The 144179-nt window shown below is 41.3% G+C and overlaps 4 protein-coding genes across 5 annotated transcripts in view; 2 read left to right on the top strand and 2 right to left on the bottom strand.

Annotated features, from left to right (window-relative positions):
• Positions 1-17104, top strand: part of rspo1 (R-spondin 1) — a 17519-nt gene extending 415 nt beyond the window's left edge. The window contains exons 1-6 of one of the 2 annotated variants that reach the window (XM_028579777.1): positions 1-68; positions 4756-5188; positions 7210-7404; positions 10228-10371; positions 11176-11400; positions 15415-17104. The exon at positions 1-68 is cut by the window's left edge and continues 415 nt beyond it. In XM_028579777.1, the coding sequence (XP_028435578.1) occupies positions 5092-5188; positions 7210-7404; positions 10228-10371; positions 11176-11400; positions 15415-15623 (870 nt within the window). In that variant the 5' untranslated portion in view covers positions 1-68; positions 4756-5091 and the 3' untranslated portion in view covers positions 15624-17104. Of the gene's footprint in view, positions 69-4727; positions 5189-7209; positions 7405-10227; positions 10372-11175; positions 11401-15414 lie in introns of those variants that run through there. The other variant, XM_028579776.1, reaches the window with a different exon arrangement.
• A 12967-nt stretch (positions 17105-30071) lies between these two features.
• On the bottom strand, positions 30072-65956 carry fhl3a (four and a half LIM domains 3a). The gene is made up of 6 exons (XM_028581243.1): positions 65727-65956; positions 38364-38536; positions 37181-37355; positions 34882-35051; positions 34517-34703; positions 30072-31468 (listed from the first exon to the last, which is right to left on the bottom strand). Exons 2-6 carry the CDS (start codon positions 38517-38519, stop codon positions 31317-31319), a joined length of 840 nt encoding a protein of 279 aa, XP_028437044.1. The 5' UTR covers positions 38520-38536; positions 65727-65956; the 3' UTR covers positions 30072-31316.
• An 8823-nt stretch (positions 65957-74779) lies between these two features.
• utp11 (UTP11 small subunit processome component) lies at positions 74780-76875 on the top strand. Its single transcript, XM_028581128.1, has 8 exons — positions 74780-74997; positions 75188-75249; positions 75353-75455; positions 75573-75692; positions 75923-76016; positions 76138-76268; positions 76413-76523; positions 76615-76875. Exons 1-8 carry the CDS (start codon positions 74938-74940, stop codon positions 76696-76698), a joined length of 765 nt encoding a protein of 254 aa, XP_028436929.1. The 5' UTR covers positions 74780-74937; the 3' UTR covers positions 76699-76875.
• Positions 76876-102127: 25252 nt separating this feature from the next.
• pou3f1 (POU class 3 homeobox 1) lies at positions 102128-104987 on the bottom strand. Its single transcript, XM_028580714.1, has one exon. It carries the CDS (start codon positions 104984-104986, stop codon positions 103859-103861), a length of 1128 nt encoding a protein of 375 aa, XP_028436515.1. The 5' UTR covers position 104987; the 3' UTR covers positions 102128-103858.
• Between the last annotated feature and the right edge of the window lie 39192 nt (positions 104988-144179).

Below are 144179 nucleotides of genomic sequence, written 5' to 3'. Positions count from 1 at the left end.
CTTATAAAAAAGGAAATTGAGTGCCGACCGCTCAATGAACAGCATTATTCGGAGACCCCTCTTTACAGGTGGGTTGATTCTTATTTCATATTTTACCATTTCAAATAACTGATTCGACGCGATTTCTTATGAATACATATCCTAATTTGGGTTTAAACTTTGTTGTAACGGATTTAGAATTTTGTTTGTGTAAAAGTTACTTTATGGTTCCCTAAACAAATAGAAAACGTTCTCGTTTAAATATGTTAATTGAGCATTATTATCGTTATTATTATAAATAGGCCTATTCTTATTTTTTATTACACTTATTATATGTATGCCTGTGACGACCCTAATTCGTTTTATTTTGCAATCAATACTATTTTCCCTGTTGGAAGATTTAAACTTGAGGCTCCAAGTGCACCATTTTTTATCCGTCACGAGTGCTGTATCTTTTTCCTCAAAAAACATTTTCAGTATTTACCCAAATAAGAGTGATAATACTGATCATTGTCATATTTTATATTCTACTGGCTAAACTGAACATTAGAGTGGGATAGAGTTAACCTGCTGTCGGTTTACTCTTTAGGATTATTACATTCTACAGCTTATATCCACAGCTCCTTGTCATCCTCTGGAGCTATACATGCCTCCCCAGCTTCAAAGGGACAGGCAGGGAGAGATTTAGAAAAACAACAGGACAGTGACGTGACAGCAGAGATGCTGGACTGCGGACAGGTGGGGATCTGCACTGCACTTGATTTTCCATCCCCCTGTGGAGCTGTGCAATGCAAACAGCTGTACTGCAGCATGGTGTGCGAGCCTCAGAGGCAAAGCTGAACTGTACTCAACTGAGCTGTACAAGATCAGCCCTCTGACTGCTGGAGCTGTGCAGGGCTTTAGTCCTATAACTCCAAAAAGAGAGAGTCTGGTGGTGGTTAGATTGGAGGAAGAGGCCAGCGATGCGTGAGTGCATGAGTGTTGAGTGTTTTGCAACTGCTGCACATTTGACCTCTCACTGCCTGAACTCTTTAAGCTGCAGAGGAAGTGATTACCAAAATGTTTGGGGCTTCTGTGGGTGGTGGTGGTGCAGCCAAGTGTTTCTCCACACTGATGAGGTGGACAGGCTACTAATCATCTACAGCAGGGGTCTTCAACGTATGTTTTTTTTAAACCAAGGACCCCTTAACTGAAAGACAGAGCAGGGATCTCCTACTACATATATTGTATGAAAATAAGTTGCATATTAAACTGGGCTTACAATACATGTAGGGCGGCCTAAAGCTTTTATAAAATACCGTTTTTGCATAGAATACTAAGCTATTAAAATAATAATTGTTGGCATGATTTTATAAATCATCTTTTAATCTTAAACATACATGTGGCACAGTGAATCCTTAGGATTAACTGTATCTGCGGATGGCTATTTTAGTGACTACCTTATAGGCCAGTAAGCCTATCATCGGTGGGGATTTATATTTGCTAATAATATGTTGGATTCATGTTAAGACATTTTCATTTTTGAAAAAAATTTCTAAAATTAACAATAATTCAGAGGCCCTCCTGCAGTGACTCTGAGGACCCCCTAGGGGTCTCGGACCCCCTTGTTGAAGATATCTGATCCTCAGATTTAGATTGAAAGGAGTTGAGAGCGTGTGCATGTGCATAAGGATGATGCCTCAGTCAACACCTCATTTTCCCATCGTTCTGTTGCATCATCTCTTTCATTTCGTCTTCCCTTTCTGTTTTTCATTGTGGGCTGGATTGGCTAGCACCGCTAGATCTTATGGCTTGGATGTACAAATAAGGGATTTTAAAAATATCAAAATAAATTGAACATGAATGGTCACTATGCCTGGGTGAAATCAACCACAAATTCCTGTAGCTTTGTTTGCTGCACACATGGGCAGCCAACATTGGAAAAAGAAGAAGTGCCTATTTAAAAGCCAGAATTTACCGCTTAGTCCATGTAGCAGGTGCCCAAAAAATGTCATTTTGAAAACGAGTGATTTGAGGTTAGTATGGGGCCACATGTTGCAGGGAACAGGGAAATGTTGGTTCAATGTTTGGTCATTCCTGTGTGACGATAAAGGTGTTTTATGAACTGACAATGAAATCTATTAAATGTGCCTTTTTATCCCTTTTTCCCCCTTCTGTGTCTCTTGTTGCACATTGCAAGCGCAGGTATTACATTCTCAATTTGTGTGTGATTGAGGCATTTTGGCACAATACGTTTTGATAATCTTTTTTTAGCTCTTAAAAATGGTTCAAAAAGCCAGTAGGTTCAGTTACAGGCAGAAAGTTCATCGACAGGTTGCATTTGTAACTCTGAGCTTGAGAGTTGTGGCACCTTCTCCAGTTCAATAAATTCCCTGTGTGGGAGCTCCTTTTCAGTGCTTGAATAATTGATAGACCAAACTTTGGACTTACAAAAGGAGGCAATTTAATCTCCTGACTATTTGATGAGCGGGGCTTAGTTTCATTGGGCTCAGCTGAATGTGGCTGATGGTGAGGAAAGGCACACAGTTTAATGGATGAGGGAGCAGAGACAGAGAACTTCCAAAACACACAGGTGCCACAGTAGCACCACAGTTGCCTGCTTAGATGGCTGTTTGTTAAAAACGGGCCTTGTATAGTGGACGAGTACAACAATCCGTTTTCTCTGTAAGTTAACAGCCCAATCCTATCTCTTCTCTCCATGGTGTGTGAGAGCAGAGACGGATGGGCTGAGGTGTGCTTCTGGCAAGTTGCAAAGAATCGTGGGAGTACTGGGTTATGAAAGAGTCTCTGGCACATTTCTTGAGTTACTCAGTGCTGGAAAGGTTATGTTCTGACTGAGTGATCCAGAGACTTAGCATGTCCCATTCTACAATCATCACTCTCTCAAGTAACAGGTGCTGCAGAAGAAACTCTTTTGGCTCATTCCTGTAAATATGACTTTAGCCGAGAGGCGTCAGTGACATTGTGAATCGTTAAGTGTTAGGAAATAAATACTAGTGGGGAAGAGAGTCTGACTTGTTTCCCAATTAGGAGAGGATACAAGTACAGTACCCCTGTCCTCTGTTGGGTGTAAAGCAACGCTATGGAATTGTAACGATTAGAAAAGGAACTTCCTTTTTTTCTGAATTCTTCAGGATTAAGAAATTCTGTATTCTGTGGCTCGTTCAGCACCAACAGACTTCGACCGATGCCCCCGTTTACAAGCAGCTCTAAACTCAATTCAGCTCAGGAAATGTAGTAATGTCACATTCATGTTTAACATAAGACATTTTTGTCTTTTTCTCCTGAGTACAGCTTCTCACAAGACAAGGTGTCTTATCATTATCACATGGACTAGAAATCAGTCTCGATTTTTTTTGTATTTATTTGTACTGTATTAGTTAGAAATAAAATTGTATTTCTGGAGTCAAGCATAACTCCTATTGTGGATGCTCAAAATATTTGGGGTCAGTCCAGTTAAAAGGGAAATGATTTCATCCGTTTTGATTTATGCTTAAACAAATAATGTAATGTTGCCTGCTGGAATGTTTAGACACACCAAATGGCATTGTCCTTAGTTTGATTCAGAGCCACAACCAACTCGACAGCCAAATATGGTCTTATTTTTCTTTATTGAGCTGCGAGGGAGGACCTCCCATTGCTCAGATCCTAACATGTTCTGTGTGTCCTCTTCACACAAGAGCCGTAAATACAGGCAGCGTATGACACTATCTAAAAAAAAAAAGATCTCAGTACCAAATATGACAAAGGCCTTCAGTCTGAGTGTGTGTTGCATTTCTCGAAGATTTGACTTCATGCTCGATTCATCATCCAAGTCCAAATACAGCTCAAAATGCCTTCCGCGACATCGTGATCATGATCATTTGAATTAGCCAGTCATGATTGTCAGATTCTTCAGATTAAAGAGATTTCTGATATCCTAGAATTAATGCACTTTAATTGCCAAACAATACATTCTTGTTTCCTTGGGTTAGAATTGAATGTCGCTGGTTTGAGTATGTAAATGTGTTGATAGAATACTGATATTATTCTATGACTATTGGAAAAACAAATTGAAGCAATAATTTAACATTTTGGAAAAAAAAAAGAGGCTAATTGGCTTTGGAGTTACATGAGAACATTTATTCCTCTCTCATATATTACCGTGGGTTAATCTGTGAGCTTTAGAGGTGCCGGTAGGCTGATTTTGTCACCTTTTGGACGGAGCCTTGGTAGCTGTTTCCCCACTGTTTCCAGTCTTTATGCAAAACTAAGCCAACGGGCTGCTGGCTGTAGCTCTATATTTATCATACAGGCATGACCGATGTATCGAGCATCTCATCTAACTCTCAGCAAGAAAACAAATAAGTGTATTACCCAAAAGGCCAAAGTATTCCTTTAATGTTACCTGTAACAACCCTTCCCCCAAACCTGTTCCCCATCTGTCTCTCTTCTCTGCCTCCTTTTATTTTTTTTACCTCGCAGCAGGCCCTGGTACAAGCAGATGTGTGTGTCACACGTAGTCGAGAACCTGCATCCATCTTCTTTCAATCTGCAAGCTCGTATCTTTGTTGTTAATAGGAAGCATGCTTGTGAGCTCAGGCACTCACTGACAACAAACCCTCCTCACACAGCGGGTTCCCTGCTTCCCTGCCAGCCCACCCCAAGCTTCATGGGTTGAACCACCAGAAGTTCGACAATATCCTCTCCAATCTCTCCTCCTCTTCATCCTCCGCACAACCTCCACTCTCTCCTCCCTCCCCCCCCCCCCCCCCCTCCCCCACCTCCATCCTACAGCCCAACGCTGTCTACTCCCTTTGCCAGTACCACCACCAGCGTGATGGCTTGTTGTGCCTCGGGCTTGTTTGGACTTGCTACCGCGGCATCCCCTTCCACTACACAGACTCGCGGACGCAGCAGCCACTAGAGAGACCAATACTGAGAGACAGAGGGGAGGAAAAGGGAGAGACAGACCGAGATAGAGAGCAGTACAACAGGAGAGAGGAGGGATCATCTGTCCCAGCAGCAGAGGGATCCACCTGTCCCACAGAGGAAGGGGGGGGAGGGCCCCCCTACCTGATCCATCTGGTCGCAAGGGGGGGACCCTGCGTGGCCGCGAAGGCAACAGGGACTATGCAGCTGAGACTGGTGGCGCTGGCAATGGTCTTCCTCAGCTCCATGGGTCACAGTGATGCTCTCAAGCTCTCCAAAGCGAGAAGGCAGAGGCGGGGTGAGTTCTCACTTTGTTTTTTTCCTTCCTCTTCAGCACTGCTGCCTTTTTTCTTTTAAGTGGTCTGAGTCACAGTGGTGGATGCTTTGTAAACATTTAACAAGCAAAGTAAAGACAACATATTGTTTATTTTCTCATCATTCTTATTTGTTTTTCCTAAACGGGTTATGTAAGGTTCAGTGTTTCCCCTGAATGGCTCGTCTTTCTTCCTGTTTTTAAGATTATGCCTCTCTCAGTTTATGTAAAACTTTGATGGGAATTAGGATTGTTTATAGAGGGGGTTTTGATGGATTCACCCTCAAAGCCATCACTCTTTTTTGTGTCTGGCTATGTGGGCACATTGTGGGACGAGTACCTGACAGTTCTAAGCCCTCAATCGGACCGTGCTGCCAGTGTTGTTGCAAGCATTTTTCTGACTTCACGCAACCTCAAAGATGGTACTCAGGCCGACTTGCAGTATATCTCTGGCCTTAGAGCATCAGTGCTGGTGTTACTGTCAGCTTTGAAATAATTCTTCCTTTACACACAAGTAGCTTTCAGCCAATGCCAAGCTCGCCCCAACCTCTGGGAACCAGAATTTATATAATACCATGACTGGCCACTGTAACAGATGTGGTTTTATTAAAATCGCACAAAGGAAGAACGGCCGTTTGTGTTAGAAATGGTATATCTTTCACAGTATATGCACTCATATGACCTTAAATGCTGTCGCAGTTTGTCATGTGCTATTGTATTGAGGACAGAAGGATTTGGGTCACTCATTATATACATGAGCGCCCTCTACAGCGTCACAGTCAGTTGAGGCTTCTCCCCTCCAGATATGAACGGGATCTGCGATTTTACACCTCTGATTTGAAGCTTTTGCATCCTAATGCAATCCGATTTCTTTTTCTGAAGTACTGCAGTGTAATGCAGAGATCAAACTGAAACCATCAGAGAGGAGAGCAGCTTCAGTCCACCACGTGTCACAATTCACAACACCACACTCTCTGATTCATACACTCTCCAGGGTTATTATTAGTTTTTTCCATTTGTGATAGTGAACAACAAGACCTGGCTGTAATTGCTGCATTTGAGGTTACTGTGACTCGCATTGGTGTAATCTGTTCATGGGAGAACTCTTTTAACACTTTTACCATCCGACTTATCTCTGGGAGTCAGGACGGCAGATGGATTGTTGTGTGAGACTATGTATATTCAGAGGTGATACAGTACAGGAATGGAAATCACTCGGATAACTGTGTTTTTGTCTCTGAATGGCTCCTAGAAAAAAGGGAGGTGCACTTTGACACACTTTTCCTATAAATTATTTAGTGTATGGCAACCGAGGATAGACCGGTTGTGCCTTTTTGGAAGATAAGGGAATTTGATTAATGTCTGAGTCTGGGATTATAAGGGTGTGAAGTGTAAATGCATCTGTAGTGCATTTTCAGACTTAGGACAGTGGGAATACATACTGTTTGGTACCACTATAAAAAACAAAACACTGGCAGTATTTGATTGTTGGCCATGTCTGTCACTATTGCACTTTTCTGATGCCCAGTTCATTTCACACTGAACCCAGTAGATTGAGAGAGCCTTGTGTGATGTTAGTTGCCTGATTTTGACTGGCTCTCGGTCGGCTGTCCGCCCCAATTACCCTAGTTTCTCCAAATGAAAATCTGTTAAGGATCTCCGGCAAGCGATTTGAAGTAAACAGTCAGTAACTGTTCAAACAAAGATGTTTGGCCTGGCCCCCGGTTAGATTAAGCTGCGAGCATTAACCCCTGCTTGTTGGAGTGATAAAGCGCTGGTAGGTTTATGGCTGGATCTCTGGAGATGCCAGCAAAATATTAAAGTTCCCCCGATGTTGTTCTCATAGGCAGAATGTTAACAAATGCCCTTTTTATTTCCTTGTTAAAATTCATATCTGGCTGGAAACAATTAATCTATTTATGTGATAGTACACCATGCTGTTCTGTTGCATACCTCAAACCTGACTGTTCCTTTCTCTCTGTTAATTGTGCTTGTTGTTTCCACAGTTAGTACTGAGGGGCCACCATCTTGCCCCAAAGGCTGTGACCGATGCTCGGAGTATAACGGCTGCATTAAATGTAAGCCCAAGCTCTTCATCTTCTTGGAGCGCAGTGACATCCGTCAGATAGGCGTGTGCCTCGCCTCCTGCCCTGTGGGATACTTTGGCATGAGGAACCCAGAGGGCAACAACAGATGCACCCGTGAGTTTTGCTTTGTTTTTTAGACTTTTGATCCAGATACACATCTGGAAACTTCCAAATACATGCAGGCTAGAGCTAACACACTGGCAACAGCCCACGCCATAAAAATCCACACAGCTGATGTCAAATCAAGCCTGCAGAAGTGTAAACGATCTGTTTGTCTTTGGCTCATCATCTCCTGTTTGTGTACAATATGGGGGTATTTAGAGGAGTAGAGGGATACCCTGCTAGTTCATCCATCACGTGTATCTTATTTGTATATTTCCACTTTGTGTTTAACAAAGACCTAAAATATGAATGCAGAAAATAGATATCCTACCATTTGCGACACCCTTTATTCTCCTAAATCATTTCATGCTGCCTCATCTTTTCAACCAATCTGTGTTACTATTTTTCAATGCTTGTGGGTGAACAAGAATGGCCACTTAATGAAATCCTTCTGTTATGGCTACTTATCCCTGTGGAAAAGGGCACTCAAATAGCCACCAAAGTATGTGCTGAACTGGAGAAAAGTCAGTGGAATTTTTTAATTGAACTTGTCTTCATTATAGTTATAGACAGGTTTGGCTCATTTAGGTGGGTGGGTGAAAGGGTGGCCACACTCACGGTACTTAACCAACTTACTTAGTTGGTTCTGGTGGCACTGGTCCCGTACTATCAGCCGAGGAGTGCCAGCACCTCAGTCTGTTTCCCCTTACGTGTGGACAGAAAACAGGATTGGAACAAAATCCCAACAAAAACATCTCCAAAACATTGTTGTTTGTCTGTTTTTGAGAGGATTTAATTTTTTATTTGGCCCTCATATGTGAAGTTCATGCCAGGCCTCAATCCATATTTGTTATGCTTTCACTTTTACACACATTTCATTCTGATACACCCTGATACTTACTGAATGTAAGCGGGTCTAAAAGGATTATTCTTTGTACAGTAAAACATTTATAACTTCATAATTAACTCAAATGATCAAAGTTTCAAAGCTTCAAGGTAGTTGTAGGTGTTTAGTTGGTATCTACAATGCCCACCAGCCTGTTATTTTCTGCCACAAGATGTTTTTCCTTGACATTTCTGCATCACATAATACCTTTCAGATGTTCTAAATTATTTAGTTAGTTTACATAACCCCAAACAGATACAACACTTAACTCTGGTTATGGGGATGCAATCATTTATATTTATATATACAGTACAGGCCAAAAGTTTGGACACACCTTCTCATTCAATGTGTTTCTTTATTTTCATGACTATTTACATTGTAGATTCTCATTGAAGTCATCAAAACTATGAATGAACACATATGGAATTATGTACTTAACAAAAAAGTGTGAAATAACTGAAAACATGTCTTATATTTTAGATTCTTCAAAGTAGCCACCCTTTGCTTTTTTTGATAACTCTGCAAACCCTTGGTGTTCTCTCAATGAGCTTCATGAGGTAGTCACCTGAAATGGTTTTCACTTCACAGGTGTGCCTTGTCAGGGTTAATTAGTGGAATTATTTCCCTTATTAATAAAAAAAAAAAAAATATATATATATATATATATATATATATATATTTCAGATTTAGAGCTGTAATTGTGTGCTCAAGCTGTCACACTATGACGATGGTACTATACTTTCTGAAAAAGGCCTTTTTCCGAATATAGCATTTTCCGATTAAGACGTGGGATATTCCCGTATTATTTGTTTTTTAGAGGCATTCTTTGGACATGGGTTTTTACCGCAGTTTACGCCCTCTTGCCTGTTTCGGCTTATGGTCATCTCTGTGCGTTGCTATGGTTGCTGTAAACTATCCAACCAGCCAACAGTTTGCAGGGCTGCAGACCCGATAAGAAGGAGAAACACAGCTACTTTTAAACATTATCAAAGACTTGGAACAGGTTTTCGGATATGCGCCGACCTTTTCAAGAAGCTGGTTGAAGGAATGAAAGAGGGACGCTGTGTTAGCACGGTCCAACAAGTCCACCATCACTGGAAAACTTTGAAAAAATTATATTTTGCATGGCTACATGTAAACAGGAAGTGGAATATTCACTTTCGTTAGCCATGTCAACAGCTTAGTCAGAATATCATCTTTTTCGAAATAAGGGCAAAAACCGGAATATTATGTGCATGTAAACGTAGTCAGTGTTAGATCATTTCTGACCTTGGCATCAGACCAGCTGCAGAGTAGACATCCTTACTGTAAGTTTAGTACACATGAATACAGCAAGTCTAGCTCTGAATACATTTCCTATATAGAAATATTGACAGCAAGATTTCCATCTCTCTCTACCGTTTTTCATGAGAACAAGGATTTGCCTTTCAAGATGAGACCAAAGTATTTTACGATGTCTGGCTTTTATCCTCCTGTGCTTGTAATTATCAAAATTTCCAAAAGTTGTTTGTTTAACTGGAGAGTTCGAGATTTTATTGAAACTGAGGTGTGCAAAAACTCTTGAGAAAAACCACTGAAGCGATACACTCCTGGCTGTACTCATTCACACCCGCTTTCCAAAAAAACAAGCCCTGTGGTGCATGTGTTTGTAAGAGAAGAGTGTTACTCCCCCTATATAGACCCTGTGTTGTTTAATCTCTAATAAATCTCTCAGAGGAAATACAGTTCAGTTCCTCTTGTCCTGTCTCTGGAGAACCATTTGCTTTTTTTTTAGCAAAAAATGCAATGAATATTCCATGAAAACAGTAGAGATTTCTATGTTTCCACCAGAAATTCTTTAAAAGGAAAAAAAAAAATCTGAAGATGATACAATGAACTCTCACCATCACCAGACACAATGTGACTTGTGATTTGATCCTTTAATTTGATCCTCTCTTTTTGTCTTTCAGAATGTAAAATAGACAATTGTGAAGCGTGTTTCAATCGCAATTTTTGCACAAAATGTAAGGAGGGCTTGTATTCACACAGTGGGCGATGTTATGTCAGCTGCCCTCCAGGCCAGCGCACCGCCAATGAGACCATGGAGTGTGTCGGTGAGTGACCTTTGACCTTAACTGTTTACTAATTTCAAAACTTTAGCCATAGCATCTCTGCTCCTGTAATGAAACAGAAAGTATTGTTTCAGTGTCTTTCACTTACAGAAGACGCTCATAGGTGTGAGCCACATGTTGACTCCATCTTTTTTTTTTTTAATCACTTCATCTAAGCAGCCAACTAGGTTCAACAGTCAGGCCTGGAAAAGGGAAAGTGAACTCTTGAGAATAATCCCAAGATCTTTTTTCTTTTTCCTTTCAGCTCTTTTTTGTTTCTCTTTGTGGTTGTTAAAATTATTCTGTCATGACTTAGTTAACAACAGCATCAACAGCATGTTCAGGCCGCCATTGTAAATACGGAACTGTTCTTAATGACTTGCCTGTAAAAATAAAGAAAAAAATAACACTTGTTCTGAAATGGCCCTGTCACCGAGACTATAAACATTACCCTAAAAAATGGCTTCTGTTGTGAGTACAGTATACTTTTTATGATTATGATTATGATTATTATTATTATTAGTAGTAGTAGTAGTAGTAGTAGTAGTAGTAGTAGTAGTAGTAGTAGTAGTACTTAATAGCCTTCAGGTTCACAGCAACCCTCTAAATCTGTCCCCCTCAAGTACAAAAAGACTCCAAAAGATAAAATTGCTTTCAGATTGGGAAATTACTTAAGGTCATTATTGTGAGCTAAAACTGCTGAGCTGTAAAAAAAAAAAAAGCAGACGTGAAAGCTGGGAAACAAATGTGAGATGTTGGAGCTGTGGAACATTCACTCACTACCTTAGTCCCATTTTTTTTTTTTAGGTCAGCGGTCTGCAGAGTGTGAACTGGGCGAGTGGAGCCAATGGGGTTCATGTATGAAGAAGAACAAAACATGTGGATTTAAAAAAGGTTCACAGTCTCGGCTCCGCGAGCCCCTTCTGCCGGTCCACAGCCCAGACACCTCCCCGGCCTTTGTACCCTCACAGACCTGCGCTCCACAGACCGAGAGGAGGAAGTGCAATGTGGCCAAGATGCCCTGTGGGAAAGGTAAAGCCAAATACACATATAGTGCAGAAAACAGATACACTAAGGTGGAAATTACATGTAGTAAGGACAAATTAAAAGGTACACTAAGTAATAGTTCAAGTCAGGGGACAGTACTGTGACAGTACAGCTTGCAGACAAACGAGCAATAAAGTCCATGTGCTTCATGAAATGCCTCCACCAGTTAACATGATGACTGATGGAACCATTACTCAACATTCAAAGGCCTGTATTCCCGCCAGCGTGTCTGTGACCCGCAGCATGTTGATTGGGTTTGGTTTGGCTGAGCTCACAGAAGGATACAGAATCTCTTGACTTCTCAGCATGTAAACAATAAACACCATCTTCGAGCCAAGCAGATGAAGGGCGGGCATTACGCACTGCAAAGCTGGACAAGGATCAGAGCTAGAAAGAGCTATTTGTTCTGAGGACCATTGAAGCGTGAGGTTTACACGGCCATGCCATGTTCGCTTGGGCTCTTATCATCCACACAGCAGCTTGCTCTCCAGCAGGTTAACAGTCATTCTCACCACTCTATGGCCATTATCAACTTTCGTAACAGCTTGTTACATTAGTCGCTGTTGGCCTCAAGAGCAGCTAATAAATGACAAATCTGGCCAATTGGTCTGGAGGTTGTTGAAAAGTGCAACAAAAAGGTTTGCTTTTAAACGTTTTGTCCTTAGTAGTGAGGCAATATTTAGCCGCAGTGGTGTTGGGATGATAAACCTTCCGAAACACAGAAATAACAGGGAGCACACTGTTAATTCAAGCTATAGGGTATGTTCTCCTGTACTGCAAAATCATTATTTCTAATAAAGTCTTAGACATTTTTTCTGTCTCTAAATGTCACCAATCTGTGTTGCATAGTGTGCCAATTTTAACCAAAGTTGGAAACTTAAACTCATTTACAAGGACAGAGAGAATTGTTAACAAGCTGTATTTAAGGCCTTTATTGGACGGTGGCACGCTTAGGAGATTTCAGGCACAGCAGCCACACTGTGTAACGATATTTGCACAGTGTTGGCAACTGTACAGATGTTGCAACATGTAACAGATGATATGCCTTGATCTATGTGAGTAAACACGTAGGAGGCTTGCATATTCAAGCACCATCTTCTACTCTGGAACAGTTCCTATAGGGCTCTGGTCTAAAGAACAGAACATGATCGGACATCGTCCCATATAGATCTGTGGTCAAGTCTATAGGGAAAGGAGGCTGGCAAGGCTTATAAATGCCCAGTGAGGAGCAGGATCTTCATTGGACAGGCTGTGACAGCACAAGTTGAGAAATGCGAAGCAAATGTACTCTGTCTGATGCCCGCATCCTGGAATGAATGTCAACCGTGGGTTCAGATGAATAATTACCAGTAAAGTATTATGAACTTCCCTTTAAAACTGCTATGTAAATTGTCAAATTTCTAAACTTGGAGCAATGGTAGATCTTTTCAGAAAGGCAAAAATGACATGTGACGAGTCATATTCGACTGATGATGTTAAGGAGATTTTTAGTCCTGTATTTTCTCTATACTGCAGCTTAATACTTTAGTATGAAAATAAGACACATACTACTGCCAAAATGCACAGGAATGATTTTTTCCTCCGTGAGGTAATTCATGGGTGATGGTACCATGACTCCGGTGAACCAGTTCATGTGGGTAAACTCACTCTGTGCAAAAAGAGTGCAGCTGTGGATTCATCTGTGGGAGTTGACTGGCAGGCTGGCTATATAAAACACAGGGGGCAGACCTTGTATAACATTAGTGATTTAGTGGTCTGCGGAACTCACGCTTTGTGTTGATTTGGCTGCACATTTTTCCCCTTTTTCCTGAAGCTCCACAAAAGGGTCTCACGCGAAAACAGAATTTTCTGGATGTGTTATTGCATTTGTCAGGCAAAATTGTTTAGCTTGGATGGAGAGGAGGTACAATCAGGGCTGTCATAAACTGATGGAGTCCCCCTCTCTTGGCTCCATTAGTGATTTGTTAGAGGAGTAATTAAGTCCTTACACAGTAAGCACATCATCTCAGATACTGCAGTGTGTGTGTGTGTGTGTGTGTGTGTGTGTGTGTGTGTGTGTGTGTGTGTGTGTGTGTGTGTGTGTGTGTGTGTGTGTGTGTGTGAGTGAGAGGACTCTTTACTTCACTCATGCTTCACTCTCATTCATTGTGCCTCATTGATATAATTTGAAACTATTACGGTTCAATATTAAGTGTTTGTTTGAAATGTGGTAATTAAAGCTCAGAAATATGTTTGATTCAAGACAACATTTAACTGATTAACATGCCAGACATAAAATCTTCTTATACGTTTTGAGCCAACTCAACAAATGATGATTTTGGCACTAATGACTCTTAAAAAGGATGAGTTATTCCTGTTTGTGCACTACTGTATGGGACTGAGCCTTCTAGTTTCCACTGGAGAGTATATAAGTTATTGTGACTCATGGGCCTGCAGTGAGTAAATGTTTTTTTGTGTTAGGTCTGTCCACATTCAACTAAATAGAATCTACTCTATCACCATATAATGATTTTTTTTTTTAAACTGGCTATGAAACATGTTTTTGGTGAAATTTGAGAAACATTGTACCTTTGGACTTTTTGTTTTTCTACTTTGCGCTTAAAACAAAGAATCATAACTGTTTGTACGACAAGTTTAAAAATGCTGCTCGGTAAATAAACACAGACCTACAGTTATTACTGCACAGCAGTAGACAAACATGGTGGCGCCATAAGCCCTGCTGTTGTCAACTGCGTAGTGAACACTGTCCAGCCCTTGGCAAGTGTTCACTCAGTTTCCAGGATGTGCAGAGACTCTCAACGCACATATTCATAACAAACATCCTCCAGCGCAACTACACTCCCTCAGATATACAAAACCGAATACTTTTGAGTGCTGCCTAAATAATAGCCATCTGACACTAGACACAATGTCCATTTCCACTTTGTGACAGCTCTTCATGTCCTTATGGGCCATTATTGGGCCCTTGACAATGTTTAACTCATTATGCCTGAAGTGATTTTAAAGTGATTTATGTGACAGAAAATTGTGTCACTTGACTGTCCTGAGTGCTCCTACAGTATGTCATGTGCTGCAGCAGCAGAACTAAGCTTTTTCCTCTCCTGAATGGTTTACCTGTGGACGTTAACCACTCTGTGATGGATGTTTGTGTTTAGAGAGCAATTATACTCTCAAATGTGTGACAGGTGTGGATCCTAATGCACTTGTACCAGCAGAGAGTAGATGAGGGTGGGGGGGGAGGTTTGGATAGAAATCAAGACTAATGGCGTGTTTGCACTGCATGGAAAGGCTCGACTCGACCTTATTTGTTTTTTCCCATTAGCAAAATGGTGGATAGTACCTGGTAGTTCTTTTGTACCACCTGGGTCAAAGTTCCAGGCGAGCTCAGCTGATACTAAATAGTGGAGTAAAAAAAACACTGCAGACCACTGATTGGTGCTAACATGGTGATGTTTAGCAGATAGAAGGTTAAACATGTTGATCACCAACGTGATTAGGATTCAGCCTCCAGTGACCATGAATGTCGGTGCAAAGGTTCATGGCAGTTGATCCAACAGTTAAGATATTTCAGTTCAGACTGAAGTGGTAGACCGACCGACTGACTAACATGGCTAAAAACATTTGGCTACTACATTTTTAGAGGTATTACTTTGTCCTATTTGATTATTATTTGTTGACCACTAGTGGCACACTGGTCGCTGCTGTACAAATCCTGTCAGCGTAGCTAAACATAGCATTATGTTAGCATTTGTGAATATTACTGGACTAATTGTGTATGGTTTACACTGGTTTTGCCTGGATTAAAAACAACACAATCACAAGTCACACATATCCCTTCATCCACTCTTATCCCTCAGGAATCCATGTTTTTATTACTTTTGTTTAGCCAAGCGGAGGCACTTCTACATACAACATCAGATGATGACAGATATCCTACAGTAGTTTATTTGAGAAGTAGTATAAACTATTAATCATATCTTCAATGCATTCTCATTTCAGAGCAGAAGAGTAAGGGAGACCGACAAGATGACACAAACAGGAGAGAGAGGGAGAATCCACACGGGCGAGCACGAGAAGGCAAAGATGGCAGTAGAGGAGGAGGAGGAAAAGGAGGGGGAGGAGGAGGGGGAGGTGGAGGGGGGAAGAGGCGAAAAGGCCAGAGCAGGACCACCACTGCTCCTAGCATCACAACCAGCTCTGTCAGCTAAACTCTATCGCCCGCTGGATGGGGCTGAGAGAAACACAGACAATGCCTCACCCAGCAGCACCAGCCATAGACAAAAGTCAAAGTGATGAAGGAATGGAAGGAATTAATGCTGCTATGCATTGGAGAAGATGCAATGAGAACTGGAGGACTGCTGCAACACAAAAGGCTTCTCTGAGCTTTTTGAATAGATGCACATATCTGGAAGATACTGGTGTCTTAGCGGTGTTCAGAAAGACTTGTTGATTTTCATTCCACCGTGAGGGATCACTGTTGGACTGCAAAGCCACGTTGAAGATTGTGGTTTGTCACGGTTCGAGTCATGAACCCGACCTATGTCACTTCTTGAACTAACAACAAATTCCTGTGTTTGAAATGCAGCATTCAAGCTGGAAGTCTAATAATGAATGAAGGGTCTCTTCCGTCTCCTCTGTTCTATGATGTATTTTGTTCCAGTCTGATTTTAATCACAATCTGTTCTTCATTTGTTTTCATGTTTGCGAGAGGTGGCAGATGGATTTTCTCAACAGCCGCTGTACGTGATGTAAAGACAATGAATAGTATTAAGTCTGGGTACCTTTTATTTCCTATTGCGAGATGAAAAAAAAAGAAAAAAGAAAGGCACTGGAAATCATTTGTGGTTGTTGAGGACAGAAGGTCTTCTACACAGTAGATTATTCCGACGAGGGAATCTATAACAAAATAACAAGCCTAAGAGAAGATGGAGTATTACTGGCTCAAATCCATCTCCGGTGTCTTGACACAAAATTTTGCCATTTGATAGCCTAGTTGTTTGTTCTGAATTAAATGTTGGCGTTTGTATCAGAAAATAACTGCGCCGAAAACGAGGAATAAAAACACAAGTATTTGCATGTGTACAAGATTGCATGTGCGTGCCTTTGTGCATGCAAATGTGTGTGTGTGTGTGTGGATCAAGTTGTTTGTCAATGGAACTTTGTCGTTTGTACATGTGTGTATACGTCTGCACATGTGTGTTAATATTGGTCTCATAGATTGAAGGAATAGGTTCTGGAAAACAAGAGGAAGGAAATGTAAATGCACAGTGATATATCAAATATGCAGTAACTACAAGCCACTGATTATCATATAAGCCATCAAATCATCAGCTGCTCAGTAATCAAGTCTGTTTGCAACAGGGTCTGAAGATTTTGCACAACTATAATGTTTCCTACTGCTCAACTTTCAGAACAATCATAGCATTCTACACATTTATACTCCAAAAGCTTCATGACATAACAGACGTAAGTAAAAGTTTCAGTTTTTTTTTTTCATAGAATGTTTTCCATGGGTCTGTTTGCTTTACACACGATATTAGTTTCAGGAGAAGTTACACGCTACATTATTCATTCATACTATGGATTGTGAATATGTCAAACTGTGCTTATCATTAAACATATAAAGTATTAGAATCATCATGTAAAGCTTATTCTGTGAAAGCCTAAATAAAGTTCAGATGAAGTCATACACTGATTTTGCTATTAGTTTGTTTGATTTCAGTTTATCATGACTTTCATGATTTTGTCTGGAATTGAGCCACCATTTATTCTTCCAAAGTTCTCTAATGAAATTCATAATCTATACCATTGTCTTCATGTAAGACACGTTTACACTAGATCGTTTAGTTTTACAATTAGGGTTATATTTGCATATTTTTGCCCATTATTTCTATTGATTATTGTATCTAACTGGAAAGTTGGTGTGTCTGATGGTGCAAGACACACAAAGACACAAACACTTTTTGGATGAAAAAAAAACAACACAAAAGGCAAATAGTAGACGTTAGTGAGATAGTTGGTTGTTTCTAAAAGAAAATTGTCTTTGGCTTCACCACGTAGCGTTGATAACAATACAGGACAAGGACGAGGACAAACGGGACACAACAAACAATTTATGATTTAAAAAACTGTAAAAATTAAAATAAAGTGCAATAAAATAAAACTGCTGCAACTAGTCTGCGCATACACAGCATTCTTGTGCAATAAGGGGTTGTTACCAACATTTCAGGTGCACCCGCATGCGGTTTCACCTACAAATAAAGTGGTTTAGATCATCTCGATAAACTTGTTTACAGCCTGTCAGATGACCACTCGTGCTTTTGCCCAGTCAGATTTCATTTGTAGCTGATGTTCTCAGATGTCAGCATTTATTTAACCACTAGTACAATTACATAACCAATAGAATAATGGCCCAAACTATTAAATTAAGCCCCAAGTGGCACTTAACAGGAATTTTCCTTTATGGGGATAATTTCATTATCAATCTGTTGATCTGTAATCATTCATATATATATATATATATATATATATATATATATGCAAACACATGACGATGGAGATCAGTCTTGATCAGTTAGGGTTATTTTGACAATTTTGTGACTGATTTTTTACAGTTTGCATACTACTTTGAACTACTAAGTAACCATCTCAATCAAACCCTCAAAGAATGAGAAAAAAAGTCTGCTGGGAGTATGATGCTATCTATCTCCAGTCGAGAGCCCTCAGTAGTTATGGTATGGTCTTCCTCAGGCTACAGGAGACCATCTTGAGAGGTGAAGGAGCTTAGATGGTGTGATGGTCCCGATCACCAGCCAAATGCTGGCGCCTGGGCAGTGGTCGTAAAAGCAGAGACAGAAATAAAAACTAATGGTGTGTCATAGCCAGAAGGGAGGGGGTATACCATGCCTTGGCCCTACAACAAAACAGCCGTTTCTCATTACCAAAAGGGAGGGCAGGGGGAATGGTAGAGTATGCACCGTAAATTACACATTCATCGCTCTTCCTGACCATAAATTCTTACGCTGGCTCCATTGGACGGAGCTCTCCCTCACCTCCCACTCTCCCTTTTTTCACTCTGTTGCTCCCCACCCCCATGTTTTCCAGGAGAAATGAATGGTAAATCTTTGGAGTATATGGGTGCCCTCAATTTGCCAAGATCCTTAACACTGAATGATTTCATTACTTTAGTTTGGCCTTTAAGCCAGACCCCAGGGAGTGCATCACGTCACTAGGGAACACCTAGTCCATGTCTGCTTGACTTAAATGCACAATTCCTGATCCAAATGTAAACAAAAGGGTACCACCACTATACTACAACTCATAATCAGAGCCTGATATCTCAAATGGACTGAAATGTCTTTACATTCATAGATTAGCACAAAATGCTAGCTTTTTCAGAGTTCTCATCTGCATCTCACATCTTCATCTTCATCAGTGAATGGAGCTGGATCAGGTGTTATCGTTATCAGCTGAAAGCTCCAAAAAATAGTGAGTGGACCTTTGATTGTCTCTTTTGTTGTCTACCAAATGAGAACATTGCAGAACTGAAGGTATTGCTGTCACAAAAACTTTTGCAAACACACGAGAAAAGGGCACCCTTGTTGCATGTTGCCAAGGCTGAACTTATATGCTTGTGAATATACTTTGTTTGTACAAGTAAGGCTTTCATAGTAGAAGTGTAAGAAAAATTTTCCTGTGATAGCAAGGTATAAACTTCAGCTGCAACATCATTTTCCAGAAATGATGTATTGCTTCCTGAGGATAATCCTCTGACAGACCTCACTATAAAGTTTTCATAAGGAAGTATTATGTTTTACAATCAGCACGTACTGGACACTGTCCACAAAAAGGTCTGTGAATGATCTAAAATAACTGTGAGGACCATAAATATCTACAAAACCACCACTATAAATATAATAAATCTATTATAAATATGATAAATAATTCCATTCACCTCCAATGATGAAGGTTATTGTTTGGGTGATGTGACCCTTTATCTTTTACTCTGATGTATAATCGTTGTTTTAGCATTATTTAAAATTTCTGTGAAAACCCTGTAAGATTCCAATAACATTCCCTTTGTCATGGGTTTCAGTTCCATTTCAATGCACAGCTTCAATGACTTATGTTTGTGCAGAAATTGCCCTATGCATCAGCCGGGTGAATAAAGGCCATTGGAGTCTCCAACTGAGTCCCAGTGACTGCCAGTAGCATCTACTGGACCCTTCCCTCCCAGCACAGTGGCTTCCAGATCTTTAAAGATGAGCCTCTTTGGAGATGTCCTGTCAGCAATCCTACTGATCCATGATAATTTCCATCTCTGAAGCTTCACAACCGTCCTCTCTCTGTGGCTCAAGATCTGAGGGGATGCAGCTGGAAATCTACAAAGAGAAAATGTCCTTTTCGATTCGAAAATATTCCAAAGAATTGTACATCAACACTGACAGCCTGGCATGATGGATCCGCAACAGATATCTATAAAAGTAGAGCTACTAAATCAAAAATAAAACTATTTCATGTTTTGGCGGAGCCAACCCTCCTTGTGAGAGAGACAAATCTACATCTGATGATAGATAAAAGACATGTCACTTCAAATGGGAATCACAACTGAGGCATCAGGGTGGTGTAGTGAGTACCAATTTGGCAAACTAGGGTCCAATGTTCAGTGTCAGTGCCAGATGTTTAAGTGTCGCTGAGATATTCACTGAATTTATGCAGTATCATATGTAGGGTCTGAAGCTGACTCTATACTTGTCGCTTACTACAGAAGAAAGAAAAGGAAAAGTAGGATTTCCCAGGGAGAAACAATGATGTATCAAACAATTATTTTTTAAATAAGTAAATGGAAACGCCGGGGTATGCATGAGTCAAGCAGCATACCTAATGAGGTTTAGTTGCTATTTACAAAGCTTAATTTAACCCAAATGTGTCTGAAACTCAGGAAAAGGTCAGAAACTCCTCTTGCAGGAAAGGAAAAGTGTAGAAGATGCTTGTAGATAGGACACTTGATATGTACTGCCTCCTTCTGGAAGTAATCAGTACTACATGGGAAGAAACCTGTCTATAGAAGAAACCTAAAATGTCTTCAGTACTGCAAAGAGTCTTTTCATACAGTGTATGAAAATGGAAAGAGCATAATTATGTATTGGTCCCTGTGGAAAGTTTGTGATCTGTGAAAATAGGTCTAACGTTGCTGCACACCAGGAAGAAACCAGAATGTGACGTCAAACTAGCCTCAATTTTTCAACATTTCTTTAATTTATTAGATTGTTTTTTTAAATGACAACCTGCATTCTGTTTAGAACCACTGATCTTAATATCAAATGGCACCTGAATGTGAATTTCTATTTTGTGACCAAGAATTAATAATGGACATGAACATTATGTATTTAATAATTGAATCACAGCATTATTACTTCACACTATTTGGCTCTAAGCCCAACAAACATGACTTCATTAAAAATGTATTAGTTTGGGTGTGAGGATGGAGAAAGGGAGATAAGCAACAAAGATGGTCACTGGTTGGGCACCAAGGCTAGGCAAAACTTTATATCATGACATTAATTTTACTTTCACAAAAACATATTGTAGATTGAGGTCTCATGCACTTAGGGTGGTACACAACTGCATTGAAAGAAATAACCACAAGAGGGGGCCATGAATACACACACAAAAATGTCTTAGCCGACAAATTAGCCATTAGTAACTTATATATGGCATTATTATTTGAAATTGATGCTAGGTTTACTGTTATTCATGAGATCATAGTAAATGTTATGTACAATTTGGCAATCCAAAAAAAAGAGTTTTGAAAGGCTTTGGACTGGGAAAGAAAGCAGCAAAGCCAAAAGAAAAGAGAAGAGAAAAACAAAAAAAGAATTCAATATAACAATCTTCCATCACTGTATTGAAGAAGTAACCCGTATATTAATATGCATATTATTTTTCATCTCTATTTTCCCAAAAGAATTATGTTCTTTTCCAGAATATCAAAACAAAAGGATTTACACCTACATGTTTTTCTTCTTCTGGTGTCCATTTGATGATAAATATGTGACTTTTATTATTTATCCGCTTGACATGTCATACATCATCTTGATAGTTCAAGAGATTTGGTCAAATGATAGATATCCAAGGTCTTCGTACTTGCTTTTCTCTTATACAAGTTCTCTTTTTAAACATCACTTCTTTACAAAGAGCTGGAGAGCTTATCTGCTTTTTTTCAATGCTAAATCTTCTTGACGTTTTGAATTACAGTCAATCATGGTCAATCCACTCCTCAAACCTTTTTGCATTCCAAACATCTCATCTGCAAACAACTGTTCCAAATAGAGATGCCCAGCTGCCAACAGCAGAGGACTGTAGTTATATTGGGCTGCTCCAAGATGGAAAGCAATGCAACTGTAGGAATATTAATGTGAGATTGTTTGCATGCATGCTCAGCAAACTGCCCTTCACCCTGTGATTCACCTCTGTTTGACCAACCCATGCAGATTCAAACAGAGCCTGCAGTTGAAATGTTTTCATAGACAACCTTTGGTCCCGTTGAAGCAGAAAAGTAAATCAGGTTTGTCATTTTCCCTCAACAGCTTTGGCTCATTTTATGCATCTTTCATCGCAGACTGATCTCATGAAGTGGCGTATGTATGACACGCCAATTTGTATGCCATTTTTGGCATGTTGTCAAGATGCATACTCGCTTTTTCGCGTGTGTATCAACACCATTTGGCTTCCATTGACTTACATTACCTTGCGATTGCATGTGAATTTACGCCGTAGCGAGTAGTATGAAAGGGTGAAAATCCGCATAGGGAGGTTGGTCGGGATGGTGGATGGGTCAGACACGGGACTTTCTCCCAGGAGACCGGGGATCGTGTCCCACGTGTCACGTTTCCTAAACTCAACTTCGCTTTTTTCTTTTATTAAACCCAACCGGTTCTTCTTTTCCTAAACCCAATCCTTCTGCTGTATACGGCGCTCAAAATGCGTACAGATAACACGCCACTTGGCTTTAGAAAGTGGCATGTATGTTTAAGCGATAACACGGCAAGTGTATACAGCGGTTTACGTCCGCTGTATACAGCGTAGACATACACGCGGATAGCTCAAAATGCGTACAGATAACATGCCACTTGGGCGTGTATGTTTACGCAAAAGTCATGATGTCATGTTGAAACATCAAAAGCAGAAAGGGGGTTTTGTTGAGGACATATATCTTTATTTGTTTAACTGCTTGAATATTGCCTGCATAAACTGCATTACAAGTAAACAAATACAGTACATATTCTAGCTCTCAAACTAAACTGAGATGATAATCTGCTGATACTAATTGCTTTCGTCTCCAGGAACAAAGAAGCTTTTACTGCATACTGCACATTTCAGACATTATATTTTTTATGGTTTTCACCAGAGAAATTACCAAGAAGGGCAGAGCTCAAAACCACAGTCAGACAATAAAACTAATATTCTTGTGTCCCGAGGATGTTTGTAGACTGCTTTAGTTCCAAAACCACATCAAACCCTTAAAAGTGAGAAAAAAAAATGTATAGGGAGGGAGAAAACGGCAACATAACAAACAAACAGTGTCCTCGCACATTTTTCACTGTAGAATGTGTGAAATGCAGTGTGGGTGTGAAATCCAAATACAATGCATTTACTGTATAATTGCCTATACACAGAACATTTACTGCACAATTATCAGCACGAGGTAATCAGGATTTTTTAACAAACTCTTCTAGTAGTTGTGGTGTTTTTTTTATTTACATTCAAGAATATGTGGTCAGTTACTGTAGCTGAAGTGTCAGGTATGCTTATATGAGAATATTAAACAGCACACCGACTAGGATGCCGTCCAAAGTTGTCATCCTCAGGAAAGGAAGGATTTTAACAGAGGTTGGATCAAAGCGGTGGACGCATCCGACCCTGAACTCTGGAAAAGCAAGGCCTTGTTTTCCTGCTGAGCGTGCTCATTACAAGACGGTATAAGAGCTTCCCACAAGCAAGTACAACTCCTTGACCTCAGATGGGAGTGAATGGAGGGGACGAGAGTTCGGGCCAAGCCACAGACGCAGACTCCAAACCTCGCCAACAGGCACCAGCCCCTTGAGAGTCAGCTTGGGACACAGATGTACGTATGTTGTTTTTATGCACATAGGCTTTCAGTACACAGTGAGACGCTACAGCTGCTCTGCTGTGGAGTCCTAAGGTCTGTTGTGGTACGGTACTTCAACCAAAGGAACAGAACAAATTTAGACAAAGAAAATATAACTAGTAGATGAAGAGTTTCTCTTGGTGGTTACATTACTGCTCTGGCAATTAGAAAAGATAAATAATAATAAGTGTCTTCCATCCATATAATGTTTACCATGTTCATCATCTTAGTTTAGCGTGTTCGTATTCTAACATTTGCACGTCAGCAATAAACATAAAGTACAGTTGAAGCTGATAGGAGGGTTGTTAGTTTTGCAGGTATTTGGTCATAAACCAAAGTATTGGACACACTGAAGTTTTAACCTGGTGCTAGAGGAAGAGTCAGGGGATCAGAGATATTAAAATACTAAATGTATACCGGTAACTAAATACCAAATAACCAATAACATTTTTAGAAACATATGCCATGCTCCAACACACTAAAAAACACCACCATATAAGGAAAACATTAAAGATGAATGCATGGGGACAAGGCAATGGCTACACAACACACCTGGTGCTAATCCAGCAGCTAACGACAAGGAAACACTTAGTTTTGTAATAAAAAGCCTTTAGGTCAAAGTTAAGGGTACTGTTATACTTTACATCTACACAATAATTGTGTAGCAATAGCTTAGCAGTCTTATCATGCCAATAACCCAAAAATAAAGAAAATGTAAAATACCTTATATTAAAATACTATAGATAAAGTTATCAGATCAAAACCATTCTAAAAGTACAAAAATATCTCAAGATGATTCAGACTTTGAAACCTCATGGAGATACATTTTTAATGACGATGTATACAACCTCTGAAAATGTGACTTACTTTGCAGCAGCAAACAGAACAGATCTATCAGTGAACAGATAGATCAATATACATCAGTGAACAGATAGATCAATATACAGTATGTCTTTAAACTGGTGTTTGCAACTCAATTTTTCCACCGCTTTGCTCAACAAATGGAAACTTTCCGGTATTTGAGTTAAAACGTTAAATTGGCATGCTTTGTAACTTAATTTCATTCTTAATCATCACCCCATCCTCCAGCTTCTCCAGTAGCAAACAGGCTGTTAAGTAGTCACTGAGGTATGCTAAATTACCAATGAGAGTATAATCTCTCAGACATTTGGGGTTAACCCACATCTGCTGAGGTTACATACTAGAGACATGACTGCGGTGGACCAGTGCACTTTGTCAAGTGGACACCTAGCGCAAAACTGAGTAAATACACAGACCAGGGGAGAGCAGGAGGAAACCAGAGGGCACAGGGTTTAACTTTCTGTCCATTGACAGCTGTGGTACCTAGCCTCCTTTTCCACTATGGAAAATATTTAGAAAGTAATATGTCTGTCAAAACTCATGACTCTTTTGTCTCTCAAACTAGTAAACACTATATTGTATGTTTCTGATGTATTTACATGATCTGATATTTAAACACTCTTTGTACTTTTTTGGCTAGCTACTGTTTGTGGTTGCAACCTTTGCTTGTTGAATAAACTCATAGCTCTTGCACTTTATAGCAAAATGTATTTGAATGTTTTAATAAGTCAAATCCTATGAGAATATTGGATCATTGGAATAAAGGTAATTCCTTTAACAGCACTAAATGACTAAAAAACATTTGATTCCCGCATTAATCAGACTATTTTTTTAAATTTATTTTATTGGACTCACTTGTAGAGTGACTCACTTACAAAACAGAACCCCAGTGATGACTCTGGTGTGAAAGGAGAGATGTTGCCCTCCCCTCAGTGACTATGTTTTTTAGCTTTTGTTGAGTCACTGTTGATCACTGGGCTGTAGACTCCCACACTTACAGTTACACTCTTTGGGGTAGGAATATTAAAGAGATTATATGAAACTTTATCTGATGGAGCTCCCAATGGACTCCTAATTCATGAGAGTTATAATGACAAGTAAAGTTATTTTTGGAGTCATCTTCATTGATTAAACATCGCTTGAAAAACGCTTAGGCCTGCTAGCTTAAAGGTCCCATGACATGGTGCTCTTTAGATGCTTTTATATAGGCCTTAGTGGTCCCCTAATACTGTATCTGAAGTCTCTTTCCCGAAATTCACGCTTGGTGCAGAATTACAGCCACTAGAGCCAGTCCCAAAATGAGCTTTCCTTAGGATGTGCCATTTCTGTGTCTGTAGCTATTGAGGAGGAGAGGGGGGGTGGAAGGGTTGCAAAGTGGGCAGTGGGGGTGTGGCCTTGACCAACTGCCACTTTGCTCGTTTGAAAGCAATGATGTCGCTCTCTCATGGGTGGGCCAAATTCTCTGGGCGGGCAAGGCAGAGAAAGGGGAGGTAACCTTGCTCCTTATGACCTCATAAGGAGAAGATTCCAGATCGGCCCATCTGAGCTTTCATTTTCTCAAATGCAGCCACTGGGGGACCATAGGCAGGCTGGGGGAACGTATATTAATGTTAAAAAACCTCAAAGTGAATATTTTCATGGCCAGCCTTATCTCCTCTGCCTCCTCTTGCTGAACCGGAAGTTGTTCTGTCCCTCCTCGGTGAAGGCCATCTCAAAGCTTTTATTTCTACCCCAAGGAGCGAGCATCAAGGAGGGATCATCAAGGAGGCAAGGATACACAAGAGCAGCCTTCCCGGAAGCCGTGCAGCTGAAGGAGTTGCTAACGGCGCCCATACAGCTGACAAATTCATGTGACGCTTCAGAGGAAAGGACGTCTCATCCCTCTAAAACACATTTCCTCGGTTCCTCTCTCCTCCCATGATTTCCTCGCGTCTCTCCGGTGCCTCCTCAGTGGGAGGGACTAAGACGAGGAAGGGAAACAAGTGGAGGAGTCGAGGAGGCAATTTAAGCGACATGAGAAGCACCCTATATACACACCAGACCATGTACCACAAGTGTGTTTCCCAATCAGTAATCAAAGTGAGACACAATTATTCCTACCAGGTGTGTCAGTTGCAACAAAGACAGTCAACAGAACTAAAAACAATGCTGGAAAAAAATAATTCTGAAATGAACAAAAGATATGTCAAATGCTTTACGTTGCCATGCATAATGAATATTTCTACCAAATAATTGTCCATTCTGCCATTCTGTTAAATTAAACTGATGAAGTGTAATGCCTGCAGTACATGGGATTAATGGAACGTAACAGGCTGTGAACAGTAACATTGTATAACTGACTCATACTATTGTGTGCTTGTCTAGACATTGCACATGACGTGACCTCAACTTGCTGCAACACTTACCGCTGCTGGTTCAAGCTTGAACATGTTTTTTTCTGATATGTCTGCCTTGATGTTTGGCAAATGAAAAACATGAGGTTGGTCATTCGTTCATTATTTAATTAACTAACTCATTTGGTCTTCAAAATGTTTACTCTCAATTCATGGTCACAAGGTGGGGGATTAAAATCACATTTCTACCAGTGTCAAAAAATACCTAATTTTAAAGACAAATGTTACAGTGATGAAGTGGGAAGAAAGATTTATTTGAAACCAGTGTTGGCAGTGCAAAATGCCTTTTCACCTCTCTCAATGAGGCTATACTAGTATAAAAGGCTTCAATTCATAATCAATGGCATATACCAGAGGATCAAGATACAGTAGGCTATTATCAAAGTCTAAATCCACAAGCAGATTAGAAATCCTGGTCAATGCTGATACAGGCCTACAGTAAATGTATAGATACATTTACTGTAGGCCTATGTTTCACCTTAACACGCCCCTGTGTACCCCATGCATTCATTTTGTACAAGAAGAGGAGAAGGAGCCAGGGTCCAAAATTAACGTTTTCATCCACCAGCCAAATGACGTGTGAATGTTCAAATTTTACCAGCAATTTAATAGATTGCCATTGTTTTTTTGGCTGGTGAATGAAGCAAATCTACCAGCCACATTTGAATTTTAGCAGCATTTGGCTTGTAAATGGTGCTAATTTTGAAACCTGAATATAAATTACCCAAATTAGAACTCAGTTATAGACTTTGGGACTTAATGTAGGCCTATATCGCTAGGGAATGTAGCCTGCTCGCGGAACCCAACCGGACCCGTCTATTATTAGAAAGCTTGTAGCTCTACCCGCGAACCGTGCAGAACCGAGAAATGTTGTTCCCGAACCGCCCGGACCCGAGAGACACAGACGAGATTGGCACCGATTTGACAGCTGATTCAAGTTAACGTTCATTTAAGTTGTCAAAACAAAACATTGTCTTACCTAATACGTTAGTAGCCTTCTCTCCTGGGCCTGGCCATCCTCCTTGCCAAGAAAGTTGGTAATATAGGCGGCTACCAGGTTTTCTGTTATCCCTCTCTGGCTGATTGTAACAGCATGGTTAATCCACTTCATCTTAAAAGTCCACTTGCTGTCACGGCGCACACACACAATAGAAATAAAATGTTACTTCCATGGTATAAACCGTGGATCTGAACCCGTACGGGTATGGGGTTGGGTCTCGGGTTCTAGAGTTTTGGTAGATCCGTAAGAAGTAGGCTATGTAGTGGCAGCTATAATAAGAGCTCGGATTTTCGTAGCACCCGGTTGTCTTATCCTATCCTTGTGAATTCTCCTTCACAACTTTCCTTGTGTAATATTATAATAACTTGAAAGTGACAAACCTCATTTGCTCCTGCCAAACTGCAGGAACCGGACATTATCTATTTGCCGTGTATCTGGTAAATCTGCTCAGATAGGCTACACAAGAATTCAATTTAAATCAATTCAATCACATAATCAAGAACATGCATGACATGGATTAAACAAACTATTTTTCTCATATCACATCAGGAATCAGTTCAATTAGGTTCCACACAGTTTGATTATACTGAATGAAATGTGATTTTTATTTATTTTTTTTTGCTGCTGCTTGGAAAAAGTTTTTATGAACCAGTTTTATTCTTTCACAAAAAAGTGTTGTATTAGGGTTCTGTCTAATATAGATGGATAGGCCTACTAATAATGTAAACCAGTTGTTCCACAAATACTCTAAAATCAATTTAATTTAAACTAAATGTGTAATATTGGGCGTCACAGGGGCTCAGTGGTTAGTGCTGTCGCCTTACCGCTTCTTTTTGAATTAGGACAAGTTCAATATTACACACACAGTATACATTTTGACGTGTGCAGCTTTGACTAAAATAAACTGAGCTGGGTTTAGTGTGTGAACTACACACAGGTCTCTTTTTTGGTGAAATTGTAAATTACGTTATTGGCAGCAGCCTAACATGTTATATCAACAATAGATGGCTGATGGGAGTCTGGCTAGGTCAGCATGTTAGTCTTGTCATGTTCAGAGCCTAAATACAAGTCATGCTGTTTGTTTTTGCATGGATGGTTGACATTGTAGTCAAATTATAAATTTGTGTGGCCAATATCTTTTGTGTGAAGTGACCAACCTCTTGTGAGAGAGTGTGAGAAGCCAGCTATGCTGCTGTTTACACACTTCAAGCCAATTTTTTTTAGTAGACATGTCCTGTTTTTCAGGAACTTGTTGGGTGAACTTGATTCTGGTTGACAGCGATAACAAAGAAGACATGGGACACATTCAAGGAGAAAGAGTGTGAGAGAACACATTGTTGCTGAAAATCAGGAAGACCCTGAAACAGCTTTCAAATTCATAGTAATAGCTGTTAAAGTTGAACCTGTTTGTAGAGTGCATGTACCATATGATAGAGTTAACATCTCCACAGCTCTTCCTCTGACCCTTCCTGCTAGTCGCCACCTCCCTCTCCTCCTTCCAATAAATCCAAAGGGGGCCGTGTGTAGAGCTGACCCCCCCAGTGAAAGTGCCATGGAGCAACTCCAGATGTGGACATCCTCCCTCTCTCTCTCTTGCTCTCTCTCTCTCTCTCTCTCCCACACTCTATTCTCTCCTACTTCCATCACGAAGTCCCCCCCCCTCCCTCCCCCTATGCAGCTACCATTTCCTTTTTTGGTGAAAAAATCTTAAACGCAGGCAGGGAGGAGGACATTTCACCAATGCCGACAGGAGACTGTATCTGGCGGTCTGTGTATGTGTGCTTCATCAAGGCGATGAAAAAGTCGACTCAGCTTAAACACATACACACACACACACACACACACACACACACACACACACACACACGTGTGCTCACTCTCCCTTTCACTCTCTCTCTCACAACACACACAAATATCTTAAACCTACAGACACAAACTCTTTTATTACACACACATGGTTTCTCTCTCTAACTTTCTTACACACTTTTATCTTTTATGCCCTTTCCCTGTTGCACTCATTCTCTCTCTCTTACACACACACACACACACACACACACACACACACACACACACACACACACACACACACACACAGATCTTTCCTAGAAAGACTTATTAAACACACCAGAAGGGTTTTCTCCAGCTTAGACAGTAAACACAAGTCCACAGAAAGCTATGACCTCATAAACCAGTAATGCATATTTCACTGTAACCACTAATAAACACAGAATATAAAAAGTGCCCAGCAAAGATCAGTCAGTGAAAATTTATTTAATAAGACTTCACAAATAAAATCAACCATGTCGCATTTAGCCATATCAATTATCTTTTTTTAACAGTTAAGTTTATACCGTTATCACCTCAATGCTGTAATTTCCATCTTAAAATGTATATTTGCCAACTCTGACTCACCAGCATCAAAGCTGAAATAATGAAATATAGTTTTTTTTTATAACTTTTCACAAACATGTTACAAACTAACAATGAAAAACAAAACACTAACAGCGTTAACAGCAACAAAATAACTATTGACGAATCATGCCAGGCATGCATGCTCCTGCACGTTATTGCATTTAATTTCAGCTTGTTTTGGGTTATTAATGCTGGCTCTTTGAGCAATGGTGATCCAAAAGAAAAAGAAAAAAGATTAATTAAACATAAAAATTATAATAATTAAACAAATTTCAACAAATGAAAAAGACAGAAATAAGATGAAACTTTACGTAAAAATAAGTGTCATTGCGAAGATCAACAAAAGCAGATACATGACAAAAAAAGTGGTCTGTGTGCCATGTTTTTAGTTGCGTTTTTATGTGCACATAACATGGTAGCAAGAGAATATCTTATCAAAAGTGCAAATGACTTTATTGATCATCACTGCCATAAACTGACTACATCACTAAAAGCACAATCAGCAAAGTTGTTCTGTTTTCTCCTTGTTTACCTTCTGACATGTTTTAATTAAAATGCTTAAAACTGCAGTTTTAAGAGCATTAAAACAGTACCTCCACCATACTTTGAAATACAGACTATAAGGTTTACATACTATACTGTATCAGTGTTCTGTGTCTTCTCTTCAGAGCCCGACCTCTACCTGAGGTGGCAACTTTTTTTATATAAAATATGAAGGATTTTTTTTTTTGCAAAGTGACTAGCATTTCGCATTTCTTTGGTTCAATAAAACATACAGTAACATATACAGTATGTAATGTTACTAAGGCACTCCATAAACTTTGTTTCACAAAATCATTAACTTTTTGGTACAAGAGATTACTTTGGGGCGGTTGATACAAACAATGCAGCACTAGCTCCTAGATGAAAATCAGACCCAGACAGGGACCATGGGGAACTGATGTCTTTATATAAAAACAACCTGAGAGGCAGCATTTGTTAGCCTGCGTTACCTTCCTTGGTAATGACTCAGGGTTCTTGAAATGCTGTGACGGAGGGGGAAAAGTAAGTCAAAGGAAGGGTGAGAATGTGGTAAATGACTGCTCTATAGGTTGCTGTTGCAGTCGCGGCACAAGATCCTGTCACCATCAGGGAAAAATCCGGCGCCCACCAGTGACGCAGAGCACTGGGAGCAGGTGAAGCATGGCTGATGCCACTGGCGGTCCTCAAATGAGATGTACTTTCCTCCTCCAAAACCTAGGATGAAAAGAGCAATGAGACAGAGATTAAACTGTATGTCGAGCTTTAGGTCGCTTTCACACCTGCCTCGTTTAGTTTGGTTGATTCAAACTAGAGTTTGTTTGCCCCACTGGTGCGGCTCATTTGGGCAGGTGAGAACGTGGCAATCAAACTCTGGTGCGCACCAAAAGTGGACCAAACAAGCGTACCAGGACCTAATTGAAGAGGTGGTCTCGGTACACTTTCAAACGAACTCTGGAGCAATTTGTTCGTGGTGAGAACGTGATCTGTACTCAAACTGCACCAACTATACATACTCTGCAAGTCGGAGCTAATGTCTCCTGTAGTCAGGTGTGTTTAGCAATCTGCGATGCAGCAGCAGAGCAGCAAACAGTAGCAGCTTGCAGTGTTTCTATCACAGAAATAGACTGCGGTCAAGCTTGCTGTCCGTCACTCACATCTCAGTGGTCAAACCAGCTGCTGCTAAAATTGGAGACAGACGCCGCCAGCAGAGCAGACATAGTAATGTCTCTCGCGAAAACAATGTCTGATCATTTCAATAAAATGAGCTTATTTGACCATGGAGATGCAAGAAATGTGCACTAGTCCAGAACACAGGACCTTCTTCCTGTATTTACTTTCTTGCTCCCGACCCCAGACACATCTGACCAATAAGAGGAGTGGGCATTCTTGCGTGATTTGTAATGTCGCATTTTGGTACACTTGGATTTTTCCAGGTGTGAAACCAAACCAAAGGCAAATTGCTACAAGTTTACAAACTCACCAAAGCGAATGACCGTGCTTCCCTCCCTCATGTCCCCCTGAGACGAGAGATCTCTGTATTGTGGGTCTGGAAAAAATCTTCCGATGACGTAACAACGATTTTTGCGTCATCGGAAGAGTTTTTTGCCTGGACTATTTTTTTGCAATGGACTACAGCCAGTAGTAGGAGCCACTTTCGTATGTTTTCAACCAGCCCATAGAGGGTTGGACTGTCGTCTTTCTCCGAAGATTGCCGTGGCAAAACAAGTGTCAGCCATCTTGAATCCTCGCTTACTGGCTTCTCAGCAGAAAACTTTTAGATAGATAGATAGATAGATAGATAGATAAATAGATAAATAGATAAATAGATAGATAGATAGATAGATAGATAGATAGATAGATAGATTTATTCATCCCAAAAGAATTTTTAGAACAACAATTATGTGCATTCAAACTACCGCACACGTGTACCACCGGGATACATTGGTACATTGGTCGGAGAATATGCAGGAAACTTTATTACAGACGGAATACTCGACACACTACGCGAGTTTCGTCCACCGGCTATGGAGACCAGCGGTGTTGCTCGATGCATCTGGCCGGTAAAGGGACATCATCAGCGGGGAACGTTGAACAAGTGTGCCAGTGGAAAGCTAACGCTAGCCGGCCACCTGTTCCATCAATCCTGCTTGCAAGTGTCCACTCATTAGACAACAAACTGGACTAGATCCAACTTCAACGAAACTCGAGTTCAGGGACTGCTGTGTTTTTGTTGTTGTGGAAACATTGCTGTATCGGACTATCCAGCTACCAGGCCGGCTGCTCTGTCGCCGGGTAAGACTAGCTAGTGGAGGTGGGCTGTGTTAACATGGACTGCCTGGTTCAGAAATGGGGTGCTTGTATCCAACTAACTGCTGGTGGAGTTTGTGACTGTTAAATGCCGACCATTCTACATTCCACGCAAATTTACGGCTGTGTTTATACTCTGTGTTTACAGCCCACAAGCGCTAATGCTAGTAAACGTTAGCTGAACTTTACGGAGCATATAATGTATGTGCACTAAATGTAAATGTTTCGTTTGTCGTTTTTATATAATGTTGTTTTTATATATTTTAAATGTGTAACACCACTTGAGCCACGGTGAAACGTTGTTTCGTGTATATGGTTGAAACGACAATAATGGCGCTTTTCCATTACATGGTACCTACTCGCCTTGCCTCTACTCGCCTTTTTTGGTTTTCCATTACAAAAAAAAGTACCTGGTACCTGCTAACAGGTACTTTTTTTAGTACCTCCTCAGTCGAGGTTCCAAGCGAGCTGAGGCGAGCCGAGAAGGTGACGTGAAACCCTGCAGGCTGCTGATTGGTCGGAAAGAAGCGTCACTGATCACTGCATTGCTAGCGAGAGACGGCATTTTTAAATAGTTTAGCCAGCGGTGTTTTTTTGCTGCCGGAGGCTCCACGCAGAGCTTTCTCCGTAACATACAAGTGGCCTGATGTTTATACTTGTGCGCTGGTGTGTGTGTTGAGTCGCCGTGTGTGTGTGTGTGTGTGTAGCTGGTGAGCGAGGGATCAGTGAGAGAGTGCCGGCGATTAGCTTCGCAGCAAGTAGTGACTCTAGAGAGAGATACAAAGTGTCTCCCCTGTTCTTTCTGACCACGGTGGGAAATCTGGAGCAGTAAAAGTTAACTATCTTGTTGATTTCATGTTGTTTACGGAGAAGGAGAACCAGGAATTGAGTCGGGGGAAATCATTGGGGGAAATGCAGCGCTACCAAGCCACGCCCACAGCAGTCGCTATGACGACCAGCCACGCTGAGGCGATACTAAAATCTGCAATGGAAAAGGGACGCACAGTGCGCCAAGTCGAGTCAAGGCGAGTAGAGTCGAGGCGAGTCGAGCAGGTACCATGTAATGGAAAAACGCCATAAAACACACCTAAGTTGAGTTGACTGTCTGTAAACAGTAGGCAGCAAAGCAAGTGCATTCTGGGATTTGGTGTCTTTCATCCACATGAGCCAAAAACACATTTTCTAGCTTTTCTCGGTCTAGAAGCCACCAATTTCTAAAAGAATTTCACATTTCTACTACACAAGTGACCCATTTTAAAGATATATTCATCTTTCCAACGGTGAAATATCCCTTTAATAATATTGCACACAATGTAAAATGCAGAAACTGGCTGTCAATCTTGTTAGGAGAATTAGTAGTAGATGTTGCATTGAACCCTAACCCAAACATAAAAAGTAACACCTGGGGTAGCACAAATAAATATTATCATGTAGAACATAGTGATGTAATCTTGCCTGTGATTGGTTTGCTGCAGGCCTCGCACTTCTTGGCGTACAGGCTGCCAAAGCACTTGAGGCAGTAAGGGCTCTCGTCTCGGGTGGTGAAGTGTTGACCCGCCAGCTGTGTCTTACAGCTGGTGCACACAAAACACTCCTTATGCCACGGCTCGTCCCGATAGGTCACACCACCTTTAGCCAGTGTCTGAAAATGAGAGAGGTCAAAGGTCACATGGAGATTCTTTAAATTCACTTCTAAAATATATTCCCATGCACGTTCCTGCATAACCAGAATTAATCCTACTCATGTGTCCCATGCGTTTGCATTGTTTCTTTCACTACTATGTGAGGATCAGTGGGAATTCTTTGATAACTTGACTGACCTTTTTACAGCGTGTGCAGCGCGGGGCGAACTTGTCCTCATAGCAGGACACGCAGTAGTGTTCATCCTTGTCAGGGATGAACGACTTCGAGCCAATCGGCTGTTCGCAGCTGTGACAGATGAAGCAGCCCTCGTGCCATGTAGAGCCTCCATACTCCAACTTCCTCGTACCTAGCAGCAGAGAGAAAGAGAGATGACAGGAGGCAGAGGAAGAGAAATAAGGATGGAAAGAATGACAGAGAGCAGAGAGAGTCTTAACTTTTTTGTGTAGAATGCATCTTTTCCCATCCTTCATAGGATAGTTATGGCCATTTTGGTATTTTTTGGTGGTAGTTTTATTGAACTATGAAATTATACACTTCAATTGCTTGGATGCATATAAAACTCATTTTGTTTCACTAAGATTTATTTTATTTTAAATCATAATACCACAGGCCCCACACTTCTTTCCTACTGCTGTAAACTGGCGGCAGGCTGTACAGAAAAGGATAATGCCATTTTCCCCTCCATGTCCATCTTCTACCCCTTGGCTGTTGAGTTTTTTTATACTGTTTAGTTTATTCTATGGTGACACAATGGTTTGTGTGGGGCCGACATTTGCATTAACATTTTCCTACTTCTGGTTGTGTGCTGTGGTGTTCTCTAGTCAATAACTGCAAAACTCCCCTGCAAAAGCATTGCAGGTTATAAACTTACAGCAATTACAGTGGACGAAAGGAGGACAATATTAGCTTGTTAGTTATTAGTTAGGTTTGAATATTTGACAAACAGAATAAAAGTAAACTATCTGAAATGCTAAATACAGTGCGCATCATTTTGGGGGCAATTTCACAAGCATTTCAACAATCTTAAAGAGCTTTGAATACAATTTAAAATTATTAAAAATGCGGGTAATACCTCCTACATCTGGAAGCAAATCCTGTATTTTGCTCTCTGCAAATAGGCTATTGTCAATATGCTTTGGACAGTTGATTTGCCCTACAGGGCCTCTTGCACCACATGCTACTATGTACTCTGTTGCTACAGTATGAATTGTAGGTTTTCAGTGTGACTTTATATCAATGGATTTCCTATGGATGTTTTTTACTTGGCAAATAAATTGTTTCAAACTTCAAAATAAAAACTAAAATAAGATGCTTTGTCACAGTGGACAGTGACAACAACAGAAATGCTGTCTGTCGGAGGATTTTCCAACTGAGTGAGAAAAGACCATTGTCTGAGAGACATGCAACATCTTGTGTGACCATCTCTGGCGCTTAGAGGATTGCAGCGGTTTTATCAGAGAAATCTTTTTAACCAAATCATCTTGGCATTGGTATTACGTTTCTTCTCTCCTTCAGCACTGCATCCAGTTGCTAAACAAGTGTGTGTGCCTGTTTTTGAGGGTGTACATATTCTATATGATGGCAAAAAGGGCTGCTAGTTCTTTAATTGGAGGAGAGGTAACACATCCAAGAGTATGTAGGAGAGGTGATGTTCAAGAGTTTGCAGTATTGTATATTACTAAATCCCAGGATCTTTCCTAGTTAAGATGTATTTAATCTGATCACTCTCTATAACTATTTGTTACTTCTCTAAACCTTATTTTCATAAGAAAACATGTGATTACTTACAGTGGAACTAAAGGGGAATGTCATACTCTTCCTGAAATAATTTGCTACTTTATGAGGGCAGTGTAAGCTGCTACAGGGGTGCTGAAATAACTGACTTGCTTATCTCTTGTTATCACTAGTCTGCTGGCAGCCCGCCAGCCTTGGGGATCTGGTTTACAGACAACAAGTCAAGCAGACTGGCAATTACTCTGTCACATTCAGCACTGGCTGCTGCTCAATTGTAGACCCTCACCTTTGTCTCTTCATCTTTTTTCTAAAACCTCTTTACCGTTCTATATCTGCTTGATCTGTTACCTTGTACTTTTCAGTCACCCTGCTTCCTGGAGTTTGCCATGTCATCATTTGCCAAAGTCATTTGCCTATCTATCTATCTTGAAATTTGAATTTGTATACTACATGGAAAATAAAATGTGGGACAACAAGACTAATGCTTAGTGGGTGACTGAAGTACCATAATATATGGCGCTGTCAAATGCATTATGTGCAAGGTATTTCACATGTCACTGCCTCTTTCATTTTATTCCATTTTAATCAACTCGCTCTTCCTAGAGTTTAAGCTAAGCTATTTTTTTAATGTTTTAAACATATAAAATAGTTGGAAAAAGAGTCATTCAGAGAGCACAGATGGAAAGAGCCTTACATCTCAACACCTAAATCTCTTTATGCACAAATGTCTTGCACCCTTACCTGGCATGACGATTTTGTCACAGGCTACACACTTGGAGGAGAACTCGTTACAGTAGCAATCATTGCAGAGCAGCGCTTCATCCTGGCAGGTAAAAGGCTCGTCTGCCAACGAGCGATCACAGCGGAAACAGCGGAAACAGTGCTCATGATAGTGCCGGTCCTCATAGAAGAGCTCCTGGCAGCAGAACAAGAGGAGACAACAAGGAATTTGGAGGTCATTACATAAATAAAGCACAACAATTAATGTACCTTTATTATTTTGAGTTTATAATTGTTTATTTTCATGTTATACATTTTCAGAATTGCAACCAAAAGGAGGCAAAGCTACAAAAGGAGCAGAGAGGAGTGTTGGATTGGTCTGGTTCAAACTGACACATGTCTGCATAGGCAGCAACAAGCATGTGGTTACTCAGTGTGTACGTGTTCAGACTGTAATATATTTGTGAGCACACTTCTTTAAAAAAAAGAAAAGTCTCACGAGGATGTTGAATTGATTGTTTAAAGGACACTGAGCCAAGAACATGCTGGCTTTATTTATCACCAACTGCCCACGAGGGTGTTGATAACGCATTGGCCTCCTTAGCTAAGCAAACTACTAAGCACTGTAACATGCTCCATTCTGTAAACTTCAATAAGTAGCGTAGCCAAGTCTTAAATGATCCACTTCATGTTAGTGTTTTCCATTAAGGGAAGATTAAATTTTAACTTGATTGTGGTGAAGAGGGAGACATTCCCTCATGCTGCATTTTTACAATCTTACACAAAATTAGCCCGTTGGCTTATGTGGACTTAGTGGAAATTGCCTGTATAATTGCATGTTAAATTAGCCTTTACTATGTCTTGCCACACAAAGTATAAAGAACACGCCTCATTTAGCATGTATAATGCGTCATTAACATGATGTAACTTTTGTTACAGCTATCCAACGCCATGTCAAAACATGGTAAAAAATGTCTCGAACCTAAATAGAACAGATCTTTGATGTGCTTTACCTTTGTTTAAACTGTTACAATGTGGCTTACAGTGTGGAAAGACTAAGGTCATAAATGTGGTTAATTCCAGTGCATGTATTTCAGAAAATAAATGTTATGTTTCAACTGAAATACTGTATGTACTCTACTTGTTACTGTTGAGCAGAAGATTGATGATTGCATGTCTGATCATGTCAAAATGGATGCCTTACCCTTGCGTCATGGCCGATCAGCTCTTTGCATTCATCACATGTGTTGGAGAATAGGCTGTCGTAACAGGGGATGCAGTAGGGACTGTCATCTGACTGGATGTACTTGCGGCCATACAAGGACTCCTTGCAGTTGTCACAGTCAAAACTGTCAGCCATTGTTATTTACGGTAAACCTGAAACAGAAAGGAGACTCTTGAGTCGGCAACATTTTTAAAAAACAAAAACAACAAGAACAGAGGGACAATAGAAGAGGGGAAGAAAAGGAGGGAGAGTCCTGAGGAGTGATTCAGTCACCTTTTCCGGTACAGCAGTTGGACATCAGTATAGACTTTCCCTGCCAATATTTACGCTGTAAATACTTTGGCTTGTACCAGCAATGGAGCTGAGCTCAAACAAAACACACTGTGCAAGTGGGAGCAAGTAGAAAAAGAGTGAGAATGATATAGAGCAACAAGAGAGGCAGCACACAATGCCTATTAAGTTTTATTGCTGTGTGATGAAAGTGTGGTGGATGCAGAAGGAGGGGACAAGACAAGAGAGGGAGCTGTTACGTTGCTTTCTCTCGGTAACTACCAAACTCCTTCCTGTCGCTGTCAACCGCTCAAAATCTGCAACATAAAGATTAAAGCCTCTCTCTTATGACTAAGTGGGAATACAATAGTGCATGTGAAGCCATCACACACACCTGTAAATATTTATGAGGCAAGGATATTATTTATTTATATCCCTATTTGCGAGTAGAGCATGGACCACCAACCGATACAGAAACCCCATGAATCATTTGTGAGTGTTTACGTGTGTCAAAAACCCAGACACTTGAAGCTGTTTGAACATGACTCCCTAAAAAGTAGCTTCCTGTCAGCAACTACAGATGCAAGATGCAACTACAGTACATATACAGATACAGGAGGTGTACTGTCTTAAGTACATGGATTTCACAGTGCGATAGGCCCCTTGATCATGACTGAGCACACAACAAAGTGACAGATTAATATTGTGAGAGCATTATGGCAACAATATCAGGTTGCCAAAATATTACAGCATGGCTGGAGGAAAGCCCAGTGATAAGTGATACCGCCCTCTGGCCGGGTGCACTGCTGGCTACTCATTCCCACCACCCAGTAATAATAATCGCCTCTGATATAATAATCAATCAAACTGCAAACTTGCCCTTTGCTGCCTGCCTTACACACACACACACACACACACACAAAAAAACGTCCACCTACGCAAGTGCACAAACAGCATATACAATTCACAGAGGAGACATGCATACACTCACTAAAACACAGGGTGACACAGAAAAGGGAACAAAGACTGAAAGCTAAATCACACAGGATCCATCATCAAAGAAAACATTAGTCCCAGACTCTCATGTTTCATCTGTCTCAGCCGTTTGGCGAGACAAAAGCTCTTAATGAGTAGGGGTGAGAAAGTCAAGATCCAACAGACTTCACCTGTTAACAGCCTTCATAGTCAACCCAGTGACAGGCTTTTTGTTAACACAACACCACTTCCCCAAACTGGAGAGACACTCGCAGCACCTTTGACGGCCCTAAGACGTAAATTAGAAAGTGTAAATGCTCAACACCCCTGCAGCCGTGTGTGCCTGGCTGGCATCACTAGATTGCCATATCTCTCTATCTAGTGACTGAATGGATACATCTTTATATCTTATATTTATAGTAACCATCTGAAAGTTATGGCAAAATATCAGAATAAGCAGCTGTGGTTGGCCTGTGTAATGTACAGCCAGGTGCTGAATTTGCAAAACTGTGTTTTAACATCAATTACTGTACATTTGACACACATTATCGGAAAGGCGTTGCCATAAGCCCACATAACCACAATCTCAACATTAGATCAACAAAGTAAAGAGCTGAAAATAAGCAATATGACCTTAATGTTATCTGCAGTGCTAGGTAGGTATGTGCTGCCTTCGCTTGCCAGGTAAGAGAACGAGACAAGGCATGACTCACAATGCCGGGAGGCCAGTGCTATGATGTCTGATGTCAACTTTAATTACCAAAGCAAATCAGACAGCTTTTATTGCCCTCCCGAATTCATATGTATCATCAACATATCCATGTACTAAAAGGCTGCAGAAAGTAGGTCATGAAATATCTCAAATGCAGATGTCTACAGTAACTAGCCAACGTCCCTATACCAGAGATAGATCACTTGTTGCTCATGGTCGCATTATTTCCACACTGGTCCCATGCAGCCTTAGCTAGTCTCCTTCTCTATAAAAGGTTTTTATGGCCTCCAAAGAGGTGCTAATTTGCCAGCAATCAGGTTAATATTAAGTAATGGATAGTCTCGCATTGCCAGACCTATCTCCACACTGCTGTGTCAGCACTGCAGTATGGCCTGGCTACACCACCTATCTACTGTATTCTGGGATAGGGAAAAAAAACTGCTCTGGATAGTTTGTATTTCTTTAAACTTATCACAACCGTCCTGGGTGGTGCTAAGCCCCGATAGTGGAGATAACGAGAGGGGAGGAAAATCTGGTGCGTGATAGATGCGCTGGATGTCAGGCTTTATCCCAGCAATGTACATCCACTGAGCCAGACTAAGTAACGGAGAACTCACTAAAGCACAGATGAGAATGTTACACTCAATTGCAAAGATTCCAAAGCCTGATTTATGAATATGTATTACTTTAGAATCAGAAGAAGGGCTTGTTTTGACTTTCAGGTCTTGTTGTGTTTCCATTTTAGAGAGATTCACTTTGAGTATCAGTGTTTGAGTGGCCAATGCAGAGCTTGAAATGAACTCCTGATGGCACAGGCTCCCACAGAGAGGGGCATGACGTCAGTACACTGACCCCTGGGCAATGGACTAAGACGTGACTGCATGCAGTAATTGCTGACACAAAACCCACAATCCCAAATTGAAGAAAAGGGAGAGAAGAGATAAGAAAAGTTCTATCTGGGTCATGATAGAACTCCAGTCCAGTTCTCACAGGGCTTTGTATCTACTACTGTATATGCTTCCCAGCAGAGGTTCATCTCCTTTATGTCCAGAACCCAGTGACTAAGAACCCCACTCTGGGTTAATAATGTTCTCGTATACCAGAGCTGTGACTGCACTCTAAAAACTCCTGGGTTATTTCTTCAACCCAGTTTCTGGGTTATTTGTGTTGGGTTAAAATGATGGGTTATTTTTTCAGAGAGAAACCATTTTCTGGGTTATAGGGCTAATATTTTGACACAATTCCTGGATTGTTTGGGTTGCTGGGTTATTCTTCAAATAGTAACCCATGTTCTGGGTTATAGGGTTGTCTCTCTCTTTCTCTCTCTCTCTCTCTCTCTCTCTCTCTCTCTCTCTCTCTCTCTATATATATATATATATATATATATATATATATATAATGTATTTTTTAGTAAGAACCATCTGAGAAGCCGTCGTTGGAAACGGTCTAGAAAAGGGCAGGCACTTTCAAAAAATACATCCGTCTATTACGTCCGCCATTGTTGTTTTGTGCGAAACAGTTGCAGCCATCACACACACCTAAAAACCATGCCGTAGCTGCCAGTAGCTCCTCACCGGAAGCTGATTGGTTCGGTGAGCTGGTAGTTCAGACTCAAACTCATTATTTGAAGCCTGACAAGATAGATTTTCGTTTGATATGACGATCCCGCGATTCTCGCATGATCTCTTGATATCGCAAGAATCCAGCTCCCGTGCAAGCTAAACTAAATTCAGGCTGCTGGGGAAAATGTGGGCTTCAAAGAAATCACCACAGCCTCCACACAAGACAATAGTCCAGAAATATTGTACAGAGTTTAATTATAGTATTGCAGCACAGCGTGGGGATCTCTGTTTAATAGTGCATTCCATTCTCTATAATGATCCAGAGGGAGTTCATTTGAGAGAGAGACTAAAATGTGTATTAAATGCAGCTATATTGGTCAGTATGAATGACTACGCAGAAATGTCTCTATCTGGTTTCCTTAAGCCTTGCAAGGCTGTGTTCTGTTGGATGAAAGGCCGGTTAACAGTAACATTCTGAATATGAACATATCAGTCTGTCAAAAGCAAGGTATTTCCAAAACAGATGGATGAATTTGCTGTGGTTATTCCTTTCCCTATGGACAAACGTTAAAATTTTAGCCCCACCACAGCTTTAGCTTAAAGGTCCAATGTGTGGGAATATATCCCATCTAGCGTTGAGATCATATATCGCAATCAACTCTCTTGCGCCGCGCAGTTCAAAGTACGTATTACAGCTACAGTAGCCTTCATGCTTTTTTCTGATGACGCCGGTCTCTTGCTCTTTTCAATATCCTTTTTCTTTTTCTGGGCGAAGAAGAAGACTCCTGTTCCTGAAATTTGGATTTTGAATATGTGTGGTCCTCCATGTTTCCTTTTTCAAACTTACCGGGGCCGGGAAGCTACGATACCCATTAGCAGCATTAGCAGTAGGGCTGGGCGATATGGAGAAAATCAAATATCACAATATTTTTGACCAAATACCTCGATATCGATACCGCAACGATATTGTAGTTTTGACTATTGGTGCTTTCACAAAATATTTACACAATGAGATTTTAGATAAATAATCATCAGTAATGTGGATATAATGACTAAGTGGGTAAAGGCAAATAATAGAACAGTCTGGTAAGTTCAGAAAAGTACATCACGTTACTGTAATGCAGCCTTTAAAACCAGGAAAAGACAACAATTATGCCATATTACGATATTACAATATCCAAAATCTAAGACAATCACGATATCGATATATTGCCCAGCTCTAATTAGCAGCACCTGTGATTTTATCAAGTGACAGCAAATACGCGAAAGGCGGAGCAGTATGTCCTGTATGTCCCTTACCGGCTAACGTATTTCAAGATGGCGCATGAATATGGAGCATCTACCCAAGTTCATGCAAATGAAAATGTAAAATTTCAAGCCAAAAGGAATACTTGGAATTGATGGTGGTGGTAAATATTCATGAAAAAGGACAAGTTTGTGAACAGGCAACAACAGATTTTGATAATGAACAACTAAACACGTTACACACTGGACCTTTAATGAAAACCCAAATCCTCAGTGTGTTGCTCACAGAAATTTGGAGGCTCAGGCACTACATTTTGTGATTTTTCTTAAACGGAAAAGTAAGATCGGAATTTGTTGTATGTGTAAATTAATGACAATTTTTTTTCTGATTACATACAGCATTTTGTTGGCATGATATAAGCAGGATAATTCCCCTTGTGTCGCGTGGTTCTAGGCCCTGCATCATCCATTACAATGATGGTATTTGTCAGATTTAATCCCTTAGTTAATATTCCGCAGTGTAATACACCTTGTATCTTCCCGGGGCTGCAAACAGACATTTAGTCATCCGGATGTAAGATAGCAGAAGAATGCCAAGGCTACATTCTACTAGTCCTCACAACCCTCCCTGACTGGCATAAGGGGGTTAAGTTCAGGGCCAATAGTGAGATACTACAGAGCAACAGACCAATGCAAGCAAGCAGGCCTTTATGCTGTTGCTGGGCAACATAGTCATGGTTGGTTACTGAAGGGCTAGCAGATACCCTGTCCAGACCGGTCCCACAGGCAGGCCCGTTAATCCCCAGCCCAAACTTTGCTTACGCTCTGGTTGATTCCAAATGAACAGTCCGCACAGCCTGCTGGGAACGAGCCTGCCATTTCTTCCCCCCCTTTCTCTGCCATCCATTAGAAGAATCTGCTTGTAAAGTACCTGTTTTACTAAGACTAGACAAAGCACTTGACATCATGGTACTTCAACAGAAAAGAGAGATCATCTTGACCACAGCGGGCAGATGGTTGTGTGCTGCACAAGCAAAATGACAAAATAATGGTGCGTTCTTTTTGTCCACCGAAGTCGATTTACAAGTTGTTTTCCGGAGTTACGAACCGGAAGTTGCAAAGAGAACGCCACTGAGGTCGTATATACAACTCGTCAAGTCATCTGAACTGAGAGGACCCCAAGCTCACTTTCAAAGATGGCTACGTCGTGCATCACACGTAGTAAACATTGTGGTTTTCTACAATTTTAAGCACTTTTGTCTTTGTTGTAACCAAATGAAGAAGTCGTACACATAGCACTTTATACTGCTACCTATAGGCATGTCACTACAGTCTTATTAGGAGTTAAATACCGCCTGATTAGTTATTTTGTAGCTTGTGCAGCTGAAATTGGCTAGAGACGCTCGGTTGCTATATGACAACAATGGCTTTAAGCCGAGTTTTGAGCAGAAAGCAGAACAGTAGCCTAACGTTAACGTTTATCAAAACGTAATTTTCATGTATCAAACTGTGAAATATATTTGTGTAATATGTCAATAACTGAGTGAATAGAATCCTAAATGTTACTAAAAATGTTACAAAAATCCATCTTTTCTCCGACTTGTAGTATTGTGTGACAAAAAGAACGCAACAACCCGCGGTTATTCGTTTTCTGACATGGATGTGACGTCACACTCGAGCTACTAGTTGCGATTACAAGACAAAAAGAACGCATCATAACTACAAAATGTCTTCATCTCCAATGTCTCTCACTGCCATTAAGTTCTACCTTACACTAGAGGAGAAAAAGATGACATTACTGTGTCGACTAATTATAGAAAATGTATAATGAAATGCAATATATAAATTGCACTGAAAATGTTCACGTTTGAAATGTTATGTAAAAGTCATGAAAACTGACTTTCGAAGATGTAATTTCTAATTTACTAGTTTAAATGTCTACAGACACCTATTGTGGATCAGTTTGTTACATTAATAGTGTAATGTTGCACCTACCAACAGGCCTATTTACAATAAACAAATGTAAACAAAAAAAACACAAAATCTAATTAGGTTCACAAGTAAGCAAGTAAGTATTTTCAGGACAAAGGATGTTTTACTTTCAATGTTTTGGGCATATTTTCAGTGTCTTTATATTTAGCACTACAAGGAAATTAAGCCCTATTGTAAGCTAAATGTAAATTATTTTCCATGAGTCCATAAAGTTGATATCAGTGGAGCAGCTGTTGTTTTTTCACTTGTTGACATTGTGTCAATAAGGGACAACAGCTAACTGTTTTTTCCCTTCCTTACAACACAAAAACCCCACATTTTGTGGCTTTGATAATGCAGGGCCAATGTGGAAATGCCATATCTCTAACATAAATTATAGTCACAGAGCAGAAGTCTTGCAACTGTATCCATTCTGATAAGACAACATTACCGGTGGTGGAAATAGCATCACAGTCTGCCAATGATGCCTGACGATTTCAAAATGGTTTGGTTTATTGCCAAGTGGGGAACGTTGCAAACGTTGTGGCTGTGCTGTAGAATGAGGTCTGCAAGCAATGCAGTTAGGAAGAAACCATTTCAATACCAGGGCAACTGCTCTATTTGTTACGTCTGTGTTTATAGGTCCATAGTGCGCTTTTATGTCCTAGTGAATACTTTAACAAGTGTGGATTTTACTGTGCATAGTACGATCTGATTTACTTTAAGAAAGTAGTTACAGAAGTATATCAGTCACCTTTAACTGTGTGATCTTTTTAGAGGTCAACCGATTAATCGGCCGATTGTTGGCATTTTTTTACATAATCGGCATCGGCCAATATCCCAGTATATCAAGCCGGTTAATAGGCAGGCGCATCTGCGGGCCGCCTAGTGTTAAAAACATGAATAGGCAACATTTTTTACAGCGCACTCAGACCACCTGCCTCCAGCCCCTCCACTCGTGAATTCTTGCGCTGTGTGTCTCGCACAGTCACTTCAGGCTCCGACGCTACCGTTAGTAGTAGCTAGCATATTGCTGGTGTTCTTGCCTTGGAATTAACTGTACTAATAAAACCGTACAAAACACCGCAGCCACACCGCTGTGGAAGCTCCCCGAATGTCATTTATCAAAGCCTGGTTGTTACCCCTGTGCGTGGCAGTCTCATCCACTCCTATAACGGAGCTAACCACTAACGGAGCTAACCGCTAACGGACCTAACCGCTAACGGAGCTAATCGTTGCTAACAGAGCCTTCAGTTCTCCGTGCCTGTATCCATTAACTGCATCTATGGACTCGAGCATGAATAAAACCCTTAATTTTATTAAATTGGCTGGACGAGTTTTAAATTACAACTCAGAGTTTTGATCCTAATGAGTGCAACCGGACATGTAACAGTAGGATCCCCAAAACACAGATACAACACTTCAACAAATGAACAATGATCTAACAAACAAGGTGAACAAGAATTGACTTTAGATAACCCTAGTCTGATTTGATTCAACAGGAGTTAGGAGGAAATAGTGTTGAGATTAATAATAACATGTCACTTTCTGTGAAGATGTGCAGATTTGTATTCTCAGAAGTTTAATAAATGCTGCTAAGTGCACTAAACTTTATTTTTTCATTTACAAGTTTATTTGACAAAAATTTTCTTCTTACTTGTTTCGTTTATTTAATATATTTTTCATATATTATTTATACAATATACAGTATGTTTTTAAATTATACATTTTTAATTGAAGTATACAAGTGTAGATTGGTGAAGTGTTCAATAAATGTTTTTGTTGAGAAATTCTGTGTATATTAGTGTTACATTTTATCTTTCAAATAGAGGTTTAAAAACAAGCACATATCGGCCAAATATCGGGCAAAAAAAATCTGCAGCATTTATCGGCTGACCTTGATTTCTAAAGATCGGCATCGGCCAGAGAAAACCCATATCGGTCGACCTCTAGATCTTTTGGCAGCAAATAGACTCACACATCAGAGGAAGGAGTGTGTTGCTGAGCAGGTCCCCTTAAAAAACACACTGTTTCCTTTTATACATGTCCCAAAGGGAGTGAGGAAGCAACAGAGTAGAAAAAAACAGTGGGACAAGAAAAGAGAGAGAAAGAAAAAAAAGGTGACATTTAGAGGCAAATGACTACTGGAGCAGGATCTTAAACCTACAGTCTGACAAGTCTTAAATCAAATTAGAGGAAAGCTGCGTTTGGATAAACAGACACCATCGCATTGCCTTCTGTCTGGTGTCTGGACATCTTCCAGATACAGTTAAGCTCCTTGGCTGGCTTTGAGATGTAGAAAAAAGTACAGCCCTGGACACTTAAGTATATCATTTGAGGGCCTGGCTGAGCATATCAAAAATAAAGTACAATGTCAAAAACACACTTCAGAAAAGTTCATTTGTGTCTCAGTCCAGTGGCCACTTGAAAGGAGCCTGATGGAGAAGTCGTCTGATCTTAGTTATTCCAGCACCTCATGACCATCGAAGACTTTTCCATTTGGTGACTAATGCCAAAAAGGCAAAGACATGAATTGCACAAGACTTTTTTAATGGTCCAGAACTTATGTTTATGACACAATGTCAGAGGGATTACAATATGTTTTTCTTTAAGGGACTGAAAAACTGAGGTCAGGTTTCCTTTAGAAGAAGCTTCCAGATCCACTCATTCTATGAGACTGGTCTCTCCACAAGCTAAATCACATCAACATGACTAATTGTCTGCATGGGCAACAGTTTAGAACCATTCAGGTCACAATAAAACAACACAAAAGTTGGACGTTGAAAGATATTTGTTATTAGTCAAGTTTGATGTGCAGTTCCTGCTGGCTTTCGCTGCATCAGATAAAAGAAGTCCAGTAATCAAAAGGACACTCTGAGGCAATGAATCTTATCACAGGAAGAGGAGGAAATTGTTCATGAAGGAGAGATAATGCAGCAGCCCCATTCATAAACAGATGTGCTTATTTAAACAAGCTTACAAGTACTCATTGTGGACATACAAAAAGTATTTTAATTCCGATGTTAAGAAATAATTTTTGCTTTCTTAAAAAAGTCATAAAAATGGCAGTTTAGTGTAGTTGTGAGACAAAAAAAATGCAAATATCATGACATTGACATGACAGCTTTGAGTCATCATTTATAAGATGGGGTCAGCGAATGTTCAGATAGAGTAAACAACCAGTGACTCTACTATGAGTGTTGTCATTTTTGTAAAATGTCTTGCATTAGAGGAGAACCTGGGCCACACACATAACACACACACACACACACACACACACACACACACACACACACACACACACACACACACACACACACACACACACACACACCTATAAGCACAAAGCTACTGAGAAAAGTTGAATTCACTGACTTTTTTTTTTAATAACATCAAGAGCTGTGGCTGGGCGGAGGGGAGTAAGGGTGGGGGTCGTTCCGGGGGCACCTGAGCCTGCTTCTTTGTGGGAGCCTGGGTCAGACTTGACGATACAGCACAGGCTGCAGGACCAGACACTGGAGCGCTAACCTGTTATTGTCTCTGAGCGTTTAAACACTGCCTGGTGTGGAGTGGGAGGAGACAGAGGGCTCAAATGAAAGCCAACAACATAAACATAAAGGAGGAAAATGACTACCTGCAGCAGCAAATGTCACCACGGCCTTTGTAATTTGTCCCTTCTTGGCAACTTTTAATGACCATGCAAGTGTGGGGTTATGACTTGATGTCTTTTAATATTAGCCTTGATTCTGTTGTGTGGTACACACTGCAGCATTAGAGTAAAGCTGCAAGTGAATAGCAGATGGCCTAAAAGAACTGTACGTCAAGCCTTCTGGACTCAATTATTATTAAAGGATTTGATATGGTGATTTAAATGAGTACAAAGGATAAACAGAAAGCACTGCACAAGCCTGCACTGACGTATGTTTAGTTGTACTTAAAACATACATTTGTCATAATCTGACAGTTACTTGGCACACAGAGACTTGAGGACGTGCTTGCAGGGAGGATTCCACGTGCATATGGATGGCAAAAACTGCTGAAGAAATGCGCATCTGAAAATGCAATTGTCACCGCTCATCTGTCCCCTTCCACAAGCCTGTCTCAATCCCAATGTTCCACAATGCTCCACCAACACCAAACAATAACATCGCAATTATTTTAAATCATACAGTGCTGTCCCAACCACCACGAGGGAAAGTTTGGAACTCAGGAATGAATCTGAATTTATTTATATATCACTGTGTGTCTGGATGACCAAAAGACTACATTTTTGGCCTACATTTGTCTTCCTTTGAAGCCCAAAAAAATTGCTGCTATACATTAGCGCTTCACATCTGGTTTGCATTGGGGAAACTATGCAGTCAACTCCTGTGTGCCAGTGGAGGTTTTGGAGAGTCACAGCCTGGAGAATGCAAGAAAGGTTGTCTTTTTTTTTTCTCCCTCTGTGCTGGTATTTGCCGGTAAATGTTTAGATGGCAAAGGGAAAGCTGGAGCGAGAGAGAAAGCAAATCTTGACAGTCTGCTAGCTGATCTTTGGAAACACTTTGAGGCGGTAAACAGTGTGGTGAGAGGAGAGGAAGGTAAGGAATGCAGAAACAATGGAGTTAAAGAGAGTGTGTGATAAACAGCCAATATTCAACAAAAAGATTAAAAGCTGATGCCTGCTGAACAAAACTGTACCATCACACAGATACGCATACTGTATACAGCAAAAGGAAAACTGAGAAAGGTGCTGAAAGATCTCAGGGTAACAGTTATATTTTCTGGGGGTCTCACTCAGTGCTTTGGTGTGGACGCTGGTTTTAGAATAAATAAGTTGAGCAGGGTTGTTCTAAGGCCTCCGTATGAGAGGAAGACTATATTATTTGTCTTTAAACAAACATGGACATTAATCCCAGGGACCCCTTCACTCCAAAGTTTCCCAAGGCAGATTTGTGCCCAAAAATGGATATCTTAGTCATTATCCTTGATATATTCACATCCTCCCTGTCGTCATCTACCCTGTGATTCAAGGGATAGGGCATCCCTTTGAAATCTGAAGCCTTCACTGTTTAGTGGAGACCCATCTCAGTTTTGACACCTGCTTTGCTTTTCTGAGGACTGTGGATCTGCACATTGTTTAAATAAATGTATTCACTTTGCTTACTGTACTGTGTAACACAACACAGTCTCCATTCATAGCCGAGTAGAATGAGAAGTATGCATAGTGAGGTCAGGGTACTTTCATTTGCAAGCTTGGTGATTCAGTTACTGGTTTGCAAGCCCCTTGAGAGGATGTTATTTTCACAGGACCAACCTCCAGAAGGGGAACAGAAAGAGCCCTTCTGATGACATATCTTCAGTGGCAAAACAGTAATATCAACATTTATCTGTGTCTTTGCTACAGGCCAGACAGACACAGTGCATGTCTTGCAAGTCATCACAATGGAAAATTACCTCTGGACTTCTCACATAAATAACACAAACTGCTTTAAACTGTCAAGGCTAACAGATATAAAGGATTTGAAGAACATGCCTTTGAAGATAGATAGATAGATAGATAGATAGATAGATAGATAGATAGATAGATAGATAGAGATTTTTATTGATCCCAAAAAAATGGAAAATTCCAGTGTTGCAGCAGCAAAATATCAGACACACAGGACACATACAGAATATACATGAAATAATAGGATACAATATACATGAAATAATAATAGGATAGGATATAAGAACAAATAATTTAAAATATATACAAGTTGAGAATAAAAATGTACAACTGTTGATAAAGCTGTAGATGAACCTATTGTGCAAGATGCACAAGTGATGCTCAGTGATGAAGTGTTAAAAAGTTGAATTGCCTGTGGTAGGAATGACTTGTTGTAGTGGTCCGTGCAACATCGAAGCTGTCGAAGCCTCTTAGAGGAGGTGCTCCTGTGTTGGACCAGTGTGGGGTGGAGAGGGTGGTCGGGGTTATCCATGATAGATAACAGTTTGTTCAGTGACCTCTTGTCCACCACAGCTTCAAAAGTGTCCTGTTTGCAGCCAATAATTGTTGCTATGGAGTTTTGGACCATGAAATGATCACGGATATTGAGGATGCTTTTACTTGGCGTTTTTGATGTGATAGAAAATCTGACATGTTTTTTAGTTTTTTTTTAACTTTGGTAGAAAAGTGTGTGTTGTTCAGCTGATAAATACTGTCAGTTATCTTATCAGTTGTCCCTGTGCTTTGTCAGAGGGAAATGGGAAATTTCACTCTCATTTCATGGTAATGCAAATCTCAAAGACTTAAATAATGAAACAGGACGAAAGCAGATTCTGTCATTATTATATATAATTATGTGAGCAAACTATATCATGAGGGGAAGAAAGAAAAAAAACTCTTAATTTTGCCTTTTTTAGCTCAGCACATTACCTCCTTGAATGCAAATCCAATTCATTCTTGTTACAGTGTGATTTAACACTGTTTCACTGTGTACAGGTAACTAATTATATAGTTGTATAGTATAAAATCCACTAGTTAAAGTGATGGTTCGGAGTAATTTCATCCATTGATGTATCTCGTAAATGACCCCACTAATAATGCCCAAAATGATACCAAACTTCTACACTAGTACAAATAGTTTATGTACTCATAAAACGATGGATTGGAAAGTTTGTAAGTACACCAGAAGTGTATGTAAATAACACTTGCCTGCTGGCTTCTGCTCTCTGCTGCTGTTGTTGTTGCTGCTGCCGGCAGTAAGATGAGTGCTTAGGGCCATCTACAAATTACAACACCGAAAAGAGATGCAACAAAAATATTTATTAATTTAATGATTAAATAAGGTAATGTCTCCAAACTTACCTCAATTATAACTTGTCTCCTGCTAGTTATACTACAGCACTTACTTAAAAAAAAAAAGTTAAATTAATAAATATTTTTGTTGCATCTCTTTTCGGTGTTGGCCCTAAGCACTCTTACTGCCCGTTAGGTAGCAGCAGCAGCAGCAGCAGCAGCAGAGACGAGAAGCCATTATTTACATACATTTCTGGTGTCCTTACAAACTTTCCAATCCATCGTTTTATGAGTAAATAAACTATTTGTACTAGTGTAGAAGTTTGGTATCATTTTGGGCATTATTAGTGGGGTCATTTACGAGATACATCACTGGATACATTAGCCCCTGCGCTAAGCTATTCAGCTGATAACGCTACTCTACGCTAACTCTCCCAATGTTCGACCCAGGTGAAAAAAGCTTCTGGGGGGGTGTTTGGCTCGAGGTCATGGTGCAAAGGACCCTAGGGTGAAATTACTCCGAACCATCACTTTAATTGTAACTAAAAGAATTGAAAAAGCCCAGTCAGCATGATGATATGCCTGCATCATCATTTTGACTTAAACGTGTCCTGACCACTGCTGTTTACGCTTTATGGCTATTAGTAACCCACAGGGACTGAAGACCAAACCATGAACCAAAAGACACAAAATGGCTCCAGCAGACTGGTCATTCCCAGGTGGTCTCCTAATGTTGCTGAGTCAGCGCAACTAGCCGGGACATCAAGGAGCTGGGATAAGGTTTCACAGGCTGCACACTCAGCAATCCAAGCATGCCACACACAACTGTGCAGTACACACCCACAACTGTTAGCAATTATTTATAACTCATTCAGACTTGCGGCTCGTGGCTTCAGTGATGGCACCTGACCCTGAGGTTAATGTCCAGACAAGACGAGTATTTATTTCTTTAAAGCATACATACCAACATCCCTACTCATGAACATTCAATATGTTGTTATAAGCAGGTGGATGTTTCCAATCACTGTGTTCAGAGGGCTTTCGTGGGTATTATACATTATAAGCAGTACTAAGAAAAATCTACATTCTTGACAACAGCTGCAAGAATTAGCTCCCAAACCGCAACAGACCAAAATACTCACCCCTCTCCCTTGCCCGAGTCTGTAACCCTTAGAAGATGGGTTCATATGAAAAAGGAAGAAAAAAAAGCATTACGTTTGCTTAGAAAATCGATGGGGGCCTGCCAAATGTGAAACGACTGGGATGAATATCTAAGAAGTCATTTCCAGTACATACAGCCATTTTTTCCCCTTCTCAGACACATCTCCCTGGCAACATGTAAACAGTGCCCTCATTCCCCTGGACCATAAACCTCTTGGCAGTGACGCTTAGCTCTCGTTTCATCCTGTGCAGCACTGACTGAGGGTACAACCCAGCGTTTTATTAGGGATGCCGTGGCAAAGTGAAAATTGATGTGTTTATGCCATAAAAACTATTGAACCCATCAGGGAACTCAGATATAATAATACATCCCAAACTTAGATCATTTAGGGAGATTTTAGACGTCCTTTTTCTACAGTGGATGCAGATGTAGGAAATCAGGTCAAACTTACTTAAAAAAAAACACTCACAAGTCACCAGTGCATACAGTTAAATGCATATTATTATATGTGTATTTTAAATCACCACACATCAAAATCCCACCGCATAAAACCAAACATCTAAAAATAGACGTGATAATGTGGGTTGACCTCTGAAACATCCCTGTGCATCATTTTCCTGTCATAAAAACATATGTCTTTTTCCTTTACTCTGGTATGTCCTGTGAGAACCAAATGTGGGTTATTTTCCTACTGGGCAACAACCCCTTTCACCAGTGTGGGGTTGATAACAATGAGGATGTCCAAGTCAGTACACACACACACACACACAGTGCTTATTCCTGTTACCCCCAAACAGAGGCATCCCTGGGACTTCTCAGAAAGATGATCACACACATTTGCAAACACACAGTCACAATGAAAAAGCAGGTGTGTTATGTCTAAACACACTGACACAGTCCTACAGAAGGACAAAGTCGCAGAGACACAGACAAACCTGCAGCCACGTGCACGCGTAGTCACACACTCTCAGTAGTATGCATGCACACACACACATGTGAACACACAAAGCTGAGGGTAGATAGAGGGATCAAACAAAAAATAAACACAGCAGCCAAACTGGGGGACAATGGGTGACTTGTGCAGTAAGAGCAGACACATTGAGCAGCTGCATACACACACCCTCAGTTGGTTTAAGTCCCTTTGTGAGGACTTCCCCTCGAGTGTAATTACTGCTCATATTCACAATCCCCGGCTTTTCTGCTCGCATAAATGAAGCTGATAAGATCAAACAATTTGATATATTTAGGAAACGAGTTTCAAACAAAGTGGAAAGATCTTGGTTATGACAATCCCAGCACAATAGATGATGAATTCAAACCAGACTGAGGTACTGGGACGGACTACTGCCAAGCCATGCGCCTTAGTCCTCGATCCTCACCAGCAGAACAGAAGATGGAAGCATTGACATATATAGAATGGACCAACAGATCCCGTTGCTGTGGACGGAGACCAGTGAAGGATATTAGAAGCACTTTTCCAGTGATAGCTGAGCGTTACTGCGCAGCCTCCAACTGAGTTCGAAGACGTAGATGTGACGTGAGCAACCTGTCTGAAAGTTGTAAGTCTTCTGGTAGCTGTGCCAAGAGAAATCTCAATCATTCTGAATCTTGCAGACTGAGAGCGTAGGTATATGTAAGGAGATAACATAGGCACAGGCTAATTATTGCTAACTAAAATGCTAGTTAACATTAGTAATTAAACTTAAACAGCTAATGTGAGTCGAAACTGCCTAGTAATGCCTGCCTGGTAATTTCTCTACTGTGCGACAGTAAGTTGCGTGGTTATGACACAATCGTTAGCCTATTTTTACAAAAACGTCTGCTACGGAGCCATAACGTGAGACACAAGGTAATGGAGCCTTTTATACATTGTCGTGTTTCTTTAGAAATAAACAATGGACAAATAGAGTCTTTAAACGCTTCAGATGTAAAGTTATTCGCTATCATTTCATTTCGCCAAAATGAACGGCAGTCAATGGAATGCTAACGGGAAGTGATCAAATCAGTTTCCATTTAGCAGATGTGGAAAGCAACAAAATACATTTACTCACGTTACTGTATTCAGTAGTTTTGTTGTGTATTTTTCAAGTAGTTTTTAAATCGTTTTTTTAAAATATACTTGATTACGTTTTGAGTGAAGTATTGTATTTCGCTACATTACAAATCCTATCCGTTACTGAGTAAAAAAAACAAAAAAACTTTGACTAACGAAAACAGAAAGTAAGAAAAAAAAAATCGTGCCTGGAACCACTACACCAGACCTGGGCATTCTTTTTTTTTGTGCAAACGTATGCATGCATAGAGTGCATGCATACCTGTTGTCGTTGTCCTGTCAGCAACAAAGTGGTATTTTGACCAAAACTTGATTTTCATAAATCCCCAAGACATGGACATGCAATATCCAAGCTTTATATTCCAAAACGATCTCTTCGCCTCACAATGTTGAAGTTTCTGGCCGAATCACAACGGAAAAACGGGAAACAGTTTTCCATTTCCGCACTTTTTATCGCCGCTAGCTTCTCTGCCCAGCTTGCTAAATGCTCGAAGTGGGCGTCATTGTGTACCGACAGTCTCTTCTTCTTCTTCTTCTTTGTAGTTTATTGGCGGTTGGCAAACCAACTTAAATGTGCATTACCGCCACCAACTGGACTGGAGTGTGAACGAGAGATAAATGCAGAAAATAAATAAACCAAAATAAAAAATAAAAAAAACGAATATTCGAATGTCAAATTTTAAAATCGAATACCAACCCACCGAACGAATATTCGAATATTCGGGTCCAGCCCTAGTCCATTGGATGCCCTGGCAGCTCAATTTTTGCTTGTTGAAAACCAAACACACACTGATGAATTATCACAATCAGGAAGTGCATATGTGAGTGGTACACGTGTGAAGGTTGATGACCTAACGGTCTTTTAGCCCCCTTGCCGTAGCGCCAGGAGAAGGTCCCTGCTCTAAAATGCAGCAGGCAGGCCGTGTGGCTGGAATGAGCTCACTTTAAAAAGGTGTCCATAAATCACGCTGCATCCATGCATCCCAGAACTGCCTCCACCCTCCACCTTCCACTCTCCACATCCCCCAGTCGCTCACCCACCTACCCTTTTCTCTGCTGTCTGTCCAGTCTTGGTTCACCTAGACCTTGAGCCTTTGTGCATTACTATTTCTTACTTGAGCTTTTGCATCCACCCACACCGCCAGCACAGTTCAATTTGATTGTGTGGTAACCTGGCGGTTAGCAGGTCATGTAGAAATCAATCTTAGCAGAAGAAAAGGGGAGTAGAGGAGTGGTAGTGGTAGATGTATACATGTAGTCACCCAAAACCGATTAGCATCGGTATCAAAAAGCAATACTCCCTTTGGTAGACAATGGATCTCAGTGGATTTATCTGAAGTTCATTTAAGTCTCGAGAAAAGAGCTGCACGTTCAGGAAATCCTATAGTTAGTTTCTCGACTTTGCCCGAACAAAGCTGTAATCCGTCAGGTCCTTATCTCCCAGTGTCACACACAGGGATCTCTTTATCATGCAGCCATGCAAAACACCATTCATCTTCCCCACCTAATTCATTATCAGTGATAAAATGCAAAGTCCCAGCAGCTGCAGTTGTTAAATGGAGAGACGACGTGAAAACAGGTGCTTTGGTAAACACTGATAGCGTGGTTGAATTATGTTGCTTTCCAAGAAGACCTGTCTATCTCTTTCAATCTATTAACCACAGCTCTCGCCCGACTCTTGTCCGACCTCATTCTGGTTTTATCCTGCCTCTCTTTCCTATATAAGAGTATTCTTGGCTTCGAGGGATGCGGGGACATTGCTGAACACAAAACAGACACAAACAAAGTGAGAAGCTTGATGAATCCACAAAGCTCTCGCAACGGCTCCACGGCCTCTTCATCCATCAAGTAAAGTGTAAATGTATGTCACGCATCGTGTAAATTACTAGGATATATGGTTCTGCCTTGATTATTGGACTAGCAGAATCCAGTGGCGCTGGTAGACCAAGGTTAAAAGCTACATGAAACTAACACACAGCGCTGTGCAAAGACACTGCATGAAGTGGTGTGACCAATGACCATCATCATGCATAACTTCTCATACTATGGGACACTTTTTCTTCAGCAATCATTAAACCTTAAACAGTTTCCACTCGCCTGTGTAGAGAAAGCGTGCGATGGGATGAGGGCTTTAAAGGGGGGTTGAATACTTCCAGAGTGAAGTCATGGTTCTTGTGTCATTGGCCCTTTGCTGTGCTTTGCTCACCGTCTGGCCCCCATTTTACCCATTGATCTGATTTCCATTGCCAACATTGGATGTGGTTCTGTTTGAAGCTGAATGTTTAGGCCCATTAAAGCACTAACAGAATTGCAAACTTATGGTGGACCCTAGGAAAAGTGAAGAAGAAAACAACTTAGTGATGTTTGCCAGACTCTTGAGAGGATTGGAGTTAACAGACTCTACAGTTTTGAGCAGCGTTCAGTGAGGTGGGAGAACGTACAACCCTATGTACACCTGGTGTTAACACGCTTCTTGCATCCTAGCTCGAGCTGGTTTTAATTCATGTTTATTAATGCCATTAAAATATAACTAAAACCCAATTCTCTTTCTCTCATAAGAAAACGAATATCCCCACTTATATTAAAAATGTAGAGTTTTTGATTGTATCATAATGGCTGAGAAGCCTGCTGCCTGTTTGAGACTGTTTTCGAGTCAGCGTGTAATAGTTTATGTGCATTTATATAGTGCGTATATGTAGATTGGTGGCAGAGATGTGTTAGATTTGCTCTTCACTGCTCCTAATGCGGTCAAGCACCATCTCTGTAGGTGCTTTGGCTGAATGCCTGAGACATATACACTACATCAAGCTGCCAGTTGTAATAGGGGTCTGTATCTGTCACATAATTTCTACGACATTAAAGAGACGGTTTCATTTCTAGGCATAAATGAAAAGAGCTATACAGGAACGGTATCTTTAACTTCAAGAAGTGAAATCTACACCTGGCTGAAGACTTTATTAAGTGCAGAGTGTCTGTCTTTTATTTAGTGATGTTCCAGAAGATATAAGGTTTTGAATGGCAGGATGAAAGACTTTTCCATAGACGCAAAAATATATTTCTTTTAAAGCTAAAGATAGACATCTGTAATTTTTGTCCATCAAATGATACTAAATTGCTACAAAAGTTCATCAAGTCACTGTTCTTTCACTTCACTGTACCATCTGTAAATGTATTGCTGAACCACATGCACTGCAGCAAGTGCGCTCAACTGTACCCATCTATGCTTTTACAGCTGTGGGAGAGAGACAGGAGGCTATGGTGGAGATTTCTTCATATGCAATAAAGCATATTTATGATTATGTGTTTTTGTAATCTCTGTGAACTGCGGTGACGGCTGAACCAGAGAATTGTAGCAGCACCAGACTGCATTTCTTAAATATGTAGCTAAAAATATGAATAGATTTTTAATATCTTTAAAAATGTGTTAAATTCTGAAATGGTTTAGATATTGGTTTTTGAATTTGTGCTAACTGACAGCTTTAGTTCATTCCATAGAACAGAGGTTTCTATATGCAATTTTAGGAAATATATGTATATATTATATGTAATTATATATGTATATGCTTCGTCTTATGCTTCATATAGATTATCTCAGATGCATATACATAGTAGAAATATATCGGAACAATTCAGGGGATATCATTTAAAATTCAAGAGGATGACCTCCACACAGCAGTGTGTGGATGTGCATGTGAGGACCTTTGGAGCTTGGTAAAAGAAAATTGATCTGGCTACAGCACCAATGGCTTTACTCTCTAGAATAGAGGGTCTTCCAACACCAGATGATTATGCTAAATAACAACCAAAGCAAAACAACAACAACGACAGTATTCTCTGGTACTGGAGGTCTGGGAATCATTTGGTAATTGTATTGAATGTAAATGCTCTGATCTCCCTCTGAACTGAGTTATGTCCGATTACTACAAACATCCTGAGCTCAATATGATCTGTTGGTTGTACATACGCTGTCAAACAAAGCAGCACTTCACTGTAATGTTCTCACTGCACCACTTTCAAGAACTTCAATTACATGAGGTGAATGAGAGCTGACACCGATGCTTTGGGTCAGTCACAAAATGTTCGTTCTCTTGTGTACATTTGTTGTGAAAAGGGTAAATAGTTTCGCCACACTAATAGGAACTTTTCCAAGATGGAGAGGTGTTACACACAGAGTAAACTATACAGAGTAGGGACATGCATTTGACTTCAATTACGCCTTTCTGTGACAGCCCGTTGACAGATGGGCCCACAGGCAATAATAGTGTACTCGGGCCATTCCTCTCTCCATCTCATCCCTTCATTTTCTCTCTCTCAACTTCACCTGATGAAGCCAAGAAATCCCTCCTTAGCTCTCTGTTACTGGTCTCTGTCGTAAATCACCGTCATCTTCCCATCGAGGAGCTGACATCCTTTTATAGCCACACCAAGGACACTTTCTGCCATTTATGGCACCATATGAGAGCCGTTTAATATCCCATGAAGGTGAGGGAACGCAGAGAAGCAAAGGAGGCCAAGAAACATCCTGGCTGCTTCTTACTAGTATTCAATGCAACTGTGACAGCTTAACAAATTAGTGCCAAAGTGTGCCCGAACAGTGCCAAGTGCAGTCTCGTCTGTGTATTTTGAAAAAGGTGAAATTGTCATATACAGTTCAATTTACGGATTAGTGACTGACATAAATCCACACTACAGTGTATGTAGCACGTCTGGCTTGTCTAAGCCTGTCTCTTCTGTAGAGACTATTGTTTCTCCAACACAGCTATAGAGATGAAAATAAGGGAGTGTGCCTGTAAATACTAGTGGGCAAAAGACATATTGGGAAAGAAAGACAATGAGAGAGGAATGGTGTAAGTCACTCTGGATAAGGATCACATTCTGGATCGCTCACTAGTTTCATCATGCAGAGCAGGCCTTTTGACAGTGTTTACTTTGAGCTAGGGGGAACGCTCAAGCTCACAGCTGCACTCCAAAAAAACAGTCTTGTATTTATCAGAGACAAGATAATACACATCTAATCAGAACAAGTAACTGCTTTTCATTCAGTCCAACAAGTCAGGTCACTCAGGTTCATCCCTGGAAGACGGTTGTGCAACACAGAGAACACGTTTGAATAAAAATGTGAACATGCTAAACACCAACACTTTGCCATACACCCACACTCTCATCACTGCACTTCCTCTGCCATGATGTCACAGTCTGGGCTCATTCTTTGCAGCTGTGGGAGCATACCCTATTAAGTGTCTGGGAAGCAATCAACACTAATGCATTTGGCATTGTGGCAAACTGAAGTTACTAGCCATATAAAGACACAACTACCACAGCAGCAGGGGTTTAACGTGGGGATACAGTGGTGGCATGGTGGAACAAACAAAGCACGTATACAGTGCCAGGGCTTAATTACCTCTACGAGACATCTGTTTTGAGAACAGAGTCCTCCTAGCATGTTGTTGAAGAAATACTTTGTTAACAGCCCAGTCTCTCAGGGGTTTACAGTGTTTTGAAAGGTGACATTTTGAGCCTCAGGCATTGTTGCCTTGTTTAACGCCTGCTGTGTATCACTGCGTGGTTATGGACTGCCTGCCACATGGTCTCAAATTATTGCCCAATTAAGCCAGTTTGCAAGAACGTTCAATGGGAAGTATGACGACGATGCTGCTCCCATTGAAATAAAAACCCTCTTTCTGTTCCATGTAGGCGGATGGTTGCTGTTAAATTATTGTGGACTTACTCATAATATAGCTATACTATGGAATACATATTTCTATTAGAAGTTTCAATTCAAAGACACCACGGTGGTTAGGCGTGTCGGTCAGCCTCAAAAATGTGGAATACATTTCTTTACTGAGTCTACAGTTAGTAAATAAAGCAAACAGCAAATTCAATAGTGATCCACTTCTGACAAAAGCCATGGACCAGTGATTCCCTTAATAACAATATTATCCAGAGAAGATCACTCTCTTATCCCAGATATAAAGATGTGGTGTTACAGTATGAAGGGTAAGCCTTGGCTCTTTACTGTGTCATCTCTCTTAGCAGAGATTTATCAGGGTGAAATAACATCTTTTTACCTCCTACTGGAGAAATTCTCCTCGCCCAACATTCTTCTCCTCAAGTGCCTCCAATAACCATAGGTTATCCTATGATTTAGCCATTAGCCACAGCCCAACATAACCATTAGTTATATGAATTCATAATACATCACCAGTTGTGTAAAAACCACTGCAATTTGTCCTCAGACTTCAAATTTGTGCTTCCTTCTCAATCCTCCCTTCTGCCTGATGTGACTTGCTTAGTTGGTTTTGGAGGCCAGTTTGCTGACGAAATACATCCAACTGTCATGCTTTTTTATGGATGTTTGTGAAGAAAATGTACTCTTTGCTCAGGATAACATCTTTTATGGATGCCAATGTATTGGGCAAGCGGTAACATTAAGCAATCCTAGATATATTTGCCCACTTTTTGGCAATGAATCTTTATACCCACAGCAGAGGTGACAGTTTCAAGGAAATAAGGACAAGTTTATCTGGGATCCCGTTCCCAAGAACAAATTGAATCAGGTTAGGCACATGATAGAGGAGTGTGTAACCGCCACAACATTTAGGCGAAAGGGTGCAGGGAAACAGTCACGCCTGACTCACACCCTTCCTCAGCGCAAGTTCATAACAGGACCAAAGTGATGATGCAGCACTGAATCGACAGGGTTCCTGCACCCAAACAACATCTGTTTCATGTGAGACAGTGCAAAGGAAACACTGATAAGGGGGTTACCATTAATTCAATGTGTAATAAATATAACAGACAGATGAGGCTAAAAGAAGTAGATCAAGTGAAAGGTGGAGTGAGGCAAAACTTAGCCCCAGTCTTTTATAACATATCATTAGTTTGTATTAAACTAGTAAGTGTGTAGTTATGAGGCATCTGCAATTCTGCACTTACAATTTGGTATTTCCTTTGAAAACAGCACTTCCTTTGAGAGTAGCAGGTAAGTGCTAGGTATAGACCTGTAATTGTATCCCTAAAGGATTGTAATTACCCCATTAGCACAGAGTAGGTTACCTTCACACTCGATAGCTGCCTTTATAAAGTTTATGTTCTCTTTACATAAAATCTCACATGGAGTAAACGCTTCTGGCAGAGTGTACAGAGAGTGAAAAAGAAGAGAGGGAAGGAGAGCGAGGCAGGATGACTGGATTGTGAGGGGGGCATATTACCTCCCACAGGGGCCCTGGCTCAACGGATCAAGTTTCAGACGTTTACCAACAAAGCATCCATGGAGGAAGTCTTGCGCCCCTCACAATAACACCACAGCACCTGGTCATCCCCACACAGGAAACCTGAGGTCACTTCCTCCCTTTCAGGAAATTCAGACACACTCCTGCTGCCAGCCACGCGCCCCCACAGCCTATTGAAGAGGGCGCTGACTACCAGGAAGAAAGACACGGAGACACACGTACCACAAACTGAAAAGAATATCTGAATTATGAGAAAATATACAGCCGAAACCTTGTGATTTCCCAGGTTTTCACCGATACAGTTCACAGAAGTGCAAGAGATGTGTGCCAGACAGGTTTTGTTAGCACAAAAGCAGAATGAGTCCTAATTTCCCTTTTTTGGTCTCAAATGTAGCACAGATGTGATGTTTTTCTAATCAGTCTGAAGAACTACAAGCTGGAGTGGGTTGCATTGTTTGATTCTGGTTGGAACCACATGAATAAGAGGTTGAAAACAAGGTATGCACCCTAATAGCTGTGCTGGAATGTCAAAATCTGAGCAAAAATTAGGAACCCAAGAGTCAAAACCCAGCAAAGAAATATCTAAATGAACAAGCAGACGATTAGAGACAAACATACCTGCTGATTGAACGTAGCCTTACACAGAATGTGACAGAAAGTCACGGAACCAATACAAACCAGTGTCCAGTGTCCTCCGTTACCCTATGGAGGGACAGACAACTGCAGAACATCAAAAGAGGACTGCTTCAACACAAATCTAAATTCTGCTCCTTAACCACCTGCAACCACCTGACCGCCAATTCTCCATCATTATGGTTGGCCCGGTTTCAAACGATGCCAACACATAAAACAAGCCACAACCAGTCCGAGTCATTTAGTTGCAGTCCCACTGCAGTTTAGAGCTGGCCGGAGTCCAACCACCACGCGGGGCTAACCTTTGGAAAACACTGAGACCTCCAAAGAATGTGACCATGGTCAATGAAACAGAGAGGGAGAGAGGAAGAGGAAGAAAGCAAACAAATACATTGTACAGCCCGTGCTCTGTCGAGGCAATCTTCCCAGATGGTAAATGGGACAGAATGACTGGCTTTTGGCTGCTAGGGGATTATTTCTGAATGTTACTGAGACAAACAGTTTGTGTAAAAATAACCAGTCAGTGGTGAAAGCACAGCATTATGTCTAAGAGACCAAATTCCTCCAAGGTGTAATTTCTGTAGTAACAGACAGAAAGGAGATCTGCATTACTGAAGCCATAATTTTAGCAATGGCTATGACATAACGTTTAAGGAACTGAGCGGTTTTATCTCGGACATTTTCTGTTCAGTCCTTCATTACCTACGCCAAGGAGGTTGTGTTTTCTGCTCTGTTTGTTTGTTTGTTTGTTTGTTTGTTAGTTTGTCTGTCAGCAGGATCACAGACCAACTTGGTGGAAGGGTGTAGCATGGGCCAAAGAATAACCCATTACATTTTGGAGCAGATCCGAATCACAGAGCAGATACACCAAATATTTTTGACTTTCTTTAACATTGTGAGATAGGGTATTTGTGCTGCATTCATGTGGTGTTGGAATACTCGGAAAAATTCCAGACTGGGAACAGTCGGGAATTAACACTGAGATAGGGCATGCCTTGGTGGAGGTCTGTGCTCTCTGAGTGCCATTCTAGTTCTAAAACAAACCTGCCTGAATCTCTGTATGTTAAAGATCAACTAAAGCTTAACTAATGAACATTTGGTTTTCTGGGGTGCAACTTTGCTTTTTTTAATTCAGTCACACTTCTCTTGTCAACCTCATTTCCAGCAGCAGCAGCAGCAGCAAAAAAAGCTGTGATAAATCCACTGTGCACTACTTGCAGACATAGAAGAGTTAGTAAATAGCTGGTGAACATAGTGGAACATTTAGGAGCTAAAGAGCCAGGTATTTCCCTTTAGGAGTTGGTAGAGACCAAAACAAAGCTTAAATTCTAGGAAACAGGTTTCTTAGTTTTTTAATACATTGTCAGCACAATAGCAAATTGTTATCATATGCTTTAGAATGAACTGTGAAGCCTAATGAAATCTTAAAAGCTAAATAATTACTTTCTAATTTGATGTTATGCCAAGTCATAACATCAAATGTTTTTCCAACTGGAACTAAGACAAAACTTTAAAGAACTTTAGTGTAAAAACTGTAGACTTGACCAAAGACCAACAACTTCATCTCCATTTTTTCATTATCCCCAAAATACCCTAAAAGGTTTACATTCCCAAGTAAGATAATGATCAAATGTTCTCTTTTTGCCAGCCCTAACACCTTACTTTCCCACGGGGCACACTGTGCTCAGATGACGCAACACGTGGAACACCAAACAATCGTCACAAGGATGACACTACTACTACTGTATGTGCTGTGATGTGATGATAGAAGCTGCAGCACAGACACACCCTTCCCAGATGCACGCTGCCATAAACCACTTCCTGCTGCCGAAGAAAAAGACAAGTTTAGCCTGAGGGACATTGCTCTCTGAGGCCTTCACACACCGCTCAGCTGGGAGCTTCTGTGACACAACAGTTGTTCCTTAATCCTTCCTCTGCACAGGTCAACGGGTCACACGGTCCAATACAGTCTCTTACTCCACTGATTTGATGTTGTTTATTTGTTAGGTTTTTTCGCCTTATTTATGTGTGTGTGCATTATAATACAGAGAAGAGTACAGCAGGTGTGAGACTGTGATTAGAGTGACAAAGAAAAGAGAAGAAAAAAGGCACAAACTAGGAAAGCATAAAAACACACAGGCAGAAAGAAAACGTCCAGACCCCCTCACTTGTCACAGGACGTGGTTTTACTTTGCAGGCTTCTCCCCAGGCGGAGTGTTTGACTAAGGTGTTAAGTACCAAGGCTTGTCATAATGTCAAGCCCATGCCTTTAATCTCTACACTCACCGATTTTTCCTTAAAAGCAAAACCTCACGAAAAAAAAGTATAGAGAAAATATGACCTTAAGGTGTAAATTATATTTTAAGATTTACAGATCATAATTACAGTGTAACTAGCCATACTACCACCACTATTACTACTACTAATAATAATAATAACAACACAGATTTAAAATGTCTTAATTGACTTAATTACAGATTCAAATAGTTATTGCTAGCACGTTTGAAGTTAACACACTTCAGTGGTTCTTTATGTCATTTATTTTCATTGAAAAGCCTCAGGCACAATCATTATGTTGCTTATAATGACATTTAGGATATACTACTTTATTTTCCATCCAATAAAACACTTTTCTGAGTAATTTCCGAATATTTTACGTCAAAAGAATCGTTTCGTGAAGCCCTACTGAGGTCGAAGAGGTGGACACTTATAACGTATAAAAAAAGTCCAGATATAGCCTAGGTATAAATTCAAAGTAAAGTCCTACCAGGAGTAATGTGTGAAGTCTGTAAGCTGACAGTGGTATCCCGCCTCCCTCTCTGTCTGTCAGCGGACCCGCTCCGGACTGGGAGCAGAGTGCACGTCGCTGCTCCGCTGGCTCAGCAGCGTCGCTCGTCAGCTGGAAAACTTTTTGTGTTTCTTCTGACAGTAGTCAAATCTCTGCGGCGAAGAGTGATGCAGTTTGCCGGCTACATTTGTCCTACTACTGAGGAAGTTGCTCGTGAGTCACAAGACCCCGCCCCCCCCAAAAAACGTTCCCTCCCTCCTGCGATTTCAAATGAGACCGGAGATAAGTCCAGGCAGAGGAGGGTGTGATGGGAGCTCCCAGCAGGGCCCTCTGTTTCCCTTTATTTCCCTCTCTTCAGTTGTTATTGTATATTTTATGTAAATTATATTGTGTTGTTATACTGTACGGTATACTTAACAGTATTTTTCTTTTATATTTCTTACTGCCCTTACTGTTTTTATTCTTTATATGTTAAGTGAGTGTTGTACTTTGAGAGCAAAGATTAACCGGTGTCAAATTAAAGCCATTAAAGCTGATTCTGAGTCTGATTTTCAGTCTGTTCTAATATGATGATGTTTTAGTATTGATGGAAAGGTAGAGCCTGCTTTTTATAAGGTTTCTGAATAAGGGAGTGTTGAGTGCTTGGTAGGCAATCAACTTAATGAATTTTGAAAATCAATTAGCCAATCAATAAATCAATTATTAAAGCATCTACAAGACAGACAATGAAAAATTAAAAAGTTTGACATTTTTAGCAAAATAAACACACAAGTTTGTAGACACACTGCAAGTACTTCCAAACAAACTAAACCTGCTCAGTCTAATATTGGAGTGGTGACCTTTTTTGTTTGAATATTTCTTACATGCTGTAGCTTCACCTGTTAATCAGTGATGGCGATTGAATGGTTTATGGTTTTATAGCTATTACTCACTCACAACAATGGGTTGGGATCCCACTTTGCTCAGAAACTCTGAATATTTACTATCAAGTGACCACTGAATGTCAGTGAAATGTCTAAACTTCAGGGATTGGCCTTAGATAGGTTGTGTACATTTTGGGTCAGAGTTAAATTAAGGATTACAATCAGATTAAGTTGAAGGATCAGCACACATTAAGGTCAAGGTTAAATATTTTTTAGAGAATAGCTCATTATTTCTTTGCCAAGTTGTTTTTGTCTGTTGCTGTTACTCAATATTTTTAATATAGCAAATGTATATGCATATGCATATATATATATATATATATATATATATATATATATATATATATATAAAATTTACAATTACTCCTGGGTTCTAATGGGGAGTTTAAATGGCCTTTAGTCTAAATGCTTTTTCAGACAAAAAACTTTAAATACATGTTAATATTTGAGCATTAAACTGGTAAAATGGAACAGTCTCAGTATAAAATAAAACACTTGTATCTCTCTTTATTCTGTAAAGAGACCTTTGTTGACTGTCCTGTCCTGTCCTCCTTGTATGCCCTGACATTACCAGACAGGATAAAGACCAGCAGCTCTTAGATATCGCTTCCCTATTTTAAAATGTGGGTCCTTTTCCAGTACTGATGTGTCATTTTTGTCATGACTCAACAAGTGGGAGTGACTTTTATCCTGGATGTAGCTAGCTGCCGTTTAGTCATGGAAGGTTTCTTAAATCTTATCACTTGAGTCATTACTGTTAATCAGTGTGTGCCATCAGTGTTCTTGGCAGAAGCACCACACTGTATATCAGAAAGCATTTTTCTACTGCTTTTATGTGAGACAGTTTCTATTCATTCCTTTATTCTAAATCACACCTTCTTATGTTTAAGATCAACTAAAGCTTCACTAATCAATATTTTTATGTTAACGATTATGTGTAATGTTAAACTCTGCAGTTCCCCTCATCTCTATGGAGCATTTAATTGTCTTTCAACTCATTGTTTTGGTTTTCCGGCCTTAACTTTACTGGGGTTTTTTCAGTCTCACTGCTCTCGTCAACCTCATTGCCAACAGCAGCAAAAAAAGCTGTGATAAATCCACTGTACACTAGTTGCCAAGCACCGAACACGGGAGAGTTAGCAACTGGTGAACATAGTGGAGCATTTAGTAACTAAAGAGCCAGATATATTTCCCTCAGGAGTTGGTAGAGACCAAATCAAAGCTAAAAGGAATGACTATTGGTCTTCCATTTTCCAGGTGGCAAGAAACACGACTCCACATGAGTGATATTGTGAGCTCAAATTCTAGGATTAAGAGGTTTCTTCAGTTTCTCAGACCATGGGCCCTGCCTTGCAATTTCCCATCCAGCGCCCACATAGCAAATGCACCTGCGCCCATCTGTGCGCCCATGGGCGTCCTGGTCTTACAGGGAGGTGTGTTCAGGTGCAATTTTGGCGAATTAAAACTTGGCACAAAATGTTAATATATTGTCAGCACAAGTAGCAAATAGTTATCATATGCTTAAGAATGAACAATGAAGCCTAATAAAATCTTTAAAAGCTAAATGATTCCATTGGTCCATCTGTAACACAGAAAAAGGGTCAGATTTTTGGAAGTTACTGTAGTTGGGCTGTATTATTGTTGTTTTCATCGTAAATACTCAAGTAAAGGTCCTGCAATCAAAAAGTACAAAAGTATATGCATCAAGACATAATAAAGTACCACATGTAAAAGTATTCATTATGCACAATGGTCAGTTTCAAAATAATGTGTTATATTATTGGATTAATCATTAATGCATTAATGTCTTCATCACTGTAATGTTGCAGCTACTAAAGGTGGGACTAATGTATTGACTTTACATACTTCTGGGTAGCTTTTTGTTAACCTATAATAAAAGATTGTAATTTATTTGTTTTGTATTATTAATCTAAATCTGCAAAGTAACTGGCAACTAAAGTTATCAGATACATGTAGTGGCTCTGAAGTGTTGTGGAGTATAGTAACAAAAAATGAAGATACTCAAGTAAAAGTAAAGTAAAGGTTTTTTTAAAATGTTTTTTTTTTATATTTTAAAGAACAGCGGTCACTGAAACTCTGGAACAGGAGTAAGAGAGAATGGAACTGTTTCCAGGATGTTCTGAGTGTTCAGCAGGTTATACGTTCTAATGTGACTTGAGTCAGTACCACACAACCTTCCAATAGAGACACACCATTGTGAGACAAACCACAGATAGAGACAGAACTGTTCATCAGTGACAGACCACAAGCAATTTGGAGAATCTACCAGCTAAAATGGAGCAGGAGAGGAACAGCAGGAGGCCCGGGGGGCCCTGCAACCTGCAGGACCAAGTGAGGCAGCTGAGTGATTTGTTGGAGCAGAAGCGGGCCAAAAACTTCTGGGAGTATAATATGAGGCTGCAGCTCAGCAAAGAACTGGACGAGACTAGAGTACAGCTGGCTCATCAGAAGAGCCTAGAGAAGGACACACGCAATGAACTGGAGAGGCTGAAGAGGCTCAGTGACCCAGAGACCATGAACACCATGAGGATCGCCACAGAGGTTCAAAATCATATCAAAAAGAAGCAGAAGAAAGTGCTTCAAAAAGACTTTGAGGACAAGTGGCTCACATAATCAGCCAAAATAAATTGAAAAAGATAAAAAGTGAGGCTCTTCAGTAAGAACTGGAGCAGCTGAAAGGACACTCTGGTTCAACAAATGGCGGAGGAGATCCAGAACCTGAAGAAAAACACTTCTGAGAAAGAGATGTTATTTTTGTTGGAGGTCACTAAGCACCCGACTGAGGAGGAGGTCAGTCGGGGCCTCGGAGCCAAGCTCAGAGATGAGCAGCAGGACAAGACCAGGGAGCATGAGAAGGATAAGGAGGCTATTGAAAAGCTGGTGAAGGAGCTGAAGGAACAAGCTGAAACCATCAGGGAGAGGTTGAAGCAGCTTACCACACATCTGGACGGACAGAGGATCCAAGTGGAGGGAAATGAGCTACTTGAAGAGAAACACAGCAACCTGCAGGACGAAGTGAGGGAGCTCAGAATGGCTCACATAATCAACCAAGAAAGGTTCTAAGCAAAGATCCAGGTTGAAAAGAATAAAAATAAAGTTTTTCAGCAAGAACTTGAGCAGCTGGTTCAACAGATAAAGGAGGAGATCCAGAATGAGGAGGTCAGTCAGGGCCTGACCGAGCAGGAGAAGCACTCCTTCCGTGATTTACCATATGTTGAGGTGAGGGAAGAGATCGAAGACTCTGAGGAAGAGCTTGAGAAGAAAAAAAAAGAAACCCAGACTGGAAAAAATTCAGACACAACATTGGTTTGAGGAAGGAGGAGAAGCTGGAGGAGGAGTCAAGACACTCAAATTTACAATCTACAAAAAGTCAATAAAGCCATAAAAATAAAAATGTCTGCCTGTTTTGTTTATTTCAATTATAGAGTTGAGTTGTTGTGTCTATATTGTGTCTATATTGGCTTTTTTCTGCTATTAGAAATAAAAAGAGTCAATTACAAAATACTGAAGACTGACACTATGTATTTTCTGGTCTGCTAGTCTATTGAATGTTTAAATTTTTGACAATATACAAACACTGATTAAATTATTATTTTTTAAAGTCACCGCCCACAGCTATCCATGAGTGATGAGTGATGGGAACACTGGGATCCAATTGACTAAATCAATAGTTCAACATTTTAGAAAATAAGCAGTTTGCTTTCTTGTTGAGAGTTATGAGAAGATCGATACCACTCTCATGTCCGTCTATGTTGATGACGGCCAGTTAGCTTAGCATAAACCTGGGAAAAAATAAATAGGCTACCAGCTAGGCTATTCACTGCAGTTTGTATAATCCATTGTTGGATTTTGGACCTGTTTAAAGGTCCCATATTAACCTCATTTTCAGGTTCATACTGAAAACACATTATTATTTTTCTCATACTGTATGTCTGAATATACTTGTATTCACCCTAAAATGCTCTGTTGATGGACCTGTCTCTTTAAGCCTCCCTCCTGGAAAAGCCACGTCAGCTCTGATTGGTCAGCATTTTTGGGTCTTCCGCATCTGCTCACTTGGCATCTCTGCACCATTATCGCAGATGGAGAATGACTGTAACGGCTCTGTAGCAGCATTTTCTACCTATATATTTATTCATTTATTATATAGTTGTCATCACAACCGTGTGGAAATCCTGACAGCTCATTTAAAGGCACAGTTTCTGAATACGGGCTGTGTGCATTTCTCTGTGGATTGTGCGTTTTGATGCTTTCACAGTATTTATATAGCACCTAGAGCTACTTTATAATGAAACCTTTAAATTATGCAAATTTAGCACATTGGGCACTCTAAATAAAAAGCAGTACAACAATATTATGTACATTTTCTGTTATGTTTTTGGAAATGCAAAAGCAGCTGCAAAGTGTTACACACGAAATATCTCATTAAACACAGAAGACCTTTTCAGACAACTGTCCAAACATGTTCCTTTTGTTTTTAATGGTCCTGTGACAACTGAAAGAGTGGCCTGACTCCTGTATTCCCCACAACCCCTAAATTATAAATTCTAATTTTGCACTCAGGCGTGGTCCTGTCAGGCTGTGTGCAACAAATTAGAGGATAGATTCCTGTCAATTCATCATGAGACAAATGGCCTGATGACTGTTTCTTTCTTTGTAAAAGGGTTAAGGGTAGCTCATTTTACCATTAACATCTCTGTTTTTCTTTTTGAAAAACAAGTTTAAAGGTTAGTTAAAGGATAACTAATGAAAGTAATGAGTTCAAAGTGTGAAACGTTACACTGAAGAGAACACATGAAAGGAAAAAACAATGTGTCAAAATTTTTTGCTAATCAAACCTAACTCTATTTAAGATATGTTCTACCCTAGGTGAAGAATACAATACAATTCAATTTAAATATATCTATATATATATACACTTTACCTTTTAAAGCAGCGTGTGAACAGTGATAATGTTGTCTTAGGTGACTGTCATAAATTAAATTCAAATTCAATTCAACTTCTTTTCTTGGATGTAGAAAAGAAGAAGTGGAAAATTAACTCTAATGAGCATCATCACCCTGAGCAACAGACTAATGAGACAAATAAATTGTTAAAAGTCTCGACAAAATGTAAGTATGACTTCATCACATAAATGATGGCGATCGGAAATTGTGGCATTATGCACAAAACATCACAATCAAAGGGAGTATGAATACAGGCAATGCATTTACAATGTGTTTGTAACTTAAGCATATGAGGATGATAAAGAGGTATATATGTGTTTTTGATACAAACTATCAAAAGACCATCAACTGAAAGATCCTTTGGATCTTGGTGATAATATTTTTTTTTTTACAGAACACATGAAGTATGCTTTGCCTCATCTAAACCCATCCACTTCTCCCCTCTTCACTGAGGTGATTGTAAGGAGAATATAAAACAAGTCATGCTACAATATACACAACTCAAGCAGGGGAAATAAGCGTACTGGTGCTTAATTGTAAACAATTTGTGTTTTACAAGAGTTTGTGGTTATGGTGAGAATCCCACCCAGGAGTGCACCTACCGTATGTCTGAGGTAGAAGTAGATGGGAATATTTGGAGGTTATTAAAATTAAACCATCTGAGAGGTTTAGAGAGCAAACCTCTTTTTGGGCCCCAACTAGACACTGCTTTTTTTCTTTGAAAATGCATTGTATTGTATATTTAGTTTCTTAATGTAATGTTTAATCTAAAAAGTAATTAGTAAGTGTATCTGTCTAAAAAAGTACAATATTTCCATCTGAAAGGTAGTGGTACACAAGTATAAAGTAGCAGAAAGTGGAAATGATTAAAGTAGTAGTACTTTGATTGTACTTAAAATAAGTTCCTCCACTACCATCAATGACTTATTTAACAGGCAAACTTCTGAATATGTCTAATGTTGTTTTGCTGACTTGATTTAATTTTAAGACATGCAACTTAATAATCACGAAGAAAGGAACTTCTGGCTCATGCATTTTTCAACTGGGCTGGCCTGGCGCCTCGCTGCAGATGAGGACCAACATGGTCAGGGGAGACATACCAAAGCCCTGAGCTCAGCCCAAGTGCAGCAGTCTTACAATATGTCAGCAGTGTTATTTTTACAGGGTCATATTAGAAAACCAAACGGATCTGCATCTGCCCCACAAGGGCATTCCTTCATTGCTGACCCTGAACAAACCCACAACCTCTTGTCCTCCTGCTCTTGCATCAGCTTGTTACAAGCCCCTGATTTACAAAGTAGTGTTTACCCCTGTCGAGGCTCACCAGGCATTTCACTTGTAATGATAAATACTACCGTGAATTAAACAGCAACGAGCCAAGTAAGTCAGAATGCAGACGTTCTGTCCGTAATTCCCGGCTGCCGTCTGAGTGTGCCTAGTTAAACACGTTAGTGGGTGAGTGGACCAGTCGGGCCTTGGGCTGAGACCTTTACAGGAACCGGGGGCATTAGCCTGATAAGTGATAAACAAGCCTGTGACATAATGTGGAAACACTGATCCCATTCATAGGTCTAATCACCCCTAAAACATTCTGCATGCCGGACAAATCTCACACATATAAAACAAATTCCTTGCGGTTGGTGAGGGGATCGTGAGCTGGGCGAATGGTTGTTTAGTGGAATATCTCTCTCTGTCCTAAAGGCTTCTTCTCACATCCACAAAGAGTTGGGAGTCTGGGTGAGATTAGAGGACTGGTGCCATTGCGTCTTTGTCTTTGTCTACCCATTACCCAAAATATCATGTCAGGAAGTGGATAGTCTTTTCCCCCAGAGTATAGTGATGACCCCTCATCCTCCAAGTTCCTGCAGCACTTTTTCCCTCTCAAAATGGAAAGAAAAAATGTGTGAGAATGTTAAAGAATATTACAGAGTTTCTATGTAATTTCTGTTAGGTCTGTTGGTCTGGACATAAATCAAAACAGGGGTCTGGAACCCCATTGGAAACATGCAATAAATGTCCATGTTGTAAAAACATAAACTTGTTACCAATTAGTGTTAACTGTATGCTCTGGCAAACACAGGCCCTCATTATAATGACCAAAATAATTTGGTCTATGAACAGTGCAGCCAAAACATAGTCAGAAGTCAGAAGCACTAGGATGACCCTCACTTGTTCTAAGTGGATCCTGTGCCAGGCCTGGCTTGTATACAACTTCTAAATGGCAGATACCAATTGCATTGGTCTTCTACTTGAAAGAATATAATCAATCCCATTTCCCTTCGCCAGTAAACCCTAATGCAACATTTGTGGTCTTGAATATTTCAAGCCAAATTAAATATTGCAGGACTTTGAACTTATACCACATGAGGTTATTAAATAAGAAACATTATTAAGGAAATTGGAGGATTAAGTTGTTCAAATGTTATTGAATTTCCATCCATTTATTAATTTTAAAATGATTAATTCACATAATGGTGGTATAAGTATTCAGAGCCTTAAAGTGAAAGTTGCATACAAGTTACAACAACATAAAAAAAGAATTCCAAGTTAAGGCACAAGAAAAGGTCCTACATTGAAACCCTTACTTAACAAGAAGTATACCAATTTTAACTACCAGTCATTTAAAGGCTGTGGAGTAGTCAAATCCATATTTTAGAAACTGACCATCTGTTTTGTTTTTACAATATTAATATGCAAAGTAAATAGTAGGCTAACCATAGCAGGCTAAAAAAGTACAGCTTTCCCCCCGTGAAATGTGTAGTGTGAGTAAAAAGTACCATAGAGCGGAAACACTCAAGTACAAATACTTTAATACTTGGGTTAATGTACTTAGTTACTTTCCACAGCTGCATATTACTTCTACTATGATTCCTCATACAGCAGCTATGTGCAGCAGGGGGCTACCACGTCACACTTCATTTTTTTTTATGTGTACAACACCACCACCTACTGTTTGTTACACGTAGCATGAAATTCACAGCATTTTATTATATAGAGAAAATAATAAATTTGGTTTCCGTTTCTTGTCAAATGACAAATAATAATTACAGGATATTTTAGTATTAGTAAATTGTCCGATTTTGTTTTTTATTGTGATTTTTTTAACGTGAGTCGAGTGGCGAATCTGCGGTAGAGAAATGAAAACGCTCTGCACCAGGCAGCCCGGAACCCACATGTTTAGCTAACAGGAAAGCACTAGACCCTAGACCCGAAGCTGCAGTGAGGTTTCTCTAAAAAGCCATACATATACCTGCTTTGACTAAACTAGTTTGTATTATTACGCTCGAGGACATTTTCAGAATGTCTTCGTTCAGGAAAGCGTTGAAATCTCGACAGAGAAACCACCATGAAAGATCTCAGGTGAGCATTTCAGTGTTTTGCTGGCTAGCTTCTTAGCTAGCTAACTTGCTGCTATGTTATGAAATGCCCCTGTACAGTGACACGGTTAAGATGTCCACATATTCTCAATCTAGTAAATGTGATGATATGTAATACATATTGATACCGAGTGTGTTTCACTTGTCTAAACTGTGTCATTTTGTTCGACCAGCCTGGTTTCAGGAAACATTTGGGATTGCTGGAGAAGAAGAAAGACTACAAACTTCGTGCAGAGTGAGTTGAATTAAGTTTAGGAGACATGTTCCATGTTTCCAAGCTTTGGACATGGTTGAGTAAAAAGTCTTGTAATTGCTTCCTTTGTTGTTGTTTTTTATAGTGATTACCACAAGAAACAAAACACTCTTGCTGCTCTGCGAAAGAAAGCTCTGGATAAGAACCCAGATGAGTTTTACTACAACATGATCAACTCTCAGCTGCAGGTGAGATATGTGTTATCATCAGTACAAGAAAATGAGTAACCCTATGTAAATCCTCTCATCTGATCTCTGTGGCTGTTTAATTGATCAAGTATGGCTTATTTTGTGGCATGTTGACAGGATGGAGTTCACGTGGCGAAAAAAGCCAATGAGGAGGTGGAGGTGACAGAGGAGCAAAAGAAAGTCATGAGGACGCAGGATATCAAATATGTAGAGATGAAAAGGGTTGCAGAGGCTAAGGTACACTTATTTTTCCTGTAATAGATCATGCACGGAGCACCTCTGGTGCCTGACTGATTTAATTTAACATCATTTGACATCTTTTAAATTTAGAATAAAAGAGCACGACAAAAATGGACTTGATTACACTGTGCCATTACCTAACCTCCCACTGTAAAATCAATCCTCCCCACATAGGGCTTCTTTTGTTGCACCTTGTAAATCTTTGTGTGTTCATTATTTGCTTTCAGAAAATTGAGAGGCTGAAAGGAGAGCTCCATCTTCTGGAGGCAGATAGCAAACAAAAAAACAAGCATACATTCTTTGTGGATTCCAAAACAGAAGGTAAATATGAATATCTTTGTGGGCTATTAATAGTTATTAGTAGCCTGGGTAAACCCTGACGAACTTCTTATTAGGTGACCCGGGGAAACGTTTTCATGGAAGTTTTACTGTGTCTCCTCAGTGCAGTCATTTGAGTTGGCAAACCACCTCAACACAGCTCCTGAGCTGGTGGGCAGAGTGTTCAACAGGCCAACTCTGAAAACCCTGGAGACAAAGAGCATCCAGGGAGCTGTAGAGCCTCGCACGATGAAGGTCTGTGTTTATAATGCGTGGGGATCAGCCTCATTTGCTGTGGGACCATTCCGTCTAAATGGGGGGTTTCAATCACATTGTGGTGACATCAACGTAATTTAAATTTCAACCCACTTCCATGTTTTCTCTTCCTTGTAACTGTAGAAGTTGGCCAAGCAGAGGAATCACCAGTATAAGATCCTTTCCCAGAGGATTGACCGAGAAAAGAAAATGTTTGTAATAACCCAGAAAATTCAGACCCGCAAGGACCTACAGGTGAGGACATGTTCTTATTCACAACAAGCTTTTTAGTTTCAATTGAAAATGACTTTCTTTTTTATTTTTTTTTATTTTTTGCGTGCACCAGGATAGGAACAAAAAAGTGAAGGTACAAAAGGAGACACCCAATGCTGCAGCTATCTACAAATTTGAGACCAAGAGGAAGCGCTGAGAGGGGAGTAACCATCTTGCTGAGAAGAACCAACTTCGCCAATGTGAAATAATGGACTTCTAGATCAAACCATAGACCGCAGACATGAGATAATTTTTCTACCCTCAAATATTGTTTTGTACATATTTATCAACGACTTTTAGTTTCTTTGAAAAATAAATATCAGAAGAACATGCACATTTTTGTATCTTTTTCTTTTTTTCTTTTTCTTTTTAACTTGCACATGACTTGTGGTTGACCTCAGTAGTTAATTGATGTTGAGGGTTTTTGTATGGGTTTTTGCCAATGGAAAGACTTGAGAAATAGTAAGACAACGGCATGATTAATGAAAGGCCTCAGGCTGAATTTAAACTGAGGATGTCGTACACGCTCCGGGGCAGCTGAGCCATCACAATTGTGGCAGTAGATTGCATTTTGTTCTCTTACCAGCAGATGGCATTAGTGTTCTTTATCACGCTATTTGGAGGGTTGGGGGGGAAAGATCTGTTGGTTACTGAAGATGCTGAAACATGCATAGAGAAAAGACTAAGCTGGAAGTCACTTGTATGACCCAACATCAAGACTTCAGAGTTTAATTGTGGTTGTGATACTTTTTGTGAGCTGTCACTGATGTGTTCTGTCTTTGCGTGTGTCACAAACGGCTCTCTAGTAAGTTGTGAACTGAGGAGCTGAACCCCCTCATTCACATTTCAGACCTGTCATAATAGACCGTGATGTTCCATTTCAAAGGCTTCTCCAAAGATTTGCTAAGAAATGTGATTAGAGTTCTTTTTCTGACAGAATTTGAAGGACACAACTTTGGCAGCCCTCAGTATTCCACAGCTCATTGCAAGCGAGTCGGCTGCATTCAGGTTGTCCTTGATAAGTCCGAAAGTATCGCGTGTCCATGTCATATTCATCCGGTATTTGCATTCATGTGGTCATCAGTCACTGATAAAATTGGTGAACCAATGAAAAGGCCACTCAAAGGTGTAAATCCGGGGTCTTCAACGTCTTTTAGGCCAGGGACCCCTTAGCTTAAAGAGAGACAGAGTAGGGACCTCCTACCGCATATATTGTATACAATTGAGTTGCATATTAAACTGGGCAGAATGGATGAAAATAAATGGATATTATGTATGCATCATGTTTGAATGTTAAACATACACCCAGAAGGCACAGTGACTCCTTAAGCTTAACTGTATGGCTACCATAGTTACCTATAGTAAGCTTATATTCAATGTGTAAAATTTTTTTTTCACAAGTAGGCCAATTTATCTTTGCTATTAAAATGTTGCATTCATATTAATGTATATTTACAGTTAAATTTTTGAAACAAGAAACTCTCAATTGTATTTATTTTTTACATAATTTGGCAGCCAGTCTGCACTAACTCTGAGGACCCCCTAGGGGTCCCAGACCCCCTGTTGAAGATCCCTGGTGTAAATAATTAAAGACAGGGATAAACTCCACTTCTTGTGAGCAGACATGATGCAACTGAACTATTGGAGGGATGCAACCTGACGTCACCCTGCGGCTGCCAATCATGTTACCGGCAATCAGACTTGTCACTCCATTTTGAGGCGGTGTGAGAGACCTGTACAGTAAACAGTAAGCATCACAGTCTCTATCGCTGCCACAAAAAAAGTTTTAAAACAAAAAACAAAAACAAAAAAACCTGAAACACAAGCACTTAACTGCCCAACAGGCAGCTGACTTTTGCTGAAGAAGCTTATCTTGTTAACTAATGAGAGTTTACTCGTATTTACAAGTTTGTATGTCATTTGAGGGTAACTTCTGATAGTGAAAGTTTTGACTTTGACACAAATGCACTTTTAGTTTTGGTGTCTATGATGGTGGACTGTTTTGTGTAGTAGAGGCACAGGTTCATCTTAAGTCTTCAGAACCTCTGAAGGACACACCTTTGTGCAGCCCTTTACTATGGATGCAGATTACACCTCTTTCCACCCTTCCCACATGTCACAGCAGGGTAGACAGCTGCAGCTAATAAAATTAAGTATGATTTAAGTGTCAGTTAGCAGGCATTGATAATAATACTGTTGCCAATGCTTGCTCATTAGCTCACTTTAATCAAAATTACCCATTATTAATTTTATTAGCTGCAGCTGTGAAATACCTCTGTTAAAATGCTCCCTTGAGAGACAAATGGAACTATTGTTTTAGGTATACCTGTTTCTACAGTTCATTCTTATTCAGTGTGTCATCTTGATGTGATGCTGCCTTATATTTGTCCCAGGTCATCAGGTATTTATACCTATATTTATTAACCAAATCAATATCCACCAATCTGCCTTTTTACAGCAGACCTTTTGACTCATCATGGTAGAAAAAACACTGGTGTTTCTGATAACATTTAGGATGTCTCTGTTACAGTCAGATGTCCCAGTAAGCCATGGCAGTGTGACAGCGGGCCAGCATGCATAATCCCATGACCCTGAAATTGAAGCGGCTAAATGAAATTCATCCATCACTAATTTAATTAATTACACCTGTGCTTTTCCTACTGTGACATGTCAAAATGTCTTCCGTGATAAAGGCCTATGAGGGCTGTCATTTTCCTTGTCTTCTTCACACATTTCTGCTCTCACGAGACCATCCAGCTAATACAGGCACATCGTCTTTAGCTAATTAGACTTCTCAGGAAAGTGTGTGCTGATCAGTTCGCCTGAGTGCCATGGTGGAGCAGGGATTAGCTCAGATGCCTCATTGAAAAAAATATCCCAGGTTTGCTAATATGGCAAACTCTTCTGTTGATCCTCCTGCTGTCAGTCCTTGCCAAGTCCCTGTCCTGACAATTGAAGTTGGTTGAGTCAAGTACTTCATGTACTGAAGCACCATATTTCAGGTGAAGCACTCTCAAATTTCCTTCACAAAATGTATCCTATTCTAGTTCGTCAGTTCTGTCGCTCTTCATTAACCTCTACAGTATATGGCCATGTATGTGCATGTAGTGAGTACTAACAAACTGTATGTGTGGTTTCTCCAGCCTATAGTGTGTGAAATAGACTGAAGACCTGGTGCCCAGTAGCAGATCACAGTGACCCAGGTTTGATTGATCACTGTGGTGGCAGCAGCTTCATAAACAGGGCCCATCCATCAGCCTCTCCTGGGAGCCACTGCAGGGGAAGAGGGGAGAGAGGGAGCCAGGCAGAAATGTCACCAGGCGCAGTGAGAAGTGGAGGGGCTGGAAGAGAGAGACCAGAAGCCTTGGCCCAAACACTGCTGACCAGAGCAAAGGTGAGCCAACAACTCAGGATGGGCCAAAACTGGGAAAGAGTGATGGTGGGTGTCCACCTGGACTGATTGCTTTCATTTAAGCGTAGTACAGAGTTTACTGCAGTTTCTTAATTGCAGTAGAAATGTTGATGAGGATGGTTTTTTTTTTAGATACAAATATGTATAAGGCTATACATGTAGTAAACATATAGGGGCTTCACAATTAATCGCAACTTGATCCAAATCGCAATATGGACTAGTGCAATATCCAAATCGCAGGAGAGGTAAAATATTTGTCAGACCATTCTAAATTAAGTATTGTGGTGCTGCAGAGATGTTGCAGCCTACACATTGTATCCTGCAGAAAGAAAACAAACCTATTTTTTTCCTTAAGAAAAAAATATTTGTTTGGTACAGATCCCCGTAAAAATTATACTATAATATTTTTTCTTTTTTTTTCATTTTATATTTTTCAATGAAAATGAGATCAATGATACAAAAATGATCATTCTCTCCAATATCGTGAATCATATCGCAATTACAATATCAGTCAAAATAATTGCAATTAGATATTTTCCTTGTATTGTGCAGCCCTAAAACATATGCAGTATATGGGTGTGAACTTTACTGAGCACCACACAAGCATGCACAAGGCCCAGCAAGGTCCTTCAGAGGCATTTCAGTGTTGACCATTCATGTCAGAATTGAGTTGTACCCAGTAAAAGAGTGATTGACTTCCTTGGCCAAATTTCCTTCCCTCCTTCCTTACGCCTTCCTCCCACCCTCCCTGCCCTCTGCTACTGCGTCAAAACGCTGAGAGAGCGTGTGTGGATCGGGACCCTCAGGCCCAGTGTCCATAAGCGGAGGGGGCGGAGGGCGTTGAGGAGAGCCCAGGGGTCAAAACACTGTGTGCGCAGTTCCGGGACCCCTATCTGACTGTGCAACACAGGCACAGACAAGCCACTGTTCCTCCTCAAACTCTCCTTTCATTCCCCCCAGCAACGGGACTCTTACGCCGGGATGCAGTGGCGGGGCTCAGGGGTGGGCAGTGGGTGACCTTCTGATTTTAAAGATATAGACGGGCATTTCTCTATTGTCAAAAGCCTCATAATTCATTTGACGACTCGCACAGGCCACCCTGTCCCCCACAACCCCATCTCTAAAGTTATGACCCTAACAGACTTTGCTAACGGATAGTCCTTTTTGGAATGGGGGGAGTTAGAAGGGGAGTGCTATGTGGTCACACAGCTGCAGGGTATGACATTGACCCCAATATATAGTATCTGAGAGTAAAAGTGTAGCCTGGTTAAGAAGGGGTAAAACACAATGGATCTTTGTTCTACAAGTTTGGTTATCACACATATTATGTGGAAAAAAGAACCTACTCCTTTAAAAAAGGGGAACATCTTGTGAGCCGTGTCTTTGATGCCAATGACTATTTAATGCTGTACTATATTTTACATTTGAGATAAACTTGCCTTGTTCCAGGCTTTGCAAAGGTAAATCTTGAGATGAAAGTGTAGGAGTTTTCTATTCGACACAGATATGTTGTTTAATTTATATGGGGAATTTATCAATTTTATTTAGTTCACTCAAATTACAAAACTATATTTTCTCACTTACCACAAGTATTTTTGGCCTTCTGAGATTTGTTTTTATTGGCCCAGGTTCTATCCCTGAGATTTCAGCCGCCATCCCAATACAGTAGAGGTGAACAAAATGTCCTTTGTGTGTTTACAGAGACAATGTGCAAGTTACTCTAGATAACTCTACAGACCTTATTGTGAACAGTTTTCAGAACTACTTTCTACCGATGAAATATCCCTATAAAAAGGGCTGACAGTATGTTCTGTGCATTATCCAGAGTGACAGGGACACTGTTTCTGGAAAGTGGTGTAGTAGCGGTTTTAAATTGTACAAACAATGCCTCAATTGCATTGGTATGGTGACATTTTGGGCAAAAACAATGCAGGTTATTTTGTGGTCACATTTTCTTTATTATTAGATGATACAAAATAATAACTGGTCACAAACACTATCACCTGCCCACATGGTTTTAACCTGGCACTTGATCCTTGCAAACCACAAGAGCTGCACCTCCGCCCTCCTCATTCACCAACACAGTTCTGCCCTGCTCCAAAGCCAGCACACAGAGCCAAGGTTAAGGATGGTTAAGGACAATACTAATCGATCCCCCAATTACGGAGAGCTGGGGAGAGAGAGAGAGAGAGGTGGGGAGAAGAGAGAGGTACCCTGGGGTTTGAGTGTTGGGAGGGTGTCTTCAGAATGCGAGGGGTGGGGGATGAGAGGTAGTCTTTATCTTCGGATCCCTCTCTCCTTTAACTTGAAGATGGGTGTCATGGGGCTTTTGAAGTTGTGGATAGAGAGGAGGGACAGAAGAGGGGGGTTCGGCTGGCCATGCCAGGGGGAAGACGTCTGAAGACAAATCTTTACACCCTTGACAGTGCCCCTGACGTGTGTGCGTTTCTGTGTACTTGCGTGCGAGTATTTGGATATGCGTGTGTATCTTAGCATGTTTGTGTGTGTGCGCATGTGTGCCTGAGTTGAATGTCTGGCTCATGCAGTGAGGTGGGGATCACAGAGCCCCCTTTTTAAATTGCCGCTAATGAGCCCTGGCTGGTGAGAGGTACTCGAATTGATTAAATTTGCATGGGAGCCTAAATCATGACGGGGGCCTCATACTTGTGCCCCCTACCTCTAGGTACACACACAGACACACACACACACACATATACACAGCACCCCTGGTCCCCCCACCTCCACATCAGACCTACAGGGGGTATCTATCTGCAGGAGAGAGGGACAGGATAGACCAGGGGGAGGGTGTGTACATGTGTGTGTGGTGTTGAACAGGGCGTGGAGGGCACCCATCTGCCCCGGTATTACTGTCAGTCCATCATTCAGGGGAATGCCATGCGCGTGCCTCGGGGACGTGTTCATTACACTTTAACTACCGGATCTGTCCTTGTCTCGCAGCCTCCCTGTGTCATTGTCTGCCTGAGATATTGTGTGTGTGTGTGTGTGTGTGTGTGTGTGTGTGTGTGTGTGTGTGTGTGTGTGTGTGTGTGTGTGTGTGTGTGTGTGTGTGTGTGTGTGTGTGTGTGTGTGTGTGTGTGTGTGTGTGTGTGTGTGTGTGTGTGTGTGTGTATTTATGTGTCTGTTTGCATCACAACTGAAAGTACCCTGTTCTTGTGTATGGGAGGGAGTGTTTGTTTTAAAACTGAGCAATATTCTGGCGATACACACACTGGGCACTTTACTTGGGTATAATATTGAGGTGTGTAAGTTTTAGAAAACTAGAAATTAGTTTCCCTTTTCTGTCAAGTTCCTTTTCACTTCATTATAATATTCTCAGTCTCTTATTTTCTACTTCTGTCTTTCACACAAACACATGCTGCTCCTGCCATGCATTTTTTTTCGCTCAAATGTTTTGCTTCTCTAATGGTTACCTCTCTAATGGCAACTACATGACAATGCGTGATGAGAGCTACTTTTTGTGTACACATGCGCTTCATATCTGCTCAACAGTGAGGTGTAAGAATGTGTGTGGGTGTGTGCGCGCGTGCGTGTGCTGGTGGGGGACAGTGCTTGTGCGTGGTTAGCCTGGGTGATTGCAATAATCAGATGGGGGTGTTAATCAGAGTTTGTTCGTCAGTGGCCTGATGAGGGGCGATGAGGGCCGCTGATTGTAATGCGATGCTTCAATCGGTCTCTCTGACAACTACAGAGACTAACCGCCAAGAGAATCACACACACACACGCAAACACGCACACACACTTTTAGAACACTACGACAGACTGCCAAAGTGTAAACAAGCAAGCAAAACACAACACCTCTATATGCATCGAAGTATGTCACTGAGAAGATGCAGACTCAATTATTATTAGAACAGATGTATTATGCAGGATGTTTTCATTCCAGTGAACACAATGAAGTACTGTCACACGATGGATTATAGATCACTATTTAGGTGTCAGTGTCACCCCTATTGAATAACAAGAGCAGGGGGAGGGGTGTGTTGGGGTTGGGGGGGGGACACGTAGTTGAGAAAAAGGTTGGGGGTGGGGAGGTAAATGTGACCCCATAGTTTATAGTCCTGTCTTGTCACTGACAGGCTTGCATCAGATCCTTTTTTTTCTCTTTCTTTTCTTTTTTTTTGTGCAAAGAGGGGATGGGGGGGGCAATTGCTGACGCTATTACGGCTGCCTCATCAGCCAAGTCCCTACAAGGGCTGATACAAATTAATTAACCTAATTAAGGGCTGCGATTGCGGATGTGATTATAGGGGCTGGGAGGGATGGAGGGATGGAGGGATGAGGCAGAGAGGGATGGCTCATGGAGGTGGGGGTGCGCTGGCAGCCAGGGCCCCGGCAATGATGAGCCGGGAGGTGTGGGAGCACAGCCAAGATGCTCTGCATGGCTAATGAGCGAAGCTAGCTAGCTTCAGCCTCCCCTCCCCTGTCTCTTTTCGATTCTCCACCTTCTATTTATGTTTTTTTTTCTTTTCCTTTTTTTTTCTCCTTCTGGTTTTTATATTTCACCTCTGTTATGCTTCAATTTCCTCCTCCTCAGCTTAAGTGTAATTTTATATTACTGTATCCTTTACTCTCCCACAACCTCGGATGTATTTCCTGTGAATTACATATGTTTTTATCATTATTTCCCTCCTGTTTTGTTCTTGTGCTTTTGGTTTGGTGACTGACTAAGGCTGCAAAAAGAAAAACAAATGCACCTGTTGCAGTGCACAGTTAAACTGAAAGCATTCTGTTATCTTTTCCAAGTACAGGGTCAAAGCCATCTGATCCAACTACTGCACCTTCATAGCTTTACCATTGATATTCAAGACCTTTATGGCTAAAAGCTCACAATTTTTTTGACCATTTCTAAAAGTCAAGTAGTAGTAGTAGTCTTCTACAAAGCCTGTAGTCTGCCTTTTGTTGATGCTCTGTAGTATCACACTGCATAGGGTGCAGTGCAGTACTGCCTATTGTTCACTTTTACTGTACTCCACACAAGGAACAGAAATACCCTCTGGGAACACACATAGTGTCACACACACATACAAGCTCCCACAAATTTCTCATCCTTTCGTATGCACAACCAATCAAAGCTCAACACACAGATGCACACTCAAACTCTCTCGCTCTACCTCCCTCTCTTACACAGCCACACTCCAGAGGAGCAATATTTAAATCTCCTTCTATTTGTATTGGAAACAGAACAAAGATATTCTTCAGACCGAAGCAAAATGTGTTTTCTTGCCGGCATCAGCAATTCTAATGTTTCTAATGAGTTGGAGGAGAAGACGAGCGACTGGAAGGGTTAGGTATCAGTAAATTTCAAAAGAAAAGAAACACCAGATAAATAACTCATAAGTGCACTTTTGGGGTTTCTACCTTTCTGAAAGTGCAGGAATTGTGCCAGTATTGTCCAGTGATTGCAATGTCACCTTTGAATATTGTCGCCGTATCTCTGCCACACTAAACATGCAGTGGATTGTGGCATTTGATTTCCAAGATTGTGCCTTTAGCTGCCTCTCTCTCTCTCTCTACCTCTCCTTTCTCTTCTTCTTGCTCACCCTCCCTCTCACGTCCTGTTTCTGCCTCAGTATCAGTTGCAGGGATGTGATTAGGAAGCCACTAGCAGACTGTGATAGGGAGGTGTTCATATCGCCATTCTAATCTGGAGCCCCAGGGGGAAAAAAAGGCTGCTTCTGTTTTCATCTCCCAAGGATTCTCAATTGTAAATGGCTGCAAGGCTCCTCTTCATATATGGAAAAATGCAAGACAGCCTTTTTATCTAGCATAAAGATTAAAAATAAAGAAATATTAGCAATGGATGAAATGAATGTGGAATGGGAAGCAAGAAAATATACAGTGAATTATCAACCCGACTTTGCAGTTCCACTCAGCTCTATAAAGCATCTTTCAGCTCATTGTTTTGGTTTTACAGCTGTAAAAGAGCATAGTTTTGGTTCACTGTCATCAGAATGAGTCTGTACATTACCTGCACAGCACCATGGTGCAGATAAAGTTAGCGACTAGCTGGTGAACATAGTCAGTGCAACATTTAGCTGGTAAAGAGCCAAATATTTGCCTTCTGCCTGGCTGTCCCTCACAGCGGGTGATCCCATCGTGTTCCTTACGTGGATTGGCCGCTTCCCCATCTAGCACAAAACAGTCTGGCCAGTTTCTGGATAGTTTCTGGATAGTTTACCATTTTATATTTTGCAAAATTTTTTCTTGCTATTCCACGTAGTACATTAGTGATACAACCGATACCAATTTTAAAACTTTCCCCTGTTCTAAACACGTGTGTTACATCTTTCCAGGGACAAATCATCTGGCACACAGGAAGTGAAATGTTCCAGCAACAGTAAAAAGTCTTTGTTGGTTTGGTAATTAGCAGAAGAAGAATTAGCATGAATCGCTACAGCCACAATTCCCCTTTCACACACTGTTATGTTGTTTTGTTCCGTCTTAATGAGGTCTTACGAATGTGGATTTAGTTCAACTCTTTGTACTTACTGTATGTTTTATTAGATCATTTATATTCCTGAAATTCATGAGAAGTAATTTGAGAAGCATTTGTATTCCATATGCATCAAACAGGGAGAGAGGCATCACAAAATGGGTGATGCTCAGGTTGAGGAAGTGTGTGTGTGTGTTGAGGGAGAGGGGCCCAAGCGATTACTCAGGCCTTTGAGAAGTCCCTGTCTCTTGGCTCCAGTACTCTCGCCTTGCTGATAAGCATGAGCCCTGTCAGAGGGAAGGTAAATACGGCACTTAAGGATTCCTCTCTCATTTTGTAGTCACACTTACTCTTTAATTAAAGCCAGAGAGAGAGAGAGTGCGAGACAGCGATAGCCCTGCAATGAGCCGATGCTATCAGGGGGCCAGGCAGGTAGAACCACTGGAGATGTGGGGCTGATATTTGGTCTCCGACTAGTGTATGCATGTGTGTGAAAGAGAGAAAATACGTTCAATTTAAGAATGTGTGTGTATATGCACATGCATGTCTGGTTAAATGTTTGTTTGTGTGTGTGTGTATGTGCGAGCCGCTTTACGTTGCTCTTCCAGCAAAACAGCTGTAGCGGGGCTGCTATCAGATATTTATAAGCGGCTCATGAATATGGATCGGCGGCGTGATGGGACTGATGTTTGTCCTCTAAGAGGGGATGAAAGGAGAATGTGCTCCCTTCCCTGAGAGACCCAGTCAGGGCTGCTCATAGAGCAGGGGATGGGAGCTCTGGATTGGGAGTAAAATGAGGATTGGGTTGGGTGCCGGTGGTTCAGGACAGATGGTAAAATTTAATGAAATGTGATTTGGATACTCAAGGCAAAGCATTTCCCTTATGGATTACTAAATTAAAAACTTGTGGTGAAGTATTAACACTCTCATCAGTATGACTGTGGGTTCTTGCTACCGCCCTCCCATATTCTCCATTGAAGACATTCACTGCTTTTTGAATTTTGAGATATTTGCATTCTTAATAATAAGATTCTCCCACTATATAGTGGCAGTACTAATTACTTAATTTTTTTTATTATTTAATAATTTAAGTTTTGGCTTTATGTGGGTATGCTGTACTAGATAATATGAATCCAGGATGTACAGTTTCTACATTTAAATGCACATCTTAAGTCAATTTATGTAAGGTTAGGTAATGAGGATGAAACATGTGCCTTCCCTAATTTACCATAATCATGTTCTGCCAGCCAAATTGAAATTAAGTATGTTTTCGCAGCCCTCCAAGAAAAAAAAAGTAAATTTTTCTTAACGCATGTCCTTGTCCATAGCAGTGACTTTGATTCCTAGCAGCAAACATGTGGTCAGGGACTTGTATAACTGACCTAAGTGTCCACAGTAGAGGTCACCACATTGAGAGACGGAGAGAGGACCAGAGGATGGCAAGCACGGGGGCAAGCAGCAGCGTTGCACTACAACGTACCTTTCAATGCTAATCACTGAGTCATCTATCAGAGCGAATACATGGGCGCTAAGCAACCTGTACATGCATTAGACCTCCCCAATTACCATAATGGTTTGGTTTTTAATATGGCTAATAGGCTGGCACGACCTTGCCCATTCATTCAGCAGGTACATGCACCCAGCTGATGTGAAATGGACATATTTAGAGACTCAATGACCATTAGGGACTTTTAGCCGTTATGGGTCCATAGTTATGCATCTGAATAGGGAAGGCTAGATGGACAGATGACAAACAGGAACATTTGTGGGCAAAATACATTAAAATTGGAGGAAAAAAGCTGAAATGGTGATGTATGCAGAGGAGAATGGATATAATTGTTGGTGTTGCTCTTTGGAGTACAAAATGCAAAATAGCTATTTTATGGGGTAGCATTTTCACCAAGCAGCCTTCTTCATATTTGAATGTGCTGGTGTAGGAGTGCCCTGTGGGCACCGATGGGAAGTACGTCAGTGTGGGCGCAATGTGGTACCGGGAGGGCGGATGGGTAGAGAGGGAGAGAAGGGGCAGAATCTGAAAAATGTGCCTCTGCAAAACCCCGGGGGGTTAACATTTTGGTTTTCTCTGAGCCTTTGTGGTAGTGGACAAATGATCCCAGGAGTCGGACAATAATGTTTTTATGGGACTCTAAATGTTGAGCTCAACAAGGTCATTGTGGGAGTGTAATGGCCAACACGTGGCCAGGCTTGAACTCCAGCAGCCTCGCAGTTGGTCTGGGGGCCAGAGGGGAAGAGAGGAGGGGATGCAGGGAGGAGAAAAAGGGGGAGGAGAGCAGGGGCTCACCCCTCTGGGTTTAACCAACAAGCTCACACTTTGTTCTTATGAGAGACAAGAACCACTCAGAACATAAAGTACCTAGATGGCCAGACTATGCCTGGCCAGGCCAGACTGGGTCTTGTAAACTGGCCCAGAGAGATAATGTTTCCCTGTGGCTAATCTGTGCCTGGATGCCAACGCCCTGGCATCTAGTGAACAATAACCCTTTCCTGCTTCAAACAAAAATCCTTTTCTTAGTCTCTCTTGGGACAATTCAGACTTTTTACTGTCTGTCGCTCCCTTTTGTGTGTGAGTGTGTGGGTCAGAGCTGAGTGATTTATGTGTTTGTTATCAGGATAAAGGACTTCACTGTAGTCTGGCTGTCTACTTCACTGTCACTGTTTGGGAGCTGTGTGTACCTTGAATGGAACTAAGGTGGAGATACTTATTAGTGTCAAACAGAACTTGAAACTACTCATGTAAATACTACCAAAGATAGTGTGGTTTCAGTAGTATCTACGTTTACATTTTTGCATGTGCTTTTTTCCGCTAAGGTTTATGACATTTAAAATTCTGTATATATTAGGTTTTTTATCAATGTGTTTGATCATGTCCTATGGGTCAGTGTTATCTCACACATAAAGCTCCTCTAAGTAGGGCGCCAGGATAGCCCAGTTGGTAGAGCGGGAGCCCATATATAGACGTTTACTCATCGACGCAGCAGCCCCGGGTTCGACTCCAACCTGCGGCCCTTTGCTGCTTGTCATTCCTCCCTCTCTCTCCCCTTTCATGTCTTCTGCTGTCCTATCCAAATAAAGGCTGAAAATGGCCAAAAAAATAAAATAAATAAAAGCTCTTCTAAGTAAAGTTAATTCATATTTGGTTTAGCTAATCAAATAGCCAGTGTGTGAGGACAATCCCACACAGACAGATAAATACTCCAACTCTGAGAAAGACTGCCGGTAGATGTCTTATGTGTATCTGTGGAAATGTGTGTGTGCTCTCATTTACAGTACATCTGATGTTGACAGTGTACTGTAAAGAAAATCATGAGCAAACTGAGAGCAGAAGATTTACTCTTTCTTCTGAAAAATGCGTTTTCAGCACACATACAGTCAATTCCCCATCTGTCTGTTGTCAATTGAATATCAGTCACATCATGAAAATGTTATGTGACAATAAATTCTAAGATGTAAGCAACCTTTGAGCATCGACTTCTTAGAGTGGCTGAACAGATGTTTAATAGGACAGAGCTTGAAGAGGCAGCCTCATCTTGTCTCTCCTTTGTCTCATAATCCTGATAGTCGCTTTGTTAAATAGATGGACCTATGGTGTGTGTGAGTCCCTCCGAGGCCCCAGCTTCATGGTCCCCTGAGTGAAACTGTATGTCTGCTGTTAAAAAGGGCTGGAGCACCAGACAGCTAATCAATAGATCAATCATAACATTTCCACTTAAATCAATTACCCTGTGATTTCCTATCCATCTTTGTTCCTTTGTTACAATAGTCATATATATATATATATATGACAAAAAATACATATGACAAAAAATGTGTGTGTTTGTATATACTATATATATATATATATATATATATATATATATATATATATATATATATATACCCACAATATTTTTTCATGTTCAACAACAACTTTAAAGGTACAATGAAAGATTTGCGTCACAATAAAACTGTCAACACAACGAAAATTACAGCTACATATACAGAGGGGGAATGATTCAAAGGCAGAGAAGAAATGGTGAGAGTGGCAGAGAGAGAGAGCAAAAGTAATCAAGAGGGCACATTGTTTCCAGTCTGCACGCATGAGCTTGTCTTTTCGACCAAGTTGAATTCCAGCCATTCAGATGACTGGAGTGCGTAGGCCAGGCCTCCAACGCGTTTCCCCGTCACCATCACAACAGTTGCCATTCATGAGGCTTCACTGGCTGTGGGGACATCTGCACCACAACTCTTGTCACCTCAACCCATCTCCCCCCCCCCCCCATCCCTGCTGCACACTGCCCCGCTGAAACAAACACACATACACAGGCACACGCATTCACTGACACAAGTATACGCACATACACTAAACTTCTGCAGCTAAATGCCAACAGAGGGAATCAGAAGGGCATCAGAGATGGCTGTTGTCTGCGTACGCCCATGTGTGGGTTTGTGTGAATGGGACCCAAGGGTAGGGAGGTCTCTGATACCACAGGGTGCTGACGGGGGTGGCACATTACTTGGCCTGCTCGGGTGTGTCACGATGCTTGGAGGGTTGAGCGAGTGACAAACCCAAGGTTTTCGACCAGAACGACCCCCTGGCATTCCACACAGGCTTGTTACACCACAGTGACGTGGGTGGGCCAGGAGACCTTTGAGCCTATGGCGCTCTCTCATATGTGTCCATTGTGCCATTGAATTCTGTATCTATTTCAAACATCTACACTGTATGGATCTTATTGGATCTTATTCTATACGGAGCGTAGTGTTCAGACCGGATACAAAGCACTCTGGATACAGCCAAAACAAAGTTATGTTGCAGATAGATAGATGATAGATAGATGCAGTCAGTCAACACTGATCTGTAATTGTTTTAGTGTGTGTAGTGTAAAATTACTAAAATATGCTTCAATAACGGAAAGTATTCTATACAGTTCCCATTCATGATATTCCCAAGCTGGCTCTCGTTCTGGCATTTCACACCATTGGGTACTGGGCGTCAACACAGAGGTTTGTTGGATAAACATCCAACGCTGAGTAGGAGCGCCAAGCATCACTGTTATTGTTACTGCTTAATGCCATGCACCAGCATTGTTGTTTTGCAGCAATCAACACATACATATGTAATAAAGCTGAGAGGCAGAGGGACAATAAAAGCTATTGTAACGCCCCACTCAGATCAGCACAAAGGCCCACACCAGTCCAAATTGAAGCAGACATTAGCTTTTGCAGAAGGACTGGACATGAGTGTTTCCTAGTTCAAAGTGCAGACTAACTCTCTGTTCAGGGTTACCTGGCATTTCTCTTGGTTACTTACTTTACTCTTACTGGTTTAGAGCCATCTGTTGAGCGTGTTGGCATTTTTGTGAATGATTAGGGTTGATGGATGGGGATGAGAGTTCGATGGAAGGAAGGCCAGGAGGTGACGGGACATTTTGGTGTGACTGCAAAGATGCTGTAGATTGTCCATATGTGTGCTTCAGTGTCTTTGTGTGTGTGTGTGTGTGTGTGTGTGTGTGCGCGCGTCTAAGGGAAAACGTCGATGACTGTGTCAGGGTTGAGTGATAACCGCGGCCTTTTCAGCACTGCGGGGCGGGTCAGACGGGTGTGATGGATGGCTAGCAGTCTGGCCCCCTTCTTCACGCCTCTCTCCAGCCCAGTGTCTGGAGATCTGGGCTGGGGTGGAGGGCGGTAGGGGCTGGGCTGCTGGGTGGTTGGGGGTGAACACGTCTGACCTCGTAAGACAAAGGTTGTCTGCACTCTAAAAAAAAATAAAAGAAGTTTATTCAGTGGTTCTTTCTAGGCTAAATTGTATTAAATACAACAATCACTACTTTGCTAAACCTCTCTTTCTGGCTCTGGTTTTACATCTGCCTGTGAACCTATGAACTGCTAAATCTTCAACAGGTCTATGAAAAACAGAGACCTGTAATTGTGAGTAAAGAAGGTTAATGTTGTTTAGCTGAAATGGAATATTTCATATACCTTCAAAGGCTTTTAGACATTTTATTTTCATAGATGAATTTGCTTTGCAGGACCAAAAAGGGTCCCTTGTTATTTACAGTGTTGTTTACAGATGGTCTGATACAAGCTTAGTATTGTTTAGCCTGAGCAGTATAAAGGAAATTGAGACAAGTTAAAAATAAAAGAGCTACAAGTAGGAATATATAAAAATACAATTAGTTCTCCTCCTCATCTGCTTCCCTTCATTTTCCTTTAAAACCTCATCCTTTCTTTTTCTTCCTCCTAATTTCTTTCTAATTTCCTTCCCTTTATTTTCTTCTCATTCTTACATTTCCTTACTTGTTTCCTCCTTGTATTTCTTCATCATGTCATCATGTTCACAATGTCCTCACATGCCTCACTGCCTGTCTCTAAGCACATTCCTTGCATTTCTCCTCTTCCTTCTCCACCACTTACACCTTCTCCAAACATCACACAATATGCATTTACTGATACGTACCCATCTAAGGGGCCATTCGTCTTTCTGCACTGTTTGGAGGTGATGGTGTATCTGACTCAACCGTCCTTTTCTGACGGAGGTTGGCTTACCATGGCCAGTCCTGTGTTTTCCCTCCTGTGTTTGAAGGCTCTGTGGACACTGTGGTCTGCTGCTTTAGGCCCAGGCAGGCATACAGAGGGGCAGACAGCAACCAACACCCCAGAGAGGAGCTACAGTAACCTGCCTCATGTCTTTTCTCAATCTTCAAACACGGGGGAGACAGAGAGAGGGAGAGAGAAGCAACAAAGGCTCATGTGAAAGAGCACAAGGACTTTGCACACCCAGGCTCACTAATTGATGGCTGCAGGGAGTGGGAGAGACAGTGGGAGAGATAAGAAAGCCACCAGACCCTGTGTATACTCTGCACATTGTGTATTCAAATGTCCATGCAGAAACACATGGACACATATACACAAACAAATGCACATAGCACACATTTAAAATCTTCATCATTCACCTTCATGTCTTGATGCGGCCATACCTGTAGCCCTTTCCCCCAGTATTCACACCTCATAAAACAACTTCTGCAGACACATGCAGAATTTGTTTAATCTCTCAAGCATATGCGCTTATATGTGGGCACAAGTATGGAGAAGAGTCCCAATTTGCTGCTTTGTCACTAGTTTAATAATGGCCCACTGAAAGCCTAGGGCCACTATTTAATTGCTTTGGCCATGTGCACCAAAGAGGTGCCACACCAATTAATCCCCTCGGTGGCGGAGTGTCCTGTCCCACGCCTGCACCCCCTGGTAGAGTTGTCCCGCAGGGGAAGGTTGGATGAGTGTGAGTGGGTGGAGAGGCACATTGGAACCCCCTACCCACAATGGGTACCAAATCCATACCCTCTGCTCTGCTTCACCACCATCCCCCCTCAGCATCAATGGATCACCTTTCATCTATATATGAAAGTAACACAAGCTGATTGGTGTGAGAGTGATCCCCGATTCACTCTGTTAAACATGCATGATGCAGCTGCATCAATCATATTTGAATTGAGGTGAATATTGAAGCTTTACAACAAAGATCTGACTATTTCTATTTATTGCTAACAATATGGAAGAAATATTCACATTCTTTACTTAAGTAAAAGTAGCAATACCGCCAGATAAAAATATGGCATACAACACTTTTACTTAGTTTAAGTATTAAAAGTAAAAGTACTTCTTATGCAGAATGGTCTCTCTCATTGTTACATTATTAATATTGTAATATTATTAGCTGATATCACTGACGCATTAACATGTGAGCAGCAGTTTTAACTGGTCAATATAGAGATGATTACTATTTTATATACTGTTGGGTAGTTTAATCCATAACATAGCATCATAATTTATATGCTAATTGGTTTTCTGCAATGTAAATAGTAACTATAACTGTAAAATTAATGTACTCGAGTAAAAGTACAAAATTTGCTTCTTAAATGAAGTGAAGTAGATGTATAAAGTAGCAACACATTAAAATATGTGAGTGAAAAATACCTTAAAGTTGTGCTTAGGATAGTATTTGAGTAATTGGTTACCATCCACCACTGATCTCTAAGTCATACAAAAAGTGACAAAATGACCTCCAAATACAAATCATCCAGTGAGGTATGAGGGGTTAAGATTTGAGGAGAGTGATAGATTCACAAACCCCTTACTTTGCCTGCCTACCCATGGGTCACGAGTCTTTACCCCCAACAAAGGACCTGTCACCTCTACCCATCATTCCCTCATCCCCAGGCCCCTTGACTGTGACTGAGGAGGGTAACCTAATGTAGTCTAACCACTGCAAGCAAAGCAGCAGGTGGAGAGACCGATAGACAGACAGCAAGAGAGGCAGGTTAGAAGGAAAGCCAGAGAGCCAGAGAATTGTTTATTTGCCTCTCTACATAGGTAGTGAAGCATAGGGGGTTGGAAGAGGGGAAGAAAAGGGTGAAGAGAGGAGGAGGGCTGTGGGTGGATGCAGCATCTGGCGGATATGCAGCCGTGTACTGAGGCGATGAGGCGCCTCCTGCCCAGGAGGAGGTAAAGAGGAGCTTGTATGAGGCCAACACAGATAGCCAAATAGATAGACAGTGACAACAATAGCCTCCTGTAGCCCACAGCTCCAGTCATTCGCACCACTGACAAACTCTCTCGACCATATCATTCTGTGAACTTCCCTTTACATCTCACCTAAAACTTTACTCATCCTTCATTCAGTTTCAAAAATTAGGATCCATCATGAATAAAGAAGAACTGTCACGTACAGGGAGAGAGATCACTGGGAAGACAGGTCAGGACGCTGACTGACCTTTTGTCTTATTTCAAAATCAAAGGGGTGCCACTGCCGGGCCCGTGGGGGAATAGAGGTGGGTTGGGTGGAGAAACCAGGGTAAGTGGGGGTGTCTGGGCGCTAATCCATGGGACCCTCAATGACCCTTGACCCCTTGGGGCATGGGGTTGGGCTCTGCCGAAATGTGCCTGTAAAAGTCAGGCCTTCCCTCTGCTCTTCAGGCAAGCAAGACCCTCCAGAGCCCTCCTTCCAGTAATGATTTATGGGTCAGGGTGCGATCGACACACGCTCAGCCCAAGGGATGACCCTAAATGGTAGTTTTGACACCACTGAGAGACGGGGTTAAAGGTGATCAATAACAAGCCACTGGAGGAGGAGAGACAGAAGGACAGATAGAGCGAGGAGGAGTAAGGGAGGTGGTTGATGATGAGGAGGAGGAGGTAGCAGCTCTTTTTAATTGGCCTCTGCTCATTACTCGGGTCATTGTAGACCATCGCCTCTTTTGTGCATGTCCTGGCCTCTAGCTCCAGGGCACATAAGTGTTGGGGTTTTAGGTGTTTTCGCTCAATTCTTCTTGAGCCGACCTCAAAAGGCGGTGCTCTCAAAAGACTGGTTTGAAGTTTGACCTGAAATCGACTTATAGTAGAACAGTGCAACATTTTCTTTCAGGATGTTCTTAAACCCTACTTTAAATGAAGTATAGTAATACTCACTAACTATGCTTGTCTCATAAAAACTGTATGATAAAAAAAATCTTATCCTTCATGGCAATTTGTTTCCTACACTATACATACAATACCACGTGTTTTTATCATTGCAAGTCTTTGACACTGCCTCAGCAGCAAAGGTTCATAATACATTCAGTACATACAGTTATAGCTTCCTCTTCTACCAATGGTGGCACTAATTCTCATCAAAAATAGATCCTGCATATGTGTTTGCATGTTCAAATTAAGTGTCTGCTCATACCCATTGCTATATGTTTCCCGATCTGTGGATGTCTAACTTTATGTGCATGGATGTCTGTATGCCGGTTTCTCTAGTGTACTGTACTCTCCTGGTGCTTGTACTGAGGGGAGAGATGCCTAGTGTGAGTAACAACCCATCTCTTTCTACTAGACACCACACACACACACACACACACACACACACACACACACACACACACACACACACACACACACACACACACACACACACACACACACACACACACACACACACCCTAGCAGTCTTGGAGTAGCTCTCAGAAGTGAGCTGATTAGGCCTAAGACTGGGGACTGCTTTGCCTAATCATATCGCTGCATCCAAATCATCTGTGTACATTTCTAATTACATAGTGGCACGCGGTGTCCTTGTGCACAGTGGCAGGTCTCCATTTCATCTCTGTGCTATGTCTACTCCCCCTTACTTGCCTTATTTTTTCCTCTCTCCTTATTTATTTATTTATTTATTTCCATCAGCCTTATCTTTGTTGTTGTTGTTTCGGTTGACTGTGCACTGAGCAACAGCACTCATTTGCCCACCGATCTTCGTCCTTTGAACTCAGCATCGCAGGGCAACGCCGACTGTCGGGGGCAGTGGGATCATCTTTGATGATCTGTTTATTGTCCAGCTCCAATTTGCAGGGGTTCACAATATAATATCCATTTCGGCATGCATAACACGACGGATCAGTCACGTGTGAAGGACTACAGCAAAGAATATTCTTTGGGTTTGGATTATAGGGTGGGACACACAAACAGTGTAGGGCAGAGCTGTTAGTTTCTCAGTTACTTTTGTACTGCCAAGATCTCTGTGTGAGAGTCCTCTGCTATCCTTTCCTAGATTTTCCAAATATCTTCTTTAAGAAACAATAGAACTGCTCGCGGTATGCAGAAAGATGATGTTTCAGCTGCTGTGCCTATACATTTGTGAATAGCCATGTTTTTTTCTTTTCTTTTTGAATACCCTTAATGAAGGGAGGCCATTGCAGTGCGCTCTAGGGTTAGATGACCTTTCTATTGTTGATCTGTGTGTGTCTCTACTGCAAGGTCTTCTCTTCTCTGCATTGAACCTTGTTATTGCAGTCAGAAGGCAATGCAATGCCTTCACTACAGTTAACAAAAGCCAGGCTTGAAAGTGAAGAGAGGGGGGACAACCTTGAACATGGGAATGCCATGTCCTCTTTGACACGACAATTAACTTGCAACCTTGTGCAGCAGTTTAAAAGGCCTCCTCAACACCTGTGCTGTGCGATTTCAGATGTGTAATCCTGAAAAGACTAAAAAAACAAACAACATTAATATTACTGGTTTGTTTGGTTAGTATGTCATCCCTAATACGTTTCCTTGGGCTATTTGCAACCCTCTGTCAGACATCCTACAAAATGAAGGCAGCTTGTGCAGTACAGATGATTGCATTTATCTTGCTTTTCCCACTGTGTTCTTATCACCTGTTAAGGTTGTCACAGTCATTGTTTAATACCAACCCGCTCACTGAATCAGTCGTAATTGCTGCTGCTGAATGCCTCTAAAGTCTGACTTTTTTTCTCATTGTATGCCACCAACAGTAACATCTATGTGCTGCTGCCTGGAGGCAAGTTCCTGAGATATCAGTTCTCCACTCACAGAACTGTTAGTCACACTGACAGACACCTGAGGCGATTCAAAATGTCCCTCAAAGCCATGAAAGAGGGAGACGGGCTACTTCTCTTCTTCAAAACCTCTGCGTGAGGAGCAAAGAGATGCAGAGGGGTGGGGAGACACTTTCTAAAGCTGAAATTGAAGCCCTTCGCATATGGGGGCCATACCTTGGAGTTGACATAAAGGGGGAACCCATATAGCTACAAGGCCCAGTATCATAAATAACACAAGACTTCTCCTCTCCCGTCTCCGTCTCCTCCAGTTCACTGCTGGAGTGTTTCATATGGTAACTAGGTGTTCACTGTGTGGCCACATTGTTGCCCATCTTTCAAGTGGCTCAGAGGAGGAAATCTTGAGGTAGGGGAAGAGACGGAATTTTTGATGAAAAAATACATTATTCTGTTCTTTTTCCAGTCTCCATCCCTCCTTTCACTGCCACTCACTGTGGGAGTAGAGTATTTATTACATAAACGGGAAAAAGAGGAGAGGAGAACTCGGCTGGAGGAAGAGGTGGTAATAGAGAGTAAGAAAGCTACAGGCTCTTTCACCTGTCAGGTTAAAAATGTTGGTTAGATGACGGAATGAGCACGTTTTCTTCCTCTACACTTCTACAGACTAATATGTGGCCGTGCAGAAGATGTGTATTGTAGATGCCCTTTATGCAATTTAATCAGTGTCAGTTATATCTCAGTATTGATCCAATATAACTTCACCATTACCTGCCATCAAATGAAAAGGATGCATAAATCAAAGGAGAAACTGTATTTTGAGTTTGCTATGACTTATATAACACATTTGAAATGATGCACCACATGTGCTTTTTTTTTTTTTTTTTTTTTTATCTAGCTAATAGGCACTTTCTAATAACACATACTATTTTGTCTTTATTTATCAATAAGCTACTTTATTGATTACAGTTATAAGTGATTCATAAGGGAACTTTTGGGGTTCCCATGTTATGGACTTGTTTGGTTATTAGGGAGTGTGTAAAACATTAATGAAAGACTTCTTTCACGACAATAATCTAATAATTCTGGAGTTGTTAATGGATGGTTTTTGGTCCATGGTGCTCTTCAATTTTTTTTTTCCATGTTTAAGTAATCAAATTATCTATTGGAGGGGTCTTCATGATGAATTTGAGAGAGCAAAAGACAAGTGCTGCTGGAGGAGAATAAACACAAACCCATGGGGTATTTCACAGCCTGGCAACACAAAACATGTGCTTCCAAATGGCTTATTACTCTGCCTACCAGTATCTTGGCTCTCCAGCATCACCCCATGTCTATGTACATGAGGATGATGTGGAATCCCAGGAATCCCAACTAAGTAAATTATTCAGCCGCTCCTATTATTTCCATAATTGCCAGCATTGTAGTGGTGTTTGTAATGTCATTAATAACAGGCGTTGGCGTATAATACGCTTAATGTTATTTATCTGTTGGCAGATAGCTTGATGCTACTAATCCTCATTCATTTGCTGTGGATCAATGCAAATCCGCTAGCGTGAGTGAAATCCCCTCCCCCTTTCCAGAGCCAATGGTTCCTAATGTATTTTCCCACCATTAACCAGCCATAATCCCTGCTAATCATCACTAATCCACATCTCCTGTGTGTGACGATACTTCCCTGATGAAGGAGGCATGGTGTTCGCGAGCGCCCGGGCACTGCTGAGGCTGGAGCTCCTCTGCGAGTGCTGCCGAGGGCCCACTCAGTGTAGGAGAGCAAACTGCTGAGAGGGGAAGAGGAGGAAAGGGTGAACTGTGGTGATTCGTGGGTCAAATAGCTGGGTTTTGCTGTTTTGTGATGAGCTCTGCTCATGTATTATTGATTTATCGGCATAATGGAGGTTGTGTCCCTCCATACGGCACAGAATAAAAATTGCATATCATCAAAAAAATAACAGTTGGTACCAGTCACCACAATCTCTCTTGCCCTGTCAACTGTGGACTCCTTCTGTTTCCCCATCTATGTTCACTCTGTAGGCCCCTGTGTTTTGCACTGCATTTCAAAGCATTTCTATTGGTCACTTAGGACGCGAGTGGCTGTCCTGATACTGGGAGGTTTAATGGTTGATCCCTGAATGAGTTACACTTAAAGCTTTTACAAAAATGGGACCTGGTGTCTCTCTGTAGCTTGGCTCACTACAGTGAGGAAGTGACAGACAAAGGACATTAGTTAACAGAGGGAAAGGTGTGCACCTGCACAGAAACAACAGTTTACCTCCAGCAGTGTTGTACACCTCAACCCAAATGAGATTTGTTTAATAGCTTGATATTTGACATGAAAATGAAAACATAATTTAGTCTCTGTTATCAACTTCTTGCAAAGGTGCACAATTCAGTAATTGAGCAGGCGGAGTAATCTTTTATACATGTCTGAACTGTGTGTTTTACAGAAACATACACAAACAGGTAAAATGATGTTGACAATAATAATTAGATCATTTGTATCGTTATGTTGTTGTTTTTGTTTTGATTGTTAATTTCTATCGAACTTTGAGGTACACATGTGATGGTGCAGTACCAAGATTTAGCCAGCGGGGGCCGCCTGTGACCCGCTGTTCTCTGACAATTGGTTTGCTCCCTAATGTTGGCCTTCTCTCCCACAATTTGACCACCTCAGCCAGTGCAAAGACGCTTTTTTTCCGCTTGCATCACAGCAGCACGAAAGGTCCGATTTTAAAATCCGGCAGTCTTTATATTGTGTCTTTTTACTTACAGTTTTTTTTTTTTTTTTTTGTTCAATGCATTACACAGCTGTAGGCTACAAATGACCGCACACAAATTAATCTTTTGAAAAATCGCAAAACTCAAAATTAAGAGAAATGGTCGTGGACATTAAGTGGCAAAAGATGTGTAAATGGAATAGGCTACATTAATATCTGTCGAGTAAATGTCTGTCTCCAAAATCTGACCTGCTACTACTCAAACTTTGTATTGCGTAGCCTATTTGTGTTAGATTAACGGCACACTTTCACTGAGAAAGTAGACCAATAAAAGATATTAAAAATAAAAAAAACTGATGGAAATAACTTTCCCCTGATGATGGAAATAATGGCCTAAAAATGCTTCTTTTACAAACTTAACAATTGTAAGCGTCGTGGATGTACAATTTGAACACTGCTGTACAGCTTTCCACGGTGATTTCGAGTATAAGTATAAATGAAAACGTAAATGTGGTGAAAGGAATTGAAATCCAGCGCGTGCAATAAATCTCTCCATGGACCCGAACTGCATCCTGGTCTAATATGTAGATGTAAATGTAGGAACAATAATGCGCACTGCTTCTGTGGCCCGTGACTATGGGTAGGCCTATATAGACTATAGGCTACGGAAGACAGAAGGGCCTAACTTTAAGACTAGGCCTATTTAATGACTTAGAGAATTTGAATATTTATTTAGGTGCTAAATAACATGAAAATATGTTGGCTGTGAATGTGGGCCTGACTTTACTCTTATTAAACTGTAGGGCCTGCCGTTTTTTGTTTATCCTTTTTGTATTTTTTTTCTCTCTATCTTTAGAAAAGAGGCGAATTTTTGCCTGCAGGCACCTCTGTCTCAGATCAAAGATTCATCACAATTCGCCTTTTAAATGCTTCAAACATGACAAGTGATGATGGTTTATATAAAGAAAACAGCTCAATATGATTGAAGGAGGCCCTTTAGGCTACTCTAACTAAAAGAAAAGTCACCTAGGTACTACTAGGCCTACTTCTTATACTAATAATTATAATAATAATAATAGTAGTAGTACAAATAATAACCACTCAATGAAAAGACAATAATTCCGTATTGATATTGCACAATTTAATACTGCGATTATTACACAAAGATGTGAACAATGTCAGAGACTGTGTGGACTTAGCAGGGAATGCCTGAGGTAAAAATACTGTTGTATATTCCCTTTAACAGCACATGTACACAGCTTCTGATTTAAACGAGCGCCTGTTACATAACGAATCACTGCTACTGAGACTGAACACATGGTGCGCTGACCACTTCCCGATGCTCAAGCACACCGAACAGCATTCCACTTTATGATCATGTTTATCTTTGTTTGCCTGGTGATGCCACAACAGACAACAACAAAGGACGAGTGGTTTGGATCTTAATGAAGACAAAAGACCATTTCTTGTATATATGTTTTATGTAAGTAATAAAATATTACTATAACATAAATATAAATGTGACTTTGCAGTCTACATTTAGCAATCAACATACAACCAATGTAGTAAACAAAAAGAAAAACATATTGAAATCCACTGCAACATAACCATTAACAGAGCTAAACAAAAAGCTCCAAACACGTTTAAGAAATAAATATATATATATAAATGGTCAGATTCATAAATGAAATCATATTAAAATATCTTCTTGGAATTAGTAAGTGTACAAAACTGCCCGGAAAGAAACAAAAACAAAACAATATCTCAGGACAAATACAAGTTTACATATTGGACATATTTACATATTGGAAATAATCCTGGCAACGTTTTCTCTAAAATCTTTTTTTCCACTATTATTCTTTTTTCTTGAAAAAAAAAATGTTTCCCCTCATCTGTATTGGATAGCACTGCTGTAAGCTTTTTGACTGGTCAAACATTGAGAAATGACACACAACGCATGACATTTTCAGATTTCCTATCAGGTCAGAAAAAAATAAATATAGGCTATCTAAAGTTAAGTCCCTCCCTTCATCGCTTCTCTTTAAGGTATGATTATTTTCTTTTCTCCGAATCCAGCGTTTTAATATAATACAGTGGATTTATGGGACAAAGGAAACACGGTGTGGTTGTAACCAGATTGAAACATCTAAAAACACAGAGGAACAAAAAAAAAAAATCATGTACAGGCGTGATATTCCGACATGGGGCACTGAAGTTACCTGAGTTATTATTACTTTTCATTTCGTATTTGACCAATCTCTCTTGAAATGTTTGGAATACAACAGGATTAACAGGCAGTGAGCAGTGTGAGCTGACAGCGCTCTGTGGTGATAACCAGGAACCTGTAAACATGGGATTTATATTATGTTTAAGCCTGTGGAGGTCAGCTCCACTCACAATTGTATTAACAAATCTAAAATTGCAATAATAATTTCCAACGAAAGAATAAGTGCTCCATGCAAAGAAAACAATAATTTGAAAACAATCAAACCCCACCCCCTAAATAAAATAAAATGTGTTTTTAGAATTACCTCCTTTTAGCGTCTGGTGCTGTTTGCAAATTTCGACGAAGTCAGCTGCAAAGCTTAAATTTTTTTTTTAAGGCATGCAGTCAGAACTTGAACGTCCTGTTGCACTGGACGTTTTTCTGAAACGTGTTTGACCTTAATTATGAGTGTTTTCATGGGTGCCATATTTTCCATCACTTTTCCACCATCAACTCCCACTGAGTAAACAGAAACATTAGAGGCTGCTCTGATGAGTTACAGTACCTATAGCAAATAATGAGAGAAATCATAGACAAGTCTGCAGAAAGAGAGACACTGAAGTTAAAGTATTTCCAAACCAAAACATCACACTCAATATAACAAAGAAAGTATACACTAATATTCAGAAATCTGGTTAATCAGTTTAAGTCTGCAAAAGCAAAAAATGTCCATTCGGTGTAGGCTATTCATCTCCAGTGTTGATCATTTTTCAGGCAACCAGCTCATTCTGGTGAGCGCCAACAGTTCATGGTACAGATGGCCTCAGTTGCCACATTTAATTACTCCCCATTTGAAACAGCCATGGCATAACAAATTAACTTTATATGCCTTCTCCTCCATATAATTTTGGTAAATAAAGATCTTTGTTTCACTTTAAATGCGCACGGAATCAGTAATAGCGAATTTTTTTTTTTTGTCTTTTTTTTGTCTTGATTTTTTTTTTTTTCTTAACATGTTCACTCTTGCCATCTATTTGTTGGACATGACGATCTCCGAATACTAAGGGCAAAACTCATCTGTTCAACTTTTCCATGTCTCTTTTCTCTCAGGAAAACAAAAGCCAAACTTAAATACTGTAAACTCCATAGTCCCTTTCCCTTTTCTATCCCCCCGCGGAAATGCTCGGATTGTTCATGAAAACAGTCACTGTACAGGACTCTGTAGTGTGCGGTGTAGAGGAGGGGTCTCTGCTTGGGAATATACGTCCTCCATATTCGGATGAGGGACCCCAATTGGTGTCATTCTCTTTTCTTTTTGTCTTCTGTTGCAAAACCAAACACGGACAACCTCTTTTTCCAACTGCAGAGTGTTGGCTAAACTGCTGATTTCATGAGCAGACGGCTTTGGGCATTTTAAGAAATGATTTTCCAGCGCCCCTTTCACCCCCACTTCAATGGAGGTCCTCTTCTTTCGTTTCCTGCCCTGCGCAGCAATCTTGTCCAAATTGGTGGGACTGCCCGTGTTTGAGTCTGTCTCCTCCAGCCACTTGTTTAGGAGCGGCTTAAGTTTGCACATGTTCTTGAAGCTGAGCTGCAGCGCCTCAAACCTGCAGATTGTGGTCTGAGAAAAGACGTTTCCATACAGAGTGCCTAAGGCCAAGCCCACGTCCGCCTGCGTAAAGCCCAGTTTGATCCGCCGCTGCTTGAACTGCTTGGCGAACTGCTCCAGGTCGTCGGAGCTGGGCGCGTCCTCGTCCGAGTGATCCTGGTGGTGGCTGAACGCCTGCTGGGGCGACTCCATCTGGTTGTCGTGGCTGCCCGAATCGTCGTGGAGCGGGTCCCGCATGCCATGGTGCAGGGAGCCGGGCTGGGGACTCAGCATTGCGTTGAGGTTTGTGTATCCAGGCTGCGAATAGACCAGTGGCTGGTGGCCGTTGGATGCTGGGGACAGCGAGGATAAGTGGTGCGTCGTGGTAGGCGCCCAAGAGCCATGGTGGCTACTCTGCGTCTGCTGGTGCACCAGGTGAGATCTGTGATGGAAGCCGCTGCTCAGGTCCTCCCGAGTCGCCTGCACGCTGGCTTTGTGCTCCTGCTGTCCGATGTGGGTGCCGCTGGACCAGTCGGTGTTGGAGGTGGGCAGCCACTGGTGGTGCGTCAGGCTCATCGGGTGTCCCGTGTTGGTAGCCGCGAGCCCTTGCAAGTACTCGTGGTGCATCATTTTCTGCACCTCTCTGTAAGTCGTCCCCTGATGCATCCTATCCGAATCCGGATGCATGAGCGGGTTAGACGGTAAGGAGTTATTCCTCGGAATATACTGAGCTGTTGTCGCCATGGCTCCTACTTCGAAAACTGACGAGCACTTCGGAGGTCTCCAGGCTTTAGAGCCCAAACGCAACAACCTGCTCTGGGAGGTCTTGGGGAAGAGCGAAGACACGCCTCCCTTCCGCTTGTATTGGCTCCTCTCCGATTCAAGCCCACTAGGGACATATTCAATAGGCGCAGGGTTTCAGAGCATGGTAGAGCGCATTTTTCGCACAGCATGGATAGAGCTCCGATCTTACATATGTTATAGAAAAACACATGTTCTATCTATTAAATGTCTCTTTGAGTTTTTAACAGTACTCATCTCATTTCGTGTACCTGCGCACAGATAGCTTCCCGTCTGTCACATTTTTTTTTTTAATTCCAATTCTTTATCTCCAAAGAAGGTGAACAGGGCTGCAGTAGCGGGGTATGATGAGGTTTCCCTGGGTTTAGATCGGTTGTTTTGCAAATAACCACGTGGGGGAGTACGGAGATCTTTTTGAAGGGTTGCCCCCCCCCTTCCAACATACACACATGCACTTACAAACACGCGCCCGTGCACCTTCATAATAGGTCACTGATGATTATAGCGCTCCTCATTTTAAATAGATTATAAGGCGCGATGCTCCAGCTCTGCAGCCACCCACACCACGAGAGGCGTGTAAATAAGCGCTATGTGATGTGTCTGTGAATGCTGCCGTAAACGTGTGACAAATTTGAAAGCATTTGCTTTATTTCAAAGCCTCCGCGTATGTCATTTATTTGTATTGTCTCGGTAATTTTCAATGTTGTATGATCTCATCATCACCACCCACTTAGTTATGATAGGCCAAGATATGCTCTCTCTCTGTCTCTCTCTCCACACACACACACACACACACACACACACACACACACACACACACACACACACACGTGTATTGCAGGTGACTATTAGCCGATACACAATTTATTCTCATCATTCAGTATCTTATTTTGAAAAGCCGAACGCAACGGTAATGGAGGTTACACATGTAATAATCATTCATAATTTATCACAAAACAGTCTAATTTAATTTTTTACATGACATTGTATCCTCACTGCCTAGCTGCTGAAGTTGTTCTGGATTTTCCCTGGAAATTTGGATTCAACCGATTCAAAATAAAAAAAGGCTATATATTTTTTATATCATTTACCTCTCGAAGCATTTTACTAAGCAGCAACTTGGAGAGAGAAACCTTGTGTTTCCTCCTCCTGGCTCCTTCCTCACTACCTCTCCCGGTTGATCTGATTATTTTTCCCTTCACGTTTTGTCCCAATAGCAAATTACCAATTCTATGAATTGCAAAGCAGCCTCAGAGACGCTGAGGGGTAGAAAGAGAGGGGGGGGAGGGAGATGCGAAGATTGAAAGGGATCTTTGCAAACACAATCACGTTCTTAAATGGAAATGCGGGGCTTTAAACAAATCTTACATCTCTCCCGTTCCATTCGCCTAAAACTCTGCAATCAGGCACATGTTCCACTCCTTCTAAAACAGGAGCTTTTGGGGAGCTTTTTCAGGCGCAACAGTCCCATTTTAATCATTTACCTGAAAGCAATGTTTTGCCTTTTATCTCTGCGCGTGTTTGTTTGTTGTCATCTTCCCCATGCGACTATTCTCTGTCTATTTACGGACGACTCAACTCTAGTGTTCATTTTAATCCGGGACTACATGACTAAAAGGTAAGTTGTCTCCTTTCTGCTGGGAGCGCGTCCTTGCTGCGTTAACAATGTAGCGAGAGAGTGTGTGTGTGTGTGTGTGTGTGTGTGTGTGTGTGTGTGTGTGTGTGTGTGGAAAATGTTGTCGGGGTCACAGGTGCTCGTCATCATCTCTTGAAAGGCGTGGTTTTTGTCCCATCCTTTATATATTTATGTGAGATGAGTGGGAGACAATCCGCGCGAGTTACCTGCGTGCTATTTTAGGGCAATTTATTAGTAACAAAGATTTTTAGATATATGATGATGTTTTCAGTGCATTGTAGCTTTTACAGGCGTTATTAGTGGTCATATGTCATTTTAAGAAACACTTCTAATGATGTTGCATTTTGGAAACATGTTTTTCTTTAATTCAAAATAATTTGCATTGAAACATCCTTATTCTAACATGAAATAGAATGAACTAAAATAGTACCTACCAAAACATATAATTATTGAATTAAGCATTATTTATTGTAATTAATTGGTGATACAATATGGCATGGGGAAATCCTATACAATGTAAAAAATAAATAAAAATAATAATAATAATAATAATAACACGTAAGACAATGATGCACAATGCTTCTCTAACGCGACTTGTTAATGGGAAATCCCAGCCAGGACATGTCAGTATCTTAAACTCCTGAGGGAGCTCAGTGGCTGTGTGTCACTGCTATAAGGGACCGGAGCTCCATGCAGCTCTCAGTTAATGAAGATGCGTTAGCCATTCAGTCATTCTTGTCTCCAAGTCTATAAAAAGCAGTGGTTTCTGCCACACAGACCCAGTCTTGTGCTTTGCCATGCCAGCGAGAGGCTGCTGGAAAAGAATGATCCAGATGCTTTGGCCCTTTTGTAAAGAATATGGCCTTGTGTGCGCTGAGGTGCATTTTTGCCAGGACGCTCTACGTTTCCATGGTGCGCTCGATGAAAGGGATCACACAGAACTTTGCGGCGAATGACAGGCCGTACAGGAAAAGCGGCTGGAAATGAACACGATATGATGGGTTAAAAAAAAAAAAGATAGAATGAAAAAAAGAAAGAAATTGCGAGGCACACTCAATGTGAACCGCAGATATGAGTGTGGAGGAAGTTGGGTGACCCTTTGACTCGAGAAAAAAAGTGTGTGCACAAGTCTCTTCTTTGTATCACCCTGAAAACACAATTCTCTGATTTCTTCTTCACTTTCTCGCGAGTTTCTAACCCGTGATGTCTGGACATAACGTGAACTTGCAGGAACTGAAACATTAGAACTTACTCTCTATAAATAATTGTGACATGGACAAGATACTATAAACGTTATGCTTTTGCTGACCAAACATACTTTGCTTACTCAATTTTTTGGAAACGATGTTTAACTAAATGCTGTGAGTGTATTTCTGTGCTACTGTCATTTAGGGGGCTATTTGTAGAATGAAGGGCCTTTTCTTTTTTCAGTCAGTCAGTCAAGTGTTAATCTTTTCCCCAGTCTACTTAATATGCTGCAGTCATTGTCAGGACGCGCCTCAACCAATAGGACCCCATCGACCCTTCAATTAAACAACTTTCTCTCTTTCTGTCTCTCAGGCTGGCTATCGGTACAGTAGGAGTGCAGTGTAAAGAATAAATAATAATGCATACAAATGAGCCATGACAAATATGAGAAGAATTGTGAAATAACGTCACAGCATTTTCTGCACTCTTCAATAAGATGATGAAATAATGCAGAAAAGAAAAGTGCTATTAATAAAAAAAACTTTAGAAAATAATCCAAACTATTTTAAAACATGAATAAGACGTTTTTAAAAAAAAAGTAAAAGTACGATTTTAAAGCTGGTTATTTAGTCCTCTTCCTATACATATGCAAACATGTAATTTCGAAATAAAGTTTAGGCTAATTATCGAGTTTTATTTCCACAGGTATACCTGACACAACACCCTCACACTCTTAAAAGGGCCTCGGCCTCCTATTAGATGTTAAATACAAGTCTTCCTCAATTCCAGGGGGAACATTTCGACCTGCCACAAGCTATGTTTAGATTTTAAAATTCCTGTGATGTACCACCCGAACTAAAGTAGAGCGAGTAGAATAATATCCACCAACTCACTCAATCAGATAATTGTATTTAGTTTCGAGTTTTTTTTTTTTTTTTTGATAGACATGCGTAATAGGCACTAAATATGCAATAGCAACACAAAAAAAAACGTGTTTGCCCATCCATTTTGAAGACTAAATCGTCCCGTGCTTTTCAGGTAACTTTTTTCCCTTTCTTTTTTGGCTAATGAACTTGGGCTATTCTGCCAGCATCCCCTGAGAATGCAACGGGGGGGACGCTTCTCTTGTGGTAAAAGGTGCGAGTTTCTTCCTCTATCTCTCGGCTAATTAGGCGGGGTCTGAACGCGCCAGAATGAATATTCATGAATGGAACCAGCGCGCAATTAGTAGTGGAGAGAGTTCAATCCCCAAACAACGCAGTTTGCAGAGGAATGGGGTACTGGTCCCCCCTACTCCATGTGTCTCTGCTTCTGCTTAAGCACTCTTTGAGCCCTCACTTATACTGTCAACTCTTATCAGCCAGTCTCCTGCTCCCATTCTCAAAGCAGCCACCAACAACAGTGATTTGTCCACTTGATGTAAATCTCAATGTTGGGAATAACAGCTAATCCAATTAGATTTCTCAATAACTTCTGAAGAGGCCAAAACAGATATTTCTTGTGTCGGTTGAGGATTTGGAGTTCTTTGTAGTCACTTTATGAACAAAATCTAATTTAAAATCACAATATCTAAAAATTAGGATTTCTTAAAAGACTTCCCTGATAGGACCACATGTCTAACACACTCCACGGGGTTGAAGGTCTACACGTGTAGCAGAAACTGACACGCAAACGTACGCGTGCACTTGCAGAAACACAAACCTGCATGCACCGCCTAATGACGCATATCATCTGACAACACACAATTTCATAAGCGTCACACCTCACTATTACAAATCCCCTGAATTGCCAATGGCCCCTGGTGCACACATCTGCTGCCAACCCCTAAAGCCTCCATCTACCTGTCTCTTGGTTTGTGTGTCACATCGGTGTGAGCCTTAGCCTGTGTGGCTGGCTGCCTGTCCGTCCGCGCACCGAGGACCCACAATCCTCTGCTTTGAATTCAAGATGACTCTTATCCCCGACCCCCTCCTGGCCCAGCGCGTTTGCCTCTTGCCTCCATAAAGACGTGTTTATGTATGTATGTATGTGCAGAGGGGAACACGGGGAGGTTTTTCAAGGGTTGGGGGGAGATAAGCAGAGGGATTTGAGGCCGGTGAATATGGATGGGGTCCCTGCTTTTAGAGAGCACCGCTGATAGAGAGGTAAACAGCTCCTGGCCAGGAGAAGGAAGGAGGGGGAGAGTTGAAGCAGGGCGGGTGGCTGATGCATGCACTGGCATACATTTGAGGCCTAACTCCATATCCCTCTCTCTCTGTTATTCACTCACCAACTCTGAGGACTATCTATCATTATTCCTTCACCTTATTCTGTCGTTATATTGTCGAGTTGTTGCTTTTGGACAATCTTGTGGATTTCAACAATGAGGTTCCATTATCAATACACAAACCTTGGCAAACCTCAGGCTCAGAAGTTTTGGGTTTCTTAGTGCTGATGCTGCATTTGTTACAAGTGGTAAAATCAGTGCAGGTTATAGGTTACAGGTGGCTTTATTTATTTTGCATATGGACTGTCAGTTGTTATGGCCAGTCATGCTAACAGTCATCATTATTGTTACGAATATCGGCATCCTAATTCAGCATCAACTGTATATCTCCAGCCATCCTGCCTATACGACTATTCTCTTATGCCCTCTCGTTAAGATGATGACAAGGCCGGTAACGTGACGATCTTACACTTCTGACCCTCTCTCCTTTTCTTTCTCTCTGTTCCTGTCTTCTCTTCTCCTGACAGGTCCCACGAGGCTCAGCGGCTGGCCAACACGAAGGCCACGACCCAACAGGACACAGCAGGAGTGAGTTGATGTGTCTCACACATATTGTCACAATGTGTGTGTGTGTGTGTGTGTGTGTGTGTGTGTGTGTGTGTAAATATGTTGCCTGGTATGGAACGTCTGTTGTTCACGACTGTGCTCGGTCCATTCAAGCATCTTTACCCTTTTATTTTAGAGTATGAACAAGCATGACTTTACGTGTGTGTGTGTGTGTGTGTGTGTGTGTGTGTGTGAGAGTGTGTCAGTGTGCGAAGACTGAATCACTTACTCACTTACAGTATGTAGACCTATTGTTTTGTATTTTTTGTAAACTTTCAATATTGGGTTAATGAAAGATTTTAAAAGCTGTTTTGTAAACCCAAAAATGCATGTTCATTTAGCAAAAAAGTCCTGTTTTAAGTCCTGATAATTCACGCCAGTTGCCACCTTACATGACAAAGCCTCAATGTGCTGCACAGTTTTTAAGACTTGAAGCATTAGATGAAGGCTGGCACCTTAACCTCTAAGCCAAAGGGTTGCCAATTTCTGTTTTGTTTTATTACAGTTTTAAAAAGTGAATAAATTTAACTTTATTTGGTGAAGCATATCTTTGCATTTGGCTAATTCAGAGTAGTTGCTTTGTTGAACAGGTAAGCCCTCTCAGGCCCTGACTTTCCTTTGGGGCAGCTGCTTAGTTTTATCCCACTTGATTGCTCTCTTGGCCACGACACACACAACACAGCTACTCTCTCTCACACACACATACTCCAGACACACACTCCTAATAACTTCCCCACTAAGGCCCCACCGCAAAGTTATTAATGAGCTGTTTAATTTTAATTAGATAGTAATTCATGTTAATGCCTGCTTAATGGAGCCAAATAATTCCCCTCGGTCACTCGGGGTCTTTATGTTTCGTTTACCAGCCCCTGCAGTTATTCTCTGGCTTTTGTTTTCATATTACATTTCCAAGTCTTTTTTTTTTTTTTTTTTTTTTTACTTCAAGCAGTGAGTGAATGATGAAACCGTAAAAACGGGAAACATATGGGGTAAGTGAAGCATGTGTGTGTGTGTGTGTGTGTGTGTGTGTGTAAAAGAGTGTCAGTGTGTATCAGTGAGAGTGAAAGCTAGTATTCATGTTTGTGTTCTTTTTATTTATATTTCATTTTTATTCAAGTGCTTATTTAACCAACTGTTTTTGTATATGAATGTATATGTACCAATACCCACGTGCACTACGTACACACACCTACACCCTCCCACACACGCCAACACACGCCTGCCCGCACGCATGCACACACACACACACACACACACACACACACACACACACACACACACACACACACACACACACACATAGTCCTTACTGCACAGGCCACTACAGTAAATGCCTTAAGTCAGACCAAAGCAAAGGTCAAACTCAGTATTGAACACTAAGCAGGGTTAAACCCTCAGGTTGAAGTGCAGGTACCAAGACATTTGCAAGAGAGAGGTCTTGACCTTTTTTTCCAGGCCAGGCCTCAGGGTAAATTGCCGCTGCCTCTTGTCACGTGTGCATCCACTGCACTGCAGCTTACCTAGGGGAAGCATTTGTTCGAGACACCCCCCTTGAGGTTTAAACATCGGTAAGGCTGTGTAGGAGTGACCACACGGACTCGGACCACCGTGTATGTGTGCGTAAGGAGGAGCGGAGGGGTCAATGCTGTTGAGTCTGTCTCGGTTCTGTCTGGGTGCCTCGGCTCTAACGGAGCACTAAGCTGAGTGGTTGAATTGAGTTAGTGGCTACAGACAGGCATTTAATTGTTGATTGACCAGTCTGAGTGCTTCCTGGGCTGGGGTCATTGCAGAGAGCAGGCGGGGAGGTCCCCAGGCCCCAGCGGCAATTTAAGCCACACACACCCAAGCTCCGCGGAGGGGCAGAAAGAGATGGAGAGGACGATGGTGCAAAGGTACTTAGGACACGGCGAGGGGGATGGATAAGAGCTGAGAGACTTCAGAAAGTTTGAAAATTTGTTCTCTCGGGATTTACAGGGGCCGTCAGTGTGTTACAGTCACTGTGAGCAGAGCCAGCCCTGAGGTTCACAGATTAGCAAGTTCAATGTTTACTCCTCCACAAAATCTCAGCTCCTTCATCTGTTTGACAATTACAAATTTACTTTGTACCCGTTCTATTCACTTCTTTGCCCCTGCACTCCCTCCGTCTTTATCCTCTCTTCTCTCTCCCCCTCTCAGCCCTCTTTTTTCTAATTCTGCACGGGGCCACAAAAGCCCATTCTGCTGTTTTAGCGGGTTAGCTCTCCTCTCCTCCTCCTCCTCCTCCTCCTCCTGGCTCACAGCAGGTGCCCGTCCTCGGCTAACATTTGTTATCTCTAATCCTGCAGGTTCGGCGCACAATAAGGAGCGTAGTAAACTCTCTCTCAGACCTAATCCCACCACTCCTTTTTTGATGGCGCTCCCCTCGCCCTCCTCTCCTCTTTTCTCCCTTCACTATCTCTCTTTTAGGCTGCTGGGGGGACACTCCACTTCTCTGATTGCCACATAGCTTTTTATCACCATGGCCTTCAATTTGGGGGGCAGCTGTTGGTAGTGGGGGTGTCTTCCCCCCCGTTCTTTATACCTCCAATTCCAACTCTCTTTTTGCTTTCTCTCTCCCTCTGTCTCCTTTTTTTGCCCCCTTCTCCCTCTCTCTCTGTATCATTTACAGTCATTTTCTGGCAATTAAAATGGAGCGCTGCTGCAGGATTTTTGCCTGCAGTGCCACACTACAGTGCTGATGAATAATTCTTCACCCTGCAAACTGGAAAGCTAGCCTTTCTTTCATGTCGGCCCTTTGTTGATTTACCATTAAAACTTACCGCACCATGCTATGAGTTGAGGGCCCGGCTCTGCGGGAACTAGCAAAAAGCAAAAATGAGGATGAAGCAGATATGTGTACATATGCTTTAGGGTCATTTTTTTCCCAGCCTAGGATGAGGAAGCCTCGGAGTTACGCATGGGAGTCATATATATTTGTGTTTTTACGGTTTGGATTTATGGCTCAAGAGTCATTTTATTTATGTCCACTGTCTCGTTCCGTACCACTTAGGTTTTATGTTAATTCTTCTTATCAACGGTTTTCATTATAGGGCTTAGCTGTATCGTGTGAGTGATTAGACGGTCATTCATCTCTGTTTCTCTTTCTCGCACACACTGACACACACTCAACCACTCTCTCACTCTCTGTCTTTCTCTCTTCATCACACACACAGCGAGCAGTGACTGATGTGTAGATGGAGTGTGTGGGGTGCTCAGGCTGCAGAGGTGGGGTGGTGTTGGCAGTATGTTAAATGATGCGAGTCTCCAGGCCAGTTAGTTTGGTTAAAACAAGTTTATCGTCCCAGTAGGGGGAAATAAAGGCTGTTTGCCATATTAAGTGTCACAATAATAAATAAAAAGACAATAAAATAAATAGACTAGACACAAAGAAGAAGAAAAAAACATACAAGATAAGGCAGACTGATCAATCATCACAAAGATTCTTGAATTCTATGGACCTATATCCTGTACTTGGTAGACCCTGCTGTACATTCATCAAATTTACAGCATTTGAAATAAATTACCCAAGTTTACATTTTCCTGACAAGTGACCACTTGCAAATTTGCGAATATCAACTTTCCTGTCTGGAAAAAATTAGAAGATAGGATTTCTTTTTCAGCTTAAATCAAACTATATGTGCATGAAGTAGCATCTCAAGAGTCTCAAAGAGAAAATCAGGGTTTGACACCCGGGTTTTTTTCTTTTAACAAAGCATGAACATAACTTGTCACTAACCTTGAAGTCATTTTATTTTCCTTTAAATTGAAGAAAAAAAGTCCTGCTGCAGCTTCTTCGTCCTACCACTGGGGAATCCCAAAAATCACATTACACAGTTTTTTTCTTGTTCGTTACTAGGGGTGGGCAATGTCACTAAAAAATAATTTAGACCCAATACTAAGCAACACCAAGCCAAGAATTCCCAATATCGATACTTTTTACTAATAAAAGCGGATTGTGTGCAATCATTTAGGGGAGTCGTCATGATACACAAGGTGAAAGCATCATGAATGGGCTACTTCAAAATACATTTCACATTGAGCACGGTGTGATTTGCCAGATATTAGGCATTTCTTCTTCTTATTCTCTATTAATAACTTAATCACATGCATGTTAAAACAAAAGACTAGTAGTAGACTAGTAATTAACCAACATTTGTGTGAATTATCTGAGCTAACGAGGTGACTGCTCCGTGCATGCACACGACAGTGAAGCACTAACTGTTCATAAACAGGATCTAATGTTATAGACGGATCAACTTTTTTTTGGTATAGATCCTATGAATGCTAGTATCATTAGAAAACATAATATCAGTACTATAGATACCTTATTGAGCCGCCCACCTCTAGGTACTACCTTCAACCTCCAGTGTGCTGTTTTAGTGGGTTAGCTCTTCATACCTTCCATAGCAGCAGGTTAAATTCATTTTACAACAGACGAGTGTAGCCGGAGAGAAGTTTGTCCACTTTAATAATTATAATGAATTAATCAGTCGTTCGGAGAGAGAAACAGGGAGAAGTTTAAGGAGTTTTAACTCTGGCTGGAGGGGTTAAATTAGGGCTTTCCCGCCATGTCATCTGGCTCAGTAGTTATCTTCCAGTCAGTTATATGGGCTTTAACATATTGAACAGCAAATATGAACACGCACTCACTTGGATCCACTGACAGGCACACACATGAGCAAGCAAACACTCAGACACACATGCACACATGTACACACAGTAAGTAAACAAACAAACACTATTTTTCACACTGTCACACTCACATGGACACAGTTACGCGCTGAAGAGATAATGGTGGCCAGAGGCGGTCTGAGTTCTCTCTCCTCTCTCTCTCTCTCTCTCTCTCTCTCTCTCTCTCTCTCTCTCTCTCTCTCTCTGTCTGTGAGGCAGAAAGTGTGCTCCGGTCCTCACTGTCTGTTAGATTTGATCACCATCACCCAGCTGCAACGGACAGTGCACAGCTCAGCTCAGCTGACGGCTCATTGGCACACGCACGCATACACACAAACAGCTACTTTGCCAGAGGATATTACATGCAGTGTCTGACATCTCTAAATAACTGTTTACTCTGGGTGTGTGTGTGTGTCTGTGTGTAAGAGTGTGTGTATCTGTGCATGTGTTTTAGCCTTTGCATCTTATTTGTCTGTATGGTTGCTTCCCCATCCATAAACGTGTGTGTGTGTGTGTGTGTGTGTGTGTGTGTGTGTGTGTGTGTGTGTGTGTGTGTGTGTGTGTGTGTGTGTGTGTGTGTGTGTGTGTGTGTGTGTGTGTCAAACAACAGGCCTATGAAATGTATCCAAAATGATCATCACCCATTCCCTGTTTCTACATGGTTGTCTCCATCATTAACATAGGCAGCATGTAATTCCTTGAAGTACAACTGCTCATTTGAATTGACAATGTCCTCATCGTATGCATAAACAAGTCAAGTATAATTTCCCTGTGTAATGATTAAGCAAAATAATCAAATTTTAATAAAAAATGTGAATGAATTTCTGTCTGGCTCTACGTTTCTTTAAACATGATGTGTTGATGTGAACGTAAAGGTAAAACACATTCATTTATCATTAACACACACACAAGCTCAAACAGGGTCTTATAAAGCTGTGACAGACAAGAGGCAGCAAACTGTGTATGTTTGTGTTGGTGGGTGTGTGTGCCTGCACGCACACACGTGCATACATGTATCTCTGTCTGTCTGCAAAGAGGTTTTAATAAGGCAGAAAAGAGGGGGTACAGCAAATCCTAAATCTAAGCGAGCCCATCTTAGAGACCCGAGGGTGCCACGCTATGATTGACGGGTCTCCTTTCACTGGCGCTGTCGGACGGGGGACGGATTATGGCTGTCTCGCCCTAAAGGGCCATTGCGGTTCCACGTCTTCCAGCTGCTTCACCATGCACCCCTCTCCACAACCAAGGAGGGGCCCTTGTGAGTGTGTCTGTGTATTGGGGTGATGTGGTGTGCATTGCATGGGTGCGCTTGACCTTCTGTCTTAATTGTCTGATCTGTTAAAATAGCTGGATGTTACCATTTAGTCAAAAGTTTTTTTTATTATTATTTTTGTTTTTATTTATGAATATGTCAAGATTTTACAATTGTAAGATATTTAAAATGTATTAAACAACTTTGAAGTCCTGATAGACCAAAATTACTTTTCAGTTTAACTTTGTTTTCCATAATGTCTGTCATCTTTTCAACTGGCAAAAATGTAAAAATGTAGTGCTGTCACACTCTCACTCTAAAATCAAATAAATGGCTGGTTGCATCTGTCAATTCTCTGCATTTTTAAACCACTTCCACATATTGGAAACACATCTCTGGCTTTTCACACTTGGCTCGAAAATGTTTTTGACTCATCTACTTTGCAACAATTATTACCGACCGTGCTGTGACATGAGCCACCAAGGTATTGTTTGTAGGGACAGGTGACGCTCACATGGCTATAACACCCAGGTGTGTTGCTGCCCGCAGCTCTGCCTCCACGCTGGTGTGGCTTGGAGGGCCCTTAGATTCAGACTTGTAAAGTACAACCACCTAAAGTCTAAAGCTTTTTACCTCATCATCACTGTTGATGGCACCAGTTAAACTGGTTTTGTTCCCTCTTTAAAAGAGGGAACTGTTCCCTCAGTGTTTTTGTTTTTAACAGAGTACATGATTCAATTTTTATATTGGCATTATATTTGATTGCTATATAATTGTGTGTGTGTGTGAGAGAGAGAGAGAGAGAGAGAGAGAGAGAGAGAGAGAGAGTAAAGTGCACTACATGCGAATACATGCCAGTAATATGACCTTTCCAACCTTTCTGTTGCTTTCCTGGGGTTTCCCATCCGTTTCCAAAGAGGCCTTGTGGGGAGTGCCCATCATGGGGGATCCTTCTGGGTTATGAGGACCCCTGGCGTGGATGCAGGGCAGGGCGGGCTGCCACTGCAGCAGTACTGGCGCAGAGCTTTGCCAGGAATGGGAATGCCAGAGGCCAGCCACACTCCTGCTGACACCCTCCCAGGCAATTAGACTGCTGCGGTAGTGAACTGCCGTCTGAACTGTAAAGCAGAGGAAGAGTGAACAGGACCATTGATTAGCAATATATAACAGTATATGTTGACACTATGTTGACATTAGCTAATCAACTGAGTGTAAACAGACATATTGTTTCAGGTTAAAGCGGGCATACTGTTAACATGCACCCCCAGCTACACTTGTAAGCATTTTGCTCTCAAAGTGTGGGCAACATGATAAGTCCTTGGAAGAGGAGCCTTGATTTGATATGTGCAAAGGGTGAAAAAAGTTGCCCTCCTTCTATCCATGTCCCTGTCACCCCAGCGGAAAAAGGAGTGGATCGCTCTCACTCTCACTGTCTCTCTTCCTTTCTCTCCTCTCCATTTCTCTGTCTGATGAAAGAAGAGCTATGATCGCTTCAACAACAAAGGCCCCAGCCGTCAGTGTTTGGATGAGGCTCTCCTTTCTTCTCTCCTTCCTCCTCCACCTCCTCCTCCTCTATCTATCTCTTCTAACCCCCTCTGATCTCACTTACTCTCTCTTTCCGCTATGCCCCCCCGCCCCTCTTTTCCCCTTACCCTCTCCCTTCCTTCCTGCTCTATCTCTCGCTGCCTGATGCCACTCACTGGTGTTGCTCCTCCGTTCTTCGTTAGGGCCTCAGCGATACAATCAGGGGACGGAATTAAAAATCAGAAAGTGTCCTTGTCGAAGAGACACCCCGGATGGCGCACTTTGATGTCTCCTCGGAAATTTGAAATTCATATGTTGTCACACTTCATTTTATCCCCCCCCCCTCTCTCTCTCTCTCTCACTCACTCTTTCTGCTTTCCCCTTTCTTCATCTTCCACCTCCTCTTCTCCGTCAAGTGCCATCATGTACTATTCAGTTAGAGAGACAGAAACGAGGGGAATGGAGAAGAACGTAAAATGCATTGAACAAGTGTTTCTGAAAGGCTTTTCTTGTCTTTCATTTTTCATGTTTTTACTTTGTGAAGAAGGCGGGAAGATATAATGAATCATTTAATTTTCTTTTGATTGTAGGTCCTGGGGTGTGTGGGATTAGAGGTAGATGACAGGGAGTTAAGGGACCACAGGACGGGGTGGAAATATGGCAGCGGGCCACTTTGATGCCATTTCAGAACCCACCAAGCTATTTGACAGAGTGAGGAAAGTGTGGCCGCCACACACTCTGTATCGCACACACACACACACACACACACACACATTCAACTCTCTGGCAGAAACCTTCGCCTGGTCCCCAGCGAAAAACAAATAAATGCACATGCTTCTCTCCGCCCATGATTTCCTAAAACCTTCAAAATGAAAGACAGGAGTTTGGACGTAATCCTGTTAGGATTCCAATAAGGGAAACATCAAAACATGTTAATGTTACACTGAATAGCATGTGAGTCACTATGTGAGTGTGTGTGAACACATTGTTGAGACTCTGAAGGAATCCCTCTTGTATGAAGTGTGGAAGAATAATTAGTCTTGAGTCAATGACATTAATAAACAGTAGCCATCCAAAAGAAATCTTAAGCGCTGGATTTGGAAATGACACATTTTTGGATGCATTTCTCATTCTTGTCTTAAAGAAAATGAGGGGGCACATCACTGGGTCCTTGATGGCCCCTCCCAAGACAGTTACAAATGGGCATGAAGGTGGGGTGGCGAGGACCTGGGATTGGGTAAAGGGTGGGGGGAAGGTGGATGAGCAAGATGGGGATGGAGACGGGGATGGGGAGTCCCACCGGTCCACTATACCCCAGATTCATCATTAATCACTCCTGCTGAACCCCTCAGATCCTCCCACTCCTTACCACCCTGTCTTCCACCTATAAGACTCACTCCCCAAGGTGGTGGCAACCCATCCCTCCTGCCCCCCTCCCACCATCAACACCACCCGCAACCCTTGCCCCTCCTCAAAACAACAATTTCTGTTATCTAGCACCTATGGAAAGTCACTCTTCTTTGTCTCCACGTCTTTCTCTCCGTTTATATCTTTCTTTTTCCCCGTCCTCCTTTTCCTTCTCTCACTCTTCATTTGTGCCCCCCACCCCCCCCTATACTTTTTGCTCCTTTTCGTTTTTTCCCTCTCTCTTTGTGACAAATGGGTTTTAATAAAAGCTGACAGAGCGATGAAATTAAAGGAGTGCATCCCATGGCCAGCTATAGCTCCAGCCTGAGCGTGGCACTGACATATTTAAAACAGGGCCTTAATTCAGTAGCCTGCCTGTGTCTTACATCACCGGCTCCTCAGTGTTATCGGAATCATTATTACTGCCTGACACTGTATTGTTGTCGTAAAAAAAAAGTCATAGTTACAACTGGCACCAGACGAGACAAGCATTCAGCAGCTCTTTCGTCCTTGTGCCAGCAGTGACCCCTATAAAACAGTTTATTCCATTGACCCTATTAGCAGATATTAGGCCCCATCTCCCATGTTGCCTCATTACAGCCCCGGATAATAAAAAAGGGGGTTGGGATGGAGGAGGTGATCGGAGAAAGAAAGCGAGTGTGCGTCTTTTCCGAGGGAACCCTTCCATAAGGAATAACTGACACGGAGGACTTACCCACGCCTCGGGAGCTCTCGCTCAACGTTAGAAAGCATTGTTTTGTTGGATTACAGGGTTAGGAGGGAAACCTAATCCCCTAATTTTTAATCTCTCTTGATTCCAGAAGGATGCATAAGAGACTGGGGGGCTTCCCTGACACAGCTTGGGTAGGTGGGTTGCAGAGAAGGGGGGCCAGGGGGAGGGGTGAAGGGATAAAAGAAGGGGAGGTTTCTTAACAAAGGGCATATGATATTATTGGTGGGGCATGACTCTATTGCTTTGAGAAACTATGAGGACAACATGGGGAATCTTTAAATGTTGAAACAGAGGGCATTTTTAGTAACTGAAACTTCCATTAACTCAGAAATTGTAGGATGCTAAAATGTACAAGAAAAGTTCCCAAACTCAAAATATCTAAAGTAAAATCAACAGTAAAAAGATAGCAGCTTCCGAGTCCCTTGTAACAGAAATAATTCCAATCCTATTTGTAGGCTGTGCACTACACAACATTCAAAACCGTTCTGTGACAGTGATAACATATCCTTCTCCCAAAACATTTCTGCTTTGTCATTTCATACCCTCACCACCATGTGTCTGGGTGTGTGGATAATTTCTCAGACAGCTTAGAGTGACAGGCTTTTGGGACGGAGGGATAAATTGTCTGGGAGCTCATCCCCATAATCTGCGAAGGATATACAGGGTCTACCCAGGCAGAATACAGGGACTGTTCACCTGCAGCATTAGCTAAAAAAGATTAGGAGCTGGACTGGAACCCAAACACTTGCTGTGGGCGGAAATATATATATATATGTATGTATAAATAGATACAAAATTGCATAGGGGAAATTTGTTTGAAATGTTGAAGCTGAAAATAGTTAACAGTTTTTGCAATGGGAATTTCAAAATCCAGTTAATGCACAAAAAAAGAAGGGACATCAAACCTCCAACTGGGTTTAACTGAAGGCCTATTTCAAATGTAAAGTTAGCTATGGAGCAGGCGGGAAACGGAGCAGGAGGGAAACGGAGCAGGAGGGATGGAAACGCGGATGGGGAAGGGAGGGTGGTCGCGGCGGACACAGGGCGTTAGAAATCATTGCGTCCATTGACAAAGTAACCTTGGGCGGCTTCCAGCATGACTGAGAGAGTGAGTGAGCGACGGGGTCTTGGAGCCGGGCCAAGCCGAGCCTTTTGTGCCAGCAGCCGCCACATTCCAATCAGCCACGGATATTTATACTCCGGGCCTAATTGAAAGGTTGGCTTGTGAACCATCTGCATACACCCACACTCCAACTCCCCCTTCAACACACACACACACACACACACACACACACACACACACACACACACACACAGACACAGACACACAGACACACAGACACAGACACAGACACACACACACACACACACACACACACACACACACACACACACACACACACACAGAAAGACACTCTCCTTAGTGCTTTACTACCACAGACACAGGCAGCTTTGACCCACAGAAGAAGGAGGCCAGACGTGCTGCATCTGTGACGGCGGACATCCCAAGAGGCCAAAAATGCAAAGGGTGACTTATGGCAAAAGCGTTTTCTGCCAAAGGTTAAATAAAACAATGTTTTTGTTTCTTGATGCTTACTTCTCCTTACAATAATTATGTGAGAAGATGCTGTTTTAGAAAGCATTGCCCTGAGCCACTGGGCCACATATGACATTCACTAGCTTTAAAACGCAGCAAACAAACCAATATCTTAAAACTGAGCTAATTCTAAAGTAAATTTGTCAAGTGGTTGTAATTACATTTAAATAATAACCCCAACGTTACATTTCACGTATCCTATGCCCCTTTCAGTAGGAATACATTTTTTCAAAATAATAGCATACGGCAGTTAGGCATGCAAACTTGACTTTTGTATCTACTGGTAATACCTGCAAAGTAAGCCAACACACCTGTAGTCAGTAATGCTGTGCAGCTGAGGTAGCCTGGCAGTTGATAAAAGGAACTCAGCATCGGTGTGAGATAAATTACGTGATGATTGATTACCGCCTAAAGCAGAAAAATGAGCAAAGCACAAAACCAGTCAGGGGCGTTTGTGTAATGAACATTTTCTCACAGTACTTTCTCTAGATCATACAGTGATCACTGGGTGTTTAGGGTCGCTACTGTATTTCAGGTGAATCTAAATATATTATTATTATTATTAATTATTTTAAAAAAGGTCTTAATGTCTTCAATGGTTTCACATCCACTCTTCTACTGTATCTTGAAGTAAAAACAAATCCTGACTACGTCTTATTTGAACTTTCTACACACTTTCCCAACAGTCACTGTCTGACACTTGCACTTCATTTGGTTGAGAAATTGTGAAAATACTGAAGGAATTGGAGATTTACCTGTTAAAACTACCAGGGGCTAAGTACATAGGAATTCTCTATGGGCCCTTCCCTGCATCCACAGCTATTAATTCCAGTATATTTGTGGGCCCTGTAAAGTCTGTCCCCTTTTTAACCCCAGTCTGACGCCCCTGATCACTACTTTAAAAGTTGTGGGTAGCACTGTGTGGTGAAGACTTAAAAAGCCCAAAACAAATCATGTTGTGTTCGTATATAAATTGATGATATCCGACTCAATCCAGCATTAATCTGTCACAACGATGACCATAAATAAAATCACTTAAATCTAGCCAGTGTTCACATGACCACTAATCTTCCCTTTAAATCTAATCTGAAAATCTCAAGTACAAGTTTAACCGACTGACTAACCACATGCCAGACAGCAAGACAAAGTTAGGATTTCAGGGAGTCATGGAACAGTGAAACACAAATATCAGACTTCTGCTTCACAACCACTGAAATGCACCGCAGACTCATGGGATCGGGTAACTAAACCCACTGATTAATGCACAATTAGTGTTGTGTTGTGTCAGTTAACAGGATGGGCTGATGGAGTTTGCAGCAATGGTGAGGAGTGTGTTAAAGCTCTCGGCGGGCATCCAGCTGGCCCTTCGCTCATCTCTGGGACGTGCTAGGCTTCTTCTGCCAGCTGGCACTGGAACACAACCGCCATGTTCATTCATGACAGGCATCTCCAAAAAACTTGTGAAAAACATGGTGATTCTTGAATGCTCTTTTCACATGATGCTTTCAAAAGGGGAAAAAAAGAAAGAAAGAACACCTTTTCATGCATTCTAAGCCAAGGACATTTGGGGCAACTCAGAAAAGTTTATTCACTATGCTGCCCAAAACATTATTAATGTGTGTTGTGTATGACATTGCCACAAAAAGGCAGTCAAAATCAGACAAAAAGCATTGCCACATCCCCAGTGTCCCTATCATGCTACTGCTAATTCTATCTGCGTTTGGAGTATATTAATAAAATTAAGCATATTAAAAATTAAAAACAATTATTTACTTTTATAATATTATCTAGTCTAAAATAAATAGAGTTGGACATTAATTCACATGTCAATGCATGCCTTGTTTCTTTCTTGTTCGTAAAAGATGGTACACTCAATAATTTTCTTGCTCGTATATCATTGGTGGTAAAAAGTATCAAAGGGATCATCTAAATCCTCCAAAGTTTTAGCAGCAAAATGTGCTTCATGTTTTTAGAGTGTTAAACTCTTGATTTGTTCATGCTACCCCTGTACTGGACCAGCTTCAACATTAAAAGGCTGCTTACAAATGAACTTCTCTAAGTCCCAGAAACACATCCCATTTTGTGGGAATAAAAAAACAAACATGTCTGTGTCTATCAGAAATGTAGTAAAGCAGATGGAAAAAGACAAAATTGAGTACAACTACTTTGAATAAGTACTTAGAGATCAAAATACTACACAGTCAACATTAGTACACAGTGTACACCTTAGAGTATTTGTATACAGTATGGAAATAGGACAGCGTGATGCAGCATGTGGACAGAGCAGGCGGCTCTATCCAAGGTACTGAATCAGTGAATTTAGGCTTTTCACCAGGAAACGGAACCATTGGCACGCTGCTAAGGAATGGGGACAGCCTGCCAAATGCAAAATCATCCTCTGTTGTTCCTTGGCTTGTGCCTGTGATAAATCAAAATTCCGGACAACAATTAGCACTCCGTTGACACTCGAGTCACATCCAACAGTTGATACAGGAAGTGGGCCAGATAAATTATGACAAAACTTATTGTCTTGCCAAGTGCATCTGCTATAATCAGCAGTGGAAATCCATCCACTTATTATATGAGCTTGTGAAAACAGGTCTACGGATTCCACTTAGTGCCAATGTAAACTGTGTTGTACAATAGATTATTGCCGATGCAAATTTACACTACATACATACTGTGGGAAAGCACAAGGGACAGTTAATCCCCAACTGATTATATCACTCCAAGAATATAAACTCACTGCATATGCCTTACAGGTCAAACATACAGTAACGTGTCCCCCCTTCTTTACATTCAATAGAAAATCATTCGCTCAAAGCAATCAAATATACTTCAATAACAACAGAGATAAACAACACTCATCCGGTCTAATCTCTCTGCGGACCACCCAGCTCAATCAATTAATTACCTAGTCGCTGTGTTTTACTTCGGGGCATAAGTAATGATCTTTAAATATTAATTTGGCTTTGTCCAGGGACTGATACAAGGGCCCTGTTGTTGTCTTCTGGAGGCACTCTGCAGTGGGAAGTAAACCTGAATAGCCAGAGGGGGGTTAAGGCTGTTTGGCTAACAGAGACACTACATATTTTTGTTTGATGATCACAAACAGGACAAGTAATCTTTATTGTATAACTCAGGAAGATTTTTTTTTCTTTGTTTCAGAAATAAAGGTACAAAAGTTTGGATGATTGTTGCAAAAAGGTTGTGTGGTTTATGTTGTGGGAGGCTCATGTTGTGCTGAGTAAGAGAGTGCACCCACCAAATATTGTTCAAAGGCCTGAAGTCTGAACTGAGAAAGACCCACTTCCCCTTTGATCCATTTTATTAGTGTTGTCATGTATTCACGGTTAATTTTGAAAACGTGTTTGAGGCATTGTTTCAGGTGGAAGAAGCTTTTTTTCCTTTGCACACTAACCAGTGTGTGATTATGCCAACTCCACTGTGGGTATCTTTCCATTTGTCGGGAAATTAAGAAAAATATAGTTGAAATGAAATAGGGTAAATATGGGGAATTGTCTAAAGTGACAGAATACAGATATGAAGACTTACAGTATATGTCTCCTGACCACCAGTGAGGCAAACAAACAGGAATCACAACAACATCTAAGAGATCAGACTTGTGGTACCAGCAAACCTTCAGAGGATAGTATCTTTCTTCATTTAGGCTGTCTTTAATAATTAATCCAATACATTTATTTATCACTCTCCACCACAGAGATACCCAGGTGAGTTGATTTTCTCTCGGGATGAATGCTCAGGGGAGGGAGTGAAAGATTCCTTTCCTTTTTCTCTTCCATCTCTTGCTTTGCATCAATGTTTGTAGCCCAAAGCAGAGGAAGCCAAGAAAAAACTCAGATTTGGCCTCTGTCCACCTTACCTGCAAAATATCCTGCATCAGCATTTCCGAGAGTACCAATGGGCCAAAAGCGAAGAACGGGGGAGAATTGGCTGATTTATTCTAAATAGCCTAATCTCTATTTTCTTTTAAATGGCACATGGATATGAAATCTCTGTACAGTATATTTGAAGTGTCTCAAATGATTCATTTCCTCAGTGTGAGAGTCAAGTTAGATAGTTGAGCTGATGAGTGCTCCAGTGCACGATACCTCTGCTAAGTTTCAATATTTGTTAGATCATAGAGCTTCAATCCCACCACATGCTGTGATCAAAGACTCCTTTCCACTTCAACCTATAATGAAAACAACAGCATTTGCAAAGATGTATGCATATGTTTTAAAGCATATGTTCTCTTGGTGTAAAGGAGATGGGTCAAAAGGTGATGTATATACAAATGCATATACGGTGTCAATTGAAATGCAGTCATTGATGTTTATGTTTTATGATGCGTCCATCCATGCTTTGTTAAATATCCTCTGAATCACATTCAAGCAAAACAATTATTTCTTTCTGTGATCTTGGTGCTCATCTTGAGATACGACCACAACTTGACCGCATGCCAAGTTGGGGGTGAAACCAGGGAAGCAGCTTAACAAATTACCACTCTGCTGCCAAGTCCTGGGAGGGAGGAAGAGGCACAGCGGCTTAAAGAAAGAACTTAAACCCCTGCTACAGAGACCGAGAAACCCCAGAGGGTGAGGAGGAAGTGAGCAAGAAGAGTGAAGGTGGGTAGAAGCATATCAAGAGAGGAAGCAGAGGGTAAAGAACAAGTGAGATAAAGAGGCAGAGGGAGATTGAAAGAGTGAGAGGCAGAGCAGAGAGGGTAAAGAAAAAAAACGAGGGAACAGAAGAGGCTTGATATGATTTCAATGGAATGTTTGTTGACAGTGCTCCGTGGCCCGGGGCCTTGGGATAAATGATTGAACACTGCGCCTGTCAAAACCAGAGGATTTCTGTGGGCTTGTGTTTCTCTCTGCGCTCTTTTGCTGGAGGGAAGGTAGCAGTCAACTAATTGACACAGAATTAAGCATGAAACGCACTAAGCGCAGCCCTCTTCTGCCATGGCTGGCCTCTCCACCAAAGTGGGGGCTTCCAGCCAGTTGAAGGCTACAGATGAAACACACATGTGCACACAAAAACACACACACGTATTAAGATGAAAAAATCACACACGTGCAAATACACAAGCGTGAATACATGTGTAAAAAAAAAAGAAAAGAAAAGAAAATGAAGATAAACATCCGAGCAGATGGCCAACTATTCAATTACACTAGATCAGTAATTTAACATTTTAACACCCACACATAAGCAAGTGCACACAAGCACGTCAGCAGAGGCAAAGACATGCAGGGTACAGGAGGCTATGCACGGAGTACATAAGCAAACAGTATAGACTTTGCCTGTGACAAATTGCTCCATGAGAAAGTAATCCTTCAAGATTAACAGTGTCATTCTCTGCCACACCTTGCATATTATGCTCAGGGGGCTGCGATCTCAGCCGCAGGCTTCTTGCAAATGGCTTACCAGGTGTGTACTTGTGTACTAACTGTTTTTGTCGTACTCTGAAACACAAAGCACATGAGAGAGAGAGCGAGAGAGAGAGAGAGAGAAACTAAACTGAAAGGATGACAGAGCTAACAATCAAGAGGAACAGTTAGAGAAGGAAAAATAAATTGTGAGAGAAGAGGGAAAGCAGTGCGAGGGAAGAACAAACAACATAAAAGCCAAACAAAATGTGTGTGAGTGGAGGGGGGATTGAAAGGTAATCCACAGCACTGTGCACAGGTATACAGGTGTGCCTTTGTTTTCCATACACCCGCTTGTGATTGAGCGATGCGTGGGTCGATTAAGGTTGAGCGCCGCGGACCTTTAGGTGTAAATAAACAGCACTGCCTGCTGAAGCCCAGCAAGTAACACAGTGGTATACAAGGAGTCTCACCTCATTAAAACTTGGCACTGTGACCACACAAACAACATGACTAAGCAGCGGGTGTGTGGGGTGGGGCACTTTTCAAAAACAGGAAGAGAAGGGAGGGGTTTGTGCCCCTCTTACAAAGGTTGCGTTAATGGTCTGGGCAGTAGCAGTGCCAGGCAGCTCCCTCTCCTCTCGTCTCCACCGGCCGCATCACCATTTGAATGCCCTTGTGAAGGAGCTGGAGACAGGAAGAGAAAGGGAGAGGCGATGGAGAAGAGGAGGGAGGCTGGTGGGTCAAAGGGCCAACCCCATCCTGCTGACTACCAACCAATCAGGAGGTGTCCTGCGCTGTCTTGGAGGCAACAGAGGGGGAAGAGAGGAGGAGGTGAAGAAGAGGAAGAGATAAGCAAGGAAAGAAGGAGGGTGGCTGGACTGCAAGGCGGATCCCCAGGGTCAATTATCCCCGGGAAGGAGGTACAGTAACCAACACTCTGCATCTCATTTGCAAGGCAGCAGCAAAGGTGCACCTGAGCACGGCTAGTGAGCGTCCTGCCATTGCACCAAGGCAATTAATGTCTCCTTTCAATGACAAGTGCTTCTCAGTGTGACAGTGGCTGGGCAGCTATGGGCTTGGCCAACTGGCTAAAAGAGAAGGCTTTAGCGATGCCTCTCGTCTTCCCACGGAGACTAATTTCACATAGAGAGCCCCGCCTCAGTTTTGCTGACAGTCCTAGTTAGAGGGCCTTGGGTTCAAGTCTAAACACACACACACACACACACACACACACACACACACACACACACACACACACACACACACACACACACACACACTTAAATAACTGCACACATGCAAAGATATGTATGCTTAAAATGACACATGAACACAATACATATCACACAGTGAATGAGCGTACACAGACATGTATGCTGCAAAATGACATACATGAAAATAAGACATAGTCCACGTTTAAGATTCATTGACAGCTCAAAAAATCTACCAGTAGCAGGAAGTGAACAAAAAAAACAAAAGAATGAGCTGCTGATTGACTGTTTAACAACACAGTGTTTGTGCTGTAAAAAAAAATGTATATCCAATTGGATTTTACAAATTTTCATCTGTTTTGTAACACTGATACTTTTTATGTTATGAATAGCATAAGCCCTCTGCGATGAAGTGTTATAACTTAACAGTCGTTTTGGGATAAACTGATGAGAATAAAAATAAGCCTTTGGTCTTTCATTCCAAGGCACTGAGAAGAACCTGGTTAATAAAACTTTTCTTCTTTTTGCAGGAAACATCTTGCTGTAACTAAACCAAAAGTCTAATGCCTCAGTAGGCCTCTGAAGGCTGCAGTGTTCATCACTCTGCCACAATTTTAAACAAAGAACTAACAATATGTTGACTATTTTGATATTCTCAGAACTTTACCAATACTGTGGCAAAACCTGTACATTTTGTCCGGAGGATAATGCTGGAGGAAAGCTCATAGAGTTGTGTTCAAACTGGGGAGAGATCGTCCTCTAAGGAGAATGAATGAGCTCAGTCCATATCATACATATTTCTAAAACTTTCAGCCTGCTGGTTGTACTAGCAAAAGGTCAGGGGTCGCCAGAAACATTATATATCATCCTCAATGGACCATGACTATTGACAGCAAAACAACATCACCATCCTTAGACCTAATAAACTGACAAACTGTGTGGAAAGTGTGTGCTTTGATATTAAAAGAACAGCATGTGGAGGAGAGTAGCTCTACAAATTATTGCACAGAATGCAAAAGGAACAGAAATCTGTGTTGAAGACGGAGAACACAGCATTCCCCCTTAGGCTTTTTTTCCCTTTATATCCACATCATTAAATTAAAGACAAAAGACATTTTGAAAATGACTTCTGTGCATCTTGTTTGGGTGTACTGTACTATTATAATATTGTATGTGTTGTAACATATGTTCTATAAACATAATATGTAAACTATAAAAAATGTATCTATCAGTATAAACATGTTTAGTTGAAAGTGCATATATGATCTTTTTTTTAAAGTGAAATATACATTTGTTAAGTAATAATAAAACAAATAATAAAAACACTTTAAAAATAATTCAGTTTGACTGGAAATTGCACTCTTTTCAGAAGATATGTGTTGATGTGTCCGTTAGCAGTATTGAAAGTGTATGAAAGATATTTGTTGAGAGTATGTGTTACTTACACAACGATGTAAGTAAGTGCGTTACCATGTAATCAAGTCCGGATGTTTTATCTGACCTCGTTGCCGCAGGGCATTGCAGTTTGCAAGGCTAACATGAGGCTAATGAGTGCCATTCATTGCACTTGGGTGCAAAGGAGTCAAGCAAGTACACACACACATACACACACACAAACAAAGAGACACATATTCAACAGATCCAACCTTCCGATCACTGCTCCCTATAGCCCTGAAGCTCACAATGAAACCCAGTGTCTCCCTCAGTGGGTAGTCTGTGCTCTCCTCCCTGACCATTCTTACTCATCTGAGACAGAAATAGACATCGCTTTGCTTCCCTGCTCATTCTCCTAGTCAACTTGTGGTTGACACACACTGGATGAATGACTACTTCCTCCTGCTCGCCTCAGCTGACTACTGAGGTGCAGTTCCGTGTTGTCGAGTTTGCCACTGAGAGAGAAAAAGAACAAGGGAAGTTGGATTCGGTTCACGATGCAGACGGGGTGTGTGTGTGTGAGAGAGAGAGAGAGAGAGAGAGAGAGAGAGAGAGAGAGAGAGAGGAGGGAGGGCTCATGTGTGGTAGTTTCAGGAGACACACATTGCCATACACACATACAAACACACACACTTACAGCAAAGCTAGCTGGCTTTTGACAGTGGCAGAATTATTATGGCGAGGTGAATATTATCCCCCTGGGACTTCATTTACCTCCAGCATATTCACTGAGTTTCTCTGTGTTTTACTGCTCCTCATAATCCAAGCCAACCACACACATGCACATACTGGCACTCATATCACCATATCACACACTATTTTTATGTCCATGAGTGTTGTCAGAGTTATTATTAAGATCATTATGGGATGTGGATAGCACTCAGATGCCCCCCTCCCCCTGCCCATCCCCCTCCAATCCCACCCTTTTTGTTGCAGTTTTGAATCTCGGAGACCTGAAAGGTTACCAAAGCTCTCCTATTCCGGCTTCTATTTATCAATAAAGCATATAGTCAAATATGAACACACACTGACAGAGGCAGTTTAGTATTTTGCAGCTAGTATTATTGTAATTCTCCTTTTAATATTTAGTCAGTAAAGGTCACTGATGGACTTCTTTTGTTGTCCTGTTTGAGGTCTCTTTTGCTCATTGTGTTAACAAGTCATTAAAAATTGAGGGAAGTGAGGCAGGCCAGGAGACATTGCATATGTTTGGAAGCATTATTATTATTAAATAATCATGTTTGTCTCCTAAATTGAGAGTGACTCATGCCACAATATCAGTAATTAGATAAATTATTGATGAGCTAGCGGGTGGGTGAGAGGATGGTCGGTGGTGGAAATGGAATTGCCAAACCCAATTACTGTCTTTATCTCAGAGTGGCCCCATTAGGTTTGTCACTTAGACCACTAAATGGCGGCACTAATAAAACCGCAACTTGCACCCAACCAACTTAATTAATAGTAAGATGATTAATATTTTAATTGCAGCAGATTAAATACCACTCGCACAAGAACAGAGGCTGACGTCCTATGCTCTCTGCTTTAAAATGATGAACATGTCATGTTTCACAACCAGCTCTCTCACAGGGACTTTGACGTAAAACAGCCAAACTTGACGTTCACAAAGAGGTAACAGTATTTGTAACAGTATTTCAGGTCTGATTTGGAGTACAGAAGACACATTGATGCCTTTGCAATGACAACATGATTGATGTGTCAGAATCTTCCCAGGATTTTCATTAGTTGAAAACAGAGTTACTAAATCAGTTACGTGAGGTTTTGCATATGGTAAGCGCACAATAGAGCTGCAACTGTGTCTTTAGCGAGGATGTCGACATTGTTAATTCTACTGTGTCTAATGTGTAGGCTAGATAGTTGTAAATTCTTGTTACAGCATAAGCAAAAAGTCTCACATGTAAAGTTTAGTTACAACAATTACAGACAACTTTATCAGTTGTGAAATATATCATATGTGCAGCTATGTACTATACCTGAGGTATGGTTAAAAGATTGTTTTTTTTGGATGTCATTCCTATTTTACGGTTGACTCATTTTCTTTTATGTGGCAGATGATTGCATATGTCTTAACAATTTGAGATTGAAATAGTAGTATTCAACATCTATGCTGCCATCTGCAAAGACTTCAAGAATAGACCGCCCCCCCACCCCAGCAAACACAATACCCCTGGGTTCATGTGTGCTATCAGCACTACGAGCCACCTACACCTACACACACACACACACACACACACACACACACACACACACACACACACACACACACACATCGTATGCCACAATAAAAAGCGACCATCCCTACTCCGCTAACACTGATCAACCCCTTTCTCAGGAGGGCATAGTGTCTTCCATCCCCAACATGAATAAAACAAGTTGTTATTCTTTTCTAGATAAACACCCTCCAAGTGCCCGCAAACAAGAGGGGAAACAACGCCAAGCTTTGGTTTTCCTCCAGCAATTGCAATAGAGATGGGCTCCCCAGACACTTGCTGGGCTCTGCAAAGTGGCCCAACACTGTACAAAGTGTCTGCTTTGCCAGAGGCACGGGATGGAACTTCTAAGCACAAACAAAATCTACTAAATACCTAGCAAGGCTTGCTTGCCATTTGAACAAAGCATATTATTCATTCACTTTGTCAATTCCTTATGTACATGGTATTATTAATCAAATTCCCCAGTGAGATTTGGGCTCTTGTTTGTTCATTTGAATCTACAGAATGACTCGGCTGGTAAGTGAATCATTAGGAAGCATCACTTTGGCCCAGATTTGACAAAGAGGCTGGGAAGGTGTACATTAGCCGACGGAAAAGGTTAAGCATGGTAAAATGAGAGAGGAAATGTGGCGGACAAATTGAGAAATTAGCAACGTGCGGGTAGGGAAAGTCTCGGAGGACCCGGCGCTGAGGCGAGACCTATTATGGCACATGGCACCAAGCAGCTGGGTGGGTAATTATCATCATGTGTTTAGCAAGGCGCCCTTATTCAGGGCAACATATATGACTTGTGCTTTAACCACTTAGTTGGCCCATTTAGCTCTGTGCTGCGGTGTGTACGTGTGAGTGGGGGATGAGTGCAAATTTTCACCGATATGCTGCTTTAACAGTAGGCAGCATTCCCCCCCCCTCCATGCAGGTGCTGGCAAGTCAGTCTTAGTTGGCACCTTGGACAGTGATGCAGATGTGTGAGCAGTACCGCGGTGGCCTCATCGGGAACGGGTGAGGCTTGATGTCCTTGGGGAAGGTGAGAGTGTGACCCCATGAAGATCCAGCTGGGAGCCTGGTGAGCAGGGGGCCCAGATATGTGTGTGTGTGTGTGTGTGTGTGTGTGTGTGTGTGTGTGTGTGTGTGTGTGTGTGTGTGTGTGTGTGTTTTAGTGTCTCCGTGTGTGCCCACTGCCAGCTTGGTACGAAACAGCTGGCTCCCACCATCTGCTACTCCTCCACACCAGCAGCACCAGAATGTGTATATGTTGTATGTGTGTGTTTTCAATGTGCTGCAGATCTTTTTTTCTCAGTATAATTCACAATTAGATGTGAGCGCATAAATATAATATCAACTGATTTAAAAGGTTATAATGTGCAGTAAAACATGCCATGTTAAGTACTAAGGTTCCCTTTCAAATAGAAGAAAGAATTCTTTTTTTTTTCCGGCGTTTATTTTTGGAATAAAAAAACAACCCAGTGGATGTACATTTCTTTGAAAGCTACACTAAGACTATCAAGTGTATGTTAGCTTTTCCCTTTGGTTGTTAGTCATTTGCTCCAAGCAAGCCTACTCTATCGAACAGACTCAAGGAAAAGAGAGAAGGATCGGGAGGTTGGGGGGTTAGTATGCTAAAATCCACCCAAAACAAGACACACAAGACATATGGTTCCTAGTGTTAATTAGGGAGCCAATATTACAAGATAAATCAGAGATGGAGGGAAGGTTTGGAGGAGAGGGTGATGAGGGAGGAGGGATAGAAGAGGAGGAAAGGGAAAAGAGAGCGTAAGAAACAGCGAGAGAGGCAGGGCAGGGTGTTGATTTGAGCAGGGCCTGGGGGCAGCCTACAAGGCAGAAAAGGGAATGATAGATTGGCTAACCAGGCGTTGATCAGGCCTGTGCAGATCTCTTCCTTTCATCAATAGTGAACAACTAAAGTGGCAAGTGAAAGTCTGTTTGCTGCACACTTATTTGCTTCAAAGTCAGCGTTAAACACCATCAAGTGTCACACAGTTTTAAGCTAATCAAATATGCCTTTTGATCTACTGATGGCTGAAACTGTATTTTTATGGATAAGCACTCAAAAAGCGTTTTCTTTTGTGAAAACTGATGCCACATGCAGTACTTGTGCCTGGCAAGTATCATGTTGCTCACAGAAGACAGTAATGAAAAATGATGTCTCTCTACCTCCCCAAATTTCAAGTCTAGCAGCGGCGGCAAAAGTGAGTAATCTGTAATCGGAGCGATGTGGAGGAGTGCAGCGTTGCTAATGTGACTAGACCCCGCTGTTCTCTGAGGAAGACAGCGCTGGAGGGGAGGAAGAAGGAGAGGCAAAGGCATGAGCATGAGGAAGAACACACACCAATGCAGTTGGGGGATCGCTTGCTCCAAACATGGCAGAAGGTACGGAACAAGGCGCTCTGTGTGGGCCCCATTATTTTTACTCGCCATTCTCTTTTCCCTTCTCTCCTTTTGAAGACGGCAGGATTTTTCTCCTCCTCCCTGACATAAAAGTAAACAACGTTGCCTGCAGGCACAATTTTCCCGGCAACACAATAAAATGTGCAGTGAATTTATGATGGTCATCCATTAGCTCTTACCAAGGAAACATCACCCGTATCTGTCGTCCATCATTATAATAGAGGGTTAATGCACTAAATTTACATAAAAAAGTCATATTGTCTGCATGAATTATTTACACCCTCAGCTGTTTTTTCCAATTTCCCTCTTTTTTTTCCCCTCTTCTCCATCCTCTCGTTCGTGGCGAGGGGGTTTGCGGTCCAGATTCTTGTGGAGAAAATCTGACAGTGAATTCCGCCATGAGGTGGTCCTGTCGCCGCCACCTCTCTGTCCCAATATTTCTCTCCCTCCCTCCCTCCTTTCATCCCTCCTGCCCTCCCTCTCATCCTCTTCTTCTGTCTTTGTCTATGAGAGACAGTGAGAGCTGGGGGCATTGTGATGTGCCTGTTTATGGCCCTCTGGTTGTTATCGAGTCAATCAACACTGAATAGGTTCTCACTTCTAAGTAGGTTTCATTGGTGATCACAGTACATTAGATTAGCAACTCCACGTAGTTTTTCGCAGCAAGTACTTAGATGAACAAACTTGCAATATGAGTATAAAGAGGGTATAATATTGAACACAAAATATGAAAAAAGATCATTAATTAGGCCATCCGTTGTTCACAAATGTTATGTTAAAGTTAATTCAATAAATCACACGCTACAGTCAAGATTATTTCATCCTAATCCTTTAGTGGCCTAATCTGGTAACACACACAAAATGATCACAGTGCCAGTCGTCCTACTGTAAGTGAATTATCCTGATATCACACTCCTATAATGAAGGCTTGTACAGCGCTAACAGTTGCCTTTCAGACCCCGGGGAAAGGCTCAGTGATTGAGCAATTATGACAAGCTCAATTACTGTCATCATATTATCATAGCTAATCCAACTCCGCCATGCTGCGCCTTCCACTGCACTGATCACAGCGGCTTTTTCACTGTCACTGAGGTGAGAAAGTGCTGTCACTGACACCCCTTGTGCTCCCATGAACACGCTCAAATGAATATGTGGCAAATATGTCAATCTACTGGCGCCTGTCTCTGTTTCTATCTTTCTACTGGATATCTCTGGGATGGATGTCTTAATTTTTTCTAATTCCGCCTGACAGTGCCACTGGCACTCTTGCCTGCCGAGCTAAATTTGTGACTCGCCTTGACAGAGTGCGGGTTTTGGGAGTTATCTGCTTCCCTTGATATGGCTAACACGCTTCTAAGCGACGATCACAGTGGCAGGCAGAGATGCGCTGCTGCCCGCGACTTGTCCGGCTGTGCAGTGAAGCAAGCGGAGGGGGTGGGGGGGTGGGAAGGGGGGGGGAGGGGGGGGGGGGTTGGCTGGCAGAAGTGAGAAGGGTTCAGGAGTAGTGTAAAGTAAAGGAGGAACCTATACAAATCGGTGACCTCACGACCCTTCAGATAATCCTCCAACGGTGGGAGCGACACAGGTCAGTCAAACTGATGTAGATGAGGTCAGTTTTGAGGAAAGTCAAAGGCAAAACTTGCACAGAGCAGGTGTTTTGCAGAGACAGTAGGAGTAATGCCAGAGGTGTGAGGGAAGGTGAATGGATCAATTGGAGCTGAGCATCAGGTATAACCCATTCTCATCCATATAACATCCCTTTACACCGCCTCCACCCTTCCCTCCACACTGCTAACGTTTTCTTCCCTCTGTGGTCTTGTTTATTCCTCTCGCTGGTATATTTCTCCTAAGGGGCCTGATCCCTGCTTGCCTCCAGGCCTGTTTCTCGATCCTGTTAAGGAGGCGGGGATTAGAGGTCAGAAACATGGCCGCCGCCTCAGCCTGCATTGCATCGCTGTCCACAAGTTTCAGGAAGTTGTGAAGGCCGGGAATGACCTGTTGAGGTGTAAGGTTAGGTTTGTGGCCTAATGACTTTCTCTGCGTTCCTTCTTGTCTGTCAGTCACTTCCCTCACAAAAGGTTGGTTGTTACAAGTTCTTACAGACTTTTTGTAAATGTGTGGGGTTCACAGTTTTATCCAATGGCATTTAAATATGTATTTCTTACATAACATAACTTTGTGTAACTCTGGTTTTATCACACTTTGCAATCATGCAAAAGCATATAGTATTAATTGCTGCAATGACTTAGGTTAGGTTTAACACTTTGATGATGACATAATAAACCTTTTTGTAATGTTTGGTTGTTCAATCATTATTGATCATTTAAATCTAGTGCTGTCAAACAATTTAAATATTTAATCGCGATTAATCGCATTCATGTCATAGTTAACTCGCAATTAATTGCATATTTTTTATCTATTCTAAATGTCCCTTGATTTCTTTTTGTCCCATTATTTTTTCTCATTTTCATGCTCTTATCAACATGAAAAAGTGGATCGGCTTGCTTTGTGCTTTTGTCGCCTGGCTTTGACCAAGGGGCGGAGAATTGGCACCAGCTGTGTGCTTGGCCATCAAGTGGTATTTCAGACTGGACGTGCTGCGGTGATAGCTCAGTTCACAACGACAAAACACACAGATCACTTCTTGTCTTGCCAATGGAACCATTTGGCAACTTTTTAAAAGTAAACTTTCCATTCAGAATCTTATTGGCATCCATTTCTCGCCATCCACTCAAAACGTAACGTTAGCCTACTACTCTTTGGCCGGCTCGCAAGCCCAAACAAGTGTGTGCGGCGTGCCTGTTGTTTTGTTTAGCTAGATCCGGTGTGGTGTTGTAGTTTTTCTAATGTTACTAGTTGTTGTGACAGCATGTGAAAAAACTACAGAGTTTGCTAGGCCAAAAAGAACGTTAATCTTGTGATAAAAAAATTGACACCGTTAACAACGCGTTTAACAATTGTTTTGATTTAAAAAAAAAATCAAAACAATTTCTTGTCTTAAAACTTAGGTGAGGGTTTTTTAATCTTCATGTAGAGTTTCATCTTTCATAAATACGTACAAGATACACATACACATGCTGTGTCTCTGCATTTCTGTGTTAAAAGGCAGCGTGTACCAGCATGATGAAATTACACTACAACATAAAAAAAATAAAGAAATTGCTTTCTGAGATGTCATATGTTGTTTTTCTGATTAGTTTTGTGGAAATTCATAATGTTTTTCATTTGTTTTGTGAAATCTTTGTGTGAGATTTCAGTTTTGTTAATTAGTTTTATTAAATGTTGAGTTTTTTTGTTTATTTTGTTTATATGCATCATGAAATAATGTGTACAAGTGCCATATTTTGCACCACTTGAACATTTTAGCTTTAAAATGTAAGTACATTTGAATGTAAATTTTAACCATACAATGTATTGGAATAATTTAATTTCCACAAACATCACTCGAGCCATGTCAAGCTTGAAATCTCTTTTGCAAATAGGAAAGAGCAAAGCGCTGTGCTACCATTGGACTCATACTTTCACACAACTTGCCAGGAAAGTAAACTAATCACTCACTTTGAAACAAAGTATCCCATGATGCTGAGAAGTGCTGAGAAGAACACAAGCAGGTCAGCTTACTGTACAAATAGGGTGGCAAACAAATTTGCATGTCAAAATTAAAAATCAATGTGTTCCACCTCACCTAATGACCAATCTCCCAACTGCTGCTCTTGGGCTCTGATTAACATTCAGGGGGGTTCAGGAGAAAATGTTAGAGCAAAGCATTAATCTCTCTCAGCAAAAAAGCTTGTATCTTCTGACAGGTGGGTCAAAGTTGCCGTTTAATCTAGCCCATAATTTCAAAAATGTGCTGACAGAGTGTATTTTAATACATTAAAACCTAGCTGTGTTTGAAAAAGCTCAAAGCGCGACACCTCAGCAGGAAGTCCACGTCCCTGGCTATGAGTTATGCCATGTTGAGAAAAACGGTAGGAATGCGGCCGAATCCAGAGAAAAGCCCAACAAAAAAAAAACCTGCATCTGAGAGGAAGAGAAGGTTATTGTGGGTTTTTTTCTGGTGTGTGCTGAGATTCGCCTGCTCTTATATGCAAATACAAAATTAGAGCATTTCTAAACATCTCTGATAAAAAAAGAAAAACTCTCACTTGTTGCCATTATTACTGTCCTTAATTAAAATACAGACCAGCCTGAGGCAGCATGACAGATTAGTAAGACTAAAATAATATAATCACTAAATTGTGGATCCTAAATGTATCTATAATGTATAGATGAAGTTATGTTTTAGACATTTTGCAGAAATGTTAATCTTTACTGATTGTTCTATCCACATTAAGTGCAACAGAAGAAAAGTTGAGAGTAGGATGGTAACTTGTGTCAAAACTTCTACTTTGTTATTTTTTTTTAAACCAACAGAAAAAATGCCTGGATTTCGATCAAGCCCTTAAAGACCCTAAACCTGCCACAGCTATTTATTTGTTTGATGGCCTGCACTTGACTTTATTGGCCGTTGGCAGGAAGGTGCTTTCAGAGGTGTCCTGCTTGCCTATTGAAAAATGTGTCTTATACCTCTTGCCCAACCTTGTGGAAATAATATCACTCACACTGAGAGATCATGGTGTCAGGGTCAATTGTCCTGCAAACGATGGGGGAGATGGGAGACATATATTGATTTTTCATTTTGTTGGGGTAAGCAAGCATGTTGCGGCTGGGCGCGGGTGCAATGAGGCAGACAGAATGTGCCAGACTGCTCTTCCAGCTTGTCACCCGTGAGCTGTGACTGCCGAGAGACACCTTGAAAACAATTATCACAAACAACTATAAAAACATTATCATATGTGCTTTCTTTATCTCTTAACATGAGCAAATGCTCGGGGTAATAACCCATCCGAAAACATTATACAAAGCAAAGAGAGCTGTCAGAGAAAAGTTGGCCGGAGATCCAGAGAGAAAACTCAGCCAGCATCACCCCAGATAGGTATGAGTCAGAGCTGGCAATCGTAAACCATGCTGGGCATTGCAGGGCGGAAACGCTTGTCAAACACATTACATGATGCCACAGGTCGCAGACGCATCCAAGCAGTCCAGCCCTCGCCTTACAGCTACAAAAAAATGAATGAATGCCAAATCTTACAACCTCTGTGAACCTTACTTAATGTGTTCAGCTCAACCCATCTAAAGTAGTTCATCTCTACACTAAAGATGTGGTTTGATAAAGATAGCAAGAGATTCCTATCAACTCCTCCATGTTCCTGTTCTCTTTGACTTTGCAGTAAAGGACACTGATCTCATTTTGGGTCATAACCTACAACGTATCCTTGTGAATGTTTTTGTTTTAGGGAAACCCAACAAAATGTCTACAACTCATTCTTGAACATGACAGGGTTTAAATGCCCTTCCAGTCAGTTCACTTCCTGAATAAACATGCATTGTGTCCTTTGCTTCCTTGCTCTTCATTTGCAAAAGCTACGCTCTCGACGGTGGTCAGAGGTGTGACAGACATGCAGGGTGGAGGACACAGCGGTCATCCGCACACAGCTCTCCACCTCTCCACAGTGCAGCACCTTCTCTGCTGTCTGTGCTGTAAGGGTCAGAGTTGAATGCCGATAATTTGAGCACATGAGTATACCCAACACTTCATGTTAAGGTGCTAGCACTGCCCTAAATATTGCAATGCAATCCCCAGCCCTCTATAATGCCATACAACAACACATTGGGTGCAGAGGCACAGGCACGTCTGTGATAGGAGCTGAGTGTCTGTCATTTCTGCAGGTCAAAGAGAAATGTATCAGTAAATGTACCTCAAACATTTCCTGCTAAATATTTGTATGGTTTCTCCCTCTCTTACTCACCCATGCACCTGTGCACTTCTGTGGTTATAAGTGTTTACTGTTGTCTGTGTAGTATTTAAAATTGCATTTTATGTAATTTCTAAACTGTATGTATTTCTAATGTATTTATTTTCTAGTCCTCCTTCCATTTCTCTAACTGGCTTTGCCACTTGTAAGGCCACCATTGTAAATAAGAACCTGTTCTTAATGACTTGCCTGTAAAATAATTTGAAATAAAAAACAAAAACAAAATAACAGCCATGCTTCTACTTCTTTTCTACTGATTAAAGGATGTATATACTGCACTATTTGAGGTTTTAAACTCATAAAACTTTTTTTTTTTTAAATATTACAAATGCTTAAAGGACATTTCAGGGTTTTAAAACAACCTGTGTGTCATTTTCATAACCTGTTGATTATGATAACATTTTACTCACCAAGTGAATTTCACTCAAAGACACTTACAGTACATCGAGGAATTGACCATTTATGGCAAATGAGTACAGAGGCGGGAAATGCTACATTAAAGGGGTGATAGAATGCAAAACCGATTTTACCTTGTCATAGCTGAAAAATGACAGTTTGGTGGGTAAATAGGACATACATAGAACCTCTAAATCCCAATGACACCTCTTTGAAAATGGGCGAATCTCAACAAAGCTAAAAGTTGACGTCAACTTCTCAAATCCTCCTCATTTGGCTCTACCTTCTATCTTTGTAACGCCCCAAAATTTACATACTAGGCCACTAACTGATCTGAGGTCAGTTAGTCTTCTAAATCTAGGTCGTGCAGATCTCTGCTATTCCATTGCAAAATTCGCTTCTGAGACTTTTTTATGCGAGAAATCAACTATGTAAAGCTCAAATATGGGCCGTTTTATGAAAATTGATGGCTAATTGCAAATTTGGTAAGTCAGTATCGGACTTCACAAGCTCCACACAGCAGCTGCACTGTATACTTTAGAAAAGAAGAAAGTTTGGAGGTTTTGCAAGGATATTGAAAATGAACCACGGTCGTAAATGCAGTGTTCCAGACTGTACAACGGAATAGCCTACTGGCCCAGAGAAAAGGGTCTAGAACGAGTATATCGGACAAGAGGGAGTTGTGGATTTAACACAGCGCTGCAGAGGCACTGGCAGAAGACAGGCTTGCAGGGGTTCACTCTCCTCTCACCGCTCTTACTGGCTAAAAAGGTGAGTTGTGATTCTTTGGTAGAGGTTTTTTTATGTCGCAAGAGTAGCGTTAGAACAACACTAGTTATAATGAAAGTGTCGAAACTTTTTTATTTTGTCTGGCTGTTTTAGCCGCTGCAGCTCGCGCCTGGGCATGTCTGGGCATGTAACAGATAGTGTGTCTGCGTTTGTGCGCTGTGCAGCGGTGTGTGTGTCAGTGTGTGTTTGTGTGTGTGTGTGTATATGTGTGTCTGAAATTTGAGACCTGCTGTATCGTCTCCAATGTATTGTGTATGTGGTTCCTCAACCAGTCAGCGCGCAGCTCATCTAAATATTCATGAGCATACCATATTTGGAAGAAAAGCTTTTGTTCCAAATGGAGCCATTACACAGGGATGCATAAGGGCCAAAAAAAATAGCACCTGGGCCATTTTCAGCCCAACCAATGTTAAATACCCCGTTAAGAGACCTTAAGGAACAGTGTGAAATACCCTATATAATCATTCTATCACCCCTTTAAAGCCACTACAGAGCGTATCAGCAAACTATAACAGTAAGTAACATTTATCTACATAACACCTTTCCAGATCCGATCAGATGTCACAAACAAAATAAAATACACACACACACAATACACACAAAAGTGAGAGATTTGAGGTTATAAAGACCACGCTGTAAACCTGTATGAATATGATTGGACTGATTGTTGCTCTGACTGAATTATTAACACTATTCTCTGTTTTGGATTTAATAACTAAACCAGAAAGTGAAATACAAAGTGAACGCAATTAAAATATTGGTTATAATCCTTAATAGGATAAAAAAAGTAGATGCACAACTTCAGTTGGTCAAACTTGAAGCAGGAAAATCAAATATTACTAGATGTTTACAATAAAGAGATTGGTCTATAGTTTTTAAATTTTCCTTTGCTTTTGCTTACAAATAAGTACAGAAAGTGTGTGTATAGCAAGTGTTCCTTGTCCTGTTGAACTCGTGAAACTCAGGAGTTGTTAATAAAATGTCATTATAACCCAAAGGAATGACAGCTAAAAGGGGAATTTTCCTTTCATGATTACTTACTCTTTCTTGTGCTAGGATGGGTACAAAGCAGTCTTCCTTACAGCTGATATAAAAAAACACCAATCTAGCTATAAATCAAATTCCAGTCACAGTGTATCAAACTTTGAAAGGTCTCCAAGATCACAAGAGCCTCCTCACACACCTGCTAGGCATGTCAGTGTTGGGGTAAGGCTGGGTATGTTATGACTACACACATACACCTGTGGTACTTCCTGCCACTAACGCTGTAAGTGTTCCAGTTTCTTTGAGACAGAGGGGGTGAGAGAGGTGAGAGAGGGGTCGACCCAGCAGCTGGTTACCTTGGCTGACTCTCACACCTGTTAAAGAAAGAGGCACACATCACACTATATTACAGTGTTAACGGGCTGTGATAAATGGCTGATGCAAGCATGCAGTAATGGCCAACACAGCCTTGGTTTCTCGTGCACTTATTCTGCCATTAGTGGAAAATTCATCAACCATTTCATCCAAAGGCAGAGACCAGAGCATGTCTGTGTCATAATAATCTCTGCTATGCAAGACCCACTTGTGTACCATACATTTCAAAATCTTACCATTTGACAAATCCATGCTGTGTTCTTTTTTATTCCATAGCAGAGACTGGAAGGGAAGTTTTAGTACTTCAGATCCAAAGCTCAGTGTACAAAACACTTGAGGCTCAATTTGTCAAATTCATTTTCTGCAGCGTGACAGGGTATATTACCCTGGTGAGCAGCCAGACTCAGCACAGAGGCTGAAAGTGTGTATGAACATGTGTATCTAGTTGCTCATGTGTGTTTTCATCTGTATATGTATAATTTATGGAAGGTTTTGTGACATAAGGCAGCCATGTTTTCTTGTATAGAAAATGATTCACGCCAAGTTGCGTCACAGGCTGTGATCACAGCTGCTCACGGTACAGCAAGCGGGGGTGTCCGAACTGTATGGAATTTTGGCATTGCTTTTGCCAGAAAAGCAATGGTGGAAAAAGTATTCAGATGTCCAGTGTGTAACATGTTTAGTTATTCATTATCAAAATTTGTGTTGCCCGTTCACAAACGTGTCCTTTTTCATGACATATTGACATTGAAATTTTACATTTGCATTCACATGAACTGGGGTAGACGCTCCATATTCATGCGCCATCTTGAAATACATTAGCCAGTAAGGGACATACAGGACATACTGCTCCGCATTTCGCGTTTTCGCTGTCACATTATAAACTCACAGGTGCTGCTAATGCTGCTAATGGGTATCGTAGCTTCCTGGCCCCGGCAAGTTTGAAGAAGGAAACATGGAGGACCACACGTATTCAAAATCCAAATTTCAGGAACAGGAGTCTTCTTCTTCACCAAGAAAAAGGATAATGAAAAGAGCAAGAGAGCGGCTTTTTGAAGCGTGAAGGCTACCGCTGTAATACGTACTTTGAACTGCATGGTGCGAGAGAGTTGATTGCGATATATGATCTCAACGCTAGATGGGAGAAATTCCTACACATTGGACCTTCCCGAGGCTATTTTGCAGAGGCATTGTCATTGTGTCCAGGGCTTAGCGCCACCCAAGATGATTGTGATTGGT

Source organism: Perca flavescens, chromosome 6 (genome assembly GCF_004354835.1).
Source record: "Perca flavescens isolate YP-PL-M2 chromosome 6, PFLA_1.0, whole genome shotgun sequence".
NCBI lineage: Eukaryota > Metazoa > Chordata > Actinopteri > Perciformes > Percidae > Perca > Perca flavescens.
This window is presented reverse-complemented; position numbering and strand designations above follow the sequence as displayed.

What these genes read in the sequence shown, in the direction of transcription:
- fhl3a (XM_028581243.1), bottom strand. Translation starts at nt 38,519, where the DNA reads ATGGCTGACAGTTTTGACTGTGACAACTGCAAGGAGTCCTTGTATGGC. An exon ending in GCTGCACACGCTGTAAAAAG is followed by an intron (nt 34,704 to 34,881) that starts GTCAGTCAAGTT and finishes TCTCATTTTCAG; the next exon opens with ACACTGGCTAAAGGTGGTGT. An exon ending in CTGCAGCAAACCAATCACAG is followed by an intron (nt 31,469 to 34,516) that starts GCAAGATTACAT and finishes TTTTCATCCTAG; the next exon opens with GTTTTGGAGGAGGAAAGTAC.
- pou3f1 (XM_028580714.1), bottom strand. Translation starts at nt 104,986, where the DNA reads ATGGCGACAACAGCTCAGTATATTCCGAGGAATAACTCCTTACCGTCT.
- utp11 (XM_028581128.1), top strand. Translation starts at nt 74,938, where the DNA reads ATGTCTTCGTTCAGGAAAGCGTTGAAATCTCGACAGAGAAACCACCAT. An exon ending in ACCACCATGAAAGATCTCAG is followed by an intron (nt 74,998 to 75,187) that starts GTGAGCATTTCA and finishes TTGTTCGACCAG; the next exon opens with CCTGGTTTCAGGAAACATTT. An exon ending in TGTGGATTCCAAAACAGAAG is followed by an intron (nt 76,017 to 76,137) that starts GTAAATATGAAT and finishes GTGTCTCCTCAG; the next exon opens with TGCAGTCATTTGAGTTGGCA.